This window comes from Salmo salar, chromosome ssa02 (genome assembly GCF_905237065.1).
Source record: "Salmo salar chromosome ssa02, Ssal_v3.1, whole genome shotgun sequence".
NCBI lineage: Eukaryota > Metazoa > Chordata > Actinopteri > Salmoniformes > Salmonidae > Salmo > Salmo salar.
Genome location: NC_059443.1, coordinates 82,630,153 through 82,772,482, shown reverse-complemented (window position 1 = coordinate 82,772,482; position 142,330 = coordinate 82,630,153). Strand labels below are relative to the sequence as shown.

At 43.3% G+C, this 142,330-nt stretch overlaps 7 protein-coding genes and 1 long non-coding RNA gene across 10 annotated transcripts in view; all 8 read right to left on the bottom strand.

Moving 5' to 3' along the window:
* The window catches only part of LOC106595225 (zinc finger protein 664-like), a 6,734-nt gene extending 5,923 nt beyond the window's left edge, over positions 1-811 (bottom strand). The window contains exon 1 of the mRNA XM_014186606.2: positions 176-811. Coding sequence (XP_014042081.1) covers positions 176-578 — 403 coding nt within the window. The 5' untranslated portion in view covers positions 579-811. The remainder of the gene's footprint in view (positions 1-175) is intronic.
* Positions 812-4,580: 3,769 nt separating this feature from the next.
* On the bottom strand, positions 4,581-25,713 carry LOC106595254 (oocyte zinc finger protein XlCOF6-like). The gene is made up of 2 exons (XM_045711025.1): positions 24,804-25,713; positions 4,581-6,576 (listed from the first exon to the last, which is right to left on the bottom strand). Exons 1-2 carry the CDS (start codon positions 25,462-25,464, stop codon positions 5,150-5,152), a joined length of 2,088 nt encoding a protein of 695 aa, XP_045566981.1. The 5' UTR covers positions 25,465-25,713; the 3' UTR covers positions 4,581-5,149.
* A 6,886-nt stretch (positions 25,714-32,599) lies between these two features.
* Positions 32,600-35,099, bottom strand: LOC106595237 (zinc finger protein 501). Of its 2 annotated transcripts, none has more exons than XM_014186619.2 (2): positions 34,438-35,099; positions 32,600-33,413 (listed from the first exon to the last, which is right to left on the bottom strand). In XM_014186619.2, the coding sequence occupies exons 1-2, from the start codon at positions 34,850-34,852 to the stop codon at positions 32,647-32,649; spliced, it is 1,182 nt and encodes a 393-aa protein (XP_014042094.1). In that variant the 5' UTR covers positions 34,853-35,099; the 3' UTR covers positions 32,600-32,646. The 2 variants fall into 2 exon arrangements, with proteins under 2 accessions (XP_014042094.1, XP_014042100.1); XM_014186625.2 differs by having other exon boundaries at positions 32,600-33,410.
* A 2,044-nt stretch (positions 35,100-37,143) lies between these two features.
* On the bottom strand, positions 37,144-42,838 carry LOC106595148 (zinc finger protein 3). Its single transcript, XM_014186523.2, has 2 exons — positions 41,983-42,838; positions 37,144-38,627 (listed from the first exon to the last, which is right to left on the bottom strand). The coding sequence occupies exons 1-2, from the start codon at positions 42,509-42,511 to the stop codon at positions 38,107-38,109; spliced, it is 1,050 nt and encodes a 349-aa protein (XP_014041998.2). The 5' UTR covers positions 42,512-42,838; the 3' UTR covers positions 37,144-38,106.
* Positions 42,839-53,465: 10,627 nt separating this feature from the next.
* LOC106595264 (zinc finger protein 501-like) lies at positions 53,466-99,001 on the bottom strand. The gene is made up of 2 exons (XM_045711045.1): positions 98,247-99,001; positions 53,466-54,813 (listed from the first exon to the last, which is right to left on the bottom strand). Exons 1-2 carry the CDS (start codon positions 98,587-98,589, stop codon positions 53,909-53,911), a joined length of 1,248 nt encoding a protein of 415 aa, XP_045567001.1. The 5' UTR covers positions 98,590-99,001; the 3' UTR covers positions 53,466-53,908.
* Positions 99,002-100,310: 1,309 nt separating this feature from the next.
* On the bottom strand, positions 100,311-102,132 carry LOC106595345 (uncharacterized). Its single transcript, XR_001326376.2, has 3 exons — positions 101,878-102,132; positions 101,357-101,423; positions 100,311-101,201 (listed from the first exon to the last, which is right to left on the bottom strand). It is a non-coding gene; the product is annotated as an uncharacterized lncRNA (long non-coding RNA).
* Positions 102,133-108,133: 6,001 nt separating this feature from the next.
* Positions 108,134-118,905, bottom strand: LOC106595305 (zinc finger and SCAN domain-containing protein 31-like). 2 transcript variants are annotated; one of them, XM_014186687.2, is made up of 2 exons: positions 118,201-118,905; positions 108,134-109,423 (listed from the first exon to the last, which is right to left on the bottom strand). In XM_014186687.2, exons 1-2 carry the CDS (start codon positions 118,619-118,621, stop codon positions 109,125-109,127), a joined length of 720 nt encoding a protein of 239 aa, XP_014042162.2. In that variant the 5' UTR covers positions 118,622-118,905; the 3' UTR covers positions 108,134-109,124. The 2 variants fall into 2 exon arrangements, with proteins under 2 accessions (XP_014042162.2, XP_014042159.2); XM_014186684.2 differs by having other exon boundaries at positions 108,134-109,426; positions 118,201-118,896.
* Positions 118,906-127,977: 9,072 nt separating this feature from the next.
* Positions 127,978-139,482, bottom strand: LOC106595205 (zinc finger protein 2 homolog). The gene is made up of 2 exons (XM_014186586.2): positions 138,901-139,482; positions 127,978-129,301 (listed from the first exon to the last, which is right to left on the bottom strand). Exons 1-2 carry the CDS (start codon positions 139,271-139,273, stop codon positions 128,127-128,129), a joined length of 1,548 nt encoding a protein of 515 aa, XP_014042061.2. The 5' UTR covers positions 139,274-139,482; the 3' UTR covers positions 127,978-128,126.
* Positions 139,483-142,330: the final 2,848 nt, after the last annotated feature.

The following is a 142,330-nucleotide window of genomic DNA, read 5'->3' as shown; positions in this document are numbered from 1 at the left end:
CATTAATTTAAAAGTAAAACAATGCATGTACCAATCGCAGATTGCCTCTTTATAGATGAATACAGTACTGAACAACATATTCAAGTGTAGAACTTCAGTAGAATGCCCCTTTAAAACCACACATTAGTTCAACAACTGCATAGTTTGTGTCCCCTGTTTTAAAGACAGTACTCACTGGTGTTAACAGGATCTTCAGTCTCCTCTTCCTCCTCTTTTATTGAGATAACAAGAGGTTCTTCCTCTTCTTTCACTATATTCTCTTCTTCTTTCAATGTGATATCTTCCTCTTCCTCCTTTTTAATTCTGAAAGCTTCTACCTCCTCCTCTTCCACTATGACAGCCTCTATCCCCTCTTCTGGCCCAAAAGGTTCCTTCTCTTCTTTCACCTTAACATCCTCTTCTTCTTTCAATGTGATATCCTCCTCTTCCTCCTGTTTTATTGTGAAAACTTCTTCCTCTCTTTTCACTGTAATATCCTCCTGCTCTTCTTTCACGACAATGTTCAGCCCCAGTGCTTCTTTCTCCGTCCAGCAGACCTCCTCTTCTTTAGCAGGGGAGAAGTAGCTTAGTGAGCTCATGGTGATGTTAGCTAACTAGCTAGCATTAGCCAAGTGCTAGACTCAGTATCAATTGAACACATTTGCAAAATGTACATTACGTTTAAATTAACCAGTAGATACGTAAACATAATTATGTTCAAAATACTAAGATTAATGTACACAAAATTGGTCTAAAGAGCTTCAATGTTTCGTTTTTATTTTTGCTAGCAAAATACCTAGGTGGTCGAATCAGAAGCCTGTTGACGCTGTTGAAGAAGCCTCCCGTCCCGTCCATTAGATTATACGTCACGCAAGACGCACATCGCCATCTGCTGACTGGAGTGGGTAACGCAGATTGGAAAAATATGTATTACATAGTGGTAGTGGTTCTGAGAATATTGAAGCATTGAAGCATTGTATCAACATAGTGGCTCTGAGAATATTGAAGCATTGCGTCATAGTGGCTCTGAGAATATTGAAGCATTGTATCAACATAGTGGCTCTGAGAATATTGAAGCATTGTATCAACATAGTGGCTCTGAGAATATAGAAGCATTGTGTCAACATAGTGGTTCTGAGAATATTGATATTGCAACATAGTAGCCAGCGAGGAGGCGGCCCACTCAAATTTCCCCCCTGGTCACCTTGTCTCTGTCTGATTATTGTGTTGCCTATGCAGCAGTTGCACTATCCAGGTGCTCATTTGTGACGACCCTCCCACTCTGTCTGCCAAATTCTTTCTCTTTGTTTATCCTTTAATAGGATGTCGGTGGGCGGAGCTGGGAAGGTCATCAGCAAAATGGGACACACCTGGGCTCGGGTGTGTCCGGGGAGAAATACACCTTTCCTCCCATACATCGAGGAGACTCTCTCCACACAGACACACTGTTGTTTTTGGTTGTAGCAATTTGGGGCTTCTTTGTGTTCATTTGTTTTGTTCAACATCCCTCCTTATCACCAGGGAGGTGACCAAGAACTGATGGTCACTCTGACAAAGCTCCAGAGTTCCTCTGTGGAGATGGGAAAACCTTCCAGAAGGACAACCATCTCTGCAGCCCTCCACCAATCAGGCATTTTATAGTAGAGTGGCCAGACAGAAGCCACTCCTCAGTAAAAGGTACATGACAGCCCACTTGGAGTTTGCCAAAAGGTGCCTTACTCTTATCTTCTCGTTAGATATCATGTTGTGTTCCATCCATCTATCTTAGTGATGGTTATAACGCCTGGAGAGATTTCACCAAGCTGTTGCTGACTAAGACATTTATTATGTCATGTTTATAACCATGTGATGATGCTGTTATAACACGTTATCCACATATGTTAGTGATGGGGCGGCAGGTAGCCTAGTGGTTAGAGTGTTGGACTAGTAACTGAAAGGTTGCAAGAGCGAATCCCAGAGCTGACAAGATAAAAATCTGTCATTCTGCCCCTGAACAAGGCAGTTAACCCACTGTTCCTAGGCCGTCATTGAAAATAAGAATGTGTTCTTAACTGACTTGCCTAGTTAAATAAAGGTGTATACATTTTTTTTAAATAAAAAATAAAACATTCTGCAAATCGGTGTCGTCATTGTAAATAAGAATTTGTTCTTAACTGACTTGCCTAGTTAAATAAAGGTACAATTTTAAAATAATAACACCTAAAGGTGAAACAAGATTCTCTGGTCTGATGAAACCAAGATTGAACTCTTTGGCCTGAATACCAAAAGTCACATCTGGAGGAAACCTGACACCATCCCTACAGTGAAGCATGGTGGTGGCAGCATCATGCTGTGGGGATGTTTTTCAGCGGCAGGGAATGTGAGACTAGTCAGGATCAAGGCAAAGATGAACAGAGCAAAGTACAGAGATATCCTTAATGAAAACCTGCTCCAGGACCTCGGACTGGGACCTCAGACTGGGGCGAAGTTTCACCTTCCAACAGTACAATGACCCTAAGCACACTGCCAAGACAAGGAGTGGCTTCGGGACAGGTCTCTGAATGTCCTTGAGTGGCCCGGACTTGAACCCGGACTTGAACCCGATCAAACATCTCTGGAGAGCCCTGAAAATAGCTGTGCAGCAACGCTCCCCATCCAACCTGACAGAGCTTGAGAGGATCTGCAGAGAAGAATCGGAGAAACTCCCCAAATACAGGTGTACCGAGCTTGTAGCGTCATACCCAAGAAGATTCGAGCCTGTAATCGCTGCCAAAGATGCTTCAAAACAGTACTGAGTAAAGGGTTTGAATTCTTACAATATCAGTCAAACGTTTGGACACACCTACTCATTCCAGGATTTTCTGAATACTTAAATGAATGTCATATTTCAGTTGTTTATTTTTAATACATTTGCAAAACATTTTAAAAACTAGTTTTTGCTTTGTCATTATGGGGTATTGTGTGTAGATTGAGGGATAAAAAACAATTTAATACATTTTCGAATAGGGCTGTAACGTAACAAAATGTGGAAAATGTCTAGGGGTCTGAATACTTTCCAAATGCACTGTATATAAGGAACGTAACAATACATCATGTAGATTAGAGGTCGACCGATTATGATTTTTCAACGCCGATACCGATACTAATTATTGGAGGACCAAAAAAAGCCGATACCGATTAATCAGCCGATTTTGTTATTTATTTATTTGTAATAATGACAATTACAACAATACTGAATTAACTTAATATAATACATAAAATCTATTTAGTCTCAAATAAATAATGAAACATGTTCAACTTGGTTTAAATAATGCAAATACACAGTGTTGGAGAAGAAAGTAAAAGTGCAATATGTGCCATGCAAAAAAGCTAACATTTAAGGTCCTTGCTCAGAACATGAGAACATATGAAAGCTGGTAGTTCCTTCTAACATGAGTCTTCAATATTCCCAGTTAAGAAGTTTTAGGTTGTAGTTATAATAGGAATTATAGGACTATTTCTATCTATACCATTTGTATTTCATATATCTTTGACTATTGGATGTTCTTATAGGCACTATAGTATTGCCAGCCTAATCTCGGGAGTTGATAGGCTTGAAGTCATAAACAGCACAATGCTTTAAGCACATCGAAGAACTGCTGGCAAATGCAGGAAAGTGCTATTTGAATGAATGCTTACGAGCCTGCTGCTGCCTACCACCACTCAGTCAGACTGCTCTATCAAATATCAAATCATAGACTTAATTATAATATAATAAACACACAGAAATACGAGCCTTAGGTCATTAATATGGTCAAATCCGGAAACTATAATTTCAAAAACAAAACGTTTATTCTTTCAGTGAAATACGAAACCGTTCGGTATTTTATCTAACGGATGGCATGCCTAAGTGTAAATATTGTTGTTACATTGCACAACGTTCAATGTTATGTCATAATTATGTAAAATTTTGGCAAATTAATTACGGTCTTTGTTAGGAAGAAATGGTCTTCACACAGTTCGCAACGAGCCAGGCGGCCCAAACTGCTGCATATACCCTGACCCTGCTTGCACAGAACGCAAGAGAAGTGACACAATTTCCCTAGTTAAAAGAAATTCATGTTAGCAGGCAATATTAACTTAATACGCAGGTTTAAAAAAATGTACTTGTGTATTGATTTTAAGAAAGGCATTGCTGTTTATGGTTAGGTACACATTGGTGCAACGACAATGCTATTTTCGCAAATGCTCTTGTGAAATCATCACCCGTAAATGAACAGGCACTGCATTGATTATCATCAACCATGTGTAGTTAACTAGTGATTATGTTAAGATTGATTGTTTTTTTTATAAGATAAGTTTAATGCTAGCTAGCAACTTACCTTGGCTCCTTGCTGCACTCGCATAACAGGTTGCCAGCCTGCAATGCAGTCTCCTCGTGGAGTGCAATGTAATCGGCCATAATCGGCATCGAAAAATGCAGATTACCGATTGTTTTGAAAACCTGAAATCGACCCTAATGGCCGATTAATCAGTCGACCTCTAATGTAGATGTATATAATGAACAGACTAGGTCTATACTGCTCCTACATGGTGTAACAATACATAGATGTAGGTGTATAAAATGAACATCAACACAGTTAAAAAAATATACCTTTTACTTTTATTCAGATAAATGTTGAAATAATCAAATCATTTTTACAAATCAGCACCTGTGTTTTATCTGATGGAACAGTACTGATGAAAATGTTTTTTCATGTCAACAATTATCAGAACAATGTCATCTAATTATCACCTTTAGCTTGATAACTACTACACAAATGAACTCGATGAAAACACAACGACTAAATTCAAGAGGTTAAGGTCAGAATCAAGAAAAGCACATTAATGATTAATTACATTTTTAAATAACAATATCCAAATCATATAATGAACACTAAGGGTACAATCAATCAAAATGCATAATCAAAATCAAATACATGCAAAATATATTCTAATTTTAGATGTGAACATGTTTAGAGAAAAAAATTAACTAAGAACAAATGTAAGGCTATTTTTTTTCTTACATACAATTTTATTTAATGTGGCATAAACCAAAGCACAAAAAGTTTGTCAAAACTATAAGTCAGAACACAGCCTCTATTCTCTTATGTGATTTCATGTCCTCTGACCGAGAAAATGTCTTTCCACATTGAGAACATTGGAAAGGATTCTATCCTGTGTGTGTTGCTTCATGCCTTTTCAGGTTCACTAACTGGGTAAAACTCTTTCCACATTGGGAGCATTGGAAAGGCTTCTCACCTGTGTGTGTCATCTCGTGCTTTTTCAGTGTCCCTAAAAAGGTAAAACTCTTTCCACACAAGGAGCAGTGGAAAGGCTTCTCTCCTGTGTGTATTCTCTCATGCATTTTCAAGTTCCCTAACCAGGCAAAACTTTTTCCACACTGAGAGCATTGGAAAGGCTTATCTCCTGTGTGTGTCCGCTCATGTGATTTCAGGTCCCCTAGCTGGATAAATCTCTTTCCACAGTCTGAGCAGTGGTATGGCTTCTCCCCTGTGTGTGTTCTCAAATGCATATTCAGATTCCCTAACCGGGTAAAACTCTTTCCACACTGAGAGCATTGGAAAGGCCTCTCTACAGTGTGTGTTCTCTCATGTGATTTCAGGTCCCCTGATGAGAAAAATTTACTTTCACATTGGGAGCATTGATATGGCTTCTCTCCAGTGTGTGTTCTTTCATGCACTTTTAGATGCCCTGAGTGTCCAAAACCCTTTCCACACTGGGAACAGTGAAAAGGCTTATTTCCTGTGTGTGTCATCTCATGCATTTTCAGGTTCCCTAAATGGGTAAAACGTTTTCCACAGAAGGAGCAGTGGAAAGGCTTCTCTCCTGTGTGTGTCATCTCATGCGTTTTCAAGTTTCCTAAACGGGTAAAACTTTTTCCACAATGAGAGCATTGGAATGGTTGTTCGCCTGTGTGTATTCTCTTGTGTTTTTTCAGATGTGATGACTGCATAAATCTTTTTCCACACTGAGAGCATTGGAAAGGCCTCTCTACTAAATGTGTTCTCTCATGTTTTTTCAGGTCCCCTGGTGAGAAAAAACCCTTTTGACACTGGGAGCATTGATACGGCTTCTCTCCAGTGTGTGTTCTTTCATGCACTTTTAAATGCCCTGAGTATCTAAAACCCTTTCCACACTGAGAGCATTGGAAAGGCTTCTCTCCTGTGTGTATTCTTTCATGCTCTTTCAGATGCGATGACTGGATAAATCTCTTTCCACACTGAGAGCATTGGAAAGGCCTCTCTAAAGACTGTGTGTGTGTTCTCTCATGTGACTTCAGGTCCCCTGGTGAGAAACATTTCTTTTCACACTGGGAGCATTGATATGGCTTCTCTCCAGTGTGTCTTCTTTCATGCACTTTTAGATGCCCTGACTGTCCAAAACCCTTTCCACACTGGGAGCAGTGATAAGGCTTCTCCCCTGTATGTGTTTTCATATGTTCGTTCAGGTGCCCTAACCGAATAAATCTCTTTCCACACTGGGAGCAGTGGTGTGCTCTTGCTGGTTTGGATGTCTCTGGGTCTGGTTCTTCTGAAGGACTCGTCCCGCTTTCAGAATGAGAGTCTGGTCTCTCTCCTGTCAAAGACAGAGTATTTGGTTAAACAGAGAGACCTGAATGAAACCACATGATAAAACTGTCTTCCTATGAGGTTTAATCTAGACTAGATCTCAATAAAAGGGCATCACAGAGTGGCTGTAGCACTTTGAGGCTAATATAAACACTATTAAACGTATTGTTGTTATGCATTTATTAGACCTAATGGATAATAGTCTAGTCAGTATAGGATTCATGTATTAGACCTAATGGATAAATAGACTAGTCAGTATAGGATACATGTATTAGACCTAATGGATAAATAGACTAGTCAGTATAGGATACATGTATTAGACCTAATGGATAAATAGACTAGTCAGTATAGGATACATGTATTAGACCTAATGGATAAATAGACTAGTCAGTATAGGATACATGTATTAGACCTAATGGATAAATAGACTAGTCAGTATAGGATACATGTATTAGACCTAATGGATAAATAGACTAGTCAGTATAGGATACATGTATTAGACCTAATGGATAAATAGACTAGTCAGTATAGGATACATGTATTAGACCTAATGGATAAATAGACTAGTCAGTATAGGATACATTATTGTTATTTGGCAGGCTACTAGATCTAAAGGGGCAATCTGCACTTCAAACAACATCCTGCCACAAAGTGGGCACCCTGCCACAGTTTTGGTATAAAGCTGAGGGATGGGGGTTAGAGAAATGTAACCACTCAAATTCATTGACAGCGCTATGGATGCAAAATTATAGTTGTAACCATGTTGAGTGAATAAGTCTATGTTTACAATTAGGCTTACATTGTTTACAAATAATGCAGTAAAACAAGCTTAGGGTAAGTGTACTTATTAAGCCCACTTCCAACTTTGGATTCAAATAAATAAATACAAATTATTAACATTTTCTGCTATTTCATGTTTCAACCAGTTAATGTGGTTGCTGTATCCATACCAGTTTTTTTATTCTAAGCCAATCAGATGTTTTATTATTAAGTTATTGACAGTTGTGTAAGTTTCTACTCGTTGACAATTTCAAAGCTGAAAAAAAATTGCCTGTATTGAGGTGACACTCAAGATAAACACATTTTCCAGATATTTTTAGTACCTTGTCAGAAGAGTGATAATACTTAATGTAAAATGAAGAGATTAATGTGTTGTTATATGCACATGATGGCATACTACTTCCTTCCCCTTTCACTTGGGAAATTACTATTTTCTGCTAATTGAACAGATAGGTTTTTCATGCTAGCAGTCGTACCACATGTCAGTCAATACAGTAGCAACATAACTTGATGAACCACAACAAGATAATAGATCTACTTCCTTCCCCTTCCATTTTTTTGTGTGGTAATGCTGAGAAAGCTTTTGCCTTGCTTGGAACAATTCGTTTCAACATTTACAATAATTATCATGATAGATTTTCGCTCTTCTCACTAACAGCTAAATGATTGCATCTTGTTATTATATTGATCTATTATGGCTCTAGCCATTAGTTTGGCGTTTCTGATTTATTCTACAATTCAAACATGGCGATTATCCCAAACTCCTGTTCCACCTACACCGGAAGACGTGGATGGAAATCTTCCCTTTCATATTGTGAACTTCGGCTATGAACAACTTTACCTGATATCACCTTTCCTACGGGAACAGCTGAGCCGCTCGGGGGAATGTACACAGGAAACGCTGCAGCGACGCTGAGACCCGGTGTCAACTCCAACAAGCTGCTTGTTACCTTCAGCCTGCTACTATGTGGCGATGTACACCCCCCCCTGTCCTGGCCCAAACACCACAAAGCAAGCTAAACAACTATGCCCAAACTGTGGTAAGACAATAAGGAAGAATTCAAAAGCGGTGGCTTGTGACATTTGTTTACATAAAGTGTGGAGATATCAACCCCTTGTCGTGATGAAGCTGTAAAGTCTCAAAGTAACATTTTGTTTGTTTGCAATGTATGCTGGGTAAATGCGGTGCCAAACATTGGGATGCCGGACACAAGCAGGGATGATGAGTGTAATCAAGATGAGATAGTCGATGTATCAGTAGTGGGCACAGAAAATGACATGTTTGACTGTTTCAATTGGAGAGGACTTCATTTTATCCATGTGAACGCACGGAGCCTGCTGCCGAAATTAGAGAAATTAAAACTCCTTGCTTCTTACACCCGGGCTGCAGTAGTTACAGTGACTGAGACAGGGCTCGATGGGTCAATTGAGGACGATGAGGTTGAGCTACCGGGTTATATCTTTCATAAAATTGACCCGAAACCAAAACAGTGGCAGCGTGTGTTTTTTTTTAACTAGGAATGATGTGCATTTTAACCCTCGTTCAGATCTGAAAATGGATGGTCTTGAGGTTGCATGGGTAGATATACTTCTTCCTAAATGTCGTCCTATACTTGTTGGTGTTTGCTATCGGCCTTCTAAGCAGAATCATTTCTATGATTTACTTGAATCGAATTGCTGTGATCACAATGCATTTGCTGATAGGGAATGTATTCTGCTTGGCGATTTCAATACAAATGTGCAGTTACCACCTAGGAAAAGTACACTAGTAAATGCCCTGTATAACTTTAAATCAGTTATTTGGACTAAAACAACTGTTTGTTGAGCCAACCCGGGTGTGTATTGACAGTAAATCAACTGGATTTGATTATTGTATCAGATCAAGAGAACGTCTGTAAGTCACGAGTCTTAAATATTGGTTTTAGTGATCATATGGTAACCTACTGTACCTGTAAGACATCCAAAATGCTACTAGAGACAGGTAATAAATACATGAAGGTACGGTCTATGAAACAATAGTCAAAAGAACGTTTTCTAGAGGTCCGTGGAATTTTGGATTGGTGTCATGTACTAAACTGTGACAATGTTGATTAAGCTTGGTATCTTTTTAAAGATCTGTTTCTGTCTGCACTCGACTCTCTGGCTCCGATTAAACAAATTCGAATCAAACAGCGGTCAGGGAAATGGATCACTTCCGAGATCTTAGACCTCATAAGGAAAAGGGATCGCTACCTGGCCAGATTCAGAAGGACAAAATCTACAACAAGATTATGACGGTTATATTAACTGTAGAAACCAGGCAAGATAGAAAATGGATAAGGCCAAATCAAAAACACTATGTAGACGCCGTTAATGACAACTTACATCAGCCTTGTAAACTGTGGAACTTTTTAAAGGACATTGGCTCAAAAACTCCCCATAAGGTAAAATCCTGTAGTATTGGCCTCGATATTGATGATGTTTTATGTTATGACCAGCAAAGTTTGCAAATTATTTTAATTATTTTTTTACCACTATAGCCTCATCTCTGGTTAAGAAGTTACCCATCTGCTCTGAACACTATGGCCAGTCTTTCATTAACAACTTTTACCATAGCAAAGGTATCACAAATTATTTGTTTGAGCTGTGCATGATAAGAGGACAAAGTTAACAATCTACTATGCTTAATAAATCCTCTTAGCGCACGGATCCCGATTACGGGATGAAAATCGACAACATCCGGTGAAAGTTGGAGCGCGCCAAATTCAAATTACAAAATCGTAATTTTTTATCAACTTGAGGGATACCTTCTTGAGCACCAAACTTCTTTATGTACTCCAATCTGGCTTTAGAACACCTCATTCGACTGATACTTGCCTTATTCACCTTTTTGACCTCATTAAGCAGGAAAGTGAGAAGGGGGATATACAGGTACGGTCATGTTAGACTTTCAGAAAGCTTTTGACACTTTGGACATTGATATTCTCCTGATGAAACTGAAATGCATGGGTCTAAGTGATGTAGCAGTGAATTGGTTTAGGTCTTATCTTACCAACAGAATACAAGTATGTAATGTTGGTGATGTTCTGTCAGAGGCCATTGAAATATCCTGTGGAGTACCGCAGGGATCAATTTTAGGGCCTCTCTTATTTCTTATATATGTTAATGATATGCCAAATACAGTAATGGGCAAACTCCTGCCTTATGCTGATGATTCAGCCATACTGGTATCAGGAAAGGATACAGTTTACATAGAGGAGATCCTGAGTAAGGAATTGCATTTTGTTAGAGATTGGTTGTCTGACAACAAATTGTCACTACATTTGGGAAAAACTGTATCGATATTGTTTGGAAAAAATGTAGATTGCTTAGGGCTGACAAGATAACAGTAAACTGTGCAGGCAAGGAGTTTGAATCTAAAAGAAGTGTATCTTATCTTGGTGTGTCCCTAGATCAATCCCTTTCTGGAGACCTGATTGCTGCTAGAATTCTTTCTAACATGGCAAACAAATTGAAATGTTTATATTGTAACACAAGACATTTTAACATTAAAGTTAAGAAACTGCTTGTCTCAACCTTGACTCCGTGTCATTTTGATTATGCCTGCTCTGCTTGGTATAGTGGGCTATCAAAAAAGCATAAAAGGGAATGCAGGTTGTGCAAAATAATGTTATCAGGTACTGTTGAAGTCGGAAGTTTCCATACACATTAGCCAACTACATTTAAACTCAGTTTTTCACAATTCCTGACATTTAATCCTAGTAAAAAATTAGGATCACCACTTTATTTTAAGTATGTGAAATGTCAGAATAATAGCAGAGAGAATGATTTTTCAGCTTTTATTTCTTTCATCACATTCCCAGTGGGTCAGAAGTTTACATACACTCAATTAGTATTTGGTAGCATTGCCTTTAAATTGTTTAACTTGGGTCAAATGTTTCGGGCAGCCTTCCACAAGCTCCCCACAATAAGTTGGGTGAATTTTGGCCCATTCATCCTGACAGAGCTGGTGTAACTGAGTCAGGTTTGTAGGCCTCCTTGCTTGCACATGCCTTTTCAGTTCTGGGGATTGAGGTCAGGGCTTTGTGACGGCCACTCCAATACCTTGACTTTGTTGTCCTTAAGCCATTTTGCCACAACTTCGGAAGTATGCTTGTGGTGATTGTCCATTTGGAAGACCCATTTGCAACCAAGTTTTAACTTCCTGACCGAAGTCTTGAGATGTTGCTTCAATATATCCACATAATTTTCTTCCCTCATGATGCTATCTATTTTGTGAAGTGCACCAGTCCCTCCTGCAGCAAAGCACCCCCACAACATGATGCTGCCACCCCCGTGCTTCACGTTTGGGATGGTGTTCTTCGGCTTGCAAGCCTCCCCCTTTATCCTCCAAACATAACCATGGTCATTATGGCCAAACAGTTCTATTTTTATTTCATCAGACCAGAGGACATTTCTCCAAAAAGTATGATATTTGTCCCCATGTGCAGTTGCAAACTGTAGTCTGGCTTTTTTATGGCGGTTTTGGAGCAGTGGCTTCTTCCTTGATGAAAGGCCTTTCAGGTTATGTCGATGTAGGACTCGTTTTACTGTGGATATAGATACTTTTGTACCTGTTTCCTCCAGCATCTTCACAAGGTCCTTTGCTGTTGTTCTGGGATTGATTTGCACTTTTTGCACCAAAGTACGTTCATCTCCAGGACACAGAACGTGTCTCCTTCCTGAGCGGTATGACGGCTGCGTGGTCCCATGGTGTTTATACTTGCGTACTATTGTTTGTACAGATAAATGTGGTACCTTCAGGCGTTTGGAAATTGCTCCCAAGGATGAACCAGACTTGTGGAGGTCTTGGCTGATTTCTTTCGGTTTTCCCATGATGTCAAGCAAAGAGGCACTGAGTTTGAAGGTAGGCCTTGAAATACATCCACAGGTACACTTCCAATTGACTCAAATGTCAATTATCCTATCAGAAGCGTCTAAAGCCATGACATAATTTTCTGGAATTTTCCGAGCTCTTTAAAGGCACAGTCAACTTAGTGTATGTAAACTTCTGACCCACTGGAATTGTGATACAGTGAATTAGAAGTGAAATAATCTGTCTGTAAACAATTGTTGGAATAATTACTTGTGTCATGCACAAAGTAGATGTCCTAACCGACTTGCCAAAACTATAGCTTGTTAACAAAAAAATTTGTGGAGTGGTTGAAAAACGAGTTTTATTGACTCCAACCTAGGACCCACATAATGTTATCAGGTATATGCTGAATGTTCCCCTGAGGACCCACATAATGTTATCAGGTATATGATGAATGTCCCCCCTAGGACCACATAATGTTATCAGGTATATGCTGAATGTCCCTCCTAGGACCACATAATGTTATCAAGTATATGCTGAATGTCCCCCCTAGGACCACATAATGTTATCAGGTATATGCTGAATGTCCCCCCCTAGGACCACATAATGTTATCAGGTATATGATGAATGTCCCCCCTAGGACCACATAATGTTATCAGGTATATGATGAATGTCCCTCCTAGGACCACATAATGTTATCAGGTATATGATGAATGTCCCCCCTAGGACCACATAATGTTATCAGGTATATGATGAATGTCCCCCCTAGGACCACATAATGTTATCAGGTATATGATGAATGTCCCCCCTAGGACCACATAATGTTATCAGGTATATGCTGAATGTCCCTCCTAGGACCACATAATGTTATCAGGTACATGATGAATGTCCCTCCTAGGACCACATAATGTTATCAGGTATATGCTGAATGTCCCTCCTAGGACCACATAATGTTACCAGGTATATGCTGAATGTCCCTCCTAGGACCACATAATGTTATCAGGTATATGCTGAATGTCCCCCCTAGGACCACATAATGTTATCAGGTATATGCTGAATGTCCCTCCTAGGACCACATAATGTTATCAGGTATATGCTGAATGTCCCTCCTAGGACCACATAATGTTATCAGGTATATGCTGAATGTCCCCCCTAGGACCCTCATAGGGGTACACGAGTTCCTGGAGGTGGGCTTGTTGCCTTTGGAGTCTAGAGTGGACCAACTTAAACGTAATCCTATGTTTGACATCTTTTTTTATTTATTTTATTTCACCTTTATTTAACCAGGTAGGCAAGTTGAGAACAAGTTCTCATTTACAATTGCGACCTGGCCAAGATAAAGCAAAGCAGTTCGACAACATACAAAAACACAGAGTTACACATGGAGTAAAACAACATACAATCAATGATGCAGTAGAAAAAAAATAAAAATAAATAAGACTATATACAATGTGAGCAAATGATGTGAGATAAGGGAGGTAAAGGCCAAAAAATGCCATGGTGCCATCTTAAGTGACCGTGCCCCAGATTACATGGAAAAATAACATTGATATGGTCTATAACCAACACAGTCACAATACCAGAGCTAGTGTTATGTCTTGTAAAATCCCAAGAGTAAACAGTACTGCGAGGAGAACGTTTTTTCCATACAGGCATTTGTCTATGGAATAGCCTTCCCTTGGAGATCAAGCAAATACAAAGTTAAAATAGCAGGCAAAGTTTTTCACTTGGACAAGGTTGTCTAAGTAAGAGAAACCCCTCCACTGCCCCTTGTGCCCCTACTGCTGGTCAGGTGTATTATTTGAAGGATCGGTATGATGTGCAATTAATAGATTGTTTTAATGTGAAATGAATATGGTTGATTTTTAAGATTAGGGAGAAGTAAAGTGAATAGTGCCACTTTTTAGGATGTCAATATAAATGAATGTATTTATGGTTGTTTGTAATTTTGTCTTGTCTTTTAATCATTATGTGTTATTGTTTTTACCATTGAGGACCACTTTGGAAATAGGCGTTTAAATTTATACTTTCAAGTGCTATCCTCCAGGTCCACATTGTGCATTTTGTTGTATATGTCTATTGCCCAAAATAATTTCAATTCAATTACTATTTCTTGCCAATTGAACAGATGGGTTTTTCATGCTAGCAGTCGTACCACGTCAGTCAAATAAAAAAATTAAAAATTATTTCACCTTTATTTAACTAGGCAAGAACAAATTCGTATTTACAATGATGGTCTACACAGGCCAAACCCGGACAACGCTGGGCCAATTGTACGCCGCCCTATGGGACTCCCAATCACGGCCGGTTGTGATACAGCCTGGATATAGATATACAGTAGCAACATAACTTGCTATTAGACGTGAACCACAACAAGATAATAGATCTCAGGCTTCACAGCTTAAATGGTTGTATACATTTTGGCTTATTTTACTGTTAATTAAAACCTCTAGGGGCTAGGGGGCAGTATTTTCATGGCCGGATGAAAAACGTACCCAATTTAAACAGGTTACTACTCTGGCCCAGAAAATAGAATATGCATATGATTAGTAGATTTGGATAGAAAACACTCTGAAGTTTCTAAAACTGTTTGAATGGTGTCTCTAAGTATAACAGAACTCATATGGCAGGCAAAAACCTGAGAAAAAAATACAAGCAGGAAATTAAAATCTTGCCAATGGAACACACAGTGACAAAGGATTCATTTTGCACTTCCTATGGCTTCCACTAGATGTCAACAGTCTTTATAAAGTTGTTTGAAGCGTCTATGATGAACAGAGACCGGATGAGAAGGAAGGGAAATTGATGTCCCTGAGATGTCGTCACTTCATTATTGCGCGTTCATGTGAGATGAGACCTTGTATTCCAAACGTTTTTCAAGACACAGGAAAGGTCCGGTTGAAATATTACTGATGTTTCACGTTAAAAATGGCCCTAAAGATTGATGCTAAACAACGTTTGACATGTTTGAACGAACGTAAATAGATTTTCTTTTTGACTTTTCGTCGTGACTTTTCCCTCCCGACTTTTCCCTATTTTGAGTAGCCTACTGAACGCGCTAACAACACGGAACAACATGGAGTTATTTGGACATAAATTATGAACTTCATCGAAAAAAACAACATTTGTTGTGGACCTGGTATTCCTGGAAGTGCCTTCTGATGAAGATTATTAAAGGTAAGGGAATATTTCTAATGTTATTTATGATTTTAGATGATTCCAACATGGCTATCTGTATTGCGTAGTGTATTTTTCTGAGTAGTTTACTCAGATTATTGCAAAGTGTGCTTTCCCAGTAAAGTTATTTTGAAATCTGTCAATGCGGTTGCATTCAGGAGATGTTAATCTATAATTCTTTGAATAACAGTTTAATACTTTAACCACGTTTTATAATGAGTATTTTTTGTAAATTCACTGGCAGTTTTGGGGGAGACACATTTTCTCAACGACACGCGCCGATGTAAAATGCTGTTTTTGGATATAAATATGAACTTGATAGAACAAAAAATGCATGTATTGTCTAACATAATGTCCTAGGAGTGTCATCTGATGAAGATTGTCAAAGGTTAGTGCATAATTTTTTCTGCTTTTGGTGACGCCTGTCCTTGAATTGAAAATGGCTGTGTGTACTTTTTTGGCTATGTACTCTCCTAACATAATCTAACTTTATGCTTTCGCCGTAAAGCCACTTTGAAATCGGACAATGTGGTTCGATTAAGGAGATGTTTATCTTTCAAATGGTGTAAAATAGTTGATTTTTTGAGAAATTGAAATTATTAGATTTTTGCTGTTTTGAATTTCGCGCCATGCTAGCAATCCCGTCAGTGGGATTCTATCCCCAAGAGGTTTTAAATATACATAGATGCCTTTTTTGTAAATTTGACAATTACCTCAGGTGGGCTTAAAGGGTACAGTAGCACAAAAAGCACTCTCTATACAGAATGTAAATGAAAATAAATAAATCATTGCCGTTCCTATTAAGCCCAGTTTGCACTGAAACACATGGAGATTGTGTGTTGATATAAACCTGAGCATGAATGTCTTTACTTCAGATTTAAGTTGTTTAAAATACACAAACTACAGTTATGATTACTATGGATAGACTCATAATGCCATTACCAATATTAAAAACAATTAAGAACAATTAGAAACCTCTGTACTCTCTCCAAGACGTTTGGAGTAGACAGTTCGGAACGCCTGAAACAGGATGGAATTAGGAATGGTAGCGCGGAACGGCTGAAACAGAATGAGATTAGGAATGGTAGCTCAGAACAACAAACAGGATGACATTAGGAATGGTAGCTCAGAACAACAAACAGGATGACATTAGGAATGGTAGCTCGGGACGCCTGAAACTGAATGATATTAGAAATGGTAGCTCGGAACGCCTGAAACAGGATGAGATTAGGAATGGTAGCTCGGAACGCCTGAAACAGGATGAAATTAGGAATGGTAGCTCGGAACGGCTGAAACAGGATGACATTAGGAATGGTAGCTCAGAACGGCTGAAACAGGATGACATTAGGAATGGTAGCTCGGAACGGCTGAAACAGGATGACATTAGGAATGGTAGCTCGGGACGCCTGAAACAGGATAACATTAGGAATGGTAGCTCAGAACAACAAACAGGATGACATTAGGAATGGTAGCTCAGAACAACAAACAGGATGACATTAGGAATGGTAGCTCGGAACGCCTGAAACAGGAAGACATTAGCAATGGTAGCTCGGAACAACAAACAGGATGACATTAGGAATGGTAGCTCGGAACAACAAACAGGATGACATTAGGAATGGTAGCTCGGAACAACAAACAGGATGACATTAGGAATGGTAGCTCGGGACGCCTGAAACTGAATGAGATTAGAAATGGTAGCTCGGAACGCCTGAAACAGGATGAGATTAGGAATGGTAGCTCGGAACGCCTGAAACAGGATGAAATTGGGAATGGTAGCTCGGAACGGCTGAAACAGGATGACATTAGGAATGGTAGCTCAGAACGGCTGAAACAGGATGACATTAGGAATGGTAGCTCGGAACGGCTGAAACAGGATGACATTAGGAATGGTAGCTCGGGACGCCTGAAACAGGATAACATTAGGAATGGTAGCTCGGAACAACAAACAGGATGACATTAGGAATGGTAGCTCGGAACGGCTGAAACAGGATGCCATTAGGAATGGTAGCTCGGAACGCCTGAAACAGGATGCCATTAGGAATGGTAGCTCGGAACGGCTGAAACAGGATGACATTAGGAATGGTAGCTCGGAACGGCTGAAACAGGATGACATTAGGAATGGTAGCTCAGAACAACAAACAGGATGACATTAGGAATGGTAGCTCGGAACGCCTGAAACAGGATGACATTAGGAATGGTAGCTCGGAATGCCTGAAACAGGATGACATTAGGAATTGTAGCTGGGGTTAAAGCTCCCTCTAATGTTCCATGTACATAAACACAGCCTGTTACCTGCCATTGCACTTTGACCAACCAATATGTAGACTGAATCCTACTGTAAACATAGGGTGGTATCTTTCCCCGTGTGTTGAACTCTCCTCATTCTCACCGAGCCTAAACAAACTATATGAACCCTGAACACGAACTATACTATACCAGAAAAATAAACATGTAAGGTTCCAAAAGGGGGGTTTCCCGCTAGCTAACATGCAGGGGATTTCAACTCTCCAAAGTAGACTCTTAAGTCTGCATAACCACTCTATAGCCTTGTCGTTTATACATATGAAAATCAATGGGGCGGCAGGCAGCCTAGTGGTTAGAGCGATGGACTAGTAAACGAAAGGTTGCAAGATTGAATCCCCGAGCCGACAAGATAAAAAGCTGTCATTCTGCCCCTGAACAAGGCAGTTAACCCACTGTTCCTAGGCCATCATTGAAAATAAGAATTTGTTCTTAACTGACTTGCCTAGTTAAATAAAAGGTTAAAAAAAAATAAAAAAAAAATAAAAAGAAGATTGGGGCTCCTCCACCAAGCCTGGGCACCAATAAAGATTGACACAGATCTCAGTCTGAGCTATGGTGGCAGTTACTGTAGCAAGAAAAATAATACAAATGTTCCTGAACAAGAGCACCTGAGAACTCACATCACTGCTTCATGACCCACATCACAGCTTCATGACCCACATCACTGCTTCATGACCCACTTGAGAACTCGCATCACAGCTTCATGACCCACATCACTGCTTCATGACCCACTTGAGAACTCGCATCACTGCTTCATGACTCACTTGAGAACTGGCATCACTGCTTCATGACTCACTTGAGAACTGGCATCACTGCTTCATGATCCACTTGAGAACTCGCATCACTGCTTCATGACCCACTTGAGAACTCGCAGCACTGCTTCATGACCCACTTGAGAACTCGCAATACTGCTTCATGACCCACTTGAGAACTCGCATCACTGCCTCATGACCCACTTGAACCCGCATCACTGCTTCATGACCCACTTGAACCCACATCACTGCTTCATGACCCACTTGAACTCACATCACTGCTTCATGACCCACATCACTGCTTCATGACCCACTTGAACTCACATCACTGCTTCATGACCAGGTTTGAATAAAAAAGTTATCCAATGCTGCAAAGGTGCAGAGTAAAGTTATTTACCCGAGAGAGTCAATAAACGCAGCAGCCTCTTCAGGTGTGTAAAGCTTCTTAGGCGTTCCGTTGACCATAATCTTAAATGTGGCCGGGTACAGCAGTGCGTAGTCCATCTTCATTCTCTTGAGTTGAGCCTTTACCTCATCAAATGCCTTGCGTCTTCGTACAACCGCTGCAGAATAATCATTGAAGAATGAGACCCTTGGACCTTGGCGTTGAATATCGTCAGAACCGATGCATCTGGCTGCGTCCATAATGCGCTGCTTGTCGGTGAAGTTGTGGAACTTTCTAACCACTGGTCGTGGGCGCTGGTTGGGACCAGGGTATCGATGTTTCAGAGCGATGGGCTCTATCCAGCTTCACACGTCCAGCCTTAGTATCCATTTGTAGGTAGCCAGGAATCCATTCCTCAAAAGAATTTAAGTGAATGTGTCCCTTCAGTATTTTCCAGGAGTCCCACCACACGGATATTGCATCTGTGTCCTCGGTTATCCAAGAAGTCATCAATGTTCGCGGGCCATTTTGCGCACCTGTTTCTCAAGTGCCTTTATCTTAGTGTCCATTGATGTAGTTGAAGTTTCCACAGTAGCAATTCTTCCACCTCATCAACACGCTTGACAACTTTTTGTAGTTCAGCTGAATGGCCTGCTATTGCTTCCAAGACCGTTCCTATCTTGATATCGATTACTTTAGTAATGTTATCAGTCATCTTTTGAATCACCAGGTCCATTGTGCCTGGATCCGCAATGGTATTAGCTTCGCTAACGTTAGTTAGCCCCTCCTGTACATCTACAGTGGTGGTGGTATTAGCTTCGCTAACGTTAGTTATCCCCTCCTGCACATCTACAAGGGTGGTGGTATTAGCTTCGCTAACGTTAGTTAGCTCCTCCTACATGGGGTGGTGGTTTTGGTCGAGTTCTTAGTAGTTCTGCTGGGCATGTTGTCGGAAACCTTTGAGAAATAGCCATCAAGACTCATTGTAGGGTAACCTATTTCAGGTTAGGGTTTTCTACCACATTTTCAAGCTAAAAGATGAATATAAAGAAAGAAAATTAACGAATGCCACGGGAGCTCTCTGAAACACAGTGTTTTCTTTACGGCACCATTTTGTCCTCCCCGTCCCAGGTGTAACTTTTGCAGGCAACTTTGACACCTTTTGGAAGCAGAGGATGCTCTATAAGGAGGGTGGGATCCACCATAATCATTTGGATGCCTGGATCTTGTCCAAAATAAAGTGGTGACCCTAACTGACCTAAGACAGGGAATTTTTACTAGGACTAAATGTCAGGAATTGGGAAAAACTGAGTTTAAATGTATTTGACTAAGGTGTATGTAAACTTCTGACTCCAACTGTATGCCATATTGAGATGTCTAGCTATAAGTTAAACCTGATCAATCAACTGGATAGGTGTAAACTAAGTGTCTTCGCTAGACAGACACGGGGGGGGGGGTGAGAAAGAACGGATGAAAGTGAGAGAGGTGGGAAGAGAGTGGAAGACAGAGAGATGGAGAGAGAGAGAAAGACAGCAGTGCAAATATACTTAGACTTGAGTATTTCAACATCTCTTCTCTTCCAACTTGTTAGGCAATCATATCTACCTACCGGGGAAAGGATGGGCAGCCACACATGAGGGTGATTTTTACTAAGGAGGAGAAGGAGGCCGTGCTGACCGAGATGCATGCTGGTAATTTCGGAGTGAAGCGCATGAATACCAAAATCAACCTACGCTTCCTTCTGACAGGGAATTACCAAGGAGGTGGACAGCTGGGCAAGTGAAATAACCTTTTTGTTTATCAATCACATTCTATTATATCTGAAATTATTATGATTTCAATGAATGTCATATCAGAGAGCACACAAGTTTCAATTTGTCACTTTTTTTGCTTAAAGGTCAGTACCCTGTCTAGCCTGCCAGAAGTTTGAGAGGGCGAAGACTGTGGTGCCGGAGTTGAAGCCCATCAAACTTGTTTCACCATGGCACATGATCGGTAAGTGTCCCAATTCTAATTTTACCCTGATAAGTTGTTTTGTAATGGTTTCTTTTTATTTGACCACAGCAGAGTTCAATACTATAGAATGTGTGTGTGTGTGTCAGTATCCTTACAAATATGAACATCTGCACACTGTGTGACACAGATTCGGGTCAGAATTAAGTAATCTTCTCTCTAACAGTTTAATTGTTAGGGGTGGACCTCATCGGACCCTTCACTAAATCCAGGAATAGCAACCGCTGGTGTCTGACGGCGACCAAACACTTTACCAAGTGGCTGGAGGCAATACCCATTAAGGTCAGTACAGGAAGAGTATGTGCTGAACTCTAAATTCCCTTCTGTAACCCATTAAAAAGGGTGCTTGGAACCAAAAATAGATTTTTTTGTTTTGCATGATACCCATCAAGGATGAGACTGGCAAGGCCACCTCCAAGGCGATGGTGGACATCTTCAACACCCACGGTTCTCCTGAGGTCATCTTGAGTGACAGAGGTCATGAACATGGATGTTATAGATTATATTCTGTCACCAATGGTTTGTTTTATTCATTTTTTTACAATTTGTTTTTTTCATGGTACATAATCAGACATATTTCAATATCTTACATTGTCAATAGATATCCCTTTCCTACCCCTTCTTCCAGGTTTGATGAATGGACCAACCAGACCCTGAAGACTGCCATGGGAAAGTTCCTTGATTGGTACCAGGAAGGGTGGGAGAACAACCTGAAGGTAATTCTCTTTGAACACAACAGCAGAATCCAGGCCGAGTACGGACGGGAGCCGCAGCTGTTGACTGAGGTCAACAATGCAATTGTACATACACTTATTACATATACTGTAGTCTTTCAAATGTGTGACTGACTTGGTGTTGTCGTTTGTCTTTTGCTATTTCTGTATAACGTACTTTCAGGTCACTGAAACCCCACCGGATGTGGTGGAAGTTGTGGAACCAGATCAGAACACCTTCGAGTACTTTCTTCAGGCACGGACTGAGAAGAACATGGAGGTTTTTCACCAGGTAAAAATGATTGCCCGCTGTTAATATATTTTTAATAACACTGCACTAATCCATCAAATTTTCTCACCAGTAAAGTGTAACCTGTGTGTTTGCTTGTTTACGTCTCTGTCTCCTACCCTGTTCCTTTTAACTCTGCTCCTGTTCTCCAGGACCTAGGGGTTCTGCCCCACACCCAGACGTGGATCCACCTTATGTCATCCATTACCAACCACCCTCCAGCTTTTCACTACATCATCTACAGCTACTGATGTTGTCATTATCTGCTAAGAAAATGTTCTTGCTCTATCATACTGGGCACATACTATGTGAGATACACAGATGAACTAAAAACACTAACACTGCAAACACTCAGAGCAAACAGAGCAGCAATGCCTGGACTTTGCCGTCTCCCTCTTCAAGTCCCCCTTCTGAGAACAAGTGACAGGCAGAATTCCACACTCCAGAATTTTAGTCTATGATTACCATATGAGTGCGCACAACAAAATCTGTGAAAATAAATTAATGACACAACAATACCAAAAACTATCAAAGTTTATGTATTAAAATCTTAAATATTGCCAGGTTGGTTTTCACAGCTGTTTCACAAGGTGTTCATTAATGTAAGTTATCCTTATTTGTTCCACATTATTCATTGTTGTATCCAGGGACCTACAATAGACACATATATGAGCTACGCGAGATCTATTTGTTTCTATCATAATAGAGGACTAGTGAAATGATATTATTTCAGCGTAGATGACGGAAGTTCAGGTTAAAATGAAAACATGACAGCCAGACAAGCCAGTGTATGAATTAAATGGATTTCCATATGAATGGAGTGGAAATTAGCTCACCTCCTGGTCTGTAGGGTAAGTAACTTTAATGTGTCAAGCAGATTACACGTTTTCTTTGCCATTTACGAAACGTAGCAACGTTTAAGACATGGATTTCATGTTGAAATGTTAACAAGGTACCAAAGAAATAGTTTGAATTAATGTTTTCATTTTATTAGCTAAACAAAACTTGTTTAAACAGCAAAATTGTCATGGAAATCAGCCTTGTTTGCATAGCGATGATGAAAAGAACGTCATTTAGGCTGTAATGATCTCCAAAATTCAAATCATTAGGTCATCACACCGTTGATATAGCAACGGACGCTAATAGTTTATCCAATCCCATTGTGACGTAGACGGGGACACTATTTGGCCGGGGGACATTATTTGGCATGACGGGCCTTTAGGTTTATTACTGGTGATGGTTCTAGAACTCACCATTGTGTTTCGTATCAAAAATTGGGTGGGCCTCTTTGTATGTAAGGAGAGCATTTTCTTGTGTTTATCTACAAAGCACTCATGTAGAAACTTCCTATGTATCTATCATCATTAATTCAATTTAGACTAACAAATGACCAAACCTGGTCTCAGGCTTGGATAACCCTGGAGGCTCCTTCGGTCTCAACAGAGTTGGGTAACGCTGATTTTAGTTTTTTAGCACCCTTCATGTGGAACAACTTCCAGAGCTCTTTGAAATGAGATGTTCTTATCCACAGAGGGCCGGCGCGGTGGTTCTTATCCACAGAGGGCTGGCGCGGTGGTTCTTATCCACAGAGGGCCGGCGCGGTGGTTCTTATCCACAGAGGGCCGGTGCGGTGGTTCTTATCCACAGAGGGCCGGTGCGGTGGTTCTTATCCACAGAGGGCCGGTGCGGTGGTTCTTATCCACAGAGGGCTGGCGCGGTGGTTCTTATCCACAGAGGGCCGGCGCGGTGGTTCTTATCCACAGAGGGCCGGTGCGGTGGTTCTTATCCACAGAGGGCCGGTGCGGTGGTTCTTATCCACAGAGGGCCGGTGCGGTGGTTCTTATCCACAGAGGGCCGGTGCGGTGGTTCTTATCCACAGAGGGCCGGTGCGGTGGTTCTTATCCACAGAGGGCCGGTGCGGTGGTTCTTATCCACAGAGGGCCGGTGCGGTGGTTCTTATCCACAGAGGGCCGGTGCGGTGGTTCTTATCCACAGAGGGCCGGTGTGGTTGCAGATTTTTGTTCTAACCAATCAGTAACAACTAATCAAGTCTTGATTGGTTTATAAGTTGAATCAGGTATGTACTGGTTGGCAAGAACAAAAGACTGGTCTCAAATTGATCTCTGCGGATATGATTGGACACCCCTTGTTATGAGTGCTACTTCCATGATGAATAGTAATAAATAAATGATTTCAATAACTTCAGGGGCGGTGATTATCATTCAAGATAATATAACAAAATGTCTGTTTTTAACAGTTGGAAATGATTTAAAATGTATTATTTAAATGGGTACATTCTGTACCTATTAAGCCCAGTCCGGACATTTCACATATTTTATTTATCAAACTAAACATGAACGATTCATCTTTAATTTTAGCTCTACTTTCTTTTAGGAACATTAGGGCTGTATACGTTAGAAATGTCTACATTTAGGTTTGTGTGGGCTTAATGTACACTTAACCTATATTTTGGGTTCTGATGGGAACTATGACAGTTGAACTAAGCTCATAGGGCATTTATAAATGAGGATATATTTAAACATTAAGGCCCGAGGGGATGTGGTGTATGGCCAATATACCATGGCTATGGGCTGTTCTTAAGCACGACGGAACGCGGAGTGCCTGGATACAGCCCTTAGTCGTGGTATATTGGCCATGTACCACAAACCCCCGAAGTGCCTTATTGCCATTATGAACTGGTTACCAACTTAATTAGAGCAGTAAAATGTATGTTTTGTCATACCCATGGTATACCACGGTTTTCAGCAAATCAGCATTCAGGGCTCCAACCACCCTGTTTATAATCTCCAAGAAAGAATCGCTAGGCCTATATATCACTAATTTAAAAGTCAAAAAAATGCAAGGACCAATCGCAGAATCCTTCAGTAAAGAACAACATTCATGTGTAGAGCGTCAATAGAATGCCCTTTAAAAACAACACAGTTCAACAACTGCAGAGTTCGTGCCCCTGTTAAGACAATACTCACTGGTGTTCATCAGATCTTCTGTCTCCTCCTCCTCTCCTTCTTCCTCCTCCTCATCCTCTTTCACTCCCAAAACATCTTCCTCCTCTTTTATTGAGATAGCATCCTCTTCCTCTTTCACTCCAAAAGGTTCTTTCTCTTCTTTCACTGTAACATCCTCCTCCTCTTCTTTCAATGTGATAGCCTCCTCTTCCTCCTTTTTGATTGTGAAAGCTTCTACCTCCTCCTCTTCTTCCACTGTGACAGCCTCTATCCCCTCTTCCTCTTTCATTCCAAAAGGTTCTTTCTCTTCTTTCACTGTAACATCCTCCTCCTCTTCTTTCAATGTGATATCTTCCTCTTCCTCCTTTTTGATTCTGAAAGCTTCTACCTCCTCCTCTTCCACTATGACAGCCTCTATCCCCTCTTCTGGCCCAAAAGGTTCCTTCTCTTCTTTCACTGTAACGTTCTCTTCTTCTTTCACTGTAATATCCTCTTCTTCTTCCTCCTTTTTAATTCTGAAAGTGTCTTTCTCTCCCTTCACTGTAACATCCTCATCTTCTTCTTTCACGACAATGTTCAGCCCCAGAGCTTCGGTCTCAGTGCAACATACCTCCTCTTCTTTAGCTGGCGGGGAGTAATTTAATGAGCTCATGGTCGGGGATATTAGCCAACTAGTTAGCATTAGCGACTATCCTAGTGCTAAGCTCAGTATCAATCTTAACAGGTTTGCAAATGTATTAAGCAAATTGGGTTAAACTTATCTAGTAGATACGTAAACAGACGTGTGTTTAAAACACTAAGATTAGCTAATGTTCACAAAAATGACCGTCAATGTTTCGGTTTAACGTTGGCTAGCAAGCTACTGAGGTGGTTGAAAGAATAGCTTTGTTGACCGCTGTGAGGCAGGCAAGAAGTCTAAGTACATCCGGGTTACAGATTTCTGGAATCCTTTAGGATAAGAGTCCCATCCTGTTTACTTTGAAAATGAATAATTAGGGCGAAAATGATGGAAAATGTGCACAATTATGGATATATTTTGTACTAGTTGTCATTAAAAGACTAATCAGTGTTGAGTTCGAGACTACCTAAAGCGAGACCGATTCAAGACCGGGGGGGGGCAGAGTCAAGACCGAGACTGGGAGGGGGGAGAGTGGTCCGAGACCGAGACCAGAAAAATGTGAGTCCAATTCAGGACCATGATTGTAATTTTGTCAAATCGCCACCATAATAAGAATTCAAAATGTCCAGTGTTTCTGTGTTCATATTTCAGAAGAACGTTCATTCTTTAGACGTTCAGAATGTTGAAAAAAATGCATTCTGAAGGCGAATAGAGCCGCTCTACAAATTATTACTAACCCAAACACAGTGGCGAACAATGAGGGCCTTTTCCGCTTTCAGGGAAAGGCAAAGGATTTATAAAATACAATTAAAAATAATAATTATATTATTATTTTCAATGATGTTCTGATTCTTCGGGGTTTTTTTGTTAGAAAGGAAAGGGTTAACACTGAAGAGAAAAAATATCCAATCAGGATTTTTTTTTTTTTGTGGTCTCTGGGGAGATAAATCTAGCTAGCTAAGTCAGCCATTGGCTAGGCCTGTGGTTCCCAAAGTTTTTATTGTCCCGTATCCCTTCAAACATTCAACCTCCAGCTGCGTACCCCCTCTAGCACCAGGGTCAGCGCACTATCAAATGTTGTTTTTTTGCCATCTTGTAAGCCTGCCATACACACACTATATGATACATTTATTAAACATAAGAGTGAGTGTGAGTTTTTGTTTCAACCCGGCTCGTGGGAAGTGACAAAGAGCAGGACCAGGGCACAAATAATAATATACTAATAATCAATAATTTTGCTCTTTATTTAACCATCTTACATATAAAACCTTACTTGTTCATCGAAAATTGTGAATAACTCACCACAGGTTAATGAGAAGGGTGTGCTTAAAAGGATGCACATAACTCTGCAATGTTGGGTTGTATTGGAGAGAGTCTCAGTCTTAAATCATTTAAAATAAAATGTTATTAGTCACATGCACCAAATACAACAGGTGTAGACCTTACAGTGAAATTGTTACTTAAGAGCCCCTAACCAACAATTCAGTTAAAAAAAATATATTGATAAGAATAAGAGATAAAAGTAACAAGTTATTAAAAAGCAGCAGTAAAATAACAGTAGTGAGACCATATACAGGGGGGTCCCGGTACAGAGTCAGTGTGCGGTGGCACCGGTTAGTTGAGGTAGTATGTACATGTAGGAAGAGTTATTAAAGTGACTATGCATAGATGACAACAGAGAATAGCAGTGGTGTAAAGAGGGGGAGGGGGGGTGCAATGCAAATAGTCTGGGTAGTCATTTGACTAGATATTCAGGAGTCTTATGGCTTGGGGGTAGAAGCTGTTTAGAAGCCTCTTGGACCTAGACTTGGCACTCCGGTACCGCTTGCCGTGCAGTAGCAGAGAGAACAGTCTATGACTAGGGTGGCTGGAGTCTTTGACAATTTTTAGGGCCTTCCTCTGACATCGCCTGGTATAGAGGTCCTGGATGGCAGAAAGCTTGGCCCCAGTGATGTACTGGGCCATTCACACTACCCTCTGTAGTGCCTTGCGGTCGGAGGCCAAGCAGTTGCCATACCAGGCAGTGATGCAACCAGTCAGGATGCTCTCGATGGTGTAGCTGTAGAACCTTTTGAGGATCTGAGGACCCATGCCAAATCTTTTCAGTCTCCTGAGGGGGAATAGGTTTTGTCATGCCCTCTTCACGACTGTCTTGGTGTGCTTGGATCAAGTTAGTTTGTTGGTGATGTGGACACCAAGGAACTTGAAGCTCTCAACCTGCTCCACTGCAGCCCCGTCGATGAGAATGGGGGTGTGCTCGGTCCTCTTTTTCCTGTAGTCCACAATCATCTACTTTGTCTTGATCACGTTGAGGGAGAGGTTGTTGTCCTGGCACCACATGGCCAGGTCTCTGACCTCCTCCCTATAGGCTGTCTCGTCGTTGTCGGTGATCAGGCCTACCACTGTTGTGTCATCGGCAAATTGAATGATGGTGTTGGAGTTGTGCCTGGCCGTGCAGTCATGAGTGAACAGGGAGTACAGGAGGGGACTGAGCACGCACCCCTGAGGGGCTTCTGTGTTGAGGATCAGCGTGGTGGATGTGTTGTTACCTACCCTTACCACCTGGGGGCGGCCCGTCAGGAAGTCCAGGATCCAGTTGCAGAGGGAGGTATTTCGTCCCAGGGTCCTTAGCTTATTGATGAGCTTTGAGGGCACTATGGTGTGGAACGCTGAGCTGTAGTCAATGAATAGCATTCTCACATAGGTGTTCCTTTAGTCCAGGTGGGAAAGGGCAATGTGGAGTGCAATAGAGGTTGCATCATCTGTGGAATTTTTTTTACATTTTATTTCATCTTTATTTAACCAGGTAGGCCAGTTGAGAACAAGTTCTCATTTACAACTGTGACCTGGCCAAGATAAAGCAAAGCAGTGCGACAATAAACAACAACACAGAGTTACACGTGGGATAAACAAAAGTACAGTCAATAACACAATAGAAAAATCGACATACAGTGCGTGCAAATGGAGTAAGGAGGTAAGGTAATAAATAGGCAATAGTAGCAAAGTAATTACAATTTAGCAAATGAACACTGGAGTGATGATGTACAAGTAGAAATACTGGTGTGCAAAAGAGCAAAAAAAAGTAAATAAAAACAATATGGGGATGAGGTAGGTAGTTGGATGGGATATTTACAGATGGGCTGTGTACAGCTGCAGCGATCGGTGAGCTGCTCAGATAGCTGATGCTTAAGTTAGTTAGGGAGATATAAGTCTCCAACTTCAGCAATTTGATTGGTTGAAGGGTATACATTTAGTTTTACTAGCGTTTAAGAGCAGTTGGAGGCCACGGAAGGAGTGTTGTATGGCATTGAAGCTTGTTTGGAGGTTTGTTAACACAGTGTCCAAAGAAGGGCCAGATGTATACAGAATCGTGTCGGATCTGTTGGGGCAAATTGGAGAGGATCTAGGGTTTCTGGAATGAGGGTGTTGATGTGAGCCATGACCAGTCTTTCAAAGCACTTCATGGCTACAGACGTGAGTGCTATGGGTCGGTAGTCATTTAGGCAGGTTACCTTAGTGTTCTTGGGCACAGGCACTATGATGGTCTGCTTAAAACATGTTAGTATTACAGATTCGGACAGGGAGAGGTTGAAAATGTCAGTGAAGACACTTGCCAGTTGGTCTGCGCATGCTCGCAGTACACGTCCTGGTAATCCGTCTGGCCCTGCGTCTTTGTGAATGTTGACCTGATTAAAGGTCTTACTCACATCGACTGCGGAGAGCGTGAACACACAGTCTTCCGGAACAGCTGGTGCTCTCATCCATGTTTCAGTGTTATTTGCCTCGAAGCGAGCATAGAAGTAGTTTAGCTCGTCTGGTTGGCTCGTGTCACTGGACAGCTCTCGGCTGTGCTTCCCTTTGTAGACTGTAATAGTTTGCAAGCCCTGCCACATCCGACGAGCGTCAGAGCCAGTGTAGTACGATTCGATCTTAGTCCTGTATTGACGCTTTGCCTGTTTGATGGTTCGTCGGAGGGCATAGCGAGATTTCTTATAAGCTTCCGGGTTAGAGTCCCGCTCCTTGAAAGCGGCAGCTCTAGCCTTTAGCTCAGTGCAGATGTTGCCTGTAATCCATGGCTTCTGGTTGGGGTATGTACGTATGGTCACTGTGGGGACGATGTCATCGATGCACTTATTGATGAAGCCAATGACTAGTGGTGTACTCCTCAATGCCATCGGAGGAATCCTGGAACATATTCCAGTCTGTGCTAGCAAAACAGTCCTGCAGCTTAGCATCTGCTTCATCTGACCACTTTTTTATTGATCTAGTCACTGGTGCTTCCTGCTTTAATTTGTGCTTGTAAGCAGGAATCAGGAGGATAGAATTATGGTCAGATTTGCCAAATGGAGGGCGAGGGAGAGCTTTGTATGCATCTCTGTGTGTAGAGTATAGGTGGTCCAGAGTTCTTTTTCCTCTGGTTGCACATTTAACATGCTGATAGAAATTTGGTCAAACGGATGCAAGTTTCCCTGCACACACAGTCTGTGCCTGTATTTAGTTGTCATGCTAGTGAAGGCCGAGAAAGACTCACATTAACAGCGCGATTTGCCAAGGCAGGATACTCTGAGCGCAGCCTAATCCAGAAATCTGGCAGTGGCTTCTGATTAAATTAAATTTTCACAGAACCGCTTGTTGCAATTTCGATGAGTCTCTCTTGTTCAGATATCGGTAAGTGGACTGGAGGCTGGACATGATAGGGATAACGAATCCAGTTGTTTGTGTCATCCATTTCAGGAAAGTACCTGCGTAATTGCGCACCAAACTCACCCAGGTGCTTCGCTTTATCACATTTGACATTGTCCGTAAGATTGAGTTCATTTGCACACAAAAAATCATACAATGATGGAAAGACCTGTGTGTTGTCCTTGTTAATGCAGACAGAGAAGAGCTCCAACTTCTTAATCATAGCCTAAATTTTGTCCCGCACATTGAATATAGTTGCGGAGAGTCCCTGTAATCCTAGATTCAGATCATTCAGGCGAGAAAAAACATCACCCAGATTGGACAGTTGTGTGAGAAACTTGTCAGCATGCAAGCGGTCAGACAAGTGAAAATTATGGTCAGTAAAGCAAACTTTAAGCTCGTCTCTCAATAAAAAAAAAAAGTGTCATTACTTTCCCCCTTGATAATCAGTGCACTTCTGTATGTTGTAAAAGCGTTACATTGTCGCTGCCCATATCATTGTATAGTGCAGAAAATACACGAGGGTTCAGGGTCCTTCCTTTAACAAAGTTAACCATTTTCACTGTAGTGTCCAAAATGTCTTTCTAGCTGTCAGACATTCCCTTGGCAGCAAGAGCCTCTCGGTGGATGCTGCAGTGTACCCAAGTGGCGTCGGGAGCAACTGCTTGCATGTGCGTTACAACTCCACTATCTCTCCCTGTCATGGCTTTTGCACCATCAGTACAGACACCAACACATCTTTACCACCAAAGTCCATTTGATGTTACAAAGCTGTCCAGTACTTTAAAAATATCCTCTCCTGTTGTCCTGATTTCCAGAAGAGGATGTCTTCTTTAATTGAACCCCCATAAATCTAACGGATACAGTGGGGGAAAAAAGTATTTGATCCCCTGCTGATTTTGTACGTTTGCCCACTTACAAAGAAATGATCAGTCTATAATTTTAATGGTAGGTTTATATGAACAGTGAGACAGAATAACAACAAAAAAAATCCAGGGATTAAGGCCTGGAGACTAGTTAGGCCACTCCAGTACCTTAATGTGTTTCTTCTTGAGCCACTCCTTTGTTGCCTTGGCCGTGTGTTTTGGGTCATTGTCATGCTGGAATACCCATCCACGACCCATTTTCAATGCCCTGGCTGAGGGAAGGAGGTTCTCTTGGGGTCATAGGCAGCATTCCTCCTCCTCCAAACACGGCGAGTTGAGTTGATGCCAAAGAGCTCCATTTTGGTCTCATCTGACCACAACACTTTCACCCAGTTGTCCTCTGAGTCATTCAGATGTTCATTGGCAAACTTCAGATGGGCATGTATATGTATTCTTGAGCAGGGGGACCTTGCGGGCGCTGCAGGATTTCAGTCCTTCATAGCGTAGTGTGTTACCAATTGTTTTCTTGGTGACATGGTCCCAGCTGCCTTGAGATCATTGACAAGATCCTCCCGTGTAGTTCTGGGCTGATTCCTCACCGTTCTCATGATCATTGCAACTCCATGAGGTGAGATCTTGCATGGAGCCCCAGGCTGAGGGAGATTGACAGTTCTTTTGTGTTTCTTCCATTTGGAAATAATCACGCCAAATGTTGTCACCTTCTCACCAAGCTGCTTGGCGATGGTCTTGTAGCCCATTCCAGCCTTGTGTAGGTCTACAATCTTGTCCCTGACATCCTTGGAGAGGTCTTTGGTCTTGGCCATGGTGGAGAGTTTGGAATCTGATTGATTGATTGCTTCTGTGGACAGGTGTCTTTTATACAGGTAACAAGCTGCGGTTAAGAGCACTCTCTTTAAGAGTGTGCTCCTAATCTCATCTTGTTACATGTATAAAAGACACCTGGGAGCCAGAAATCTTTCTAATTGAGAGGGGGTCAAATACTTATTTCCCTCATTGTTGTTGAAGTAGAAGTCCTGGGAGTGCATTCTGACGAAGAACAGCAAAGGTAATCCAATTTTTCTTATAGTAAATCTGAGTAGGCCGTCATTGTAAATAAGAATGTGTTCTTAATCTGACTTGCCTAGTTAAATAAAGGTGTAAAAAAATAAAAATCGGCAAATCGGTGGCCAAAAATACCGATTACCGATTGTTATGAAAACTTGAAATCGGCCCTAATTAATCGGTCGACCTCTAGTCTCTGTTCCACTCTATCCACAGCGACTGATGGACAAGACTCTGTCCAGGACTCTATATTTAATGTTCCACTCCATCCATAGTGACTGATGGAGAAGACTGTCCAGGACTCTATATTTAATGTTCCACTCCATCCACAGCGACTGATGGACAAGACTCTGTTCAGGACTCTATATTTAATGTTCCACTCCATCCATAGTGACTGATGGAGAAGACTGTCCAGGACTCTATATTTAATGTTCCACTCCATCCACAGCGACTGATGGACAAGACTCTGTTCAGGACTCTATATTTAATGTTCCACTCCATCCACAGAGAATGTATACATAAAAACGGAGGTACTCTGTATTCAATTCAAGTATTGAGATTGTAAAAAAACAACATACAAAGGTATTTTTATTAGGTTTTATTGAAGTTGTCATTAACAAAAACACATTCTCAGTCAAGAACATAAAGAACATAGCTTCTTCTTTAGCTCATGTTTTTTCAGGCCCCCTGATTGGGTAAAACTCTTTCCACAATGGGAGCATTTGAAAGGCTTCTCTCCAGTGTGCATTCTCTTATGTCTTTTCAGTTTTGCTGATTGGGAAAAACTCTTTCCACAATGGGAGCATTGGTAGGGCATTTCTCCTGTGTGCATTCTCTCATGTCTTTTCAGGCTCACTAGATGGGTAAAACTCTTTCCACAATGGGAGCATTGGAAAGGCTTTTCTCCTGTGTGTGTCCTCTCATGCTCCTTCATGTTTGCAGACGACCTAAAACTCCTTCCACAATGGGAACAGTGATAAGGCTTCTCTCCAGAGTGTACTCTCTCATGTCTTTTCAGGGACCTTAACTGGGTAAAACTCTTACCACATTGAGAACATTGGTAAGGCTTTTCTCCTGTGTGTATTCTCTCATGTCTTTTCAGGTTAACTAACACAGTAAAACTCTTTTCACATTGGGAACATTGGTAAGGCTTTTCTCCAGTGTGTATTCTCTCATGCCTTTTCAGGTTAGTTAACACGGTAAAACTCTTTCCACACTGAGAACATTGGAAAGGCTTTTCTCCTGTGTGTGTCCTCTCATGCTCTTTTAGATTCCGTAACTTAGTAAAACTCTTTCCACACTGGGAGCAGTGGTGTCGTCTCACTGGTTTGGACGTCTCTGGGTCTGGTTCCCCTGAAGGACTCTTCCTGCTGTCAGAGTGAGTGTCTGGTCGCTCTCCTGCTAAAGACAAAAAATAGTATTTCATTAACTACTAATCAGAGACCAGAATGAAACCAGAACATGATAAAACTGTCTTCCTGTGAGGTTTAATCCAGAAATGTATCCTCATTTAAAGAAAAACTTGGTGGCTGCTATAATAATAATAATGTAGAGTTTCAAATCTAATCTTGCTTTCATGGAATGTCATGTTTACAGGCTGAGCAGAGCTCTATAATAATAGATAATGTCATGTTTTAAGGCTGAGCAGAGCTCTATAATAATAGATAATGTCATGTCTTTAGGCTGAGCAGAGCTCTATAATAATAGATCATGTCATGTTACAGGCTGATCAGAGCTCTATAATAATAGATAATGTCATGTTTATAGGCTGAGCAGAGCTCTATAATAATAGATAAGGTCATGTTTTTAGGCTGAGCAGAGCTCTATAATAATAGATTATGTCATGTTTTTAGGCTGAGCAGAGCTCTATAATAATAATGTCATGTTTTTAGGCTGAGCAGAGCTCTATAATAATAATGTCATGTTTTTAGGCTGAGCAGAGCTCTATAATAATAGATAATGTCATGGTTAAAGGCTGAGCAGAGCTCTATAATAATAGATAATGTCATGTCTTTAGGCTGAGCAGAGCTCTATAATAATAGATAATGTCATGGTTACAGGCTGTGCAGAGCTCTATAATAATAGATAATGGCATGTCTTTAGGCTGAGCAGAGCTCTATAATAATAGATAATGTCATGTTTACAGGCTGAGCAGAGCTCTATAATAATAGATAATGTCATGTCTTTAGGCTGAGCAGAGCGCTATAATAATAAATAATGAGGACTACAGTATTTTGATCAATGTCATTGGATGCATTGACCCATTGTTAACGGCCCTCTGTTTGATGGTGTACACTATCTGACAGTGTAGCTTTAACCATTTCTACAGTACAGAACAACATATTCAAGTATATAACTTCAGTAAAACCACACAATAGTTTAACAACTGCATAGTTTTTACTTCTGTTTTTGAGACGGTACTCACTGGTGTTAATTATATCTCCAATCTCTTCGTCCTCCTCCCATGTGACAGTAATCTCCCCCTCCTCCTTCACTTCAAAGACGGCATCCTCCTCTTTCACTCTGAAAATGTCTTCTTCTTTCACTGTGACAGTCAATTCCTCCTCTTTCACTCCCAAAGCGGCACCGTCTTGTTTCTCTTCCTCCACGGTAACTTCCACCTCCTCTTTTACTCTGAAAGCTTCTTCCTCCCTTTTCACTCCAACAGCTTCACCCTCTACTTCTTGTTTAACTGTAACAGCCTCACCCTCTACTTCTTGTTTAACTGTAACAGCCTCATCCTCTACTTCTTGTTTAACTGTGATAGCCTCCTCTTTCACGGGGGCTTCTTTCTCCGTCCAGCAGACCTCCGCTTCTTTAGCAGGTGGGGGTCTGCTCATGGTCGAGGATGTTAGCGAGGTAACGTTAGCTAGCAATCATACATTAGCAATCATTCATTAGGCTACTGCTAATTGAACCATCCATCAAGATGACTAACAAAAACATAAATATATAAATTAAGGGTAACTAGATACGACGTAAATGTGCTTTAAACTAACTGAAACGTCTAAAGCGCTTTAATGTAACGGTTTTATGCAGGCTACCGAGGTGGTTGAATCAGTAGCCATGTTGTTGAAGAAGCGTCCCGTCCGGTCCCGTCCACTAGATTATACGTCACATTTACAACATCTCATTAAAGGCGGATATCGCCATCTGCTAACTGGAGTTGGTAACGCAGTTGATGAACATTTTTTATTTTCATTTTATTCATTAAATAATATTTTATATAAAGACATAAAGGAAACTGTGTTGAATGATTAGTTCAGAATTTTCACGAGTGATAATTTAAAACATACTTTAAGGCAATTTCTTATAGATTCATTTTATTTTTACTCAGATAAAAATATAAAAGTCATCACATTTTCATGCACCTTTAGCTTGATGACTACTACACAAATTAAGCAATTGAAACAACTTAAATTCAAGAGTTCGCAAGGTATATATATATATACTGCTCAAAAAAATAAAGGGAACACTAAAATAACACATCCTAGATCTGAATGAAAGAAATAATCTTATTAAATACTTTTATCTTTACATAGTTGAATGTGCTGACAACAAAATCACACAAAAATAATCAATGGAAATCCAATTTATCAACCCATGGAGGTCTGGATTTGGAGTCACACTCAAAATTAAAGTGGAAAACCACAATACAGGCTGATCCAACTTTGATGTAATGTCCTTAAAACAAGTCAAAATGAGGCTCAGTAGTGTGTGTGGCCTCCACGCCAACTCCTGGACAGTCTGTGGTGCAACGTGGCGTTGGTGGATGGAGCGAGACATGATGTCCCAGATGTGCTCAATTGGATTCAGGTCTGGGGAACAGGCGGGCCAGTCCATAGCATCAATGCCTTCCTCTTGCAGGAACTGCTGACACACTCCAGCCACATGAGGTCTAGCATTGTCTTGCATTAGGAGGAACCCAGGGCCAACCGCACCAGCATATGGTCTCACAAGGGGTCTGAGGATCTCATCTCGGTACCTAATGGCAGTCAGGCTACCTCTGGCGAGCACATGGAGGGCTGTGCGGCCCCCCAAAGAAATGCCACCCCACACCATGACTGACCCACCGCCAAACCGGTCATGCTAGAGGATGTTGCAGGCTGCAGAACGTTCTCCACGGCGTCTCCAGACTGTCACATGTGCTCAGTGTGAACCTGCTTTCATATGTGAAGAGCACAGGGCGCCAGTGGCGAATTTGCCAATCTTGGTGTTCTCTGGCAAATGCCAAACGTCCTGCACAGTGTTGGGCTGTAAGCACAACCCCCACCTGTGGACGTCGGGCCCTCATACCACCCTCATGGAGTCTGTTTCTGACCGTTTGAGCAGACACATGCACATTTGTGGCCTGCTGAAGGTCATTTTGCAGGGCTCTGGCAGTGCTCCTCCTGCTCCTCCTTGCACAAAGGCGGAGGTAGCGGTCCTGCTGCTGGGTTGTTGCCCTCCTACGGCCTCCTCCACGTCTCCTGATGTACTGGCCTGTCTCCTGGTAGCGCCTCCATGCTCTGAACACTACGCTGACAGACACAGCAAACCTTCTTGCCACAGCTCGCATTGATGTGCGATCCTGGATGAGCTGCACTACCTGAGCCACTTGTGTGGGTTGTAGACTCCGTCTCATGTTACCACTAGAGTGAAAGCACCGCCAGCATTCAAAAGTGACCAAAACATCAGCCAGGAAGCATAGGAACTGAGAAGTGGTCTGTGGTTACCACCTGCAGAACCACTCCTTTATTGGGGGTGTCTTGCTAATTGCCTATCATTTCCACCTGTTGTCTATTCCATTTGCACAACAGCATGTGAAATGTATTGTCAATCAGTGTTGCTTCCTAACTGGACAGTTTGATTTCACAGAAGTGTGATTGACTTGGAGTTACATTGTGTTGTTTAAGTGTTCCCTTTATTTTTTTGAGCAGTGAGTGCCTTAAAGTATGTTTTAAATTATCACTCGTGAAAATTCTGAACTAATCATTCAACACAGTTTCCTTTATGTCTTTATATAAAATATTATTTAATGAATAAAATGAAAATAAAAAATGTTCATCAACTGCGTTACCAACTCCAGTTAGCAGATGGCGATATCCGTCAGTACATTCAACTATGTAAAGAAAAAAGTATTTAATAAGATTATTTCTTTCATTCAGATCTAGGATGTGTTATTTTAGTGTTCCCTTTATTTTTTTGAGCAGTGTACTTGTATCCAATCAAAGTTCATCATCAAAACAAAATACACATTTTAAATGTTAATCTTAAACTTTTGCACAACAAAGAGATGTTGCAGAGCGTAGGTCCTGGATTACCCAAATCAAATTTTATTTGTCACATGCGCCGAATACAACAGGTGTAGTAGACCTTACAGTGAAATGCTTACTTACAAGCCCAAGGGACCACCAGCCTGCTAATTAACCAATAATCTGACAAATCATATTTTACCAAAGGACACACAGAGTGACAGACATTCGGATATCGAATGTAACAAATTAATGATTGTGTAGTTATGCCTTTCACTATGTTCTGTGTAATGAATTTCAGATACTTCCCAGCAATGATAAATATGTGGTTATTACCATGTCAAATGTGGTACCTATGGAACCCCAAGGAAATTTCATGAACATTGAAATAGGTTTTATGACTGCACAAAGAAGGTACAGAAAGTTATGGATATAATTATTTATGAACAGAATCTTACTCAAGGGCTGTGTTTACACAGAATTCAAAATTAAAAAAAATCCACAAATTTTGATTCTTTTGACCACTCAGATCAGCGCTGAAAAAAAGATCTGATGTGATTGGTCATAAGACCAATTAGTGGAAAATAGATCAGGGCCTTGTAAAATTCAACCAACCACACCTTCTTTCACACTTGGACTGAAGTGGGAATGACTGACCTGAAGCTCGACGAATCAGAGGTCAAGTACACTGACAGTTACTGCCCCCCCTATATAATACTTTTGACTGACATTATTCATTTGTCTTCAGAAACTGTCTACGTCCCAACGGGTCAAGATCCACAAACGCTCTTTTATTATCAGTCAGCAAGCGGCAAATGTGATGAACAGCGTCTGGCATGAACAAAGACACAAATTCTCAGTCAAAAACATAAGTCGGAACACAGCCTCGCTATTCTCTCATGTGATTTCAGGTCCTCTGACTGGGAAAATGTCTTTCCACAATGAGAGCAGTGGTATGTCTTCTCCTGAGTCTTTGTGTGTTTTAATTCATGCTCTTTCAGGGTACCTAACTGGGTAAATCTCTTTTCACATTGGGAGCATTGGTAGGGCTTTTCTCCTGTATGTATTCTCTCATGCGTTTTTAGGGCCCCTAACTGGTTAAAACTCTTTCCGCACTGGGAGCATTGGTAGGGCTTCTCACCAGTGTGTGTTCTCTTATGTTCTTTCAGGTGCCCTAGCTGGGTAAATCTCTTTCCACAGTCTGAGCAGTGGTAAGGCTTCACTCCAGAGTGTATTCTCTCATGTATTTTCCTGTCCCATAACCGGGTAAAACTCTTTCCACACTGGGAGCAGTGGTGTTGTCTTGCTGGTTTGGGCGTCTCTGGGTCTGGTTCCCCTGAAGGTCTCTTCCTGCCGTCAGAGTGAGTGTCTGGTCTCTCTTCTGCCAAAGACAAACAGAGTATTTGGTTAAACAGAGACATGAATAAAACCTCCACTTGATCAAACTGTCTTCCGATGAGGTTTAATCCCAACTAGACTTTGGCGGTATACCATATACAGTGCCTTCTTATTTTGTTGCATTACAACCTGTAATTTAAATAGATTTTTGTTTGAATTTCATGTAATGGACATACACAAAATAGTCCAAATTGTTGAAGTGAAATGAAAAACAAATAACTTGTTTCAAAAAATTGTTCAAATTATATTTAAAAAAGAAAAAACTGAAAAGTGGTGCGTGCATATGTATTCATGCTATGAAGCCCCTAAATAAGATATGGTGTAATAAATTACATTCAGAAGTCTGCCAAGAGAGAGGCAGACAGAGAGAAAGGGAGAGAGAGAGAGAGAGGTTGTCTAGACAGACTGTTTTAACAGAGAGAAAGGGAGAGAGAGAGAGAGGTTGTCTAGACAGACTGTTTTAACAGAGAGAAAGGGAGAGAGAGAGAGCGAGAAAGGGAGAGAGAGAGTGAGAAAGGGAGAAAGAGAGAGGCAAACAGAGAGAAAGGGAGAGAGAGGGAGGGGTTGTCCAGACTGTTTTATCAGAGAGAGAGGGAGAGGAAGACAGTGAGAAAGGGAGAGCGAGGGAAAGGTTGTCTAGACTGTTTTAACAGAGAGAAAGGGAGAGAGAGAGAGAGAGATGATGTCTAGACTGTTTTAACAGAAAGAAAGGGAGAGAGGGAGGGGTTGTCTAGACTTAACAGAGATAAAGGGAGAGAGAGAGAGAGAGAGAGAGAGAGAGAGAGAGAGAGAGAGAGGCAGAGGTTGTCTAAACTCAGACTGTTTTAACACTCTTGTTTTGACCACCAGACAACAGAAAGACTAAGAAAACAGCTATGAGCTGAACATAACAGTATGTCAGTGGAAGAGAGGACAGTAACAGGAGACACTATGAGCTGAACATAACAGTATGTCAGTGGAAGAGAGGACAGTAACAGGAGACACTATGAGCTGAACATAACAGTATGTCAGTGGAAGAGAGGACAGTAACAGGAGACACTATGAGCTGAACATAACAGTATGACAGTGGAAGAGAGGACAGTAACAGGAGACACTATGAGCTGAACATAACAGTATGTCAGTGGAAGAGAGGACAGTAACAGGAGACACTATGAGCTGAACATAACAGTATGTCAGTGGAAGAGAGGACAGTAACAGGAGACACTATGAGCTGAACATAACAGTGGAAGAGAGGACAGTAACAGGAGACACTATGAGCTGAACATAACAGTATGTCAGTGGAAGAGAGGACAGTAACAGGAGACACTATGAGCTGAACATAACAGTATGTCAGTGGAAGAAAGGACAGTAACAGGAGACACTATGAGCTGAACATAACAGTATGTCAGTGGAAGAAAGGACAGTAACAGGAGACACTATGAGCTGAACATAACAGTATGTCAGTAGAAGAGAGGACAGTAACAGGAGACACTATGAGCTGAACATAACAGTATGTCAGTGGAAGAGAGGACAGTAACAGGAGACACTATGAGCTGAACATAACAGTATGTCAGTGGAAGAGAGGACAGTAACAGGAGACACTATGAGCTGAACATAACAGTATGTCAGTGGAAGAGAGGACAGTAACAGGAGACACTATGAGCTGAACATAACAGTATGTCAGTGGAAGAGAGGACAGTAACAGGAGACACTATGAGCTGAACATAACAGTATGTCAGTGGAAGAGAGGACAGTAACAGGAGACACTATGAGCTGAACATAACAAACAGTGGAAGAGAGGACAGTAACAGGAGACACTATGAGCTGAACATAACAGTATGACAGTGGAAGAGAGGACAGTAACAGGAGACACTATGAGCTGAACATAAAACAGTGGAAGGGAGGACAGTAACAGGAGACACTATGAGCTGAACATAACAGTATGTCGTGGAAGAGAGGACAGTAACAGGAGACACTATGAGCTGAACATAACAGTGGAAGAGAGGACAGTAACAGGAGACACTATGAGCTGAACATAACAGTATGTCAGTGGAAGGGAGGACAGTAACAGGAGACACTATGAGCTGAACATAACAGTATGTCAGTGGAAGAGAGGACAGTAACAGGAGACACTATGAGCTGAACATAACAGTATGACAGTGGAAGAGAGGACAGTAACAGGAGACACTATGAGCTGAACATAACAGTGGAAGAGAGGACAGTAACAGGAGACACTATGAGCTGAACATAACAGTATGACAGTGGAAGAGAGGACAGTAACAGGAGACACTATGAGCTGAACATAACAGAAAAATATATCCTAAATGCGAGCATTTCGCTACACCCGCAAAAAGAAAATCTGCTAAACACAAAATCTGATCCATTGTTTACGTTCCATTTCATTACACATACATTTTACATTTTTACGTTTTAGTCATTTAGCAGACGCTCTTATCCAGAGCGACTTACAGTAGTGAATGCATACATTTCATACAATTTCATACATTTTTTTCTGTGCTGGCCCCCCGTGGGAATCGAACCCACAACCCTGGCGTTGCAAACACCATAAGAGTCATATGATCATGACTCGGTTCCATTCCATTACACATAAGAGTCATATGATCATGACTCGGTTCCATTCCATTACACATAAGAGTCATATGATCATGACTCAGTTCCATTCCATTACACATAAGAGTCATTTGATCATGACTCAGTTCCATTCCATTACACATAAGAGTCATTGGACTCTTACTGTCGGCTGCAGTGTACAGCAAGTGGAGGCTGCTGATGGGAGGACGGCTCATAGTAATGGCTGGAATGGAGTCAAATGGAACGGCATCAAACACATCAAAGACGTGGTTTCCATGTGGTTGATACCACTCCATGGACTCCATTCCAGCCATTGCAATGAGTCGTCCTCCCATCAGCAACCTCCACTGGTGTACAGTAATTTTGAATTTGTGAAATTATTTTTGATGTGATATGACAAAAGAGAGATTTAGGTTTCTAGAACCGTACCGCAATTGGAATCGATTTACAATTGGAATCAAAATAAATACGGGAGTATTTGGCTTTTTGGCTTCCAAAGCCAATTCCCCCTTCAAACAGAACATGTTAGGTCCTTGGTCTAAGGAGTGACGTTAGACTCCTGTAGTCCAATATCGGGCTAGGAGGGAAGCATTTGATCCATCGTTAACCATTTTTTGGTGCACCCCCCAGTCTTTATAGCTTTAACAATTCTTACAGTACAGAATACAATTATTTGAGTGTAGAACTTCAGTAGAATAGCCCTCTAAAACCAAACTTTGGTTCAACAACTGCATAGTTTATGCCCCTGTTTTTAAGACAGTACTCACTAGTGTTAATCAGATCTCCAGTCTCCCCCTTCTCTTCATCATCATCCTCCCCCTCATCTTTCACTCTCAAAGCTTCTTCCTCCTCTTTCATTCCAAAAATGTCCTCTTCTTCCTTCACTAAAACATCCTCTTCCACCCTGAAACCTTCTTCCTCCTCTTTCACTGTGACAGTCATGTCCTTCTCCTCTTCTTCCACCCTGAAACCTTCTTCCTCCTCTTTCACTGTGACAGTCATGTCCTTCTCCTCTTCCTTCACCCTGAAACCTTCTCTCTCCTCTTTCACTGTGATAGTCATGTCCTTCTTCTCCTCTTTCACCCTGAAACCTTCTTCCTCTCCTTTCATTGTGACAGTCATGTCCTTCTCCTCTTCTTTCACCCTGAAACCTTCTTCCTCTCCTTTCATTGTGACAGTAATCTCCTCCTTCAATCTAAAAACGGCGTCCTCTTCTTTCACTGTAACATACATCGCCTCATTTACTCCAAAACCTTCTTCTTCTTCTTTCACTGTGATAGCCTTCTCTTCTTTCATTCTGAACGCTTCTTATTCCTCCTCTTCCTCTATCACGACAATGTTCTGGCCATGAGCTTCTTCTTTAGCAGGGTGGGAGTAATTCAGTGAGCTCAAGTCCTGAGATGTTAGTTAATTCGCATTATCGACTAGCCTAGTGCTAGGCTATTTTAACCAGCTAGCTGACTAACAGCGTCAGTATGAAATGGAGTAACTTTATACGCAGACAACGTGTTTAAAACACTTATGTCTATACACACATAATGGTCCAAAGAGCTCCAATGTTTTGGTTTTATGTTGCTAGCGAGCTACGGATGTGGTTGAATCAGTAACCGTGTTGTTGTTATCCGGTCCCGTCCACTGGATGATACGTCACGCCTGAAGCTTCACATGAAAGACGCACATCGCCATCTGCTGACTGGAGTGTGTAACGCAGTTTAGGAAAAGTATTCACGACATTGTTTAATCTGGCCAATAATGTCACAAGTCATTTCAAAACAACTAGGTGACATGTGTTCTCTGCTTCCAGAGCTGTAAGAAGTAAGTGAAGAGAACACATGTCATCTAGTAGAGAGAACACACGTCATCTAGTAGAGAGAACACACGTAATCTAGTAGAGAACACACGTCATCTAGTAGAGAGAACACATGTCATCTAGTAGAGAGAACACACGTCATCTAGTAGAGAGAACACATGTCATCTAGTAGAGAGAACACACGTAATCTAGTAGAGAACACACGTCATCTAGTAGAGAGAACACATGTCATCTAGTAGAGAGAACACATGTCATCTAGTAGAGAGAACACAAGTCATCTAGTAGAGAGAACACATGTCATCTAGATGAGAGAACACATGTCATCTAGTAGAGAGAACACATGTCATCTAGATGAGAGAACACATGTCATCTAGTAGAGAGAACACACGTCATCTAGTAGAGAGAACACATGTCATCTAGTAGAGAGAACACATGTCATCTAGTAGAGAGAACACATGTCATCTAGTAGAGAGAACACATGACATCTAGTAGAGAGAACACATGTCATCTAGTAGAGAGAACACATGTCGTCTAGAGGATAGAACACATGGCATCTAGTAGAGAGAACACATGACATCTAGTAGAGAGAACACATGTCATCTAGTAGAGAGAACACATGTCATCTAGTAGAGAGAACACATGTCATCTAGATGAGAGAACACATGTCGTCTAGATGAGAGAACACATGGCATCTAGTAGAGAGAACACATGACATCTAGTAGAGAGAACACATGTCATCTAGTAGAGAGAACACATGTCATCTAGTAGAGAGAACACATGACATCTAGTAGAGAGAACACATGTCATCTAGTAGAGAGAACACATGTCGTCTAGATGAGAGAACACATGGCATCTAGTAGAGAGAACACATGACATCTAGTAGAGAGAACACATGTCGTCTAGTAGAGAGAACACATGTCATCTAGTAGAGAGAACACATGACATCTAGTAGAGAGAACACATGTCATCTAGTAGAGAGAACACATGTCGTCTAGATGAGAGAACACATGGCATCTAGTAGAGAGAACACATGACATCTAGTAGAGAGAACACATGACATCTAGTAGAGAGAACACACGTCATCTAGTAGAGAGAACACATGACATCTAGTAGAGAGAACACATGACATCTAGTAGAGAGAACACATGTCGTCTAGTTGTTTTATTTACACATAGTATAGCTCTATACTTTGCTCAATCCAACCTGACTGGTACAAATCACATTTTATTGGTCAGATGCGCCGAACACAACAGTAGACTTTACCGTGAAATGCTTACTTAAGAGCTCACCCCCCCAAAAAGGAAATAGTAACAATAAAATAACAATAGTAAGGCTATATAAAAGGAGAACCAGAACAAAGTCAATATTCAGGAGTATGAGACAATAATGAGGCTATATAAAAAGAGTACCAGAACTGAGTCAATGTGCAGGGGTAGGAGGTAATAATGAGGCTATATACACTGCTCAAAAAAATAAAGGGAACGCTTAAACAACACAATGTAACTCCAAGTCAATCACACTTCTGTGAAATCAAACTGTCCACTTAGGAAGCAACACTGATTGACAATAAATTTCACATGCTGTTGTGCAAATGGAATAGACAACAGGTGGAAATTATAGGCAATTAGCAAGACACCCCCAATAAAGGAGTGGTTCTGCAGGTGGGGACCACAGACCACTTCTCAGTTCCTATGCTTCCTGGCTAATGTTTTGGTCACTTTTGAATGCTGGCGGTGCTTTCACTCTAGTGGTAGCATGAGACGGAGTCTACAACTCACACAAGTGGCTCAGGTAGTGCAGCTCATCCAGGATGGCACATCAATGCGAGCTGTGGCAAGATGGTTAGCTGTGTCTGTCAGCGTAGTGTCCAGAGCATGGAGGCGCTACCAGGAGACAGGCCAGTACATCAGGAGACGTGGAGGAGGCCGTAGGAGGGCAACAACCCAGCAGCAGGACCGCTACCTCCGCCTTTGTGCAAGGAAGAGCAGGAGAAGCACTGCCAGAGCCCTGCAAAATGACCTCCAGCAGGCCACAAATGTGCATGTGTCTGCTCAAACGGTCAGAAACAGACTCCATGAGGGTGGTATGAGGGCCCGACGTCCACAGGTGGGGGTTGTGCTTACAGCCCAACACCGTGCAGGACGTTTGGCATTTGCCAGAGAACACCAAGATTGGCAAATTCGCCACTGGCGCCCTGTGCTCTTCACAGATGAAAGCAGGTTCACACTGAGCACGTGACAGACGTGACAGAGTCTGGAGACGCCGTGGAGAACGTTCTGCAGCCTGCAACATCCTCCAGCATGACCGGTTTGGCGGTGGGTCAGTCATGGTGTGGGGTGGGGTGGCATTTCTTTGGGGGGCCGCACAGCCCTCCATGTGCTCGCCAGAGGTAGCCTGACTGCCATTAGGTACCGAGATGAGATCCTCAGACCCCTTGTGAGACCATATGCTGGTGCGGTTGGCCCTGGGTTCCTCCTAATGCAAGACAATGCTAGACCTCATGTGGCTGGAGTGTGTCAGCAGTTCCTGCAAGAGGAAGGCATTGATGCTATGGACTGGCCCACCCGTTCCCCAGACCTGAATCCAATTGAGCACATCTGGGACATCATGTCTCGCTCCATCCACCAACGCCACGTTGCACCACAGACTGTCCAGGAGTTGGCGGATGCTTTAGTCCAGGTCTGGGAGGAGATCCCTCAGGAGACCATCCGCCACCTCATCAGGAGCATGCCCAGGCGTTGTAGGGAGGTCATACAGGCACGTGGAGGCCACACACACTACTGAGCCTCATTTTGACTTGTTTTAAGGACATTACATCACAGTTGGATCAGCCTGTATTGTGGTTTTCCACTTTAATTTTGAGTGTGACTCCAAATCCAGACCTCCATGGGTTGGTAAATTGGATTTCCATTGATTATTTTTGTGTGATTTTGTTGTCAGCACATTCAACTATGTAAAGAAAAATGTATTTAATAAGATTATTTATTTCATTCAGATCTAGGATGTGTTGTTTAAGTGTTCCCTTTATTTTTTTGAGCAGTATACAAGGAGGACCAGAATTGAGTCAATATGCAGGGGTACGAGGTAATAATGAGGCTATATACAAGGAGTACCAGAACTGAGTCAATGTGCAGGGGTACGAGGTGACAGTCTGTGGGTAGAGTCTAGTCAGTCTGTGGATAGAGTCTAGTCAGTCTGTGGGTAGAGTCTAGTCAGTGTGTGGGTAGGGTCTAGTGAGTGTGTGGGTAGAGTCAGTGTGTGGGTAGAGTCTAGTCAGTGTGTGGGTAGAGTCTAGTCAGTTTGTGGGTAGAGTCTAGTCTAGTCCGTGTGTGGGTAGAGTCTAGTCAGTTTGTGGGTAGAGCATAGTCTAGTCAGTGTGTGGGTAGAGTCTAGTCAGTGTGTGACTAGAGTCTAGTCTAGTCAGTGTGTGAGTAGAGTCTAGTCAGTCTGTGGGTAGAGTATAGTCAGTCTGTGGGTAGAGTCTAGAGAGTGTGTGGATAGAGTCTAGTCTAGTCAGTGTGTGGGTAGAGTCTAGTCTAGTCAGTGTTTGGGTAGAGTCTAGTTTAGTGAGTGTGTGGGTAGAGTCTAGTCTAGTGAGTGTGTGGGTAGAGTCTAGTTGGTGTGTGGGTAGAGTCTAGTCTAGTCAGTCTATGGGTAGAGTCTAGTCAGTGTGTGGGTAGAGTCTAGTAAGTGTGTGGGTAGAGTATAGTCTAGTCAGTGTGTGTGTAGAGTCTAGTCTAGTCAGTGTGTGGGTAGAGTCTAGTCTACTCAGTGTGTGGGTAGAGTCTAGTCAGTGTGTGGGTAGAGTCTAGTCAGTGTGTGGGTAGAGTCTAGTCTAGTCAGTGTGTGGGTAGAGTCTAGTGAGTGTGTGGGTAGAGTCTAGTCAGTGTGTGGGTAGAGTCTAGTCAGTCTGTGGGTAGAGTCTAGTAAGTGTGTGGGTAGAGTCTAGTCAGTCTGTGGGTAGAGTCTAGTCAGTGTGTGGGTAGAGTCCAGTCAGTGTGTGGGTAGAGTCTAGTCAGTGTGTGGGTAGAGTCTTGTCTAGTCAGTGTGTGGGTAGTCTAGTAAGTGTGTGGGTAGAGTCTAGTCTAGTCTAGTCAGTGTGTGGGTAGAGTCTAGTCAGTGTGTGGGTAGTGTCTAGTCAGTGTGCGGGTAGAGTCCAGTCAGTGTGTGGGTAGAGTCCAGTCAGTGTGGGTAGAGTCTAGTCTAGTCAGTGTGTGGGTAGAGTCTAGTCAGTGTTTGGCTAGAGTCTAGTCTAGTCAGTGTGTGGGTAAAGTCTAGTCAGTGTGTGTGTAGAGTCTTGTCAGTGTGTGGGTAGAGTCTAGTGAGTGTGTGGGTAGAGTCTATTCAGTGTGGGGGTAGAGTATAGTCTAGTCAGTGTGTGGGTAGAGTCTAGTCTAGTCAGTGTGTGGGTAGAGTATAGTCTAGTCAGTGTGTCGGTAGAGTATAGTCTAGTCAGTGTGTGGGTAGAGTCTAGTCAGTGTGTGGGTAGAGTCTAGTCTAGTCAGTATGTGGGTAGAGTCTAGTCCCAATTTGTAAGTCGCTCTGGATAAGAGCGTCTGCTAAATGACTTAAATGTAAATGTAAATGTAGTCTAGTCAGTGTGTGGGTAGAGTCTAGTCAGTGTGTGGGTAGAGTCTAGTCAGTGTGTGGGTAGAGTCCAGTCAGTGTGTGGGTAGAGTCTAGTCATTGTGTGGGTAGAGTCTAGTCAGTGTGTGGGTAGAGTCTAGTCTAGTCAGTGTGTGGGTAGAGTCTAGCCAGTGTGTGGGTAGAGTCTAGTCAGTGTGTGGGTAGAGTCTAGTCAGTGTGTGGGTAGAGTCTAGTCAGTCTGTGGGTAGAGTCTAGTCAGTGTGTGGGTAGAGTCCAGTCAGTGTGTGGGTAGAGTCCAGTCAGTGTGTGGGTAGAGTCTAGTCTAGTCAGTGTGTGGGTAGAGTCTTGTCTAGTCAGTGTGTGGGTAGAGTCTAGTCAGTGTGTGGGTAGTCTAGTCTAGTCAGTGTGTGGGTAGAGTCTAGTCAGTGTGTGGGTAGAGCATACTCTAGTCAGTGTGTGGGTAGAGTCTAGTCTAGTCCGTGTGTGGGTAGAGTCTAGTCAGTTTGTGGGTAGAGCATAGTCTAGTCAGTGTGTGGGTAGAGTCTAGTCAGTGTGTGGGTAGAGTCTAGTGAGTGTGTGGATAGAGTCTAGTCTAGTCAGTGTGTGGGTAGAGTCTAGTCTAGTCAGTCTATGGGTAGAGTCTAGTCAGTGTGTGGGTAGAGTCTAGTAAGTGTGTGGGTAGAGTATAGTCTAGTCAGTGTGTGTGTAGAGTCTAGTCTAGTCAGTGTGTGGGTAGAGTCTAGTCTACTCAGTGTGTGGGTAGAGTCTAGTCAGTGTGTGGGTAGAGTCTAGTCAGTGTGTGGGTAGAGTCTAGTCTAGTCAGTGTGTGAGTAGAGTCTAGTCAGTGTGTGGGTAGAGTCTAGTCAGTCTGTGGGTAGAGTCTAGTAAGTGTGTGGGTAGAGTCTAGTCAGTCTGTGGGTAGAGTCTAGTCAGTCTGTGGGTAGAGTCTAGTCAGTGTGTGGGTAGAGTCCAGTCAGTGTGTGGGTAGAGTCTAGTCTAGTCAGTGTGTGGGTAGAGTCTTGTCTAGTCAGTGTGTGGGTAGTCTAGTAAGTGTGTGGGTAGAGTCTAGTCTAGTCTAGTCAGTGTGTGGGTAGAGTCTAGTCAGTGTGTGGGTAGTGTCTAGTCAGTGTGCGGGTAGAGTCCAGTCAGTGTGTGGGTAGAGTCCAGTCAGTGTGGGTAGAGTCTAGTCTAGTCAGTGTGTGGGTAGAGTCTAGTCAGTGTTTGGCTAGAGTCTAGTCTAGTCAGTGTGTGGGTAAAGTCTAGTCAGTGTGTGTGTAGAGTCTTGTCAGTGTGTGGGTAGAGTCTAGTGAGTGTGTGGGTAGAGTCTATTCAGTGTGGGGGTAGAGTATAGTCTAGTCAGTGTGTGGGTAGAGTCTAGTCTAGTCAGTGTGTGGGTAGAGTATAGTCTAGTCAGTGTGTCGGTAGAGTATAGTCTAGTCAGTGTGTGGGTAGAGTCTAGTCAGTGTGTGGGTAGAGTCCAGTCAGTGTGTGGGTAGAGTCCAGTCAGTGTGTGGGTAGAGTCTAGTCTAGTCAGTGTGTGGGTAGAGTCTTGTCTAGTCAGTGTGTGGGTAGAGTCTAGTCAGTGTGTGGGTAGTCTAGTCTAGTCAGTGTGTGGGTAGAGTCTAGTCAGTGTGTGGGTAGAGCATACTCTAGTCAGTGTGTGGGTAGAGTCTAGTCAGTGTGTGGGTAGAGTCTAGTCTAGTCAGTGTGTGGGTAGAGTCTAGTCAGTGTGTGGGTAGAGCATAGTCTAGTCAGTGTGTGGGTAGAGCATTGTCTAGTCAGTGTGTGGGTAGAGTCTAGTCAGTGTGTGGGTAGAGTCCAGTCAGTGTGTGGGTAGAGTCTAGTCAGTGTGTGGGTAGAGTCCAGTCAGTGTGTGGGTAGAGTCCAGTCAGTGTGTAGGTAGAGTCTAGTCTAGTCAGTGTATGGGTAAAGTCTAGTCAGTGTGTGTGTAGAGTCTTGTCAGTGTGTGGGTAGAATCCAGTCAGTGTTTGGGTTGAGTCTAGTCAGTGTGTTGGTTGAGTCTAGTCTAGTCATTGTGTGGGTAGAGTCTAGTCAGTGTGTGGGTAGAGTCTAGTCTAGTCAGTGTGTGGCTAGAGTCTAGTCTATTCAGTGTGTGGGGAGAGTCTGGTCCATGTGTGGGTAGAGTATAGTCAGTGTGTGGGTAGAGTCTTGCCAGTGTGTGGGTAGAGTCTAGTCAGTGTGTGGGTAGAGTCTAGTCAGTGTGTGGGTAGAGTCTAGCCAGGGTGTGGGTAGAGTCTAGTCAGTGTGTGGGTAGAGTCTAGTCTAGTAAGTGTGTGGGTAGAGTCTAGTGAGTGTGTGGGTAGAGTCTAGTCTAGTAAGTGTGTGGGTAGAGTCTAGTCTAGTAAGTGTGTGGGTAGAGTCTAGTGAGTGTGTGGGTAGAGTCTAGTCAGTGTGTGGGTAGAGTCTAGTCTAGTCAGTCTGTGGGTAGAGTCTAGTGAGTGAGTGGGTAGAGTCTAGTCTAGAGAGTGTGTTGGTTGAGTCCAGTCAGTGTGTGGGTAGAGTCTAGTCAGTGTGTGGGTAGAGTCTAGTCAGTGTGTGGGTAGAGTCTAGTGAGTGTGTGGGTAGAGTCTAGTCTAGTGAGTGTGTCGTAAGAGTCCAGTGAGTGTGTGGGTAGAGTCTAGTGAGTATGTGGCTATAGTCTAGTCTTGTGAGTGTGTGTTTAGAGTCTAGTGAGTGTTTGGGTAGAGTCTAGCGAGTGAGTGTGTGGGTAGAAGCTAGTGAGTGTGTGGGTAGAGTCACTGCAAGAGAATCAATGCAATAAAATAAGGTAAAAAATGTAGAAAAAAGGGGGTCAATGTAGATAGTCCGGGTGGCCATTTGATTAACCGTTCAGCAGTCTTATGGGTTGGGGGGGTAGAAGCTGTTCAGAAGCATTTTGGTCCCAGACTTGGTGCTCCAGTACCGCTTGCCGTACGGTAACAGAGAGAACGGTCTATGACTTGGCGTAGCTGGAGTCTTCGACAATTTTGAGGGCCTTTCTTGGACACCGCCTGGAGGTCCTGGATGGGAGTTCAGCCCCAGTGATTAATTCTCTGTAGCAATTTTGTGGTTGGATGCTGAGCAGTTGCCGTACCAGGCGGTGATGCAGCCAGTCAAGATGCTCTCAATGGTGCAGATGTAGAACTTTTTGAGGATCTGATGGACCCATGCCAAGTCTTTTCAGCCTCCTGGGGGGGAATAGGTGTTGTCGTGCCATCTTCATGACTGTGTTGGTGTGTTTGGACCATGATGTGGGTAGAGTCCAGTGAGTGTGTGGGTAGAGTCCAGTGAGTGTGTGGACACCGAGGAACTTGAAGCTCTCGACCCTCTCCACTACAGCCCTGTCGATGTGAATAGGGGCGTGTTCGACTCTCCGTTTCCTGTAGTCCATGATCAACTCCTTTGTCTTGCCCACATTGAGGGAGAGGCCGTTGTCCTTGCACCACACTGCCAGGTCTCTGAGAGGTTGAAAATGTCTGAGTATGCCTCTGGTAATCCGGTTCTGCGGCATTGTGAATGTTAACCTGTTTTAAAGGTTTTACTCCAGGGTTTCCCAAACTCAGTCCTTGGGTCCCCAAGGGGTGCACGTTTTGTTTTTGCCCTAGCACTCCACAGTTGATTCAAATAATCAACTAATCATCAAGCTTTAATAATTTGAATCAGCTGTGTAGTGTTAAGGGCAAAAACCAAAACGTGCACCCCTTGTGATCCAGAGGACCAAGTTTTGGAAATGCTGTCTTACTCACATCGGCTACGGAGAGTGTGATCATACAGTCGTCCGGAACAGCTGGTGCTCTAACTTATGGTTTAGTGTTGCTTGCCTCGAAGCAAGCATAGAAGGCATTTATCTCGTCTGGTAGGCAATCGTCTCTGGGCAGCTCTCGTCTGGGTTTCCTTTTGTAATGCCTGATACATTCAACAGCAGGAGTTGGTTAGCTAACTTGCCCAAAAATATATATACACTATTTACCAAAGGTATGTGGACACCTGCTCGTCGAACAACTCATTCCAAAATCATGTGCATTAATATGGAGTTGATCCCCCCTTTGCTGCTATAACAGCCTCCACTGGAAAGGCTTTCCACTAGATGTTAGAGCATTGCTTCAGGGACTTGCTTCCATTCAGCCAAAAGAGCATTAGGGAGGTCTGGCACGGATGTTGGGCGATTAGGCCTGGCTCGCAGTCGTCGTTCCAATTCATCCCAAAGGTGTTTGATGGGGTTGAGGTCAGGGCTCTGTGAAGGTCAGTCAAGTTCTTCCACACCGATCTCAAAAAAACAATTTCTGTATGGACCTCGCTTTGTGCACGGGGGAATTGTCATGCTGAAAAAAAAGGGCCTTCCCCAAACTGTTGCCACGAAGTTGGAAAAACAACCCATGAAAATGATTCCTCCTCCACCAAACTTTACAGTTGGCACTATGTATTTGGGCAGGTAGTGTTCTCCTGGCATCCGCCAAACCCAGATTCGTCCGTCAGAATGCCAGATGGTGAAGTGTGATTCATCACTCCAGAGTCCAATGGCTACATGCTTTACCTCACTGCAGCTGACGCTTGGCATTGCACATCTTACAGTGAGTGCATTCAGATAGTACATTTTACATTTTAGTCATTTAGCAGACGCTCTTATCCAGAACGACTTACAGTAGTGAATGCATACATTTCATACATTTTTTTCCGTACTGGCCCCCCTGGGAATCGAACCCACAACCCTGGCGTTGCAAATGCCATGCTCTACCAACTGAGCCACACAGTCCCCTTGATTTCTTCCACATTTTGTTACGTTACAGCCTTATTCCAAAATTGATTAAATTGTTTTTTCCCCTCATCAATCTAGACACAATACCCCATAATGACAAAGCAAAAACTGTTTTATAGAGATGAAAATGTATTACAAATAAAAAACTTAAATATTACATTTACATTATCACCAGTCTGGAGAGTTGTGGCCACTTGGAGACACCAGGTAGACCTCTCACATATCCATATCCAACCCTACCCCTAAACCAGGTTCATATCCTGTAACCAACCCTACCACTAAACCAGGTTCATATCCATATCCTACCCCTAAACCAGGTTCAAATCCATATCCAACCCTACCACTAAACCAGGTTCATATCCTGTAACCAACCCTACCCCTAAACCAGGTTCATATCCTGTAACCAACCCTACCACTAAACCAGGTTCATATCCTGTAACCAACCCTACCCCTAAACCAGGTTCAAATCCATATCCAACCCTACCACTAAACCAGGTTCATATCCTGTAACCAACCCTACCCCTAAACCAGGTTCATGTCCTGTATCCAACCCTACCCCTAAACCAGGTTCATATCCTGTATCCAATCCTACCCCTAAACCAGGTTCATATCCTGTTCCCAACCCTACCACTAAACCAGGTTCATATCCTGTTCCCAACACTACCACTAAACCAGGTTCATATCCTGTATCCCTCAATCCAACCCCATCTTTATTGTCTTCTTTACATCTTTTAAACCAAATAAAGTTTGTTTTAATTTAGTCAAGGTCCCTTGTCCAACCCCAAACCTGATCTGGAAACAGAGAAGAGCGACAGAAGAGGGAACGAAGCCCTGAGCTGTCCCTACAAGACCTTAACCAGAAACAGAGAAGAGGGAACAAATTTCTTTGTCTCTCTCAGAAAAATGTATTATTAAAAATACATTTGAGTTATATATAAAAGTAAACACACAGTGATTTATTAAACAAAGTTACAATTTAAAAATACATTTAAAAGACAGCATGGGGTTTTAAAGACACATTTCCACATGCAAATAATAAAGCATATACATCACAAGCAAATACTGTAGCACTTGATTAACGGACACACACACAGAGAGACAGAGTAAAAAAAAAACTATTTAATCACAGTTTGTACACTGAATCTACATAAAAACAGACATACTCCATATTCAATTAATGTCTTGGGATTAAAAAAAAGCCCCAAAAATTGATTTCTGAGTAGACTTTCTCCAATCGGATTGCATATGGCAATAAGGGCATAAACAAAACCACTAAGCACCAACTTTCAGTCAAAATTTTGACAAATGTGGGAGCACTGTGTGTCAACTCATAAATTGTAAGTTTATGTGAAATATCTCTCTTCACACTTGGAGCAATGGTAAGAAATCTCCCCTGTGTGTTTTACCTCATGGTCTTTCCCTAACTGGGTAAATATCGTTCCACACTGGAAGCATTGGTAAGGTTTCTCGCCGGTGTGGCTTCTTTCATGTAATTTAATTTGCCTTAACCAGGTACATGTCATTCCACAGTGGGAGCAGTTCAAAAAGGCTTCTCCCTAGTGTGTATTCTCTCATGCTGCTTCAGCTTCCCTAACTTCTTAAAACTCCTTTCACAATGAGAACACTGGAAACGCTTCTTTACAGAGTGTGTTAGCTCATGTTTTTTCCAGTTACTTGAGTCAGTGAAATTCTTTCCACACTGGGAGCAATGGTAAGGCTTTTCTCCCGTGTGCGTCCTCTTATGCTTTGTCAGGGCCCGTGATAGGATAAAACTCTTACCACAGTGGGAGCAGTGATACGGCTTTTCCCCTGTGTGTATTCTCTTATGTACTTTCAGGTTATATAACCGGTTAAAGGTTTTTCCACATTGAGCACATTTGTGAGGCTTATCTCCTGTGTGCATTCTCTCATGTGCCTTCAGGTTCCATAACTGGGTAAAACTCTTTCCACACTGGGAGCAGTGGTGATAAGGCTTCTCTCCCGTGTGTGTTCTCTCATGCGCTTTCAGTTGCCTTGACCAGCTAAAACTCTCTTCACAATGGAAACAGTGGTAAGGCTTTTTCCCAGTGTGTACCCTTTCATGATCTTTCAGGTTACTTAACCGCTTAAATGTATTGCCACATTGAGAGCATTTGTGAGGCTTATCTCCTGTGTGTATTCTCTCATGTGATTTCAGGGAACTTAACTGTGAACACCTCTTTCCACACTGGGAGCATTGGTAAGGCTTCTCTCCTGTGTGTATTCTATTATGTAATTTTAGGGTCCCTAACTGGGTAAACTGCTTTCCACACTGGGAGCATTGGTAGGGCTTCTCTCCTGTGTGTATTCTATTGTGTATTTTCAAGCTCCCTAACTTGGTAAAATTCTTTTCACACTGGGAGCAGTGGTGTCGTCTTGCTGGTTTGGACGTCTCTGGCTCTGGTTCCTCTGATTCTGGACTCTCTCCTGCCAAAGACAAACAAAGTACACTGCTCAAAAAAATAAATGGGAACACTTAAACAACACAATGTAACTCCAAGTCAATCACACTTCTGTGAAATCAAACTGTCCACTTAGGAAGCAACACTGATTGACAATACATTTCACATGCTGTTGTGCAAATGGAATAGACAACAGGTGGAAATTATAGGCAATTAGCAAGACACCCCCAATAAAGGAGTGGTTCTGCAGGTGGGGACCACAGACCACTTCTCAGTTCCTATGCTTCCTGGCTGATGTTTTGGTCAATTTTGAATGCTGGCGGTGCTTTCACTCTAGTGGTAGCATGAGACAGAGTCTACAACCCACACAAGTGGCTCAGGTAGTGCAGCTCATCCAGGATGGCACATCAATGCGAGCTGTGGCAAGAAGGTTTGCTGTGTCTGTCAGCGTAGTGTCCAGAGCATGGAGGCGCTACCAGGAGACAGGCCAGTACATCAGGAGACGTGGAGGAGGCCGTAGGAGGGCAACAACCCAGCAGCAGGACCGCTACCTCCGCCTTTGTGCAAGGAGGAGCAGGAGAAGCACTGCCAGAGCCCTGCAAAATGACCTCCAGAAGGCCACAAATGTGCATGTGTCTGCTCAAACGGTCAGAAACAGACTCCATGAGGGTGGTATGAGGGCCCGACGTCCACAGGTGGGGGTTGTGCTTACAGCCCAACCCCGTGCAGGACATTTGGCATTTGCCAGAGAACATCAAGATTGGCAAATTCGCCACTGGCGCCCTGTGCTCTTCACAGATGAAAGCAGGTTCACACTGAGCACGTGACAGACGTGACAGAGTCTGGAGACGCCGTGGAGAACGTTCTGCAGCCTGCAACATCCTCCAGCATGACCGGTTTGGCGGTGGGTCAGTCATGGTGTGGGGTGGGGTGGCATTTCTTTGGGAGGCCGCACAGCCCTCCATGTGCTCGCCAGAGGTAGCCTGACTGCCATTAGGTACCGAGATGAGATCCTCAGACCCCTTGTGAGACCATATGCTGGTGCGGTTGGCCCTGGGTTCCTCCTAATGCAAGACCATGCTAGATCTCATGTGGCTGGAGTGTGTCAGCAGTTCCTGCAAGAGGAAGGCATTGATGCTATGGACTGGCCCGCCCGTTCCCCAGACCTGAATCCAATTGAGCACATCTGGGACATCATGTCTCGCTCCATCCACCAATGCCACGTTGCACCACAGACTGTCCAGGAGTTGGCGGGTGTTCAGGTCTAGGAGATCCCTCAGGAGACCATCCGCCACCTCATCAGGAGCATGCCCAGGGGTTGTAGGGAGGTCATACAGGCACGTGGAGGCCACACACACACTACTGAGCCTCATTTTGACTTGTTTTAAGGACATTACATCAAAGTTGGATCAGCCTGTAGTGTGGTTTTCCACTTTAATTTTGAGTGTGACTCCAAATCCAGACCTCCATGGGTTGATAAATTCGATTTCCATTGATTATTTGTGTGATTTTGTTGTCAGCACATTCAACTATGTAAAGAAAAAAGTATTTAATAAGATTATTTATTTCATTCAGATCTAGGATGTGTTGTTGAAGTGTTCCCTTTATTTTTTTGAGCAGTATATTTCATGTAACAGAGATTGATATCTTATTCACAAGAAACGAATGAAAACAGGCGGGAAATGGGGAGGGACAACGAGCGAAACTTGTCCAATAAGAAACGCTTGTTTTTGTTTTCCGATGCAAAACATTTTGCTACGTTTTTCACTAATGAATACGACCTTGAATGAAACCTCCACATGATAAAACTGTCTTCCTGTTTAAGGGGTTTAATACAAATCAGATCCCTCAACCTGAGGTCAAGTTAATCACTATGACAAAGTCAAGCTGTGCAACAGCTGGAAACCAAGTCAGGTCTAGAAAAGTCTGAAAAGTCTACTATAATAGGATACATTTGATCCATTGTTACGTTTTGTTGGTGACAAATGATTGGTTAAAGAGTATGGATGACAGGAAGTTAGTTGGTGCAGTGTTGCTAGATTTCAAAGCTGCTTTACTTACTAAATAAATTGTGTAATTTGTTTTTTTGTTGGTAATTCTTTGGGGGGGGAATCCTGGCTTTCCTTGGCATCCATGAATACACGCCACTGGCTGGGGGACTTGTTGACCCGGGATCATTGATAGCCAGCAAACCCTGGACGATAACCCCAATCATGACCATTAGGACAGTTCAGATGGGGGGACTGTTCCAATTCTCATTTGGTAGGACACTTTCATTCAACATGTGCCATCCCTGGACTGCAGGGAACATCTAAATGTTGTCAGTCATCTTTTGCACTCCCATAATAAAAAAATATGTAGTGAACTCAACTCTTGAAGAAATAATGTTCTCTAATGCAGTAATGTCTTTCTAGAGGCAGATGATCACCCTAGGAGGTTAAGACTTGGAGGAGACTTGTCTTAACAGGATGAAAGTCAGCCCTCTACATCTGCAGCAGACAGGAGGGAAGATTGTGTCACTAACCCGGGTCGGAGGTCAAAGACAAAGAGGCTGAGCGTTGCATGAGATACTGAGCCATGGAATTTCATGAGCACAAGCTAATGTATTTAAAATAAGATGTGAATCCCTCATGTTGAGTCTATGGAGGAGGACAGAAACATGAAGCAGCTGCAGTAGTAATGTTCTTCATGTTGAGTTGGCTATGAAGGAGGAGGAGAGGAACATGAAGCAGCTGCAGTACCAATGTTCTTCATGTTGAGTTGGCTATGAAGGAGGAGAGGATCATGAACATTGGTACTCCTGCTGCTTCTTCATGTTGAGTTGGCTATGAAGGAGGAGGAGAGGAACATGAAGCAGCTGCAGTACCAATGTTCCGATATTGGGCAGCCATGTTGTTTGAGGTCATTGTGAAGCCATGTTGCTTGAGGTCATTGTGAAGCATTGGGAAGCCATGTTGTTTGAGGTCATTGTGAAGCATTGGGAAGCCATGTTGTTTGAGGTCATTGTGAAGCACTGCTGTTGCAATTATGAAAATGCAGCATCTTTTTGGTTGAGCGTGCAATGTTTTTCTGAGACACCGGAAATTACTCTTCTATATGCCAAACGTGCACCACTACACCTTTGGTGCGGATATGAGCTTGGTTGTACCGTTGTTGCTCAGGTCCTATTGCATGACGATAAGGAGGTGAACAAGAAGTTGGTCCCTGCGTACTAGAGGTCGACCGATTTATCGGAATGGCCGATTAATTAGGGTTGATTTCAAGTTTTCATAACAAATCGGCAATCGGATTGTTGGGCCAACGATTTGCCGATACATTTTTTTAATATATATATATATATATATATATATATATATATTTTTTAAACACCTTTATTTAACTAGGCAAGTCAGATTAAGAACACATTCTTATTTTCAATGACGGCCTAGGAACGGGGGTTAACTGCCTTGTTCAGGGGGGATTCGGGGATTAGTTTTTGCAACCTTTCGGTTACTAGTCCAATGCTCTAACCACCTGCCTTACATTGCACTCCACGAGGAGCCTGCATGGCAGGCTGACTACCTGTTACGCGAGGGCAGCAAGAAGCCAAGGTAAGTTGCTAGCTAGCATTAAACTTATCTTAACATAATCACTAGTTAACTTCACATGGTTGATGATATTACTACTTCATCTAACGTGTCCTGCGTTGCATATAATCGATGCGGTGCCTGTTAATTTCTTATCGAATCATAGCCTACTTCGACAAAACGGGTGATGATTTTACAAGCGCATTTGCGAAAAAAAAGCACTGTCGTTGCACCAATGTACCTAACCATAAACATCAATGCCTTTCTTTAAAATCAATACACAAGTATATATTTTTAAACCTGCATATTTAGTTAATATTGCCTGTTAACATGAATTTGTGTCACCTCTTGCGTTCCGTGCAAGCAGTCAGGGTATATACAGCAGTTTGGGCCACCTGGCTCATTGTGCAATGTAACAGGAATATTTAGACTTAGGGATGCCACCGTTAGATAAAATACGGAAGCTTACGGGTTCCATAAAAGTATTTCACTGAAATAATAAACGTTTCGTTTTCGAAATGATAGTTTCCGGATTCGACCATATTAATGACCAAAAGCTCGTATTTCTGTGTGTTATTATATTATAACTAAGTCTATGATTTGATATTTGATAGAGCAGTCTGACTGAGCGATGGTAGGCAGCAGCAGGCTCGTAAGCATTCATTCAAACAGCACCTTCGTGCATTTTGTCAGCAGCTCTTCGCAATTCTTCAAGCATTGCGCTGTTTATTACTTCAAGCCTATCAACCCCCGAGATTAGGCTGGTGTAACCCATGTGAAATGGCTAGCTAGTTAGCGGGTGCGCGCTAATAGCGTTTCAAACGTCAGATGAAAAGTCAGATGAAAGCCTTGGCTCAAGTAAACAAATAAAAATCAGCTGCATATGGAAACGATCATGGAAATTGATTTCATCAAAATCATTCAGTGGGTTGTTGCGGTCTATAACCGGCCTTCTGTCTGGTCTTGGTGCTGCTCTGTGATCATCATTGTAATAGTTCAGGTAATCCATTTTCCGCGAATGCCAAGGTCAACCTGGGGGACCATTTTCCTCCAATGACAAGGTCAACCTGGGGGACCATTTTCCTCCAATGACAAGGTCAACCTGGGGGACCATTTTCCTCCAATGACAAGGTCAACCTGGGGGACCATTTTCCTCCAATGACAAGGTCAACCTGGGGGACCATTTTCCTCCAATGACAAGGTCAACCTGGGGGACCATTTTCCTCCAATGACAAGGTCAACCTGGGGGACCATTTTCCTCCAATGACAAGGTCAACCTGGGGGGCCAACATCCATTCATCTGAAGTTAAGCCCCGCCTCTGGCCAGGTTTAATTTAAACCTTCACCTAGATGAACTCTAATCGTCCTTCTGGAATTCAGACTTTTAAAATCTAGACTAGGGGCAAGTCAGAGACTATTTTTAAACCATGTCTGAGAAATACAATGAGTTAGCCGCGTTTAAAAGTGCAATTTAGCCAAGGATTAGGCTGTGTCTGCGAAATGACCCTTATATGCTGGAGTTCAGGCTTTATTTGAAAAGTTCAAGTAGGAAATTGCATGAATTTTGTCCATTACAGAGGAGGAGGCCAAGTCTTAAAAAAGGCTTTTCAGTCAATCATATTTCATGGCTTTTTGAAATATCTCACAGAGCTTGTTTCTCCACTCACAGCTGTCCCTCAGTGTTAGTTATAACATGAATAGCCATTTGGAAGGAAAGGGTTGGCTGCCAAACACGAAAAATATAATTTTTTAAAAGATTGTAATTTCCAATCTTACCGCAGAGAGGAAAATCAAACATTATGGATGTTACATGCTTTGTTCAGACGTTGAACTCATGTAGCCCACCTTTTCTCTCACAATGAGAACGAGTTGACAATTCCTTATATAAAAAGTTGTTTATGCACATTGCACATTTATAAAAACACAGACTAGACAGCTAGTATAACAGTCTGTGGATAAAACGCTGCTAGCGGTATGTGGTACCGCAATGCAGCGTGACAGAAATTGTGCAGTACGCCTCAGTCACACCTACTGAGTCATTGCTGTTTGGTACACCAGAAGCACATTCATTTCCAATGGAAACGCTGCGTTTACCTTGCAGCATTGAGTTGGAGAGGCTGGTGTTACTAGTAGTGTAGGTGTTACTAGTAGGGTGGGTGTTACTAGTAGGGTGGGTGTTACTAGTAGGGTGGGTGTTACTAGGATTTTACTAGTCGGGTAGGTTTTACAAGTAGGGTAGGTTTAACGAGTAGGGTAGGTGTTACTAGGGTTTTACTAGTAGGGTAGGTGTTACTAGGGTTTTACTAGTAGGGTAGGTGTTACTAGTAGGGTAGGTGTTACTAGTAGGGTAGGTTTTACTAGGGTGTTACTAGTAGGGTAGGTATTACTAGTAGGGTAGGTGTTACTAGTAGGGTGGGTGTTACTAGTGTTTTACTAGTAGGGTAGGTTTTCCTAGGGTTTTACTAGTAGGGTGGGTTTTACTAGTAGGGTGGGTGTTACTAGGGTTTTACTAGTAGGGTAGGTGTTACTAGTAGGGTAGGTTTAACGAGTAGGGTAGGTGTTACTAGGGTTTTACTAGTAGGGTAGGTGTTACTAGGGTTTTACTAGTAGGGTAGGTGTTACTAGTAGGGTAGGTGTTACTAGTAGGGTAGGTTTTACTAGGGTGTTACTAGTAGGGTAGGTATTACTAGTAGGGTAGGTGTTACTAGTAGGGTGGGTGTTACTAGTGTTTTACTAGTAGGGTAGGTTTTCCTAGGGTTTTACTAGTAGGGTGGGTTTTACTAGTAAGGTAGGTTTAACTAGGGTTTTACTAGTAGGGTGGGTGGTACTAGTAGGGTGGGTGTTACTAGTCGGGTGGGTGTTACTAGTCGGGTGGGTGTTACTAGTAGGGTGGGTGTTACCAGGGTTTTACTAGTACGGTGGGTGTTACTAGTCGGGTGGGTGTTACTAGGGTGTTACTAGTAGCGTGGGTGTTACTAGGGTGTTACTAGTAGCGTGGGTGTTACTAGGGTGTTACTAGTAGCGTGGGTGTTACTAGTAGGGTGGGTGTTACTAGTAGGGTGGGTGTTACTAGTAGGGTGGGTGTTACTAGTAGGGTGGGTGTTACTAGGGTTTTACTAGTAGGGTAGGTTTAACGAGTAGAGTAGGTGTTACTAGTAGGGTAGGTGTTACTAGGGTTTTACTAGTAGGGTAGGTTTTAATAGTAGGGTAGGTGTTACTAGTAGGGTGGGTGTTACTAGGGTTTTACTAGTAGAGTAGGTTTTACTAGTAGGGTGGGTGTTACTAGTAGGGTGGGTGTTACTAGTAGGGTGGGTGTTACCAGTAGGGTGGGTGTTACCAGGGTTTTACTAGTACGGTGGGTGTTACTAGTCGGGTGGGTGTTACTAGTCGGGTGGGTGTTACTAGGGTGTTACTAGTAGCGTGGGTGTTACTAGGGTGTTACTAGTAGCGTGGGTGTTACTAGGGTGTTACTAGTAGCGTGGGTGTTACTAGGGTGTTACTAGTAGCGTGGGTGTTACTAGTAGGGTGGGTGTTACTAGTAGGGTGGGTGTTACTAGTAGGGTGGGTGTTACTAGTAGGGTGGGTGTTACTAGTAGGGTGGGTGTTACTAGTAGGGTAGGTGTTACTAGTAGGGTAGGTAGTACTAGGGTTTTACTAGTAGGGTAGGTGTTACTAGGGTTTTACTAGTAGGGTAAATATTACTAGTAGGGTAGGTGTTACTAGTAGGGTAGGTATTACTAGTAGGGTGGGTGTTACTAGTAGGGTGGGTGTTACTAGTAGGGTGGGTGTTACTAGGGTTTTACTAGTAGGGTAGGTGAAACTAGTAGGGTAGGTTTAACGAGTAGAGTAGGTGTTACTAGTAGGGTAGGTTTAACGAGTAGGGTAGGTGTTACTAGGGTTTTACTAGTAGGGTAGGTGTTACTAGGGTTTTACTAGTAGGGTAGGTGTTACTAGTAGGGCGGGTGTTACTAGTAGGGTAGGTGTTACTAGGGTTTTACTAGTAGGGTAGGTGTTACTAGTAGGGTAGGTGTTACTAGTAGGGTGGGTGTTACTAGTAGGGTAGGTTTTACTAGTAGGGTAGGTGTTACTAGTAGGGTGGGTGTTACTAGTAGGGTGGGTGTTACTAGGGTTTTACTAGTAGGGTAGGTGTTACTAGTAGGGTAGGTTTAACGAGTAGGGTAGGTGTTACTAGGGTTTTACTAGTAGGGTAGGTGTTACTAGGGTTTTACTAGTAGGGTAGGTGTTACTAGTAGGGTAGGTGTTACTAGTAGGGTAGGTTTTACTAGGGTGTTACTAGTAGGGTAGGTATTACTAGTAGGGTAGGTGTTACTAGTAGGGTGGGTGTTACTAGTGTTTTACTAGTAGGGTAGGTTTTCCTAGGGTTTTACTAGTAGGGTGGGTTTTACTAGTAAGGTAGGTTTAACTAGGGTTTTACTAGTAGGGTGGGTGGTACTAGTAGGGTGGGTGTTACTAGTCGGGTGGGTGTTACTAGTCGGGTGGGTGTTACTAGTAGGGTGGGTGTTACCAGGGTTTTACTAGTACGGTGGGTGTTACTAGTCGGGTGGGTGTTACTAGGGTGTTACTAGTAGCGTGGGTGTTACTAGGGTGTTACTAGTAGCGTGGGTGTTACTAGGGTGTTACTAGTAGCGTGGGTGTTACTAGTAGGGTGGGTGTTACTAGTAGGGTGGGTGTTACTAGTAGGGTGGGTGTTACTAGTAGGGTGGGTGTTACTAGGGTTTTACTAGTAGGGTAGGTGAAACTAGTAGGGTAGGTTTAACGAGTAGAGTAGGTGTTACTAGTAGGGTAGGTGTTACTAGGGTTTTACTAGTAGGGTAGGTTTTAATAGTAGGGTAGGTGTTACTAGTAGGGTGGGTGTTACTAGGGTTTTACTAGTAGAGTAGGTTTTACTAGTAGGGTGGGTGTTACTAGTAGGGTGGGTGTTACTAGTAGGGTGGGTGTTACCAGGGTTTTACTAGTAGGGTGGGTGTTACTAGTCGGGTGGGTGTTACTAGTCGGGTGGGTGTTACTAGGGTGTTACTAGTAGCGTGGGTGTTACTAGGGTGTTACTAGTAGCGTGGGTGTTACTAGGGTGTTACTAGTAGCGTGGGTGTTACTAGGGTGTTACTAGTAGCGTGGGTGTTACTAGTAGGGTGGGTGTTACTAGTAGGGTGGGTGTTACTAGTAGGGTGGGTGTTACTAGTAGGGTGGGTGTTACTAGTAGGGTGGGTGTTACTAGTAGGGTGGGTGTTACTAGTAGGGTGGGTGTTACTAGGGTTTTACTAGTAGGGTAGGTGTTACTAGGGTTTTACTAGTAGGGTAAATATTACTAGTAGGGTGGGTGTTACTAGTAGGGTAGGTGTTACTAGTAGGGTGGGTGTTACTAGTAGGGTGGGTGTTACTAGTAGGGTGGGTGTTACTAGGGTTTTACTAGTAGGGTAGGTGAAACTAGTAGGGTAGGTTTAACGAGTAGAGTAGGTGTTACTAGTAGGGTAGGTGTTACTAGGGTTTTACTAGTAGGGTAGGTTTTACTAGTAGGGTAGGTGTTACTAGTAGGGTGGGTGTTACTAGTAGGGCGGGTGTTACTAGTAGGGTAGGTGTTACTAGGGTTTTACTAGTAGAGTAGGTGTTACTAGTAGGGTGGGTGTTACTAGTAGGGTGGGTGTTACTAGTAGGGTGGGTGTTACTAGGGTTTTACTAGTAGGGTAGGTGTTACTAGTAGGGTAGGTTTAACGAGTAGGGTAGGTGTTACTAGGGTTTTACTAGTAGGGTAGGTGTTACTAGGGTTTTACTAGTAGGGTAGGTATTACTAGTAGGGTAGGTGTTACTAGTAGGGTAGGTTTTACTAGGGTGTTACTAGTAGGGTAGGTATTACTAGTAGGGTAGGTGTTACTAGTAGGGTGGGTGTTACTAGTGTTTTACTAGTAGGGTAGGTTTTCCTAGGGTTTTACTAGTAGGGTGGGTTTTACTAGTAAGGTAGGTTTAACTAGGGTTTTACTAGTAGGGTGGGTGGTACTAGTCGGGTGGGTGTTACTAGTCGGGTGGGTGTTACTAGGGTGTTACTAGTAGCGTGGGTGTTACTAGTAGGGTGGGTGTTACTAGTAGGGTGGGTGTTACTAGTAGGGTGGGTGTTACCAGGGTTTTACTAGTACGGTGGGTGTTACTAGTCGGGTGGGTGTTACTAGTCGGGTGGGTGTTACTAGGGTGTTACTAGTAGCGTGGGTGTTACTAGGGTGTTACTAGTAGTGTGGGTGTTACTAGGGTGTTACTAGTAGCGTGGGTGTTACTAGGGTGTTACTAGTAGCGTGGGTGTTACTAGGGTTTTACTAGTAGGGTAGGTGTTACTAGTAGGGTAGGTTTAACTAGGGTTTTACTAGTAGGGTAGGTGTTACTAGGGTTTTACTAGTAGGGTGGGTATTACTAGTAGGGTGGGTGTTACTAGGGTTTTACTAGTAGGGTGGTGTTCGGGTTTTACTAGTGGGTGGGTGTTACTAGTAGGGTGGGTGTTACTAGGGTTTTACTAGTAGGGTGGGTGTTACTAGTAGGGTAGGTTTACTAGTAGGGTAGGTGTTACTAGGGTTTTACTAGTAGGGTGGTGTTACTAGGGTTTTACTAGTAGGGTGGGTGTTACTAGTAGGGTAGGTGTTACTAGTAGGGTGGGTGTTACTAGGGGGGTGTTACTAGTAGGGTGGGTGTTACTAGTAGGGTGGGTGTTACTAGTAGGGTGGGTGTTACTAGTGTTTTACTAGTAGGGTAGGTGTTACTAGTAGGGTGGGTTTTACTAGTAGGGTAGGTTTAACTAGGGTTTTACTAGTAGGGTGGGTGGTACTAGTAGGGTGGGTGTTACTAGTAGGGTGGGTGTTACTAGTCGGGTGGGTGTTACTAGTAGGGTGGGTGTTACTAGGGTTTTACTAGTAGGGTGGGTGTTACTAGTAGGGTGGGTGTTACTAGTAGGGTGGGTGTTACTAGGGGTGTTACAGGGTGTTACTAGTAGGGTGGGTGTTACTAGTCGGGTGGGTGTTACTAGTGGGTGTTACTAGTAGGGTGGGTGTTACTAGGGTGTTACTAGTAGGGTGGGTGTTACTAGTAGGGTGGGTGTTACTAGTAGGGTGGGTGTTACTAGGGTGTTACTAGTAGGGTGGGTGTTACTAGTAGGGTGGGTTTACCAGTAGGGTGGGTGTTACTAGTAGGGTAGGTTTTACTGGGGTGTTACTAGTAGGGTGGGTGTTACTAGGGTTTTACTAGTAGGGTAGGTGTTACTAGTAGGGTAGGTGTTACTAGTAGGGTGGGTGTTACTAGGGTGTTACTAGTAGGGTGGGTGTTACTAGGGTTTTACTAGTAGGGTGGGTGTTACTAGTAGGGTGGGTGTTACTAGTAGGGTGGGTGTTACCAGTAGGGTGGGTGTTACCGGGGTGTTTACTAGTAGGGTGGGTGTTACTAGGGTTTTACTAGTAGGGTGGGTGTTACTAGTAGGGTGGGTGTTACTAGTAGGGTGGGTGTTACTAGGGCGTTACTAGTCGGGTAGGTGTTACTAGTAGGGTGGGTGTTACTAGTAGGGTGGGTGTTACTAGGGGTGTTACTAGTAGGGTGGGTGTTACTAGTAGGGTGGGTGTTACTAGGGGTGTTACTAGTAGGGTGGGTGTTACTAGTAGGGTGGGTGTTACTAGTAGGGTGGGTGTTACTAGTAGGGTAGGTGTTACTAGTAGGGTGGGTGTTACTAGGATTTTACTAGTCGGGTGGGTGTTACTAGTAGGGTGGGTGTTACTAGTAGGGTGGGTGTTACTAGTAGGGTGGGTGTTACTAGTAGGGTGGGTGTTACTAGTAGGGTGGGTGTTACTAGGGTGTTACTAGTAGGGTGGGTGTTACTAGTAGGGTGGGTTTACGGTAGGGTGGGTGTTACTAGTAGGGTAGGTGTTACTAGGGTTTTACTAGTAGGGTAGGTGTTACTAGTAGGGTAGGTGTTACTAGTAGGGTGGGTGTTACTAGTAGGGCGGGTGTTACTAGTAGGGTGGGTGTTACTAGGGTTTTACTAGTAGGGTGGGTGTTACTGGGGTGTTACTAGTAGGGTGGGTGTTCTAGGTGTTACTAGTAGGGTGGGTGTTACTAGGGTGTTACTAGTAGGGTGGGTGTTACTAGTAGGGTGGGTGTTACTAGTAGGGTGGGTGTTACTAGTAGGGTGGGTGTTACTAGTAGGGTGGGTGTTACTAGTAGGGTGGATGTTACTAGTAGGGTGGGTGTTACTAGGGTATTACTAGTAGGGTGGGTGTTACTAGTAGGGTGGGTGTTACTAGTAGGGTGGGTGTTACTAGGATTTTACTAGTCGGGTAGGTTTTACTAGTAGGGTGGGTGTTACTAGTAGGGTGGGTGTTACTAGGGTTTTACTAGTAGGGTGGGTGTTACTAGTAGGGTGGATGTTACTAGTAGGGTGGATGTTACTAGGGTGTTACTAGTAGGGTGGGTGTTACTAGTAGGGTGGGTGTTACTAGTAGGGTGGGTGTTACTAGTAGGGTGGGTGTTACTAGGATTTTACTAGTAGGGTGGGTGTTACTAGTAGGGTGGGTGTTACTAGTAGGGTGGGTGTTACTAGTAGGGTGGGTGTTACTAGTAGGGTGGGTGTTACTAGTAGGGTGGGTGTTACTAGGGGGGTGTTACTAGTAGGGTGGGTGTTACTAGGGTGGGTTTACTAGTAGGGTGGGTGTTACTAGGGTGTTACTAGTAGGGTGGGTGTTACTAGTAGGGTAGGTTTTACTAGGGTTTTACTAGTAGGGTAGGTTTACTAGGGTTTTACTAGTAGGGTAGGTGTTACTAGTAGGGTAGGTGTTACTAGTAGGGTGGGTGTTACTAGTAGGGTGGGTGTTACTAGTAGGGTGGGTGTTACTAGTAGGGTGGGTGTTACTAGTAGGGTGGGTGTTACTAGTGGGTGGGTGTTACTAGTAGGGTGGGTGTTACTAGTAGGGTGGGTGTTACTAGTAGGGTGGGTGTTACTAGTCGGGTGGGTGTTACTAGTAGGGTGGGTGTTACTAGTAGGGTGGGTGTTACTAGTAGGGTGGGTGTTACTAAGGGTGTTACTAGTAGGGTGGGTGTTACTAGGGTTTTACTAGTAGGGTAGGTGTTACTAGTAGGGTGGGTGTTACTAGTAGGGTAGGTGTTACTAGGGTGTTACTAGTAGGGTAGGTGTTACTAGGGGGGGTGTTACTAGTAGGGTGGGTGTTACTAGTAGGGTAGGTGTTACTAGTAGGGTGGGTGTTACTAGTAGGGTGGGTGTTACTAGTAGGGTGGGTGTTACTAGTAGGGTGGGTGTTACTAGTAGGGTGGGTGTTACTAGTAGGGTGGGTGTTACTAGTGGGTGGGTGTTACTAGTAGGGTGGGTGTTACTAGTAGGGTAGGTTTTACTAAGGTGTTACTAGTAGGGTAGGTGTTACTAGGGTTTTACTAGTAGGGTAGGTGTTACTAGTAGGGTAGATGTTACTAGTAGGGTAGGTGTTACTAGGGTGTTACTAGTAGGGTAGGTGTTACTAGAGTTTTACTAGTAGGGTAGGTTTTACTAGTAGGGTAGGTGTTACTAGGGTTTTACTAGTAGGGTAGGTGTTACTAGGGTTTTACTAGTAGGGTAGGTGTTACTAGTAGGGTAGGTGTTACTAGTAGGGTGGGTGTTACTAGTAGGGTGGGTGTTACTAGGGTGTTACTAGTAGGGTGGGTGTTACTAGTAGGGTGGGTGTTACTAGTAGGGTGGGTGTTACTAGTAGGGTAGGTTTTACTAGGGTGTTACTAATAGGGTAGGTAAAACTAGTAGGGTAGGTGTTACTAGTAGGGTGGGTGTTACTAGTAAGGTGGGTGTTACTAGGATTTTACTAGTCGGGTGGGTGTTACTAGTAGGGTGGGTGTTCTGGGGTGTTACTAGTAGGGTGGGTGTTACTAGTAGGGTGGGTGTTACTAGGGTGTTACTAGTAGGGTGGGTGTTACTAGTAGGGTGGGTGTTACTAGTAGGGTGGGTGTTACTAGGGTGTTACTAGTAGGGTGGGTGTTACTAGTAGGGTGGGTGTTACTAGTAGGGTGGGTGTTACTAGTAGGGTGGGTGTTACTAGTGGGTGGGTGTTACTAGTAGGGTGGGTGTTACTAGGGTGTTACTAGTAGGGTGGGTGTTACTAGTAGGGTGGGTGTTACTAGGGTGTTACTAGTAGGGTGGGTGTTACTAGTAGGGTGGGTGTTACTAGGGTGTTACTAGTAGGGTGGGTGTTACTAGTAGGGTGGGTGTTACTAGTAGGGTGGGTGTTACTAGTAGGGTGGGTGTTACTAGGGTGTTACTAGTAGGGTAGGTGTTACTAGTAGGGTGGGTGTTACTAGTGGGTGGGTGTTACTAGTAGGGTGGGTGTTACTTGGGTGTTACTAGTAGGGTGGGTGTTACTAGTAGGGTGGGTGTTACTAGGGTGTTACTAGTAGGGTGGGTGTTGCTAGTAGGGTGGGTGTTACTAGTAGGGTGGGTGTTACTAGTAGGGTGGGTGTTACTAGTAGGGTGGGTGTTACTAGTAGGGTGGGTGTTACTAGTAGGGTGGGTGTTACTAGTAGGGTGGGTGTTACTAGTAGGGTGGGTGTTACTAGGGGGGTGTTACTAGTAGGGTGGGTGTTACTAGTGGGTGGGTGTTACTAGTAGGGTGGGTGTTACTAGGGTGTTACTAGTAGGGTGGGTGTTACTAGTAGGGTGGGTGTTACTAGGGGTGGGTGTTACTAGTAGGGTGGGTGTTACTAGGGTGTTACTAGTAGGGTGGGTGTTACTAGTAGGGTAGGTGTTACTAGTAGGGTGGGTGTTACTAGTAGGGTGGGTGTTACTAGGGTTTTACTAGTCGGGTAGGTGTTACTAGTAGGGTGGGTGTTACTAGTAGGGTGGGTGTTACTAGTAGGGTGGGTGTTACTAGGGTGTTACTAGTAGGGTGGGTGTTACTAGTAGGGTGGGTGTTACTAGTAGGGTGGGTGTTACTAGTAGGGTGGGTGTTACTAGTAGGGTGGGTGTTACTAGGGTGTTACTAGTAGGGTGGGTGTTACTAGTAGGGTGGGTGTTACTAGGGTGTTACTAGTAGGGTGGGTGTTACTGGGTGTTACTAGTAGGGTGGGTGTTACTAGTAGGGTGGGTGTTACTAGTAGGGTGGGTGTTACTAGTAGGGTGGGTGTTACTAGGGTGTTACTAGTCGGGTGGGTGTTACTAGTAGGGTGGGTGTTACTAGTAGGGTGGGTGTTACTAGTAGGGTGGGTGTTACTAGGGTGTTACTAGTAGGGTGGGTGTTACTAGTAGGGTGGGTGTTACTGGGGTGTTACTAGTAGGGTGGGTGTTACTAGTAGGGTGGGTGTTACTAGGGTGTTACTAGTACGGTGGGTGTTACTAGTACGGTGGGTGTTACTAGTAGGGTGGGTGTTACTAGTGGGGTGGGTTTAACTAGGGTGTTACTAGTAGGGTGGGTGTTACTAGTAGGGTGGGTGTTACTAGTAGGGTGGGTGTTACTAGTAGGGTGGGTGTTACTATGGGTGGGTGTTACTAGTAGGGTGGGTGTTACTAGTAGGGTGGGTGTTACTAGGGTGTTACTAGTAGGGTGGGTGTTACTAGTAGGGTGGGTGTTACTAGTAGGGTGGGTGTTACTAGTAGGGTGGGTGTTACTAGTAGGGTGCGTGTTACTAGTAGGGTGGGTGTTACTAGTAGGGTGGGTGTTACTAGTAGGGTGGGTGTTACTAGTAGGGTGGGTGTTACTAGTAGGGTAGGTGTTACTAGTAGGGTGGGTGTTACTAGTAGGGTGGGTGTTACTAGTAGGGTGGGTGTTACTAGGGTGTTACTAGTAGGGTGGGTGTTACTAGTAGGGTGGGTGTTAGGGTGTTCTAGTAGGGTGGGTGTTACTAGGGTTTTACTAGTAGAGTAGGTTTTACTAGTAGGGTGGGTGTTACTAGTAGGGTGGGTGTTACTAGTAGGGTGGGTGTTACTAGGGTTTTACTAGTCGGGTAGGTGTTACTAGTAGGGTGGGTGTTACTAGTAGGGTGGGTGTTACTAGTAGGGTGGGTGTTACTAGGGTGTTACTAGTAGGGTGGGTGTTACTAGTAGGGTGGGTGTTACTAGTAGGGTGGGTGTTACTAGTAGGGTGGGTGTTACTAGTAGGGTGGGTGTTACTAGGGTGTTACTAGTAGGGTGGGTGTTACTAGTAGGGTGGGTGTTACTAGAGGGTGGGTGTTACTAGTAGGGTGGGTGTTACTAGGGGGGGTGTTACTAGTAGGGTGGGTGTTACTAGTAGGGTGGGTGTTACTAGTAGGGTGGGTGTTACTAGGGTTTTACTAGTCGGGTGGGTGTTACTAGTAGGGTGGGTGTTACTAGTAGGGTGGGTGTTACTAGGGGGTGTTCTAGGGGTGGGTGTTACTAGTAGGGTGGGTGTTACTAGGGTGTTACTAGTAGGGTGGGTGTTACTAGTAGGGTGGGTGTTACTAGTAGGGTGGGTGTTACTAGTAGGGTGGGTGTTACTAGGGTTTTACTAGTAGGGTAGGTGAAACTAGTAGGGTGGGTTTTACTAGTAGGGTGGGTGTTACTAGTAGGGTAGGTGTTACTAGGGTTTTACTAGTAGGGTGGGTTTACTAGTGGGTGGGTGTTACTAGTAGGGTGGGTGTTACTAGTAGGGTGGGTGTTACTAGTAGGGTGGGTGTTACTAGTGGGTGGGTGTTACTAGTAGGGTGGGTGTTACTAGGGTGTTACTAGTAGGGTGGGTGTTACTAGTAGGGTGGGTGTTACTAGTAGGGTGGGTGTTACTAGGGTTTTACTAGTAGGGTAGGTGAAACTAGTAGGGTAGGTTTAACGAGTAGAGTAGGTGTTACTAGTAGGGTAGGTTTTACTAGGGTTTTACTAGTAGGGTAGGTGTTACTAGGGTTTTACTAGTAGGGTAGGTGTTACTAGTAGGGTAGGTATTACTAGTAGGGTAGGTATTACTAGTAGGGTAGGTGTTACTAGTAGGGTAGGTTTTACTAGTAGGGTGGGTGTTACTAGGGTGTTACTAGTAGGGTGGGTGTTACTAGGGTGTTACTAGTAGGGTGGGTGTTACTAGTAGGGTGGGTGTTACTAGTAGGGTGGGTGTTACTAGTAGGGTGGGTGTTACTAGTCGGGTGGGTGTTACCAGGGTTTTACTAGTACGGTGGGTGTTACTAGTCGGGTGGGTGTTACTAGGGTGTTACTAGTAGGGTGGGTGTTACTAGGGTGTTACTAGTGGGGTGGGTGTTACTAGGGTGTTACTAGTAGGGTGGGTGTTACTAGGGTGTTACTAGTAGGGTGGTTACTAGTAGGGTGGGTGTTACTAGTAGGGTGGGTGTTACTAGGGTTTTACTAGTCGGGTGGGTGTTACTAGTAGGGTGGGTGTTACTAGTAGGGTGGGTGTTACTAGTCGGGTGGGTGTTACTAGGGTGTTACTAGTAGGGTGGGTGTTACTAGTAGGGTGGGTGTTACTAGTAGGGTGGGTGTTACTAGTAGGGTGGGTGTTACTAGGGTGTTACTAGTAGGGTGGGTGTTACTAGTAGGGTGGGTGTTACTAGGGGTGGGTGTTACTAGTAGGGTGGGTGTTACTAGTAGGGTGGGTGTTACTAGTCGGGTGGGTGTTACTAGTCGGGTGGGTGTTACTAGGGTGTTACTAGTAGGGTGGGTGTTACTAGGGTGTTACTAGTAGGGTGGGTGTTACTAGTAGGGTGGGTGTTACTAGTAGGGTGGGTGTTACTAGGGTGTTACTAGTAGGGTGGGTGTTCTAGTAGGTGGGTGTTACTAGTAGGGTGGGTGTTACTAGGGTTTTACTAGTAGGGTGGGTGTTACTAGTAGGGTAGGTGTTACTAGTAGGGTAGGTGTTACTAGGGTGTTACTAGTAGGGTAGGTGTTACTAGGGTTTTACTAGTAGGGTGGGTGTTACTAGTAGGGTGGGTGTTACTAGTAGGGTGGGTGTTACTAGTAGGGTGGGTGTTACTAGGGTGTTACTAGTAGGGTGGGTGTTACTAGGTGTTACTAGTAGGGTGGGTGTTACTAGTAGGGTGGGTGTTACTAGTAGGGTGGGTGTTACTAGTAGGGTGGGTGTTACTAGGGTTTTACTAGTAGGGTGGGTGTTACTAGTAGGGTAGGTGTTACTAGTAGGGTGGGTGTTACTAGTAGGGTGGGTGTTACTAGGGGTTTACTAGTCGGGTAGGTTTTACTAGTAGGGTGGGTGTTCTGGGTGTTACTAGTAGGGTGGGTGTTACTAGGGTGTTACTAGTAGGGTGGGTGTTACTAGTAGGGTGGGTGTTACTGGGTGTTACTAGTCGGGTGGGTGTTACTAGTAGGGTGGGTGTTACTAGTAGGGTGGGTGTTACTAGTAGGGTGGGTGTTACTAGGGTGTTACTAGTAGGGTGGGTGTTACTAGTAGGGTGGGTGTTACTAGTAGGGTGGGTGTTACTAGTAGGGTGGGTGTTACTAGTAGGGTGGGTGTTACTAGTAGGGTGGGTGTTACTAGGGTGTTACTAGTAGGGTGGGTGTTACTAGTAGGGTGGGTGTTACTAGTAGGGTGGGTGTTACTAGTGGGTGGGTGTTACTAGGGGGGGTGTTACTAGTAGGGTGGGTGTTACTAGTAGGGTGGGTGTTACTAGTAGGGTGGGTGTTACTAGTAGGGTGGGTGTTACTAGGGTGTTACTAGTAGGGTGGGTGTTACTATTAGGGTGGGTGTTACTAGGGTGTTACTAGTAGGGTGGGTTTTACTAGGGTTTTACTAGTAGGGTAGGTGTTACTAGTAGGGTGGGTGTTACTAGTAGGGTAGGTGTTACTGGGGTGTTACTAGTAGGGTAGGTGTTACTAGGGTTTTACTAGTAGGGTGGGTGTTACTAGTAGGGTAGGTGTTACTAGTAGGGTGGGTGTTACTAGTAGGGTGGGTGTTACTAGGGTGTTACTAGTAGGGTGGGTGTTACTAGGGTGTTACTAGTAGGGTGGGTGTTACTAGTAGGGTGGGTGTTACTAGTAGGGTGGGTGTTACTAGTAGGGTGGGTGTTACTAGTAGGGTGGGTGTTACTAGGGTTTTACTAGTAGGGTAGGTGTTACTAGTAGGGTAGGTATTACTAGTAGGGTAGGTGTTACTAGTAGGGTGGGTGTTACTAGGATTTTACTAGTCGGGTAGGTTTTACTAGTAGGGTGGGTGTTACTAGTAGGGTGGATGTTACTAGTAGGGTGGGTGTTACTAGGGTGTTACTAGTAGGGTGGGTGTTACTAGTAGGGTGGGTGTTACTAGTAGGGTGGGTGTTACTAGGATTTTACTAGTCGGGTGGGTGTTACTAGTAGGGTGGGTGTTACTAGGGTGTTACTAGTAGGGTGGGTGTTACTAGTAGGGTAGGTTTTACTAGGGTGTTACTAGTAGGGTGGGTGTTACTAGTAGGGTGGGTGTTACTAGGGTGTTACTAGTAGGGTGGGTGTTACTATTAGGGTGGGTGTTACTAGTGGGGGTGTTACTAGTAGGGTGGGTTTTACTAGGGTGTTACTAGTAGGGTGGGTGTTACTAGTAGGGTAGGTGTTACTAGTAGGGTGTGGGTGTTACTAGTAGGGTGGGTGTTACTAGGGGTTTACTAGTAGGGTGGGTGTTACTAGTGGGGGTGTTACTAGTAGGGTGGGTGTTACTAGTAGGGTGGGTTCTGGGTGTTACTAGTAGGGTAGGTGTTACTAGGGTGTTCTAGTAGGGTGGGTGTTACTAGTAGGGTGGGTGTTACTAGTAGGGTGGGTGTTACTAGGGCTTTACTAGTCGGGTAGGTGTTACTAGTAGGGTGGGTGTTACTAGTAGGGTGGGTGTTACTAGGGTGTTACTAGTAGGGTGGGTGTTACTAGTAGGGTGGGTGTTACTAGGGTGTTACTGTAGGGTGGGTGTTACTAGGGTGTTACTAGTAGGGTGGGTGTTACTAGTAGGGTGGGTGTTACTAGGGTGTTACTAGTAGGGTGGGTGTTACTAGGGTTTTACTAGTAGGGTGGGTGTTACTAGTAGGGTAGGTGTTACTAGTAGGGTGGGTGTTACTAGTAGGGTGGGTGTTACTAGGGTTTTACTAGTAGGGTGGGTGTTACTAGTAGGGTGGGTGTTACTAGTAGGGTGCTGGGTGTTACTAGTAGGGTGGGTGTTACTAGGGTTTTACTAGTAGGGTGGGTGTTACTAGTAGGGTGGGTGTTACTAGTAGGGTGGGTGTTACTAGTAGGGTGGGTGTTACTAGGGTTTTACTAGTAGGGTGGGTGTTACTAGGGTTTTACTAGTAGGGTGGGTGTTACTAGTAGGGTGGGTGTTACTAGTAGGGTAGGTGTTACTAGGGCTTTACTAGTCGGGTGGGTTTTACTAGTAGGGTGGGTGTTACTAGTAGGGTGGGTGTTACTAGGGTGTTACTAGTAGGGTGGGTGTTACTAGTAGGGTGGGTGTTACTAGTAGGGTAGGTGTTACTAGGGTGTTACTAGTAGGGTGGGTGTTACTAGTAGGGTGGGTGTTACTAGTAGGGTGGGTGTTACTAGTAGGGTGGGTGTTACTAGGGTTTTACTAGTAGGGTGGGTGTTACTAGTAGGGTGGGTGTTACTAGTAGGGTGGGTGTTACTAGTAGGGTGGGTGTTACTAGTGGGTGGGTGTTACTAGTAGGGTGGGTGTTACTAGGGTGTTACTAGTAGGGTGGGTGTTACTAGTAGGGTGGGTGTTACTAGTAGGGTGGGTGTTACTGGGTGTTACTAGTAGGGTGGGTGTTACTAGGTTTTACTAGTAGGGTGGGTGTTACTAGTAGGGTAGGTGTTACTAGTAGGGTAGGTGTTACTAGTAGGGTGGGTGTTACTGGGTTTTACTAGTAGGGTGGGTGTTCTGGGTGTTACTAGTAGGGTGGGTGTTACTAGGACTTCTGTCGGGTGGGTGTTACTAGTAGGGTGGGTGTTACTAGTAGGGTGGGTGTTACTAGGGTGTTACTAGTAGGGTGGGTGTTACTAGTAGGGTGGGTGTTACTAGTAGGGTGGGTGTTACTAGGGTGTTACTAGTAGGGTGGGTGTTACTAGTAGGGTGGGTGTTACTAGTAGGGTAGGTGTTACTAGGGTTTTACTAGTAGGGTAGGTGTTACTAGTAGGGTGGGTGTTACTAGTAGGGTGGGTGTTACTAGTAGGGTGGGTGTTACTAGGGTGTTACTAGTCGGGTGGGTGTTACTAGTAGGGTGGGTGTTACTAGTAGGGTGGGTGTTACTAGTAGGGTGGGTGTTACTAGTAGGGTGGGTGTTACTAGTAGGGTGGGTGTTACTAGTGGGTGGGTGTTACTAGTAGGGTGGGTGTTACTGGGTTTTACTAGTAGGGTGGGTGTTACTAGTAGGGTGGGTGTTACTAGTAGGGTGGGTGTTACTAGGGTGTTACTAGTAGGGTGGGTGTTACTAGGGTGTTACTAGTAGGGTGGGTGTTACTAGTAGGGTGGGTGTTACTAGTAGGGTGGGTGTTACTAGTAGGGTGGGTGTTACTAGGGTGTTACTAGTAGGGTGGGTGTTACTAGTAGGGTGGGTGTTACTAGTAGGGTGGGTGTTACTAGGGTGTTACTAGTAGGGTAGGTGTTACTAGGGTTTTACTAGTAGGGTAGGTGTTACTAGTAGGGTAGCTATTACTAGTAGGGTAGGTGTTACTAGTAGGGTAGGTGTTACTAGGGTTTTACTAGTAGGGTAGGTATTACTAGGGTTTTACTAGTAGGGTAGGTGTTACTAGTAGGGTAGGTGTTACTAGTAGGGTAGGTGTTACTAGGGCTTTACTAGTAGGGTAGGTTTTACTAGTAGGGTGGGTGTTACTAGTAGGGTGGGTGTTACTAGGGTGTTACTAGTAGGGTGGGTGTTACTAGTAGGGTGGGTGTTACTAGTAGGGTAGGTGTTACTAGGGTGTTACTAGTAGGGTGGGTGTTACTAGTAGGGTGGGTGTTACTAGTAGGGTGGGTGTTACTAGTAGGGTGGGTGTTACTAGGGTGTTACTAGTAGGGTGGGTGTTACTAGTAGGGTGGGTGTTACTAGTAGGGTGGGTGTTACTAGTAGGGTGGGTGTTACTAGTAGGGTGGGTGTTACTAGTAGGGTGGGTGTTACTAGGGTTTTACTAGTAGGGTGGGTGTTACTAGTAGGGTGGGTGTTACTAGTAGGGTGGGTGTTACTAGGGTGTTACTAGTAGGGTGGGTGTTACTAGGGTTTTACTAGTAGGGTAGGTGTTACTAGTAGGGTAGCTGTTACTAGTAGGGTGGGTGTTACTAGTAGGGTGGGTGTTACTAGGGTTTTACTAGTAGGGTGGGTGTTACTAGGGTTTTACTAGTAGGGTGGTGTTACTAGGGTTTGCTAGTCGGGTGGGTGTTACTAGTAGGGTGGGTGTTACTAGTAGGGTGGGTGTTACTAGGGTGTTACTAGTAGGGTGGGTGTTACTAGTAGGGTGGGTGTTACTAGTAGGGTGGGTGTTACTAGGGGTGTTACTAGTAGGGTGGGTGTTACTAGTAGGGTGGGTGTTACTAGTAGGGTGGGTGTTACTAGGGTTTTACTAGTAGGGTGGGTTTTACGAGTAGGGTGGGTGTTACTAGTAGGGTGGGTGTTACTAGTAGGGTGGGTGTTACTAGGGTTTTACTAGTCGGGTGGGTGTTACTAGTAGGGTGGGTGTTACTAGTAGGGTGGGTGTTACTAGTAGGGTGGGTGCTACTAGTAGGGTGGGTGTTACTAGTAGGGTGGGTGTTACTGGGTGTTACTAGTAGGGTGGGTGTTACTAGGGTGTTACTAGTAGGGTGGGTGTTACTAGTAGGGTGGGTTTTACTAGGGTGTTACTAGTAGGGTGGGTGTTACTAGTAGGGTGGATGTTACTAGTAGGGTGGGTGTTACTAGTAGGGTAGGTGTTACTAGTAGGGTGGGTGTTACTAGGGTTTTACTAGTAGGGTGGGTGTTACTAGTAGGGTGGGTGTTACTAGTAGGGTGGGTGTTACTAGTAGGGTGGGTGTTACTAGTGGGGTGTTACTAGTAGGGTGGGTGTTACTAGGGTTTTACTAGTAGGGTGGGTGTTACTAGTAGGGTGGGTGTTACTAGTAGGGTAGGTGTTACTAGTAGGGTGGGTGTTACTAGTAAGGTGGGTGTTACTAGGATTTTACTAGTCGGGTGGGTGTTACTAGTAGGGTGGGTGTTACTAGGGTGTTACTAGTAGGGTGGGTGTTACTAGTAGGGTGGGTGTTACTAGTAGGGTGGGTGTTACTAGTAGGGTAGGTTTTACTAGGGTGTTACTAGTAGGGTAGGTAATACTAGTAGGGTGGGTGTTACTAGTAGGGTGGGTGTTACTAGTAGGGTGGGTGTTACTAGTAGGGTGGGTGTTACTAGTAGGGTGGGTTTTACTAGGGTGTTACTAGTAGGGTGGGTTTTACTAGTAGGGTAGGTGTTACTAGTAGGGTGGGTGTTACTAGTAGGGTGGGTGTTACTAGTGTTTTCTAGTCGGGTGGGTGTTACTAGTAGGGTGGGTGTTACTAGGGTGTTACTAGGGTGTTACTAGTAGGGTGGGTGTTACTAGTAGGGTGGGTGTTACTAGGGTGTTACTAGTAGGGTGGGTGTTACTAGTAGGGTGGGTGTTACTAGTAGGGTGGGTGTTACTAGGGTGTTACTAGTAGGGTGGGTGTTACTAGTAGGGTGGGTGTTACTAGTAGGGTGGGTGTTACTAGTAGGGTAGGTGTTACTAGGGTGTTACTAGTAGGGTGGGTGTTACTAGTAGGGTGGGTGTTACTAGGATTTTACTAGTAGGGTGGGTGTTACTAGTAGGGTGGGTGTTACTAGTAGGGTGGGTGTTACTAGGGTGTTACTAGTAGGGTGGGTGTTACTAGTAGGGTGGGTGTTACTAGTAGGGTGGGTGTTACTAGGGTGTTACTAGTAGGGTGGGTGTTACTAGTAGGGTGGGTGTTACTAGTAGGGTGGGTGTTACTAGTAGGGTGTTACTAGTACGGTGGGTGTTACTAGTAGGGTGGGTGTTACTAGTAGGGTGGGTGTTACTAGGGTGTTACTAGTAGGGTGGGTGTTACTAGTAGGGTGGGTGTTACTAGTAGGGTGGGTGTTACTAGTAGGGTGGGTGTTACTAGGGTGTTACTAGTAGGGTGGGTGTTACTAGTAGGGTGGGTGTTACTAGTAGGGGTGGGTGTTACTAGGGTGTTACTAGTAGGGTGGGTGTTACTAGTAGGGTGGGTGTTACTAGTAGGGTGGGTGTTACTAGTAGGGTGGGTGTTACTAGGATTTTACTAGTCGGGTAGGTTTTACTAGTAGGGTGGGTGTTACTAGTAGGGTGGGTGTTACTAGGGTGTTACTAGTAGGGTGGGTGTTACTAGTAGGGTGGGTGTTACTAGTAGGGTGGGTGTTACTAGTAGGGTGGGTGTTACTAGTAGGGTGGGTGTTACTAGTAGGGTGGGTTTACTAGGGTGTTACTAGTAGGGTAGGTGTTACTAGTAGGGTGGGTGTTACTAGTAGGGTGGGTGTTACTAGGATTTTACTAGTAGGGTAGATGTTACTAGTAGGGTGGGTGTTACTAGTAGGGTGGGTGTTACTAGTAAGGTGGGTGTTACTAGTAAGGTGGGTGTTACTAGGATTTTACTAGTCGGATGGGTGTTACTAGTAGGGTGGGTGTTACTAGGGTGTTACTAGTAGGGTGGGTGTTACTAGTAGGGTGGGTGTTACTAGTAGGGTGGGTGTTACTAGTAGGGTGGGTGTTACTAGGGTGTTACTAGTAGGGTGGGTGTTACTAGTAGGGTAGGTGTTACTAGTAGGGTGGGTGTTACTAGTAGGGTGGGTGTTACTAGGGTTTTACTAGTCGGGTGGGTGTTACTAGTAGGGTGGGTGTTACTAGTAGGGTGGGTGTTACTGTAGGGTGTTGGGTGTTACTAGTAGGGTGGGTGTTACTAGTAGGGTGGGTGTTACTAGTAGGGTGGGTGTTACTAGTAGGGTGGGTGTTACTAGTAGGGTGGGTTTAACTAGGGTGTTACTAGTAGGGTAGGTGTTACTAGTAGGGTGGGTGTTACTAGTAGGGTGGGTGTTACTAGTAGGGTGGGTGTTACTAGTAGGGTGGGTGTTACTAGGGTTTTACTAGTAGGGTGGGTGTTACTAGTAGGGTGGGTGTTACTAGTAGGGTGGGTGTTACTAGTAGGGTGGGTGTTACTAGTAGGGTGGGTGTTACTAGGGTTTTACTAGTCGGGTGGGTGTTACTAGTAGGGTGGGTGTTACTAGTAGGTTGGTGTTACTAGTAGGGTGGGTGTTACTAGTAGGGTGGGTGTTACTAGTAGGGTGGGTGTTACTAGTAGGGTAGGTTTTACTAGGGTGTTACTAGTAGGGTAGGTAAAACTAGTAGGGTAGGTGTTACTAGTAGGGTGGGTGTTACTAGTAAGGTGGGTGTTACTAGTATTTTACTAGTCGGGTGGGTGTTACTAGTAGGGTGGGTGTTACTAGTAGGGTGGGTGTTACTAGGGTGTTACTAGGGTGTTACTAGTAGGGTGGGTGTTACTAGTAGGGTGGGTGTTACTAGTAGGGTGGGTGTTACTAGAAGGGTGCGTGTTACTAGTAGGGTGGGGTTACTAGTGGGGGGGTGTTACTAGTAGGGTGGGTGTTACTAGTAGGGTGGGTGTTACTAGTCGGGTAGGTGTTACTAGTAGGGTGGGTGTTACTAGGGTGTTACTAGTAGGGTGGGTGTTACTAGTAGGGTGGGTGTTACTAGTAGGGTGGGTGTTACTAGTAGGGTGGGTTTTACTAGGGTGTTACTAGTAGGGTGGGTATTACTAGTAGGGTGGGTGTTACTAGTAGGGTGGGTGTTACTAGTAGGGTGGGTGTTACTAGGGTTTTACTAGTCGGGTGGGTGTTACTAGTAGGGTGGGTGTTACTAGTAGGGTGGGTGTTACTAGGGGTGTTACTAGGGTGTTACTAGTAGGGTGGGTGTTACTAGTAGGGTGGGTGTTACTAGTAGGGTGGGTGTTACTAGTGGTGGGTGTTACTAGTAGGGTGGGTGTTACTAGGGTGTTACTAGTAGGGTGGGTGTTACTAGTAGGGTGGGTGTTACTAGGGTGTTACTAGTAGGGTGGGTGTTACTAGTAGGGTGGGTGTTACTAGTAGGGTGGGTGTTGCTAGTGTTACTAGTCGGGTGGGTGTTACTAGTAGGGTGGGTGTTACTAGTAGGGTGGGTGTTACTAGTAGGGTAGGTGTTACTAGGGTGTTACTAGTAGGGTGGGTGTTACTAGTAGGGTGGGTGTTACTAGTAGGGTGGGTGTTACTGGGTGTTACTAGTAGGGTGGGTGTTACTAGTAGGGTGGGTGTTACTAGTAGGGTGGGTGTTACTAGTAGGGTGGGTGTTACTAGTAGGGTGGGTGTTACTAGTAGGGTGGGTGTTACTAGGGTGTTACTAGTAGGGTGGGTGTTACTAGTAGGGTGGGTGTTACTAGTAGGGTGGGTGTTGCTAGGGTGTTACTAGTAGGGTGGGTGTTACTAGTAGGGTGGGTGTTACTAGTAGGGTGGGTGTTACTAGTAGGGTGGGTGTTACTAGTAGGGTGGGTGTTACTAGTAGGGTGGGTGTTACTAGTAGGGTGGGTGTTACTGTAGGGTGGGTGTTACTAGTAGGGTGGGTGTTACTAGTAGGGTGGGTGTTACTAGTCGGGTGGGTGTTACTAGTAGGGTGGGTGTTACTAGTAGGGTGGGTGTTACTGGGGTGTTACTAGTAGGGTGGGTGTTACTAGTAGGGTGGGTGTTACTAGTAGGGTGGGTGTTACTAGTAGGGTGGGTGTTACTAGTAGGGTGGGTGTTACTAGTAGGGTGGGTTTACTGGGGTGTTACTAGTAGGGTGGGTGTTACTAGTAGGGTGGGTGTTACTAGTAGGGTGGGTGTTACTAGTGGGTGGGTGTTACTAGTAGGGTGGGTGTTACTAGTAGGGTGGGTGTTACTGTAGGGTGGGTGTTACTAGTAGGGTGGGTGTTACTAGTAGGGTGGGTGTTACTAGTAGGGTGGGTTTTACTAGTAGGGTGGGTGTTACTAGTAGGGTGGGTGTTACTAGGGTGTTACTAGTAGGGTGGGTGTTACTAGTAGGGTGGGTGTTACTAGTAGGGTGGGTGTTACTAGGGTGTTACTAGTAGGGTGGGTGTTACTAGTAGGGTGGGTGTTACTAGTAGGGTGGGTGTTACTAGTAGGGTGGGTGTTACTAGTAGGGTGGGTGTTACTAGTAGGGTGGGTGTTACTAGTAGGGTGGGTGTTACTGGGTTTTACTAGTCGGGTGGGTGTTACTAGTAGGGTGGGTGTTACTAGTAGGGTGGGTGTTACTAGGGTGTTACTAGTAGGGTGGGTGTTACTAGTAGGGTGGGTGTTACTAGTAGGGTGGGTGTTACTAGTAGGGTGGGTGTTGCTAGAAGGGTGGGTGTTACTAGTAGGGTGGGTGTTACTAGGGTGTTACTAGTAGGGTAGGTGTTACTAGTAGGGTGGGTGTTACTAGTAGGGTGGGTGTTACTAGTAGGGTGGGTGTTACTAGTAGGGTGGGTGTTACTAGTAGGGTGGGTGTTACTAGTAGGGTGGGTGTTACTAGTAGGGTGGGTGTTACTAGTAGGGTGGGTGTTACTAGTAGGGTGGGTGTTACTAGTAGGGTGGGTGTTTGGGGTGTTACTAGTAGGGTGGGTGTTACTAGTAGGGTAGGTTTTACTAAGGTGTTACTAGTAGGGTAGGTGTTACTAAGGTTTTACTAGTAGGGTGGGTGTTACTAGTAGGGTGGGTGTTACTAGTAGGGTAGGTGTTACTAGGGTGTTACTAGTAGGGTGGGTGTTACTAGTAGGGTGGGTGTTACTAGTAGGGTGGGTGTTACTAGTAGGGTGGGTGTTACTAGTAGGGTGGGTGTTACTAGTAGGGTGGGTGTTACTAGTAGGGTGGGTGTTACTAGTAGGGTGGGTGTTACTGGGGTGTTACTAGTAGGGTGGGTGTTACTAGTAGGGTGGGTTTTACTAGGGTGTTACTAGTAGGGTGGGTGTTACTAGGGTTTTACTAGTAGGGTGGGTTTTACTAGTAGGGTAGGTGTTACTAGTAGGGTAGGTTTTACTAGGGTGTTACTAGTAGGGTAGGTGTTACTAGGGTTTTACTAGTAGGGTAGGTGTTACTAGTAGGGTGGGTGTTACTAGTAGGGTGGGTGTTACTAGTAGGGTGGGTGTTACTAGTAGGGTGGGTTTTACTAGTAGGGTGGGTGTTACTAGGGTGTTACTAGTAGGGTGGGTGTTACTAGTAGGGTGGGTGTTACTAGTAGGGTGGGTGTTACTAGTAGGGTGGGTGTTATAGTAGGGTGGGTGTTACTAGGGTTTTACTAGTCGGGTGGGTGTTACTAGTAGGGTGGGTGTTACTAGTAGGGTGGGTGTTACTAGTAGGGTGGGTGTTACTGGGTGTTACTAGTAGGGTGGGTGTTACTAGTAGGGTGGGTGTTACTAGTAGGGTGGGTGTTACTAGTAGGGTGGGTTTTACTAGGGTGTTACTAGTAGGGTGGGTGATACTAGTAGGGTGGGTGTTACTAGTAGGGTGGGTGTTACTAGTAGGGTGGGTGTTACTAGGGTTTTACTAGTAGGGTGGGTGTTACTAGTAGGGTGGGTGTTACTAGGGTGTTACTAGTAGGGTGGGTGTTACTAGGGTGTTATAGTAGGGTGGGTGTTACTAGGGTGTTACTAGTAGGGTGGGTGTTACTAGTAGGGTGGGTGTTACTGTGGGTGTTACTAGTAGGGTGGGTGTTGCTAGGGTGTTACTAGTAGGGTGGGTGTTACTAGTAGGGTGGGTGTTACTAGTAGGGTGGGTGTTACTAGTAGGGTGGGTGTTACTAGTAGGTGGGTGTTGCTAGTAGGGTGGGTGTTACTAGTAGGGTGGGTGTTGCTAGTAGGGTGGGTGTTACTAGTAGGGTGGGTGTTACTAGTAGGGTGGGTGTTACTAGTAGGGTGGGTGTTACTAGTAGGGTGGGTGTTACTAGTAGGGTGGGTGTTACTAGTGGGTGGGTGTTACTAGTGGGTGGGTGTTACTGGTAGGGTGGGTGTTACTAGTAGGGTGGGTGTTACTAGTAGGGTGGGTGTTACTAGTGGGTGGGTGTTACTAGTAGGGTGGGTGTTACTAGGGTGTTACTAGTAGGGTGGGTGTTACTAGTGGGTGGGTGTTACTAGTAGGGTGGGTGTTACTAGTAGGGTGGGTGTTACTAGTAGGGTGGGTGTTACTAGTAGGGTGGGTGTTACTAGGGTGTTACTAGTAGGGTGGGTGTTACTAGTAGGGTGGGTGTTTAGTAGTGGGTGTTACTAGTGGGTGGGTGTTACTAGTAGGGTGGGTGTTACTAGTAGGGTGGGTGTTACTAGGGTTGCTAGTCGGGTGGGTGTTACTAGTGGTGGGTGTTACTAGTGGGTAGGTTCCTCTAGTAGGGTGGTGTTCTGGGGTTTACTAGTAGGGTGGGCGTTACTAGGGTCACCTGCGGGGTGGCTTACTGTAGGGGTGTCTTTAGGTTGGTGTTGCTAGTGAAAGGTGGGGTTACTAGGGGTGTTACTAGTAGGGTGGGTGTTACTAGTAGGGTGGGTGTTACTAGTAGGGTGGGTGTTACTGTAGGGTGGGTGTTACTAGTAGGGTGGGTGTTACTAGTAGGGTGGGTGTTACTAGTAGGGTGGGTGTTACTAGTGGGGTGGGTGTTACTAGGGTGTTCTAGTGGGTGGGTGTTACTAGGGTTTTACTAGTCGGGTGGGTGTTACTAGTAGGGTGGGTGTTACTAGTGGGTGTTACTAGTAGGGTGGGTGTTACTGGGGTGTTACTAGTAGGGTGGGTGTTACTAGTAGGGTGGGTGTTACTAGTAGGGTGGGTGTTACTAGTGGGTGGGTGTTACTAGTAGGGTGGGTGTTGCTAGGGGTGTTACTAGTAGGGTGGGTGTTACTAGTAGGGTGGGTGTTACTAGTAGGGTGGGTGTTACTAGTAGGGTGGGTGTTACTAGTAGGGTGGGTGTTACTAGGTGGGTGTTACTAGTAGGGTGGGTGTTACTAGTGGGTGGGTGTTCTAGTGGGGTGGGTGTTACTAGTAGGGTGGGTGTTACTAGTGGGGTGGGTGTTGCTAGTAGGGTGGGTGTTACTAGTGGGGTGGGTGTTACTGTGGGGTGGGTGTTACTAGTAGGGTGGGTGTTACTAGTGGGTGGGTGTTACTAGTGGGTGGGTGTTACTAGTAGGGTGGGTGTTACTAGTAGGGTGGGTGTTACTAGTAGGGTGGGTGTTACTAGTAGGGTGGGTGTTACTAGTAGGGTGGGTGTTACTAGTAGGGTGGGTGTTACTAGTAGGGTGGGTGTTACTAGTAGGGTGGGTGTTACTAGTAGGGTGGGTGTTCTGTAGGGTGGGTGTTACTAGTAGGGTGGGTGTTACTAGTAGGGTGGGTGTTACTAGTAGGGTGGGTGTTACTAGTAGGGTGGGTGTTACTAGTAGGGTGGGTGTTACTAGTAGGGTGGGTGTTACTAGTAGGGTGGGTGTTATAGTAGGGTGGGTGTTACTAGTAGGGTGGGTGTTACTAGTAGGGTGGGTGTTACTAGTAGGGTGGGTGTTACTAGTAGGGTGGGTGTTACTAGGGTGTTATAGTGGGGTGGGTGTTACTAGTAGGGTGGGTGTTACTAGTAGGGTGGGTGTTACTAGTAGGGTGGGTGTTACTAGTAGGGTGGGTGTTACTAGTAGGGTGGGTGTTACTAGTAGGGTGGGTGTTACTAGTAGGGTGGGTGTTACTAGGGTGTTACTAGTAGGGTGGGTGTTACTAGTAGGGTGGGTGTTACTAGGGTGTTACTAGTAGGGTGGGTGTTACTAGTAGGGTGGTGTTGGGTTGTCATACGCATTGGGGTTACATAGTCGTGGGGCTGGTTCTCCTCTAGTAGGGTAGGGTGTCTCTAGGGTGTTTCACTGTCAGGGTGGGCGTTTCTTTGGTAGGTTACGAGTTGAGCGTTGTTACAAGTAGGGTTTTGGTGTTTCTTGTTGTTGGGGGGGGTGTCACTAGTAGGGTGGGGTTACTAGTAGGGTGGGTGTTACTAGTAGGGTGGGTGTTACTAGTAGGGTGGGTGTTACTAGTAGGGTGGGTGTTACTAGTAGGGTGGGTGTTACTAGTAGGGTGGGTGTTACTAGGGTGTTACTAGTCGGGTGGGTGTTACTAGTAGGGTGGGTGTTACTAGTAGGGTGGGTGTTACTAGTAGGGTGGGTGTTGCTAGGGTGTTACTAGTAGGGTGGGTGTTACTAGTAGGGTGGGTGTTACTAGTAGGGTGGGTGTTACTAGGGTGTTACTAGTAGGGTGGGTGTTACTAGTAGGGGGGTGTTACTAGTAGGGTGGGTGTTACTAGGGTTTTACTAGTAGGGTGGGTGATACTAGTAGGGTGGGTGTTACTAGTAGGGTGGGTGTTACTAGTAGGGTGGGTTTTACTAGGGTGTTACTAGTAGGGTGGGTGTTACTAGGGTTTTACTAGTAGGGTGGGTGTTACTAGTAGGGTGGGTGTTACTAGTAGGGTAGGTTTTCTAGGGTGTTACTAGTAGGGTGGGTGTTACTAGTAGGGTGGGTGTTACTGGGTTTTACTAGTAGGGTGGTGTTACTAGGGTTTTACTAGTAGGGTGGGTGTTACTAGTAGGGTGGGTGTTACTAGTAGGGTGGGTGTTCTAGGCTTTACTAGTCGGGTGGGTTTTACTAGTAGGGTGGGTGTTACTAGTAGGGTGGGTGTTACTAGGGTGTTACTAGTAGGGTGGGTGTTACTAGTGGGTGGGTGTTACTAGTAGGGTGGGTGTTACTAGGGTGTTACTAGTAGGGTGGGTGTTACTAGTAGGGTGGGTGTTACTAGTAGGGTGGGTGTTACTAGTAGGGTGGGTGTTACTAGGGTTTTTACTAGTAGGGTGGGTGTTACTAGTAGGGTGGGTGTTACTAGTAGGGTGGGTGTTACTAGTAGGGTGGGTGTTACTAGGGTTTTACTAGTCGGGTGGGTGTTACTAGTAGGGTGGGTGTTACTAGTAGGGTGGGTGTTACTAGTAGGGTGGGTGTTACTAGTAGGGTGGGTGTTACTAGTCGGTGGGTGTTACTAGTAGGGTGGGTGTTACTAGTGGGTGGGTGTTACTAGTAGGGTGGGTTTTACTAGGGTGTTACTAGTAGGGTGGGTGTTACTAGTAGGGTGGGTTTTACTAGGGTGGTGTTACTAGTGGGTGGGTGTTACTAGGGTTTTACTAGTAGGGTAGGTGTTACTAGTAGGGTAGGTGTTACTAGTAGGGTGGGTGTTACTAGTAGGGTGGGTGTTACTAGGGTTTTACTAGTAGGGTGTTGGGTGTTACTAGTAGGGTGGGTGTTACTAGTAGGGTGGGTGTTACTAGTAGGGTGGGTGTTCTAGTAGGGTGGGTGTTACTAGTAGGGTGGGTGTTACTAGGGTGTTTACTAGTAGGGTGGGTGTTACTAGTGGGGTGGGTGTTACTAGTAGGGTGGGTGTTACTAGTAGGGTGGGGTGTTACTAGTAGGGTGGGTGTTACTAGTAGGGTGGGTGTTACTAGTAGGGTGGGTGTTACTAGGGTTTTACTAGTCGGGTGGGTGTTACTAGTAGGGTGGGTGTTACTAGGGTGTTACTAGTAGGGTGGGTGTTACTAGTGGGTGGGTGTTACTAGTAGGGTGGGTGTTACTAGTAGGGTGGGTGTTACTAGGGTGTTACTAGTAGGGTGGTGATACTAGTGGGGTGGGTGTTACTAGTAGGGTGGGTGTTACTAGTAGGGTGGGTGTTACTAGGGTTTTACTAGTCGGGTGGGTGTTACTAGTAGGGTGGGTGTTACTAGTAGGGTGGGTGTTGCTAGGGTGTTACTAGTAGGGTGGGTGTTACTAGTAGGGTGGGTGTTACTAGTAGGGTGGGTGTTACTAGAATTTTCTAGTCGGGTGGGTGTTACTAGTGGGTGGGTGTTACTAGTAGGGTGGGTGTTACTAGTAGGGTGGGTGTTACTAGTAGGGTGGGTGTTCTAGGGTGTTACTAGTAGGGTGGGTGTTACTAGTAGGGTGGGTTTTACTAGGTGTTACTAGTAGGGTAGGTGTTACTAGGGTTTTACTAGTAGGGTGGGTGTTACTAGTAGGGTGGGTGTTACTAGTAGGGTAGGTGTTACTAGTAGGGTGGGTGTTACTAGGGTTTTACTAGTGGGTAGGTGTTACTAGTAGGGTGGGTGTTACTAGTAGGGTGGGTGTTACTAGTAGGGTGGGTTTTTACTAGTAGGGTGGGTGTTACTAGGGTTTTACTAGTAGGGTGGGGGTTACTAGTAGGGTGGGTGTTACTAGTGGGTGGGTGTTACTAGTAGGGTGGGTGTTACTAGTAGGGTGGGTGTTACTAGGGTTTTACTAGTCGGGTGGGTGTTACTAGTAGGGTGGGTGTTGGGTGTTACTAGTAGGGTGGGTGTTACTAGTAGGGTGGGTGTTACTAGTAGGGTGGGTGTTACTAGTAGGGTGGGTTTTACTAGGGTGTTACTAGTAGGGTGGGTGTTCTAGTGGGTGGGTGTTACTAGTAGGGTGGGTGTTACTAGTAGGGTGGGTGTTACTAGGGTTTTGCTAGTCGGGTGGGTGTTACTAGTAGGGTGGGTGTTACTAGTGGGTTGGGTGTTACTAGTAGGGTGGGTGTTACTAGTAGGGTGGGTGTTACTAGTAGGGTGGGTGTTACTAGTAGGGTGGGTGTTACTAGGGTGTTCTAGTGGGTGGGTGTTACTAGTAGGGTGGGTGTTACTAGGGTGTTACTAGTAGGGTGGGTGTTACTAGTAGGGTGGGTGTTACTAGGGTGTTACTAGTAGGGTGGGTGTTACTAGTCGGGTGTGTGTTACTAGTAGGGTGGGTGTTACTAGTAGGGTGGGTGTTACTAGGGTGTTACTAGTAGGGTGGGTGTTACTAGTAGGGTGGGTGTTACTAGTAGGGTGGGTGTTACTAGGGTGTTACTAGTAGGGTGGGTGTTACTAGTAGGGTGGGTGTTACTAGTAGGGTGGGTGTTACTAGTAGGGTGGGTGTTACTAGTAGGGTGGGTGTTACTAGGGTGTTACTAGTAGGGTGGGTGTTACTAGTAGGGTGGGTGTTACTAGTGGGGTGGGTGTTACTAGTAGGGTGGGTGTTATGTCTAGTCGGGTGGGTGTTACTAGTAGGGTGGGTGTTACTAGTAGGGTGGGTGTTACTAGGGTGTTACTAGTAGGGTGGGTGTTACTAGTAGGGTGGGTGTTACTAGTAGGGTGGGTGTTACTAGTAGGGTGGGTGTTACTAGGGTGTTACTAGTAGGGTGGGTGTTACTAGTAGGGTGGGTGTTACTAGTAGGGTGGGTGTTACTAGGGTGTTACTAGTAGGGTGGGTGTTACTAGTAGGGTGGGTGTTACTAGTGGGGTGGGTGTTACTAGTAGGGTGGGTGTTACTAGGGTGTTACTAGTAGGGTGGGTGTTACTAGTAGGGTGGGTGTTACTAGTAGGGTGGGTGTTACTAGTAGGGTGGGTTTACTAGGGTGTTACTAGTAGGGTGGGTGTTACTAGTAGGGTGGGTGTTACTAGGGTGTTACTAGTAGGGTGGGTGTTACTAGGGTTTTACTAGTAGGGTGGGTGTTACTAGTAGGGTGGGTGTTACTAGTAGGGTGGGTGTTACTAGGGCGTTACTAGTCGGGTGGGTGTTACTAGTAGGGTGGGTGTTACTAGTAGGGTGGGTGTTACTAGGGTGTTACTAGTAGGGTGGGTGTTACTAGTAGGGTGGGTGTTACTAGTAGGGTGGGTGTTACTAGTAGGGTGGGTGTTACTAGGGTGTTACTAGTAGGGTGGGTGTTACTAGTAGGGTGGGTGTTACTAGTAGGGTGGGTGTTACTAGGGTTTTACTAGTAGGGTGGGTGTAACTAGTAGGGTAGGTGTTACTAGTAGGGTAGGTGTTACTAGTAGGGTGGGTGTTACTAGGGTTTTACTAGTAGGGTAGGTGTTACTAGGGGTTTTACTAGTAGGGTGGGTGTTACTAGTAGGGTGGGTGTTACTAGTAGGGTAGGTGTTACTGGGGTGTTACTAGTAGGGTAGGTGTTACTAGTAGGGTAGGTGTTACTAGTGGTGGGTGTTACTAGTAGGGTGGGTGTTACTAGGGTTTTACTAGTAGGGTAGGTGTTACTAGTAGGGTGGGTGTTACTAGTAGGGTGGGTGTTACTAGGGCGTTACTAGTCGGGTGGGTGTTACTAGTAGGGTGGGTGTTACTAGTAGGGTGGGTGTTACTAGGGTGTTACTAGTAGGGTGGGTGTTACTAGTAGGGTGGGTGTTACTAGTAGGGTGGGTGTTACTAGGGTGTTACTAGTAGGGTGGGTGTTACTAGTAGGGTGGGTGTTACTAGTAGGGTGGGTGTTACTAGTAGGGTGGGTGTTACTAGGGTTTTACTAGTAGGGTAGGTGTTACTAGTAGGGTAGGTGTTACTAGTAGGGTGGGTGTTACTAGTAGGGTGGGTGTTACTAGGATTTTACTAGTCGGGTGGGTGTTACTAGTAGGGTGGGTGTTACTAGTAGGGTGGGTGTTACTAGTAGGGTGGGTGTTACTAGTACGGTGGGTGTTACTAGTAGGGTGGGTGTTACTAGTAGGGTGGGTGTTACTAGTAGGGTGGGTGTTACTAGTAGGGTGGGTTTTACTAGGGTGTTACTAGTAGGGTGGGTGTTACTAGTAGGGTGGGTTACTGGGTGTTACTAGTAGGGTGGGTGTTACTAGGGTGTTACTAGTAGGGTGGGTGTTACTAGTAGGGTGGTGTTACTAGTAGGGTGGGTGTTACTAGTGTTTTACTAGTAGGGTGGGTGTTACTAGTAGGGTAGGTGTTACTAGTAGGGTAGGTATTACTAGTAGGGTAGGTGTTACTAGTAGGGTAGGTTTTACTAGTAGGGTGGGTGTTACTAGGGTGTTACTAGTAGGGTGGGTGTTACTAGTAGGGTGGGTGTTACAAGTAGGGTGGGTGTTACTAGTAGGGTGGGTGTTACTAGTAGGGTGGGTGTTACTAGGGTGTTACTAGTAGGGTCGGTGTTACTAGTAGGGTGGGTGTTACTAGTAGGGTGGGTGTTACTAGTAGGGTGGGTGTTACTAGGGTGTTACTAGTAGGGTGGGTGTTACTAGTAGGGTAGGTGTTACTAGTAGGGTGGGTGTTACTAGGGTTTTACTAGTAGGGTAGGTGAAACTAGTAGGGTAGGTTTAACGAGTAGGGTAGGTGTTACTAGTAGGGTAGGTTTTACTAGGGTTTTACTAGTAGGGTAGGTGTTACTAGGGTTTTACTAGTAGGGTAGGTGTTACTAGTAGGGTAGTTGTTACTAGTAGGGTAGGTTTTACTAGGGTGTTACTAGTAGGGTAGGTGTTACTAGTAGGGTAGGTTTTACTAGGGTTTTACTAGTAGGGTAGGTATTACTAGGGTTTTACTAGTAGGGTAGGTGTTACTAGTAGGGTAGGTATTACTAGTAGGGTAGGTGTTACTAGGACTTTACTAGTCGGGTAGGTTTTACTAGTGGGTGGGTGTTACTAGTAGGGTGGGTGTTACTAGGGTGTTACTAGTAGGGTGGGTGTTACTAGTAGGGTGGGTGTTACTAGTAGGGTGGGTGTTACTAGTAGGGTGGGTGTTACTAGGGTGTTACTAGTAGGGTAGGTATTACTAGTAGGGTAGGTGTTACTAGTAGGGTCGGTGTTACTAGGGTTTTACTAGTAGGGTAGGTGAAAATAGTAGGGTAGGTTTAACGAGTAGGGTAGGTGTTACTAGTAGGGTAGGTTTTACTAGGGTTTTACTAGTAGGGTAGGTGTTACTAGGGTTTTACTAGTAGGGTAGGTGTTACTAGTAGGGTAGTTGTTACTAGTAGGGTAGGTTTTACTAGGGTGTTACTAGTAGGGTAGGTGTTACTAGTAGGGGTGGGTGTTACTAGGGTTTTACTAGTAGGGTAGGTATTACTAGGGTTTTACTAGTAGGGTAGGTGTTACTAGTAGGGTAGGTATTACTAGTAGGGTAGGTGTTACTAGGACTTTACTAGTCGGGTAGGTTTTACTAGTAGGGTGGGTGTTACTAGTAGGGTGGGTGTTACTAGGGTGTTACTAGTAGGGTGGGTGTTACTAGTAGGGTGGGTGTTACTAGTAGGGTAGGTGTTACTAGGGTGTTACTAGTAGGGTGGGTGTTACTAGTAGGGTGGGTGTTACTAGTAGGGTGGGTGTTACTAGTAGGGTAGGTTTTACTAGGGTTTTACTAGTAGGGTAGGTATTACTAGTAGGGTAGGTGTTACTAGTAGGGTAGGTGTTACTAGTAGGGTGGGTGTTACTAGGATTTTACTAGTCGGATGGGTGTTACTAGTAGGGTGGGTGTTACTAGTAGGGTGGGTGTTACTAGTAGGGTGGGTGTTACTAGTAGGGTGGGTGTTACTAGTAGGGTGGGTGTTACTAGTAGGGTGGGTGTTACTAGTAGGGTGGGTGTTACTAGTAGGGTGGGTTTTACTAGGGTGTTACTAGTAGGGTGGGTGTTACTAGTAGGGTAGGTTTTACTAAGGTGTTACTAGTAGGGTAGGTGTTACTAGGGTTTTACTAGTAGGGTAGGTGTTACTAGTAGGGTAGATGTTACTAGTAGGGTAGGTGTTACTAGGGTTTTACTAGTAGGGTAGGTGTTACTAGTAGGGTAGGTATTACTAGTAGGGTAGGTGTTACTAGTAGGGTAGGTGTAACTAGTAGGGTAGGTTTTACTAGTAGGGTAGGTGTTACTAGGGTTTTACTAGTAGGGTAGAGGTTACTAGTAGGGTAGGTATTACAAGTAGGGTAGGTGTTACTAGTAGGGTGGGTGTTACTAGTAGGGTGGGTGTTACTAGGATTTTACTAGTCGGGTAGGTTTTACTAGTAGGGTGGGTGTTACTAGGGTGTTACTAGTAGGGTGGGTGTTACTAGTAGGGTGGGTGTTACTAGTAGGGTGGGTGTTACTAGTAGGGTAGGTTTTACTAGGGTGTTACTAGTAGGGATGGTAAAACTAGTAGGGTAGGTGTTACTAGTAAGGTGGGTGTTACTAGTATTTTACTAGTCGGGTGGGTGTTACTAGTAGGGTGGGTGTTACTAGTAGGGTGGGTGTTACTAGGGTGTTACTAGTAGGGTGGGTGTTACTAGTAGGGTGGGTGTTACTAGTAGGGTGGGTGTTACTAGTAGGGTGGGTGTTACTAGGGTGTTACTAGTAGGGTGGGTGTTACTAGTAGGGTGGGTGTTACTAGGGTGTTACTAGTAGGGTGGGTGTTACTAGTAGGGTGGGTGTTACTAGGGTGTTACTAGTAGGGTGGGTGTTACTAGTAGGGTGGGTGTTACTAGTAGGGTGGGTGTTACTAGTAGGGTGGGTTTTACTAGGGTGTTACTAGTAGGGTGGGTGTTACTAGTAGGGTGGGTGTTACTAGTAGGGTGGGTGTTACTAGGGTGTTACTAGTAGGGTGGGTGTTACTAGTAGGGTGGGTGTTACTAGTAGGGTGGGTGTTACTAGGATTTTACTAGTCGGGTGGGTGTTACTAGTAGGGTGGGTGTTACTAGTAGGGTGGGTGTTACTAGTAGGGTGGGTGTTACTAGGGTGTTACTAGTAGGGTGGGTGTTACTAGTAGGGTGGGTGTTACTAGGGTGTTACTAGTAGGGTGGGTGTTACTAGTAGGGTGGGTGTTACTAGTAGGGTGGGTGTTACTAGTAGGGTGGGTGTTACTAGTACGGTGGGTGTTACTAGTACGGTGGGTGTTACTAGTAGGGTGGGTGTTACTAGGGTGTTACTAGTAGGGTGGGTGTTACTAGTAGGGTGGGTGTTACTAGTAGGGTGGGTTTTACTAGGGTGTTACTAGTAGGGTGGGTGTTACTAGTAGGGTGGGTGTTACTAGTAGGGTGGGTGTTACTAGGGTGTTACTAGTAGGGTGGGTGTTACTAGTAGGGTGGGTGTTACTAGTAGGGTGGGTGTTACTAGTAGGGCGGGTGTTACTAGTAGGGTGGGTGTTACTAGTAGGGTGGGTGTTACTAGTAGGGTGGGTGTTACTAGTAGGGTGGGTGTTACTAGGGGTTTTACTAGTAGGGTAGGTTTTACTAGTAGGGTGGGTGTTACTAGTAGGGTGGGTGTTACTAGGGTGTTACTAGTAGGGTGGGTGTTACTAGTAGGGTGGGTGTTACTAGTAGGGTGGGTGTTACTAGGGTGTTACTAGTAGGGTGGGTGTTACTAGTAGGGTGGGTGTTACTAGTAGGGTGGGTGTTACTAGTAGGGTAGGTTTTACTAGGGTGTTACTAGTAGGGTAGGTGTTACTAGTAGGGTGGGTGTTACTAGTAGGGTGGGTGTTACTAGTAGGGTGGGTGTTACTAGTAGGGTGGGTGTTACTAGTAGGGTGGGTGTTACTAGTAGGGTGGGTGTTACTAGTAGGGTGGGTGTTACTAGTAGGGTGGGTTTTACTAGGGTGTTACTAGTAGGGTGGGTGTTACTAGTAGGGTAGGTTTTACTAAGGTGTTACTAGTAGGGTAGGTGTTACTAGGGTTTTACTAGTAGGGTAGGTGTTACTAGTAGGGTAGATGTTACTAGTAGGGTAGATTTTACTAGGGTGTTACTAGTAGGGTGGGTGTTACTAGTAGGGTGGGTGTTACTAGTAGGGTGGGTGTTACTAGTAGGGTGGGTGTTACTAGTAGGGTGGGTGTTACTAGTAGGGTGGGTGTTACTAGGGTGTTACTAGTAGGGTGGGTGTTACTAGTAGGGTAGGTTTTACTAAGGTGTTACTAGTAGGCTAGGTGTTACTAGGGTTTTACTAGTAGGGTAGGTGTTACTAGTAGGGTAGATGTTACTAGTAGGGTAGATTTTACTAGGGTGTTACTAGTAGGGTAGGTGTTACTAGAGTTTTACTAGTAGGGTAGGGTTACTAGTAGGGTAGGTATTACTAGTAGGGTAGGTGTTACTAGTAGGGTAGGTGTTACTAGTAGGGTAGGTGTTACTAGGGTTTTACTAGTAGGGTAGGTGTTACTAGTAGGGTAGGTATTACTAGTAGGGTAGGTGTTACTAGTAGGGTAGGTGTTACTAGGGTTTTACTAGTAGGGTGGGTGTTACTAGTAGGGTGGGTGTTACTAGTAGGGTGGGTGTTACTAGTAGGGTGGGTGTTACTAGTAGGGTGGGTTTTACTAGGGTGTTACTAGTAGGGTGGGTGTTACTAGTAGGGTGGGTGTTACTAGTAGGGTAGGTGTTACTAGGGTGTTACTAGTAGGGTGGGTGTTACTAGTAGGGTGCGTGTTACTAGTAGGGTGCGTGTTACTAGTAGGGTGGGTGTTACTAGTAGGGTGGGTGTTACTAGTAGGGTGGGTGTTACTAGTAGGGTGGGTGTTACTAGTAGGGTGGGTGTTACTAGTAGGGTGGGTGTTACTAGGATTTTACTAGTCGGGTAGGTTTTACTAGTAGGGTGGGTGTTACTAGTAGGGTGGGTGTTACTAGGGTGTTACTAGTAGGGTGGGTGTTACTAGTAGGGTGGGTGTTACTAGTAGGGTGGGTGTTCTAGGGTGTTACTAGTAGGGTGGGTGTTACTAGGGTGTTACTAGTAGGGTGGGTGTTACTAGTAGGGTGGGTGTTACTAGTAGGGTGCGTGTTACTAGAAGGGTGCGTGTTACTAGTAGGGTAGGTTTTACTAGGGTGTTACTAGTAGGGTAGGTGTTACTAGTAGGGTGGGTGTTACTAGTAGGGTGGGTGTTACTAGTAGGGTGGGTGTTACTAGTAGGGTGGGTGTTACTAGTAGGGTGGGTGTTACTAGTAGGGTGGGTGTTACTAGTAGGGTGGGTGTTACTAGTAGGGTGGGTGTTACTAGGGTGTTACTAGTAGGGTGGGTGTTACTAGTAGGGTAGGTGTTACTGGCGTGTTACTAGTAGGGTGGGTGTTACTAGGGTTTTACTAGTAGGGTAGGTGTTACTAGTAGGGTGGGTGTTACTAGTAGGGTGGGTGTTACTGTAGGGTGTTACTAGTAGGGTGGGTGTTACTAGTAGGGTGGGTGTTACTAGTAGGGTGGGTGTTACTAGTAGGGTGGGTGTTACTAGTAGGGTGGGTGTTACTAGTAGGGTGGGTGTTACTAGTAGGGTGGGTGTTACTATTAGGGTGGGTGTTACTAGGGTGTTACTAGTAGGGTGGGTGTTACTAGTAGGGTGGGTTTTACTAGGGTGTTACTAGTAGGGTAGGTATTACTAGGGTGTGTTACTAGTAGGGTAGGTGTTACTAGTAGGGTAGGTTTTACTAGGGTGTTACTAGTAGGGTAGGTGTTACTAGAGGTTTACTAGTAGGGTAGGTGTTACTAGTAGGGTGGGTGTTACTAGTAGGGTGGGTGTTACTAGTAGGGTAGGTGTTACTAGTAGGGTGGGTGTTACTAGTAGGGTGGGTGTTACTAGTAGGGTGGGTGTTACTAGGGTGTTACTAGTAGGGTGGGTGTTACTAGGGTTTTACTAGTAGGGTAGGTGTTACTAGTAGGGTAGGTGTTACTAGTAGGGTAGATTTTACTAGGGTGTTACTAGTAGGGTGGGTGTTACTAGAGGGTGTTACTAGTAGGGTAGGGTTACTAGTAGGGTAGGTGTTACTAGTAGGGTGGGTGTTACTAGTAGGGTGGGTGTTACTAGTAGGGTGGGTGTTACTAGGGTGTTACTAGTAGGGTAGGTGTTACTAGTAGGGTGGGTGTTACTAGTAGGGTGGGTATTACTAGTAGGGTGGGTGTTACTAGTAGGGTGGGTGTTACTAGTAGGGTGGGTGTTACTAGTAGGGTGGGTGTTACTAGGGTGTTACTAGTAGGGTAGGTGTTACTAGTAGGGTAGGTGTTACTAGTAGGGTAGGTATTACTAGTAGGGTAGGTGTTACTAGTAGGGTGGGTGTTACTAGTAGGGTGGGTGTTACTAGGGTGTTACTAGTAGGGTGGGTGTTACTAGTAGGGTGGGTGTTACTAGTAGGGTGGGTGTTACTAGTAGGGTGGGTGTTACTAGTAGGGTGGGTGTTACTAGTAGGGTGGGTGTTACTAGGGTGTTACTAGTAGGGTGGGTGTTACTAGTAGGGTGGGTGTTACTAGTAGGGTGGGTGTTACTAGTAGGGTGGGTGTTACTAGTAGGGTGGGTGTTACTAGGGTGTTACTAGTAGGGTTGGTGTTACTAGTAGGGTGGGTGTTACTAGGGTCTGCTCATCGCGCAATTTGAGGAGTTGACACATAAAAATGGTATCGTGAGAGAGCATAAAGTTCTCCTCTATTAAGGTAAAATGTCTCAATGTGTTTCAGTGTCCAAATGACCGTTTCTATTGGACCAAACCACAATTAGCGAGTTGAAACGGCTTGTCGTCAGAGGAAGTAGTGATCTTTAGTCTTTGTTGTTGTTAGTGACAGGGGGAGGGGCTTGGCGACACGAGGAGGGGCTTGGTGGCTGTATGGTGGGAAGGTGCACAGTGAACACAGCACAGAAGAAGCGAATAAGATGAGACCAAAAAGAGAAACAATCATTAAAAAAAAAGTATAATAATCGAGTCTTGCGATACTGGCATTTGGAAAATTGTGCTAAAACATACATTCAAATTAATTGAACTCATTTGATATATCACCCAGCCCAAATTACAAGTAGCCTGACAATGGCCTAATAGCAGGACAATAACCTAAAACACAAGACAAATCTACACTTGAGTTGCTTACCAAGAAGACAGTGAATGCTCCCGAGTGGCCGAGTTAAAGTTTTGGATTTAAATCTACTTGAAAATCTATGGCAAGACCTGAAAATGGTTGTCTAGCAATGATCAACAACGAATTTGACAGAGCTTGAAGAATTTTGAAAAGAATGTTGTACAATCCAGGTGTAGAAAGCTCTTAGAGAGACTCACCCAGAAAGACTCACAGCTATAAAATCGCTGCCAAAGGTGCTCTACATTTTTACATTTATTTAACTAGGCAAGTCAGTTAAGAACAAATTCTTATTTACAATGACCGCCTACCCCGGCCAAACCCGGACGATGGTGGGCCAATTGTGCGCAGCCCTATGGGACTCCCAATCACGGCCGGTTGTGATACAGCCTGGAATCGAACCGGGGTGTCTGTGGTGACGCCTTTAGCACTGAGATGCAGTGCCTTAGAACGCTGCACCACTTGGGAAAACTGTTCCTAAAAACTTTATGGATGTTACATTGCCTGTCCCAGTCAACCCCCTCTATCTTTACAAGACTCTAGAACAAACTAAACTCAAGACACTTCAATCTGGCCTGTATTGCTTCATTAACATTTTCTTAACTAATACTGAGGAAAGCTGTGATTGGGAAAAAACAAGCTCAATGAGCCCTTTCTAAAAGCCATGAAATATGATTGACTGAGAACGCCTTTTTATAGACTTGGCCTCCTACTATGTAATAGTCCAAATTAATGCAATTTCCTACATAAACGTTTCAAATTAAGCCTTAACTCCAAAATATAGTCCTTAAGGATAATTATGAACCTTGTTTCATTTGGAAATGACTAACTTTATTTCTGCATTGCTCAGGTTGAGCTTTCCACAGAATCAACCACAGCTAATATGTTCAGTCTCCCCAAAAAGTCTGTCCATTTCATGTAACCTCTAAAGCTTCTATTTGTTTCATTTCTCCAACATGCCAATATTTAGAATTCAGATTTCCTGGATATACACTCTGCCCAAGGTGTACTACAGACAAACACACCAATTGTTTAATTTATATTTTGTCTGCATATTCTGTGAGACATTAATGAAGCCTACCTGGTTAATAAAGGTGAAAAAAAGGTGAAATAGGGTTAGTAAAATAGGTGAAATGATAATTATTTTTTAAGTCGTGATTTTGCGTGCAAATGTAATGTCCATAGAGCTGGATTCACCCATAACTTCAATAGAATGACCCTTTAAAAATCACATCAGTTCAACAGAAAGAGATTCAGAGACATGGATTCAACAACTACATAGTTTGTGCCCCAATTTAAGACAGTACTCACTGGTGTTATTCAGATCTCCATTATTCTCTTCTTCTTCCTCCTCCTCCTCTTCCAATGTGACAGTAATCTCCCCCTCCTCCTTCACTCCAAAAACTTGTTCCATTTCTTTTACTAATACAGTCATATTCTCCTCCTCCTCAACAAAAACGACATTCTCTTGTTTATCTTCCTCTTCTTTCACTCCGAAAGCTTCTTCTTCTTCTTTCACTGTAACCGCCTCACCCTCTACTTCTTGTTTTACTGTGACAGCCTCCTCTTCCTTCTCCTCTTTCACTGCAACTTCTTTCTCCGTCCAGCAGACCTCCTCTTCTTTAGCAGGAGGGGAGTAGCTTAGTGAACTCATGGTCCGGGATGTTAACTAGCTAGTTAGCATTAGCGACTAGCCTAGTGCTAGGCTAATTTAACCAGTCAGCTAGCTGACTAACAACGTACACATTAAATTGAGTAACTAGTAAAGACGCAGACAGTATGTTTAAAACACTGATGTTAATACAAACCCAATGAGCTTCAATGTTTCGGTTTTATGTTAGCAAGCAAGCTACCGAGGTGGTTGAATCAGCCGTTTGTTGTTGAAGAAGCGTCCTGTTCCGTCCACTAGTTTATACGTCACGCAAGAAGCGCCACCTGAAAGACGCATATCGCCATCTGCGGACTGGAGTGGGTAACGCAGTTTATGAAAATATTCACTATGTTGTGTTTGTTCTGGCAAGCAATATCATGGCAAGCAATATCATAACAAGTAATTTCAAAATCTGTTGTTTATTTTATTTTGCCAATTGTAATACCCAAATGCTAGTTGTACTGTTCAGCATGTTGCTGCCATTTGTACAATGTTCTGTTTTTTTTTTTTTTTTAAGTAAAAAACAACATTCCTTCTCACGTCTATATATATATTTATGTGGCTGTAACTAATAATATTTTACTGTAGATATGGCAAAAAACTATATCTAAGTTTCCCAATGAGCCAGAAAATCAACAGATATCTTGAATTCTTTATTGAAGTTAGCTGGCTATCTAATTGATCCAAATAGCACGATTATATAAATGACACATAGATATGGACGCGCGCGTACACACACACGAAACAAAGTGTGGAATTTACCTCTCTTTGTGCAAGTCACAGGCCAGATGTCCCATCCCCTTCCGAAATGTGAAAGAAGCTAACGCCTGCAACGTCGTGAATTGTCCAAATCACCGGAAGTAATGCTGCTCATTATCTCACGCAATTTGTAAATTGCAGTGCATGGAGAATTGTGTTATTTCTATCGGAAAAAAAGAAAGTAGATGTTTTTCCACTTGGAACCTACTGGTTGCTCAACTTTATTCATGGTTTGCTCACACGTAAAGGTGGTGGAATTATGAGGGAATGAAGACGGTCAGAATACACTTATCTGTAGACACACCCCTGCCACGCCTCCATTTCTGCGATCTCCACTCCAAACAAATATCCGTCTGGCACATGCGTTTCCTTCTACTTCAGTTCAACGTCAGAATATGTGCGGAAACTGCGTCTAAATTCCCTCCACAATTAATAAATACTCTTAGAATAATAGCTCATTGTTTTTTAAAAGTTATTTTTAACATCTAGATGTGACCATATTCCTGTCACAGGCAGGCTGCTGCCTGGGCCGTATCAATGAAAGGAATCGCTGGACCACGTTGTATAATGGCTATTTATAACAAACACATGGTACGGTAGGGGTGGTAATGAGAAGGCCTCCTCGTGGTGACATCTTCCCTCATGGTCTCCCAGGCCCTGAATCCAGGGGCCAGTTTATTTTTTTAAAGAAACGTTTAATCTGAATCAGAATGATCCAGATTCTGTATTTTGTAACAATTTTTTTCAGAAAATAAACTGACACCACAATATCAAATAATCTGTGTTTTCAGAGTTTTGGCCACTTCACCATCTACTGGACAAATTGTGGTACTACTTCTACACAGATTATTTTATTTTTTATTTAACTAGGCAAGTCAGTTAAGAACAAATTCTTCTTTACAATGACAGCCTAGGAACAGTGGGTTAACTGCCTTGTTCAGGGGCAGAACAACAGACTTTTACCCAGGGATTCGATCTAGCAACCTTTCGGTTACTGGCCCAACGCTCTAACCACTAAACTACCTACCGCCACTTGTAAACTACATGAATAAAGATACCTTGATGAAACATAATAGAACCTATCACTTCTCAATATACCAACTGACCAAATACCTTTACTGGAGTCAATTTAACACAATGAACCTTTGGTTTTCAGATGTAAGAATGTTTTCTAAACCTCCTCACCTTAGTTACATATAAATGGTTGTAGTACATTTCACCTTTCTAACACCTTTCTAAATCCAACCTTGCAGTGGGATCAAGATAATCCTGATTTTCAGCATTAAAACTATCCTAATCCCTATCTTTTTGCAAAATGAGTTTAGCAAAAACAACATTTAAATCCTGATTAAAGGGCAATGGAAACACTAGCTGTTCTTCACTTCAGTCACATGAACAGTCTCCTGGGGGAGGATCAGGTGGGAAGCAGAGTCCAGGATGGTGTAAGAGCCAAAGGAAGAACAGTCTCCTGGGGGAGGATCAGGTGGGGAGCAGAGTCCAGGATGGTGTAAGAGCCAAAGGAAGAACAGTCTCCTGGAGGAGGATCAGGTGGGGAGCAGAGTCCAGGATGGTGTAAGAGCCAAAAGAGGCACAATGGCCTGGCGAATCACACCGTGCGTCTCCAGATACGATTAGTGGACTGTCACCAATTGTAGCCAGAATGGCCTCTGTGTGCTGGGTCCACATGTGGCTGCGCAGTTGTTTTGAGAACTGTGGCAGTGACATTGTCACCAGGCTGAGGAGGTGACATGTTTCCACAAAAGTGAAGTGGGAGCCCGCCAGTAAGGAAGACCGCTGATGGCACCAACAGATTTCCTGCAAACAACTTTCCCACTCTGGTCTGGGACTCCCACTTCCTGTTGGTAGAAAACAATTAAGGCATTTATTAGGCTACAAGTATATTCAAGAATCACTGTATATTGTCCATTTTAAATCCAAAATGGCCTCAGGGATGACAGATCGTGTGTTGAAATAAACAATAGCCTTAGAAATAACATGGATTTGCTTGTACCTCCTCTGCTTCCTCCTGCTGCAGTCTCCTCCAGGATGAAAACCTTTCCAGGTACGAAGATGTCATACTGGAAAACAAACGTTTTGTTAAGACAACTGAACCCAAATATATAAGTTGGCGTTAACAAGCTACCTGTCTTGTATACTTTGTCAACACACACACAGCAAATACAGGGACATTTTTTTCAGCAAACATTAGCTATGTCATCTTCAGTCTAGCTAAAGAAGGTGGAGCTAACAAAACATATTAAAAATAATAATAATAATCTGTCAACAAAATGTATTACAGTAACGTTACTTGACTATCTGAGGTGGAAGCTAGCTACAGAGTAACTGCCTAGTGACAGGGCTACACGGAGAGTTAGTTGCAGTCGAGTTACTTGCTAACGTTATTTGCTGGGGGGTGTTACACAAAACACTTCAGACGCAATTAGCTTGTTAACGTCAACTAGAGTTGCAACAAAGTTGTCCAGTGTCTAACGCTAGCCTAGTCAACAACAGTCATGACTCATGACCGGTTACCGTTCAGGCTCCATTATTTCGCGTCGCCTCTCAAGTGCAGTCCGGCTTTTGCTTGACTCCGAAGTCAGCAATGTAGTTGATGGTCGGTCGGTAACCCCTACACCGTAACCCTCGAAATTGAAAATGGATGGGCAAGCAGGGGGCTTCTACGTAGGTATACGAGTCCTTTCCATTCGGAAACTCCGAATGATTCTTGCCAGTGACGCACTGGCGTCAGTCGTTACTATGGCAATTTAAAATGACGCTGACCACAGCTCAAATACATTTACATTTACATTTAAGTCATTTAGCAGACGCTCTTATCCAGAGCGACTTACAAATTGGTGCATTCACCTTATGATATCCAGTGGAACAACCACTTTACAATAGTGCATCTAAATCTTTTAGGGGGGGGGGTTAGCCTGTTGGGGCTCGGGGGCAGTATTGAGACATTTTGAAAAAAATATGTGCCCATTTTTAACTGCCTCCTACACCAACTCAGAAGCTAGGATATGCATATTATTAACACATTCGGATAGAAAACACTCTGAATTTTCTAAAACAGTTTGAATGGTGTCTGTAAGTATAACAAAACTCATATTGCAGGCAAAAACCTGTGAAAAATAGATATGATATGATAAACAGAGAGCAAATTAGAATCCAAGGAAGTTGACATGTCATCACTTCATTTTTTTGCGCCTGCGCATAAATCTGAGAAACGTGAGTTTGTCATCATTTTTTATCTAGACATAGGATAGGTTGTGTGAAAATATTACTGATGTTTAACGTTAAAAATGGACCAAAAGATTAATGCTAAACAACATTTGACATGTTTGAACGAACATAAATAGATTATTTACTAGGTTTTTTTAGCTTTTCGGCGTGATTTTACCAGCCCCCCACCACGTTTTGTGGGAGCATAATGAACGCTAAGTACTTGGTGTTATTTGGACATAAATTATGAACTTTGTCAAAAGAAACCACATTTGTTCCGGACCTGGAATGCCTTCCGGACCTGGGATCCTGCCTTCTGATGGAGATAATCAAAGGTAAGGGGGTATTTACAATGTTATTATCGATTTTAGATGATGCTAACTGTATAGCATAGCCTGTTGTTCTTAGCATAGCACCCCGTTTATTGCAAAATGTGATTTCCCAGTAAAGTTATTTTGAGATCTGGCCATTCGGTAGCAATTACGAGATGATAATATATTATTCTTTGAATGACAATATTATAATTTACCAATGTTTTCGAATAGTAATTTTGTTATGTTCACCGGAAGCATTTCAGAGAAGAAAAAAATCTGAATTTCACGCTACTGTAAAATGCTGTTTTTGGATATAAATATGAACTTGATGGAACAAAAAATGCATGTATTGTATAACATAATGTCCTAGGAGTGTCATCTGATGGAGATTGACAAAAGTTAGTGCATAATTCAAGCTGGTTTCTGCTTTTGGTGACGCCTGACCTTGAATTGAAAATGGATGTTTGTACTTTTGTGGCTATGTACTGTCCTAACATAATCTAACTTTATGCTTTTGCCGTAAAGCCTCTTTGAAAATCGAACAATGTGGTTAGATTAAGGAGATGTTTATCATTTAAATTGTGTAAAATAGTTGATTGTTTGAGAAATTGAAATTATTAGATTTTTGATGTTTTGAATTTCCAGCCTTGTTAGCAATCCCGGCTCGGGGTTCATTGCTAACCTGTAGCCCCAACAGGTTAGAAGGATTACTTTAACCTATCCTAGGTATTCCTTAAAGAGGTGGGGTTTCAGGTGTCTCCGGAAGGTGGTGATTGACTCCGCTGTCCTGGCGTCGTGAGGGAGCTTGTTCCACCATTGGGGTGCCAGAGCAGCGAACAGTTTTGACTGGGCTGAGCGGGAACTGTGCTTCCTCAGAGGTAGGGGGGCCAGCAGGCCAGAGGTGGATGAACACAGTGCCCTTGTTTGGGTGTAGGGCCTGATCAGAGCCTGAAGGTATGGAGGTGCCGTTCCCTTCACAGCTCCGTAGGCAATCACCATGGTCTTGTAGCGGATGCGAGCTTCAACTGGAAGCCAGTGGAGAGAGCGGAGGAGCGGGGTGACGTGAGAGAACTTGGGAAGGTTGAACACCAGACGGGCTGCGGCGTTCTGGATGAGTTGTAGGGGTTTAATGGCACAGGCAGGGAGCCCAGCCAACAGTGAGTTGCAGTAATCCAGACGGGAGATGACAAGTGCCTGGATTAGGACCTGCGCCGCTTCCTGTGTGAGGCAGGGTCGTACTCTGCGAATGTTGTAGAGCATGAACCTACAGGATCGGGTCACCACCTTGATGTTAGTGGAGAACGACAGGGTGTTGTCCAGGATCACGCCAAGGTTCTTAGCACTCTGGGAGGAGGACACAAGGGAGTTGTCAACCGTGATGGCGAGATCATGGAACGGGCAGTCCTTCCCCGGGAGGAAGAGCAGCTCCGTCTTGCCGAGGTTCAGCTTGAGGTGGTGATCCGTCATCCACACTGATATGTCTGACAGACATGCAGAGATGCGATTCGCTGCCTGGTTATCAGAAGGGGGAAAGGAGAAGATTAATTGTGTGTCGTCTGCATAGCAATGATAGGAGAGACCATGTGAGGATATGACAGAGCCAAGTGACTTGGTGTATAGCGAGAATAGGAGAGGGCCTAGAACAGAGCCCTGGGGGACACCAGTGGTGAGAGCACGTGGTGCGGAGACAGATTCTCGCCACGCCACCTGGTAGGAGCGACCTGTCAGGTAGGACGCAATCCAAGCGTGGGCCGCGCCGGAGATGCCCAACTCGGAGAGGGTGGAGAGGAGGATCTGATGGTTCACAGTATCAAAGGCAGCAGATAGGTCTAGAAGGATGAGAGCAGAGGAGAGAGAGTTAGCTTTAGCAGTGCGGAGAGCCTCCGTGACACAGAGAAGAGCAGTCTCAGTTGAATGCCCAGTCTTGAAACCTGACTGATTAGGATCAAGAAGGTCATTCTGAGAGAGATAGCAGGAGAGCTGGCCAAGGACGGCACGTTCAAGAGTTTTGGAGAGAAAAGAAAGAAGGGATACTGGTCTGTAGTTGTTGACATCGGAGGGATCGAGTGTAGGTTTTTTTCAGAAGGGGTGCAACTCTCGCTCTCTTGAAGACGGAAGGGACGTAGCCAGCGGTCAAGGATGAGTTGATGAGCGAGGTGAGGAAGGGGAGAAGGTCTCCGGAAATGGTCTGGAGAAGAGAGGAGGGGATAGGGTCAAGTGGGCAGGTTGTTGGGCGGCCGGCCGTCACAAGACGCGAGATTTCATCTGGAGAGAGAGGGGAGAAAGAGGTCAAAGCACAGGGTAGGGCAGTGTGAGCAGGACCAGCGGTGTCGTTTGACTTAGCAAACGAGGATCGGATATCGTCAACCTTCTTTTCAAAATGGTTGACGAAGTCATACGCAGAGAGGGAGGAGGGGGGGGAGGGAGGGGGAGGAGGATTCAGGAGGGAGGAGAAGGTAGCAAAGAGCTTCCTAGGGTTAGAGGCAGATGCTTGGAATTTGGAGTGGTAGAAAGTGGCTTTAGCAGCAGAGACAGAAGAGGAGAATGTAGAGAGGAGGGAGTGAAAGGATGCCAGGTCCGCAGGGAGGCGAGTTTTCCTCCATTTCCGCTCGGCTGCCCGGAGCCCTGTTCTGTGAGCTCGTAGTGAGTCGTCGAGCCACGGAGCAGGAGGGGAGGACCGAGCCGGCCTGGAGGATAGGGGACAGAGAAAATCAAAGGATGCAGAAAGGGAGGAGAGGAGGGTTGAGGAGGCAGAATCAGGAGATAGGTTGGAGAAGGTTTGAGCAGAGGGAAGAGATGATAGGATGGAAGAGGAGAGAGTAGCGGGAGAGAGAGAGCGAAGGTTGGGACGGCGCAATACCATCCGAGTAGGGGCAGAGTGAGAAGTGTTGGATGAGAGCAAGAGGGAAAAGGATACAAGGTAGTGGTCGGAGATTTGGAGGGGAGTTGCAATGAGATTAGTGGAAGAACAGCATCTAGTAAAGATGAGGTCAAGCGTATTGCCTGCCTTGTGAGTAGGGGGGGAAGGTGAGAGGGTGAGGTCAAAAGAGGAGAGGAGTGGAAAGAAGGAGGCAGAGAGGAATGAGTCAAAGGTAGACGTGGGGAGGTTAAAGTCACCCAGAACTGTGAGAGGTGAGCCATCCTCAGGAAAGGAACTTATCAAGGCGTCAAGCTCATTGATGAACTCTCCAAGGGAACCTGGAGGGCGATAAATGATAAGGATGTTAAGCTTGAAAGGGCTGGTAACTGTGACAGCATGGAATTCAAATGAGGAGATAGACAGATGGGTCAGGGGAGAAAGAGAGAATGTCCACTTGGGAGAGATGAGGATTCCAGTGCCACCACCCCGCTGGCTCGATGCTCTAGGGGTATGCGAGAACACGTGGGCAGACGAAGAGAGAGCAGTAGGAGTAGCAGTGTTATCTGTGGTAATCCATGTTTCCGTCAGCGCCAGGAAGTCTAGGGACTGGAGGGTAGCATAGGCTGAGATGAACTCAGCCTTGTTGGCTGCAGACCGGCAGTTCCAGAGGCTGCCGGAGACCTGGAACTCCACGTGGGTCGTGCGCGCTGGGACCACCAGGTTAGAGTGGCAGCGGCCACGCGGTGTGAAGCGTTTGTATGGCCTGTGCAGAGGGGAGAGAACAGGGATAGACAGACACATAGTTGACAAGCTACAGAAGTGTTGTTTCTTGTATTATTGTCTCTTGTGTCTTTAGAGAACTGTTTCACTTTGATATCCTTTTTCTTCTGTCCTGATTTTCTCTTTCTTTTCTTCTGTTAACTAGATATTCTTTGTTGTTCTTCGTTAGCTAGCTAGCTTCTTCCAAAAGAGTCCCTAGCAACTGCTTAGCAACTGGTAAACAATTCAGCTAGCTAAGATAACTACCATTTTATGAAAAATAGTTATTTTTCAAAAGCCTATCTTCTTTGTTTGTTGCTTGTTTTTTCTCCTATTCAGTCTTGCAGATTTCTTTTGCTTTTTTCCGATGTACTTCACTCTAAAAACCATGTAAATTTCAATATTTGTAGGAGCTCATTTTTCAGCTGCTGCTGCTCAAATTGGAGTTCCGGAACAAAAAAAACAAATAAACCTTGTCGACGATCAAAATACTAAATATAGAGATGTTTTTATGTTAAATGCACATGTTTAGTATTAGTGGATTGAATACATCTCTTTGCTTAGGATATACTTCCTAAAGTGTTTCCATTCCTCTTTAAAGGTAAGATTTGGGATCAGAATCGAATTCTTATGTTTTGAAAAACCCATTTCTAACGTTTAATTATATACGATAGGTGAAATCCAGAGAACTTTTGAAAAACTGCCCCCTGAAGACTTGAAGCCCCACCCCATAGCACCCAAATGTATACACTTTTCCTCACACCATGGCACAACTCTCATTCATACACCAGATAATGACATCACATAACTCTCATTCATACACCAGATAATGACATCACATTATCCACTTATCCTGTCAACTGAAAGGACGAACCACCCCATTTAACCACGGTAAAAATGACTGCAAACATGGACGAGTATAAAACAGACCAGCTATGAGCTCCGTAAGACAATCAAAAGGCAAAACAGATAGTATAGGGACAAAACGGCTCAGACATGAGATGTATGTGGAAGAGATTATAAAGGGAAAACCACACCGATGCCTCACCTCCCCAACCAGCTGGTCTGCACATGCTCTGAGGACGCTATAAAGGTGTTTGTCTGGACACCATTGCTTGCTTGTACCCAGCAAGCAAAGGTAACTGAACTAAAAACGACTCACTTCTGTCATCGAGTGGCTCCCAAGTGGCGGCAGCGAGAGCTGTCACTACATACCCTGGTTCGATTCCAGGCTGTATCACAGTGGTCTGAGACAATGCATCTCTACAGTAACTGGTTCCATTCCAGGCTGTATCACAGCGGTCGGAGACACTGCATCTCTACAGACACCCTGGTTCGATTCCAGGCTGTATCACAGTGGTCTACGACACTGCATCTCTACAGTACCTGGTTCCATTCCAGGTTGTATCACAGCGGTCTAAGACACTGTATCTCAGTGCTTGAGGCGTCACTACAGACACCCTGGTTCGATTCCAGACTGTATCACAACCGGCCATGATTGGGAGTCCCATTGGGCGTCGCACAATTGGCCCAGCGTCATCCGGGTTTGGCAGGTATAGGCCGTCATTGTTCTTAACTGACTCGCCTAGTTAAATAAAAGGTTAAATACAAAAAAATAACAAAATACACATTCACTCATCAAGTCTCCTCTTTTATTTATTTAGGCACATTGGGCTCAGGGATGGAACAACTGTTGAAGTGCCTACATAATTACACATATTATTCATCAATAGTGGGAATATGCAAGATTACCCCTTAAAATGAGTGGATTCAGCTATTTCATCTAGTTAGCACTGACTCACAAAACTACCTCAAACTTCCCCCATACTGGACACAGACACATAAAAATGGAATCCACTAGTTCATCTGACTCTGGTAAGGTAGATAAAGGGCTTCTGTCAAAATCATAAGACTTGTATACGCCCACAACATTCTGTAGTTGGGATATGCACACCATTCCAACACAGAAAAGCTACCTTTTAACATACTTAACTACCATTTTTTGGAAATAGAAATCTGGGAAAGCCATACACTTACTCACTCCATATTCAATTTATATTTTAAAATAAAAATAAATCATACAAATGTATTTTTGAGTCCACTTTCTATAATTAGATTTCATGTAGCATAAACAAAAACACATTCTCAGTCAAAAATATGAGACAATTGTGGGAGGACAATGTGTGTTTTCTGATGAATTCTAAGTCCATGTGAGGTACTATATCTCTTTCCACACTGGGAGCATTGGTAAGGCTTCTCCCCTGTGTGCGTTACCTCATGGACTTTCAGGTGCCCTAACTGCATAAATATCTTTCCACACCGGAGGCACTGATAACTTTTCTCTACAATGTGGATTCTTTCATGCTCTTTAAGTTGTTGAAACCATGTAAATTTTATTCCACAGTGGGAGCAGTGGAAAGGCTTCTCCATTGTGTGTCTTTGCTCATGTTCTTTCAGGTTCCATAAATTCCTAAAACTCTTTTCACAATGAGAACAGTGGAAAGGTTTTTCCACAGAGTGTGTCCCCTCATGTCTTTTCAAGGACCCCGATGAGAAAAAATTCCTTTTACACTGTGAGCAGTGGTAAGGCTTCTCTCCTGTGTGTGTCCTCTCATGTGATTTCAGGTCCCCCGTTGGGTAAAACTTCTTTCACACTGGGAGCAGTGGTAAGGCTTAGAGTGTATTTTTTCATGTTTTTTCATATATTCTGATGAATTAAAATTCTTTCCACACTGAATGCATTGGTAGGGTCTCTCCTTTGTGTGTGTCCTCTCATGTCGTTTCAGGTTCGCAAACCAGCTAAAACTCTTTCCACACTGAGAGCAGTGTCGTCGTCGTTCTGGTTTGGACGTCTCTGGGTCTGGTTCCCCTGAAGCACTCTTCAAGCTGTCACAGTGAGAGTCTGTGTCTGGTCTCTCCCCTGCTGAAGACAAACAGAGAGTTTAGTTAAACAGAGAGACTTGAATGAAACCTCCACATAATAACACTGTCTTCCTATGAGGTTTAATCTAGACTAGAGCTTGTCATCACAGAGTGGCTGTAGTGCTTTGTAGGCCAATAAAAACACTATTCAACTTAGTGGTGTTATGCATTTATTAGACCTAATGGATAAATAGACTAGTCAGTATAGGATACATGTATTAGACCTAATGGGTAAATAGACTAGTCAGTATAGGATACATGTATTAGACCTAATGGATAATAGTCTAGTCAGTATAGGATACATGTATTAGACCTAATGGATAAATAGACTAGTCAGTATAGGATACATGTATTAGACCTAATGGATAAATAGACTAGTCAGTATAGGATGCATGTATTAGACCTAATGGATAAATAGACTAGTCAGTATAGGATACATGTATTAGACCTAATGGATAAATAGACTAGTCAGTATAGGATACATGTATTAGACCTAATGGGTAAATAGACTAGTCAGTATAGGATAAATAGACTAGTCAGTATAGGATACATGTATTAGACCTAATGGATAAATAGACTAGTCAGTATAGGATACATGTATTAGACCTAATGGATAAATAGACTAGTCAGTATAGGATACATGTATTAGACCTAATGGGTAAATAGACTAGTCAGTATAGGATACATGCATTAGACCTAATGGGTAAATAGACTAGTGACGGTATTAATGACAATTTTAAAAGTGTCTATGAAAATCTATATAAATCTGAATTAAACAACAGTTGGACTGATCCTACGGCCTTATTAGACTCAATACCCCTGAAGCAACTATCAGCAGACAAAAAATTATCATCCCCCCCAAAAAAAAAATAATAGACACTTTTAAAACGTGGAGAAAAGCACCAGGTATGAACTGCTTTGCCATAGAATTGTATTTAACATTCTAACATTCTAACCCTATTTACTCAGATTAACACACATGCAACTTAATTCAACGCAACTAAAATTTAAACGCAACATGTAAAGTGTTGTTCCCATGTTTCATGAGCTAAAAATAAAAAGAGCCCAGAAATGTTCCATACGCACATTTTATTGACTTGGCCAAAGCTTTTGATACGGTAGACCATTCCCTTCTTGTGGGCCGGCTAAGGAGCATTGGTATCTCTGCTAACTACCTCTCTCAAATAGTGCAGTGTATAAAGTCAGAAAATCTGCTGTCTCAGCCACTGCCTGTCACCAAGGGAGTACCCCAAGGCTCAATCCTAGGCCCCACACTCTTCTCAACTTACATCAACAACATAGCTCAGGCAGGTGAAAGCTCTCTTATCCATTTATATGCAGATGATACAGTCTTATACTCAGCTGGCCCCTCCCCGGATTTTGTGTTAAATGCTCTACAACAAAGCTTTCTTAGTGTCCAACAAGCTTTCTCTACCCTTAACCTTGTTCTGAACACCTCAAAAACAAAGGTAATGTGGTTTGGTAAGAAGAATGCCCCTCTTCCCACAGGTGTTAATACTACCTCTGAGGGTTTAGAGCTTGAGGTAGTCACCTCAGACAAGTACTTGGGAGTATGGCTAGACAGCGCACTGTCCTTCTCTCAGCACATATCAAAGCTGCAGGCTAAAGATAAATCTAGACTTGGTTTCCTTTATCGTAATCGCTCCTCTTTCACCCCAGCTGCCAAACTAACGCTGATTCAGATGACCATCCTACCCATGCTAGATTACGGAGCCATAATTTGTAGATCGTCAGGAAGGGTGCTCTCAAGCGGCTAGATGTTCTTTACCATTCGGCCATCAGATTTGCCACCAATGCTCCTTATAGGACACATCACTGCACTCTATACTCCTCTGTAAACTGGTCATCTTTGTATACCCGTCGCAAGACCCACTGGTTGATGCTTATTTATAAAACCCTCTTAGGCCTCCCTCCCCCCTATCTGAGATATCTACTGCAGCCCTCATACAACACCCGTTCTGCCAGTCACATTCTGGTAAAGGTCCCCAAAGCACACACATCCCTGGGACACTCCTCTTTTCAGTTCGCTGCAGCTAGCGACTGGAACGAGCTGCAACAAACACTCAAACTGGACAGTTTTATCTCAATCTCTTCATTCAAAGACTCAATCATGGACACTCTTACTGACAGTTGTGGCTGCTTTGTGTAATGTATTGTTGTCTCTACCTCCTTGACCTTTGTGCTGTTGACTGTGCCCAATAATGTTTCTACCATGTTTTGTGCTGCTACCATGTTGTGTTGCTGCCTTGCTATGTTGTTGTCTTAGGTCTCTCTTTATGTAGTGTTGTCTCTCTTGTGATGTGTGTTTTGTCCTATTTATATTGTATTTATTTTAATCCCAGCCCCCGTCCCCGCCGGAGGCATTTTGCGTTTTGGTAGGCCGTCATTGTCAATAAGAATTTGTTCTTAACCTGTTATGCAAGGGGGCAGGATTTTCACGTCCGGATGAAAAGCATGCCCAGACTAAACTGCCTGCTTATTAGTAGATTTGGATGGAAAACACTCTGAAGTTTCTAAAACTGTTTGAATGATGTCTGTGAGTATAACAGAACTCATATGGCAGGCGAAAACCTGAGAGAATCCAACCAGGAAGTGGGAAATCTGAGGTTTGTAGTTTTTCAAGTGATTGCCTATCCAATATACAGAGTAAATGGGGTCAGATTGCACTTCCTGAGGCTTTCACTAGATGTCAACAGTCTTTAGAAAGTTGTTTCAGGCTTCTATTGTGAAAGGGGAGAGAATAAGACCACTCACAGTAAGTGCCTCAGCTGAAAGCTATGAGTTGTTTATCGCGCGCAGCCGTGAGCACGAGCTCCGTTCCCTTTCCTTTCTAATGACAAAGGAATTGTCCAGTTGGAATATTATTGAAGATTTATGATAAAAACATCCTAAAGATTGATTATATACATCGTTTGACATGTTTCTATGAACTGTAATGGAACTTTTTTGACTTTTCGTCTGGACTTAGTTCCCCCGCTTTGTGCATTTGGATTAGTGAACTAAACGCGCAAACTAAAAGGAAGTATTTGGACATAAAGATGAAATTTATCGAACAAAACAAACATTTATTGTGGAACTGGGTTTCCTGGGAGTGCATTCCGATGAAGATCATCAAAGGTAAGTGAATATTTATAAAGCTATTTCTGACTTTTGTTTACTCCACAATTTGGCGGGTATCTGTATGGTTTCTTTTGGTGGCTGAGCGCTGTACTCAGATTATCGCATAGTGTGCTTTCGCCGTAAAGCTTTTTTGAAATCTGACACAGCGGTTGCATTAAGGAGAAGTTTCTCTCTAATCCTATGTATAACACTTGTATCTTTCATCAAAGTTTATGATGAGTATTTCTGTAAATTGATGTGGCTCTCTGCAAATTCACCGGATGTTTTGAAGGCAAAACATTACTGAACATAACGCGCCAATGTAAACTGAGATTTTGGGATATAAATATGAACTTTATCGAACAAAACATACATGTATTGTGTAACATGAAGTCCTATGAGTGCCATCTGATGAAGACCATCAAAGGTTAGTGATTAATTTTCTCTATTTCTGCTTTTTGTGACTCCTCTCTTTGGCTGGAAAATGGCTGTTTTTTGTGACTAGGCGCTGACCTAACATAATCGCATGGTATGCTTTCGCCGTAAAGCCTTTTTGAAATCGGACACTGTGGTTGGATTAACAAGAAGTTTATCTTTAAAATGGTTTAGAATACTTGTATGTTTGAGGAATTTTAATTATGAGATTTCTGTTGTTTGAATTTGGCGCCCTGCAATTTCACTGGCTGTTGTCAAATCGATCCCATTAACGGGATTTGAGCCAAAAGAAGTTAACTGACTTGCCTAGTTAAATAAAGGTTAAATAAATACATAAAATAAAAGTTAATTTCTTTGCCACATTCTTTGCAGTTTTACTTTAGTTCCTTATTGCAAACAGGATGGATGTTTTGGAATATTTGTATTCTGTACAGGCTTCCTACTTCAACTCTGTCAATTAGATTAGTTTTGTGGAGTAACTACAATGTTGTTGATCCATCCTCAGTTTTTTCCCCATCACAGCCATTAAACTCTAACTGTTTTAAAGCGGGTTTTTTTGTTGTCAAAATGCCCGGAACATAAAATAAATGTCATGTTAACCTGTTCCCATGCTCTTAAAATAACAGTTCTGTTCCGGAACAGTATAGATCACTTTTGTTCTCAGTTCTTGTTCCTCTAAACATTTCGTAAAAGCCTGCACACCAAGTAGCTCTCCCGGAGGATGGTTGGCCTCCCTGAACTAGAGGTCCACCGATTAATCGTAATAGCCAATTAATTAGGGCCGATTTCAAGTATTCATAACAATCGGTAATCAGCATTTTTGGACACCGATCATGGCCGATTACATTGCACTCCACGAGCAGACTGCGTGGCAGGCTGACTACCTGTTATGCGAGTGCAGCAAGGAGCCAAGGTAAGGTGCTAGCTAGCATTAAACGAATCTTGTAAAAAACAATCAATCTTAACATAATCACTAGTTAACTACACATGGTTGATGATATTACTAGTTTATCTAGCTTGTCCTGCGTTGCATTTAATCTGTGGTGCCTGTTAATTTATCATTGAAACAAAGCCTACTTCGCCAAACGGGTGATTTAACAAGCGCATTTGCGAAAAAAGCACTGTCGTTGCACCAATGTACCTAACCATAAACATCAATGCCTTTCTTTAAAATCAATACACAAGTATATATTTTGAAACCTGCATATTTAGTTAATATTGCCTGCTAACATGAATTTCTTTTAACTAGGGAAATTGTGTCACTTCTCTTGCGTTCTGTGCAACAGAGAGTCAGGGTATATGCAGAAGTTTGGGCCGCCTGGCTCATTGCGAACTGTGTGAAGACTATTTCTTCTTAACAAAGACAGCCAACTTCACCAAACGGGGGATGATTTAACAAAAGTGCATTTGCCAAAAAAGCACAATCGTTGCACGAATGTACCTAACCATAAACATCAATGCCTTTCTTAAAATCAATACACAGAAGTATATTTCTTTAAACCTGCATATTTAGTTAAAAGAAATTCATGCTAGCAGGAAATATTAAACTAGGGAAATTGTGTCACTTCCCTTGCATTCAATGCACGCAGAGTCAGGGTATATGCAACAGTTTGGGCCCCTTGGCTCGTTGCGAACTAATTTGCCAGAATTTTACGTAATTATGACATAACTTTGAAGGTTGCGCAATGTAACAGGAATATTTAGACTTAGGGATGCCAACCGTTAGATAAAATACGGAACGGTTCCGTATTTCACTGAAAGAAAGAATAAACGTTTTGTTTTTGAAATTATAGTTTCCGGATTTTACCATATTAATGACCTAAGGTTCGTATTTCTGTGTGTTATTATATTATAATGAAGTCTATGATTTGATATAGTCTGAGCGGTGGTAGGCAGCAGCAGGCTCGTAAGCATTCATTCAAACAGCACTTTACTGCGTTTGCCAGCAGCTCTTCGCAATGCTTCAAGCATTGCACTGTTTATGACTTCAAGCAAATCAACTCCTGAGATTTGGCTGGCTATACTAAAGTACCTATTTGAACATCCAATAGTCAAAGGTATTTGAAATACAAATGGTATAGAGATAAATAGTCCTATAATTCCTATAATAACTACAACCTAAAACTTCTTACCTGGGAATATTGAAGACTCATGTTAAAAGGAACCACCAGCTTTCATATGTTCTCATGTTCTGAGCAAGGAACTTAAACGTTAGCTTTTTTACATGGCACATATTGCACTTTTACTTTCTTCTCCAACACTTTGTTTTTGCATTATTTAAACCAAAATTGACCATGTTTCATTATTTATTTGAGACTAAACTGATTTTACTGATGTATTATATTAAGTTAAAATAAAAGTGTTCATTGTTCATTCAGTATTGTTGTAATTGTCATTATTACAAATATATATATAAAAACCGTCCGATTAATCGGTATCGGCTTTTTTGGGTCCTCCAATAATCGGTATTGGCGTTGAAAAATCCTAAATCGGTCGACCTCTAACTAACACACCTGATTGAAGTAGTTTCACCATGGTGTTGTGACGCAGTATCTCTCCTGAACGATGGTTGACCACCCTGCAACATTACAATTACAACCAAATACTTTTGATGTCTTTATAAAATAATTCCCTCACTCAATGAACCAGGGATCAAATGGCTAAGGTGGGACGTAAATGTCTGTGTTTACACAGATGGTGATCTATTTGTAGGTTAAAACAGGGGCATGCTTACTGCTGGGGAGATCTTGACAGCATTTGAATTACTTGTCATTTTTACTTAAGTAAAAATATGTTCAAGTAGCACTAAGTCATTTTTTGGGAGGAACTGTACTTTACAATTTATATATATATATATTTCTACAACTTTTATTTTAATGCATTCCTAAAGAAAATAGTGTACTTTTTATGACATACATTTTCCCGGACACCCAAAAGTACTCGTTAGCTTTTCACACTTTTCAAGAGAACAGCCCTGGTCATCTCTATGGCCTCTGATCTGGCAGACTCACTAAACACAAGCACAATTTACACAATTTGTAAATGATGTCTGAGTGTAGGAGTGTGCCCCTGGCTATCCGTAAAAAAAAAAAAAAAAAAAAAAAAATCTTCCAATCTGGTTTGCTTAATATAAATCAAATCAAATTGTATTAGTCACAAGCGCCCGAATAAAACAGGTGACCTTACAGTGAAATGCTTACTTACAAGTCCCTAGCCAACAATTCAATTTAAAAATTACAAATAAGAATAAGAAATAAAAGTAACAAGTAGTTAAAGAGCAGCAGTAAAATAACAATAGTGAGACTATATACAGGGGGTACCGGTACAGAGTCAATGTGGAGGCTATATACAGGGGGTACCAGGTACAGAGTCAATGTGGAGGCTATATACAGGGGGTACCGGTACAGAGTCAATGTGAAGGCTATATACTGGAGGTACCAGTACAGAGTCAATGTGGAGGCTATATACAGGGGGTACCGGTACAGAGTCAATGTGGAGACTATATACAGGGGGTACTTGTACAGAGTCAATGTGGAGGCTATATACAGGGGGTACCAGTACAGAGTCAATGTGGAGGCTATATACATGGGGTACCGGTACAGAGTCAATGTGAAGGCTATATACTGGAGGTACCAGTACAGAGTCAATGTGGAGGCTATATACAGGGGGTACCAGTACAGAGTCAATGTGGAGGCTATATACAGGGGGTACCAGTACAGAGTCAATGTGGAGGCTATATACAGGGGGTACAGGTACAGAGTCAATGTGGAGACTATATACAGGGGTACCGGTAAAGAGTCAATGTGTGGGGCCACTGGTTAGTTGATGTAATTGAGGTAATATGTACATGTAGGTAGAGTTAATAAGGAATTTTAAATTATTTATACTTTTACCTTTGATACTTAAGTATATTTAAAACCAAATACTTTTTGGTTTATTTCACTAGTATTTTTCATTTGAGTCATTTTCATTAAGGTATCTTTTACACAGGTATGACAATTAGGTGTTTTTTTCCCACCCCTGGTTGTCAATTAGGCTTTTCTAGGAATATTTTGGTAACTTGTCAGAATTACATGGCCTGTATTGAATAGAGGAGAAGTCAACGTTGAGTTGTTGAGAGACGGTTTTCCAAACGGAGTAGGCAGCGTTTGGTTTCAACAACTGTGCAGGTGTATCGACTGCTGCGTGTCGGCCAATTTGAGGTTAAACACGAGTGCAGGTGGTAAATTATTTTAGGAGAGTGGGGACAAGCAGTTGACATGAATACATGTCAATGTATTGTAAGTAAGCATTGTGGGTTAGGGGCTTGTAAGTAAGCATTTCACTAAGGTCTACACCTGTTGTATTTGGCGCGTGTGACTAATAACTATTTAGCTAATTGGCTATCTAGTTCCTCTGTTGTCTGACTATTTAAAAATAAACTTGTGCCAGGCAAGCGGACAAAGCGTTAATATCGAAGCCCTGCCTATTTAAAAATATTAATAAATTATTTAACCTTTATTTAACTTGTCAAGTCAGTCAATAACAAATTCTTATTTACAATGACGGCCTACCGGTGAACAGTGGGTTAACTGCCTTGTTCAGGGGCAGAACGACAGATTTGTACCTTGTCAGTTCGGGGATTCAATCTAGCAACCTTTCGGTTACTGGCCCAACGCTCTAAACACTAGGCTACCTGCTGCCCCAAAAGCCTAAAGCCTTGCGCATGCTTCGGTTCGGCTGGCGAACCTAACGAGTGTGCTCACATAGGCTACTCCAATTAATAGTACTTAAAAACTGCAATAGTACTGTTTGTCCATCTTGAGACGCCGTAGGCAGTATACGTTTCTTCAAAATGGTCAGAACTAATATAAGATACTGTTTATACAAAAGTATGTGGACACCACTTCAAATTAGTGAATTTGGCTATTTCTGTGAGTCTCTCTGGATAAGAGTGTCTGCTAAATGACTCAAAAGTAAATAGGCCTACCCCTGGGGTACGACAGTTGAACTAAGCTCATTGGGCTTTTATAATTCTCCTAGAATCAATGGCCTGGGCTATTGGCCACATAATTTAGTTAAACAAAACACGCATGTACCAATGGCCGTCTTCTCCTTTAACAACTCATACAGTACTGAACAACATATTCAAGTGTAGAACTTCAGTAGAATGCCCCTTTAAAACCCCACATTAGTTCAACAACGGCAGTTTGAGTCCCCTGTTTTAAAGACAGTACTCACTGGTGGTAATCGGATCTTCAGTCTCTTCCTCCTCTGTCACTCCCAAAACATCTTCCTCCTCTTTTATTGAGATAGCCTCCTCTTCCTCTTTTTTCACTAAATTCTCTTCTTCTTCCAATGTTATGGCCTCTTCCTCCTTTATCATTCTGAAAGCTTCTACCTCTTCTTTTACTGTGACAGCCTCTATCCCCTCTTCCTCTTTCACTACAAAATGTTCCTTCTCTTCTTTCAATGTAACAGCCTCCTCTGCCTCCTGTTTTATTCTGAAAGCTTCTTCCTGTCCTTTCACTGTAATATTCTCCTCTTCTTTCACTCGAATATCCTCTAATTCTTTCACGACAATGTTCAGTCCCAGAGGTTCTTTCTCCGTCCAGCAGCCATCCTCTTCTTTAGCAAGGGTGCAATAGCTTAGTGAGCTCATGGTCGGGGATGTTAGCTAGTTAGCATTAGCAACTAGCCTAGTGCTAAAATCAGTATGAATTTAACAAATGTGCTATTTAAGTTAACAAGCAAATTGCATGTAAGTTAAGTAATGTATACGTAAACAGACTTGTGTTTAAAACACTGAGATTCATATAAACACAAATGGTCGAAAGAGCTTCAATATTTAGGTTTTATGTTTACTTGCAAGCTAGCGAGGTGGTTGAATCAGTAGCCGTGTTGTTGTTGAAAAAACATCACGTCCCGTCCACTAGAATACACGTCACCAAGAAGCATCACCTGAAAGTCACATCGCCATCTGCTGACTGGAGTGGGTAACGCAGTTTAATGAAATTAACAATTCTGGCAAACGTCACAAAAACATAATTGAAAAATAACCAGATATGTTTTCTCTTACTTCTAAGTACCTCTACACAGATGTAGAAGCTGAATATGAATATGTACATAATTAATAAATCCTTTTATGAAAAGATAATGTGTTAAACAATTATCTGTTGTTGTTGTTTGTTATGTTTTCACCTCCAGTATTTATCTCGATGTAGACAACAGTAGGCCAACACGATTTTCTTCATAACGCATTTCATGTTTTGTAGAATCTACATTACACAATTTCCTTTATAATTTTTTCATGTACATTACACCATTTCTTTCATAATGCATTTTATACAAGGCTATGTCAAATTTGATGAGGGTTGCCAAATAGGAGAAAGAAATACAGATTTTTGTTTTGTTTTTTGGTATCGATGAAGATTCTCCCCTGACCCATCTGTCTATCTCCTCATTTGAATTCCATGCTGTCACAGTTACCAGCCCTTTCAAGCTTAACATCCTTATCATTTATCGCCCTCCAGGTTCCCTTGGAGAGTTCATCAATGAGCTTGACGCCTTGATAAGTTCCTTTCCTGAGGATGGCTCACCTCTCACAGTTCTGGGTGACTTTAACCTCCCCACGTCTACCTTTGACTCATTCCTCTCTGCCTCCTTCTTTCCACTCCTCTCCTCTTTTGACCTCACCCTCTCACCTTCCCCCCCTACTCACAAGGCAGGCAATACGCTTGACCTCATCTTTACTAGATGCTGTTCTTCCACTAATCTCATTGCAACTCCCCTCCAAGTCTCCGACCACTACCTTGTATCCTTTTCCCTCTCGCTCTCATCCAACACTTCTCACTCTGCCCCTACTCGGATGGTATTGCGCCGTCCCAACCTTCGCTCTCTCTCTCCCGCTACTCTCTCCTCTTCCATCCTATCATCTCTTCCCTCTGCTCAAACCTTCTCCAACCTATCTCCTGATTCTGCCTCCTCAACCCTCCTCTCCTCCCTCTCTGCATCCTTTGATTTCCTCTGTCCCCTATCCTCCAGGCCGGCTCGGTCCTCCCCTCCTGCTCCGTGGCTCGACGACTCACTGCGAGCTCGCAGAACAGGGCTCCGGGCAGCCGAGCGGAAATGGAGGAAAACTCGCCTCCCTGCGGACCTGGCATCCTTTCACTCCCTCCACTCTACATTTTCCTCTTCTGTCTCTGCTGCTAAAGCCACTTTCTACCACTCTAAACTCCAAGCATCTGCCTCTAACCCTAGGAAGCTCTTTGCTACCTTCTCCTCCCTCCTGAATCCTCCCCCCCCTCCTCCCTCTCTGCGGATGACTTCGTCAACCATTTTGAAAAGAAGGTTGACGACATCCGATCCTCGTTTGCTAAGTCAAACGACACCGCTGGTCCTGCTCACACTGCCCTACCCTGTGCTTTGACCTCTTTCTCCCCTCTCTCTCCAGATGAAATCTCGCGTCTTGTGACGGCCGGCCGCCCAACAACCTGCCCACTTGACCCTATCCCCTCCTCTCTTCTCCAGACCATTTCCGGAGACCTTCTCCCCTACCTCACCTCGCTCATCAACTCATCCTTGACCGCTGGCTACGTCCCTTCCGTCTTCAAGAGAGCGAGAGTTGCACCCCTTCTGAAAAAACCTACACTCGATCCCTCCGATGTCAACAACTACAGACCAGTATCCCTTCTTTCCTTTCTCTCCAAAACTCTTGAACGTGCCGTCCTTGGCCAGCTCTCTTGCTATCTCTCTCAGAATGACCTTCTTGATCCTAATCAGTCAGGTTTCAAGACTGGGCATTCAACTGAGACTGCTCTTCTCTGTGTCACGGAGGCTCTCCGCACTGCTAAAGCTAACTCCCTCTCCTCTGCTCTCATCCTTCTAGACCTATCTGCTGCCTTTGATACTGTGAACCATCAGATCCTCCTCTCCACCCTCTCCGAGCTGGGCATCTCCGGCGCGGCCCACGCCTGGATTGCGTCCTACCTGACAGGTCGCTCCTACCAGGTGGCGTGGCGAGAATCTGTCTCCGCACCACGTGCTCTCACCACTGGTGTCCCCCAGGGCTCTGTTCTAGGCCCTCTCCTATTCTCGCTATACACCAAGTCACTTGGCTCTGTCATATCCTCACATGGTCTCTCATATCATTGCTATGCAGATGACACACAATTAATCTTCTCCTTTCCCCCTTCTGACAACCAGGTGGCCAATCGCATCTCTGCATGTCTGGCAGACATATCAGTGTGGATGACGGATCACCACCTCAAGCTGAACCTCGGCAAGACGGAGCTGCTCTTCCTCCCGGGGAAGGACTGCCCGTTCCATGATCTCGCCATCACGGTTGACAACTCCCTTGTGTCCTCCTCCCAGAGTGCTAAGAGCCTCGGCGTGACCCTGGACAACACCCTGTCGTTCTCCACTAACATCATGGCGGTGACCCGATCCTGTAGGTTCATGCTCTACAACATTCGCAGAGTACGACCCTGCCTCACACAGGAAGCGGCGCAGGTCCTAATCCAGGCACTTGTCATCTCCCGTCTGGATTACTGCAACTCGTTGTTGGCTGGGCTCCCTGCCTGTGCCATTAAACCCCTACAACTCATCCAGAACGCTGCAGCCCATCTGGTGTTCAACCTTCCCAAGTTCTCTCACGTCACCCCGCTCCTCCGCTCTCTCCACTGGCTTCCAGTCGAAGCTCGCATCCGCTACAAGACCATGGTGCTTGCCTACGGAGCTGTGAGGGGAACGGCACCTCCGTACCTTCAGGCTCTGATCAGGCCCTACACCCAAACAAGGGCACTGCATTCATCCACCTCTGGCCTGCTCGCCACTGGATATTATAAGGTGAATGCACCAATTTGTAAGTCGCTCTGGATAAGAGCGTCTGCTAAATGACTTAAATGTAAATGTAAATTGAATAGGGATACATTTCTACGATGGGTAATTATAATACACACCACAATACACACCATAATACACACCACAATACACACACAAACACACATATACAAACACTCACTTTGTTTGTACTCATGTTATAGCCAACTCGACTTTCGTCTAAATAATTTTTTATAAAATATTTGTATCAAGTTGTCATGTATTCATTATCTTTAACTGTTTAAATGTTGTAGATGGCATGTTTCAGTAATGATTAACATGATTAAATAGTTGTAAATCTGCTCAATTTAGCTTTTGGTATATTTGGCATTTGTATAAATATTCTGTATTTCCACTGAAGAAAGCAATAAATAATCAAAACACTAGTGTAAATAAATGGACACTCGCTGTGTATAAAATGGAAATTGCTCTCTAAATAAGTGGTGAGAAATTCTCAGTCTGAGGACATTTGGATATGGGGTTTACAGCCCTATACAAGTTCCATCACCTTAACCTGTCTGGGCCAACACGCTTGCGTCCCACCCTAATCAACAGCCAGTGGAATCGCGTCGCGCTAAATGCAAAACCTCATAAATGCTATAACTTCAATTTCTCAAACATATGACTATTGTACACCGTTTTATAGATACACCTCTCCTGAATCGAACCACGTTGTCCGATTTCAAAAAGGCTTTACAGCAAAAGCAAAACATTAGATTATGTCAGCAGAGTACCCAGCCAGAAATAATCACACAGCCATTTTCAAAGCAACTAGCATGCATCACAAATACCCAAAACACAGCTAAATGCAGCACTAACCTTTGACAACCTTCATCAGATGACACTCCTAGGACATCATGTTACACAACACATGCATTTTTTGTTCAATAAAGTTCATATTTATGTATAAAAACAGTATTTTACATCGGCGCATGACGTTCAGAAAATCTTTTCCCTCAAATGCTTCCGATGATCAGCGCTACAATTTACAAAATTACTATTCGAAAACATTGTTAAAATGTAATATTGTCATTCAAAGACTTATAGATTAACATGTCTTGAATGCCATCTCTTTGCCAGATTTAAAAAGAACTTTACTGCGAAATCACACTTTGCAATAAACGACGTGGTATGCCCAGAAAAGAAGTCTATGTTGGAGCCATCTTGGAACGATCAACCATCAAAAATACTATTGTAAATAATCCCTTACCTTTGATTATCTTTATCAGAAGGCACTTCTAGGCATCCCAGGTCCATAACAAATGTAGTTTTGTTCAAAAAAGTTAATAATTTATGTCCCAATAGTGTTAGCGCGCTCCGAAGGCTAGTAAAAATGTACCGTGTGCGTCTGACTTGTCGTCAGGAATGAGCAAAAAAAATATATTTAAGTTCGTTCAAACATGTCAAACGTTGTATAACATAAATCTTTAGGGGCTTTTTCAACCAGGGCTTCAATAATATTCCATTGGGACGGTTGCATTGTCTTTCAAAACGTTTCGAAAAGGGAGAGTACCCATGGGCGCCGACGTCACAATGGTAATGGCCCATCCCCTGTGACCAAGGTAAACATCCTCTCTTTCAGTCAATTTTGATGGTAGGAGGCTCAAACCACTTTGTAAAGACTGGGGACATCTAGTGGAAGCCATAGGAAGTGCTAAATGAATTGCAAGCCCCTGTGTGTTTCAATGGCAAATGTTTGAAGTGATATCCACACATCAGATTTCAGTTTCCTGTCAGGATTTGTCTCAGGGTTTTGACTGCCATATGAGTTCTGTTATACTCACAGACACCATTCAAACAGTTTTAGAAACTTTAGGGTGTTTTCTATCCAAATCAAACAATTATATGCATATTCTAGTTACTGGGCAGGAGTAGTGACCAGATTAAATCGGGTACGTTTTTTTATCCGGCTGTGCAAATACTGCCCCCTAGCCCTAACAGGTTTTAATAATAGTTTATTTACAACCTCTGGGGTATAACATGTTGGGAAAAGTGGTATAGGAGAGTCTGACTTACAACCCTTAACTTGAGTTCAGTCTTTGCCAATGAAAACCAAGAGGGGCCCAGCTTCGTCCTTCATTGCTGGAAAAGGCCTTGATTCTAGGCCGTAGAAAATCCTCCATCTATCTCATTAGATGGGAATAGGATGGTCAACAGTGATTCATATTACTGGTTTGCATCTTTAAAAAGGATAGTTGTGTTTGATCTGCATAACACTCTTATATTATTTGTCTTCCCATGTGATGTAGATCAATGTCAGGTTATTTGATATAAGTTTCAGTAACAACAGAACACCATGGTTGTAATAACACATTGTAAATGTGTAGAATGTGTTTGTTTTGGGTCCACACTGGTAAGTTAACTTATGTAAATTAGACAGTCGCAGAGGATTTCCTTCTGAATCACTGGTCAGGGCATTGCACTTTCCATTCAGCTTCAGGCAACTTGGATGTAAGGTTTGATCACACCTGTAGTGACTACTTCTATCTGTCACAACCCATTGTTGCTTATCCATTGTTCACTAGATACATCAATGTAATTACACCCAACACAATGTTGAAAAACAGAATGCTTCCCACCACTAGATCACATAACTAGACGTGAGCTGGATGTGATCCTAACGCTGCCACCAATGTAGCGGAAGAAAGTGAAAGCTGCAACAGGGACTCTAACCAGGGCTCATACGTGGCAAAGTGAGCGCCAATGGCCGTTGCCATTAAAGCCTAGTATTCCTCTGGGCAGAGGCAGTAGGCCTACAATGCTGGCATATGCCTTGTTACAATAGCCTAAGAATATAACATCATTCACACAACCGTAATAATCATCATGAAACAACCTTGGAAAAGCCATGAGTGTAAGCCAACATAATTCAGGATTTTACATGTTTAACTGCGTTGATATGGCTTAATTGATCATCGTCCAGACTCGTTATAGATTTGTATTAATTGATCATAGCCCAGACTCATTATAGACATGATTTAATTGATCATAGTCCAGACTCGTTATAGACATGGTTTAATTGATCATAGTCCAGACTCATTATAGACATGGTTTAATTGATCATAGCCCAGAGTCATTATAGACATGGTTTAATTGATCATAGTCCAGAGTCATTATAGACATGGTTTAATTGATCATAGTCCAGACTCTTTATAGACATGGTTTAATTGATCATAGTCCAGACTCATTATAGACATGGTTTAATTGATCATAGTCCAGACTCATTATAGACATGGTTTAATTGATCATAGCCCAGAGTCATTATGGACATGGTTTAATTGATCATAGCCCAGAGTCATTATAGACATGGTTTAATTGATCATAGCCCAGAGTCATTATAGACATGGTTTAATTGATCATAGTCCAGACTCATTATTGACATGGTTTAATTGATCATAGTCCAGACTCGTTATAGATATGGTTTAATTTATCATAGTCCAGACTCGTTATAGATATGGTTTAATTGATCATAGTCCAGACTCATTATAGACAAGGTTTAATTGATCATAGTCCAGACTCATTATAGACATGGTTTAATTGATCATAGTCCAGACTCTTTATAGACATGGTTTAATTGATCATAGTCCAGAGTCATTATAGACATGGTTTAATTGATCATAGTCCAGACTCATTATAGACATGGTTTAATTGATCATAGTCCAGACTCATTATAGACATGGTTTAATTGATCATAGCCCAGAGTCATTATAGACATGGTTTAATTGATCATAGTCCAGACTCATTATTGACATGGTTTAATTGATCATAGTCCAGACTCGTTATAGATATGGTTTAATTTATCATAGTCCAGACTCGTTATAGATATGGTTTAATTGATCATAGTCCAGACTCATTATAGACAAGGTTTAATTGATCATAGTCCAGACTCATTATAGACATGGTTTAATTGATCATAGTCCAGACTCTTTATAGACATGGTTTAATTGATCATAGTCCAGACTCATTATAGACATGGTTTAATTGATCATAGGCCAGACTCATTATAGACATGGTTTAATTGATCATAGTCCAGACTCATTTTTAGTTCTAAATACCATGCAGTTGCACCAGGAGAATTTAAACCAAACATATGTTTTTTGCAGGTCTTCTATTTCTCCACATTTATTGATAAATTAATATACCACCATGAAAATGTATCTCTATTCCCCAACCAAACACTTTCATCAATACCACACAAAAAACTGACAAAAATAGTTTTTTACTCCAATCTGGCAACCCTCATGAAATCCGACAGCACCAGAATCCCAAAGTATTAAGCGAAAACAAGCATAGAGAACAGCATTGGCTTTAATAAAAATAAAAAAACGGAAGGCTACTATTATATTATAAGTATTTCGGTGACAACCTGGTTGATTAACAATATTGGATTGTTAACACGTTTGTTTTTTTATATAAATAAATGTGAGACACAAAAAAAGGCAGTGTAGGACCCCATTACCCAAAATGCATTGCTCCAATAACTTTGAAATGTTTGTTCCAAAGTTTGCCCCACCCCCCATGTATTTTCCTATAAATGAAGTCTCACAAAAACCTATGTATTTTCCTGCGAATTGAGTTGCAAAAAAATTTGTGTATTTTCACACGAATTAAGCCACACAAAAACCGCACAAAACCTACGGAAATAATTTTTTGTACATATTTGCACGAATTGATTGTGAGATTGTGTTGGTTCAGGAGCCTGTTGGTGTCAGACTTGATGCTCCTGTACCCCTTACTGTGCAGAAGCAGAGAGAACAGTCTATGGCTTTTGGTTGGCTGGAGTCAAGAACATTGCCTATAGAATGTCTACACCCGCCTTGGATTTCTTCACATATTATTGTGTTACAAAGTGGGATTAAAATGGATTGAATTGTAATTTTTTTGTCAAATATCTAGATGAAATACTCTGTAAAGTCAGTGGAATTATTATTATTATTTTTTTAAGATTAATGAAAAATGTAACATTAATATACCTTGATTAGATAAGTATTCCCCACCCTGAGTCAATACATGTTAGAAACCAGTGGTGGAAAAAGTACTAAATAGTCATACTTGAGTAAAGGTAAAGATACCTTAATAGAAAATGACTCAAGTAAAAGTGGAAGTCACCCAGTAAAATACTACTTGAGTAAAAGTCTAAAAGTATTTGGTTGTAAATATGCTTAATTAATCAAAAGTAAAAGTATAAATCATTTCAAATTCCTTCTATTAAGCAAATTGTGTGGGCAAGAGGCTCCTTTCATCCATCACCTCATGTTTCAGCCACCACCTCATGCTTCAGCATGATAATGCACAGCCCCTTGCTGCAAAGATCTGTACACAATTCCTGGAAGCCGAACATGTCCCAGTTCTTCCATGGCCTGCATACTCACCAGTCATGTCACCCATTGAGCATGTTTGGAATGCTCTGGATCAACTTGTACGAGAGTGTGTTCCAGTTCCCGCCAATATCCAGCACTCCATGCAAAGGAATGTGTCGCACCCCATGAGGCAAATGGTGGTCACACCAGATACTGACTGGTTTTCTGATCCACACCCTGCCTTTTTTTAAGGCAGTTGTGACCAACAGATGCATATCTGTATTCTCAGTCATGTGAAATCCATAGATTAGGGCCTAAGGAATTAATTTCAAATTATTCATTTCCTTGTAGAAAAAAAGAGGAGGAAGGGAAGCACTCCTAAGGTAGACAATAGTAGATTTTGGTAGACAGAAGGTACTCTTTGGTGAAAGGGGTAAATTGGTCATGAAAAAGAAAGGAGGACCAAGGCACTCATCTAATTAATTAAAATGACTTTATTTGTATGGCATGTTCAATAGAAACAAAGTTTTAAAAATCAGATGCGTTTCGGCTGCATGGCCTTCGTCAGGGAGTACAAAGAAATGTTAATACATTGTTCTCTTTTGAACAGCTTTTTCCAATCATCTCTAATTTGAAGAGGGAGTGGTTACAAAATTGATTATTAAATAATATTAAAATTCAACTCAAAGCTAGAAGCATCAGAACTCCTAGAAAGGTAGTTCTACCCTTAAATATGTCTGGGCAAAGCCATATTTAAGGTTAGAACTAATATGACTTTGCCCAGTCATATTTAAGGGTAGAACTACCTTTCTCGGAGTTCTGATGCTTCTAGCTTTGAGTTGAATTTTACAATAACTTATCTACAGTATTTCGTTTTTTAATGTGTATAGTATTGCTTACTAGGTGTTGTCCAATCAATTTTGTAACCACTCCCTCTTCATGTGATGTAAAATATCAATGTCCACACTGGAAGTAGTGGTAAGGATTCTATCTTGTGTGTATTCTCTCATGTACTTTAAGATTCTGTGATGTGGTAAAACATTTTCCACACAGAGCGCATTGGTAGGGCTTCTGCCCTGTGTGTGTTCGTTCATGCACTTTTAAGTGCCCTGACAGGGTAAAACTCTTCCCACACTGGGAGCATTGGTAAGGCTTCTCCCCGGTGTGTGTTCTCTTATGTTCTTTCATGTGCCCTGACTGGGTAAAATGCTTTCCACACTGGGAGCATTGGTAGGGTTTCTCTTTTGTGTGCATTCTCATATGTATTTTTAGGCCTCCTGATTGTGTAAAACTTGTTCTACACTGGGAGCAGTGGAAAGGCTTCTCCCCTGTGTGTTTATTTTTGTGTTCTTTCAATTGAACTAATGTGGTAAAGCTCTTTACACACCTGGCACATTTGTACGGCTTCTCCCCTGTGTGTGTTCTTTCATGCACTTTTAGGTGACTTGACAGGGTAAAACGCTTCCCACACTGGGAGCATTGGTAAGGATTCTCCCCTGTGTGTGTTCTCTTATGTTCTTTCAAGTGTACTGACTGGGTAAAACTCTTTCCACACTGGGAGCATTTGTAGGGTTTCTCTCTTGTGTGTATTCTCGTATGGGTTCTCAAGTACCCTGACTGGGTAAAACACTTCCCACAATGGGAACATTGGTAAGGCTTTTCTCCTGTGTGTATTCTTTTGTGTATTTTTAAGTTCCCTAACTGAGTAAAATGTTTTCCACAGCGGGAACAGTGGTGTGGTCTTGCTAAATGCTTCTCACCTGTGTGTGTTCTTTCATGCACTTTTAGTTGTCCTGACAGGGTAAAACGCTTCCCACATTGGGAGCATTGGTAAGGCTTCTCCCCTGTGTGTGTTCTCTTATGTTCTTTCAAGTGTCCTGACTGGGTAAAACTCTTTCCACATTGGGAGCATTGGTAGGGTTTCTCTCTTGTGTGTATTCTCATATGAGTTCTCAAGTACCTTGACTGGGTAAAACTCTTCCCGCAATGGGAGCATTGGTAAGGCTTTTCTCCTGTGTGTATTCGTTCATGTATTTTCAAGTTCCCTAAATGAGTTAAACTCTTTCCACACTGGGAGCAGCAGTGTCGTCTTGCTGGGTTGGATGTCTCTGGTTCCTCTGAAGGACTCTTCCCACTGTCAGAATGAAAGTCTGTTCTCTCTCCTGCCGAAGACAAACATATTAATTAACTCAAAATGTGTGCTTAAAGTATTTATGGTTGTGAAACAGTCCTGGTAGTGGTAGGATGGCAGTAGTCATGGTAGGGTGTTATGCGGGTAAAATAACCTCTTACATCTAGATGTTCCGCTAGCGGAACGCCTCGCCAATATCCAATGATAGAGCGTGGCACGAATTACAAACTCCTCAAAAATCCCAAAACTTCCATTTTTCAAACATATGACTATTTTACGCCATTTTAAAGAGAAGACTCTAATATATCTAACTAACCACATTGTCCGATTTCAAAAAGGCTTCACAACGAAAGCAAAACATTAGATTATGTCAGGAGAGTACCCAGCCAGAAATAATCACACACCCATTTTTCAAGCTAGCATGTAATGTCACAAAAACCAAAACCACAGCTAAATGCAGCACTAACCTTTGATGATCTTCATCAGATGACACTCCTAGGACATTATGTTATACAATACATGCATGTTTTGTTCAATCAAGTTCATATTTATATCAAAAAACAGCTTTTTACATTAGCATGTGACGTTCAGAACTAGCATACCCACCGAAAACTTCCGGTGAATTTACTAAATTACTCACGATAAAGGTTCACAAAAAACACAACAATTATTTTAAGAATTATAGATACAGAACTCCTTTATGCAATCGCGGTGTCCGATTTTATAATAGCTTTTCGGTGAAAGCACATTTTGCAATATTCTGAGTAGATAGCCCGGCCATCATGGCTAGCTATTTTGACTCCCACCAAGTTTGGCACTCACCAAACTCAGATTTACTATAAGAAAAATTGGATTACCTTTGCTGTTCTTCGTCAGAATGCACTCCCAGAACTTCTACTTCAACACCCAATGTTGTTTTGGTTCCAAATAATCCATAGTTATATCCAAATAGCTGCGTTTTGTTCTTGCGTTCAAGACACTATCCGAAGGGTGACGCGCCGGCGCATATCGTGACAAAAATTTTCAAAATATTCCATTATCGTACTTCGAAGCATGTCAAACGCTGTATAAAATAATTTTTTATGCAATTTTTCTCGTAAAATAGCGATAATATTCCGACCGGGAGACCTTGTTTTCGTTCAAACACTGAAAATAGAAAATGGAGTCTTCACATGCACGCTCGCACCCGTGTCATTGTTCTCAGAACGACCACTTTCCAAAAGCCCTACTGTTTTTCGCCCAGGGACTGCAGAGTCATCATTCCCTGTTCTGGCACCTTCTGAGAGCCTATGGGAGCCTTAGAAAATGTCACATTACAGCAGAGATCCTCTATTTTCCATAAAGAGGCTATAGAAGGACAAGAAATGGTCAGACAGGGCACTTCCTATATAGAATCTTCTCAGGTTTTGGCCTGCCATATGAGTTCTGTTATACTCACAGACACCATTCAAACAGTTTTAGAAACTTTAGGGTGTTTTCTAGCTACATCTACTAATTATATGCATATTCTAGTTCCTGGGCAGGAGCAATAACCAGATTAAATCGGGTACGTTTTTTATCCGGCCGTGAAAATACTGCCCCCTATCCTAAACAGGATAAACATTGCTTTTAAAGCTGATACAACATACTCTCAGAAGCACAGTGCACTTTGTTTCACGTCTTTATACCATTGCTGAGATATTACAATTTGTGTGTCAGAAGTCTGGGTCAAAAGGTCATTAAATACGATGTCATCGTGTCAGTGAAGTCATATCTGGGCGAGAACATCTGCTGGCGTCGTGTTTCACTGCCGTGTATGCCTGGTACCTGTTTAGTTAACAGTGTTTACCCGTTAGCTTTGATTTGTCTTCTCCTGTTTGTTTTTGTCAACTTTTAAGCCTAAGGGATTTTGTGACTTTTACAACCTTGGTTTAATAGTGCTAGCTAGCTTGCTAATTGGCTGTTTGCCAACGTCTGAGTCTGGACTGCGCTGCTTTGATCACTTATACCTGTTTAGATTCTTCCTCTGATTGCTGGCCTCCTGGTTCCCAGACCCAGCTCTGGATTATTGCCTTGGGAAATGTATTTATTTGGGATTTCCCTCGCCATACCCCTCTCTCTGGAATACCCATCGGATTACCCTCTGACTCTCACGTGGCCCGGTGTACCTCCCGCCTCCCCCTGCTTATTTGCCGGCTAGCTCTACGGCCCCTCCCTTGAAGCGCTTCTCTTCCTGGATGTAGCTCTGGTAACCCAGCCCCTTGAAGCATGGTAAGACAAAGCAACCCTATCATTTCAGCAGTCCACTGCCTCAAATATTGTTCATATGAAGCGGAAGATGTTAAGCAATCTTTGCGAGAGGACAATTCCGCGCCAGGACAAACCCCAAAATATATGTTGGGTATCTCAGATTGTCTGGCAATTCTAACATAGAAACTTAATTGGGAGACCTATACATGCTTCCTTTAAGACCCTATGATCTGTGAACCGTTCATGATACGGACAACATCTCGGTGTCTTACACTAGTTATAGCAGGGTTCCCCAACTGTCGGCCCGTGGACCAAATTTGGCCCACGGGTGTTTTTATTTGTCCCAACCAACTTTTCAGAGGAAAAAAATAAATAATAAATATAGATCGATTTTTTTTTATTGTTGGACATATGACAAAAAAAAAACACCAGAAAAATCAGCTCCAAGTGATTGTAATTTAAGAAATCTGTTCCTAAGTATTCACACGCATAATAGAGAGATACGACGTGATGTAAGCAAGGTTTGAAGTTATTATGTTCTAGTCAAACATTATATTTGTTTGGGCTTCTTGCAGTCAACAAATTATTTGTAATTATGTTCCGGCCCCCCGACCCTCCGCTCAAGAAAAAAAGAAAATTGTCCTGCGGCTGAATCTAGTTGCCTTATAGTGAGCTTTCAAATATGAACATTCATTAATTTATTCAACATTAAAAATAACTGAAAATTACCCTTTATGATTTCGCTTCTGTTTTTATTTTGTTTTTTTAAACAAAATATTTTTCAAACACGTCACATTTCCAGACTGGGCTCTTTCTGATTATTAGAGGTCGTCTGATTGTAATTTTTCAACGCCGATACCGATTATTGGAGGACCCAAAAACGACGATACAGATTAATTGGACGATTTTTATATATATATTTGTAATAATGACAATTACAACAATACTGAATGAACAATGAACACTTATTTTAACTTAATATAATAAATCAATAAAATAAATGTTGCCTCAAATAAATAATGAAACATGTTCAATTTGGTTTAAATAATGCAAAAACAAAGTGTTGGAGAAGAAAGTAAAAGTGCAATATGTGCCATGTAAAAAAGCTAACATTTAAGTTCCTTGCTCAGAACATGAGAACATATGAAAGCTGGTGGTTCCTTTTAACATGAGTCTTCAATATTCCCAGGTAAGAAGTTTTAGGTTGTAGTTATTATAGGACTATTTCTCTCTATACCATTTGTATTTCATATACCGTTGACTATTGGATGTTCTAATAGGTACTTTAGTATAGCCAGCCTAATCTCGGGAGTTGATAGGCTTGAAGTCATAAACAGCGGAATGCTTGAAGCATTGCGAAGAGCTGCTGGTAAACGCAGTAAAGTGCTGTTTGAATGAATGCTTACGAGCCTGCTGCTGCCTACCACCGCTCAGTCAGACTGCTCTATCAAATCATAGACTTCACTATAATATAATAACACACAGAAATACGAGCCTTAGGTCAGTAATATGGTCAAATCCGGAAACTATCATTTCAAAAACAAAACGTTTATTCTTTCAGTGAAATATGGAACCGTTCCGTATTTTATCTAACGGTTGGCATCCATAAGTCTATGTTCGCAACGAGCCAGGCGGCCCAAACTGTTGCATATACCCTGACTCTGCGTGCAATGAACACAAGAGAAGTGACACAATTTCCCTAGGTTAATATTGCCTGCTAACATGAATTTCTTTTAACTAAATATGCAGGTTTAAAAAATATATACTTCTGTGTATTGATTTTAAGAAAGGCATTGATGTTTATGGTTAGGTACATTCGTGCAACGACAGTGCTTTTTTCGCGAATGTGCTTGTTAAATCACCCGTTTGGCGAAGTAGGCTGTGATTCAATGATAAATTAACAGGCACCGCATTGATTATATGCAACGCAGGACAAGCTAGATAAACTAGTAATATCATCAACCATGTGTAGTTAACTAGTGATTATGTTAAGATTGATTGTTTTTTATAAGATACGTTTAATGGTAGTCAGCCTGCCACGCAGTCTCCTCGTGGAGTGCAATGTAATCGGCCATGATCGGTGTCCAAATATGTAGATTACCGATTGTTATGAATACTTGAAATCTGCCCTAATTAATCGGCCATTCCGATTAATCGGTCGACCTCTACTGAAGATATCATCAATTTTATACATGGAAATGTACATTGTAGGTCATTAACCAATCACATCCCTCCTTGACGATTGCACCTTCAGCAAATCACCAACAGAGAGAGGTCCCTTTTTTTTAATGCATTTTCATATTCACTGTGTTCGTGAAGCTCATAAAATGAAGCACAGCTTCAAAATGAACAAGAGAGCCCACTCTGGACATGTGAAGTAGGCCTACTTGTGGAATACACTGTGACAAACAATAATGCCTTCAAATGAACCAAATAAAAAAAGAGGACATTTGAGATAACATGAAAATTTGAATGCTGAATAAATGAACATGACAATTTGTATTTCGGAATCAAGACATACTCCATATGTTAGAGCACACTATAGGGAGTATAACGACACCTAGATGTCTGTATCATGTAGGGTTCAGAGGTCATGGGGTCTGACAGTATAATGACTAGATGTTGTCTGTATCATGTAGGGGTCAGAGGTCATGGGGTCTGACAGTATAATGACTAGATGATGTCTGTATCATGTAGGGTTCAGAGGTCATGGGGTCTGACAGTATAATGACTAGATGTTGTCTGTATCATGTAGGGGTCAGAGGTCATGGGGTCTGACAGTATAATGACTAGATGATGTCTGTATCATGTAGGGTTCAGAGGTCATGGGGTCTGACAGTATAATGACTAGATGTTGTCTGTATCATGTAGGGGTCAGAGGTCATGGGGTCTAACAGGAGGCATGTAGAGGTCTAAAATGGCCACTTTCATCCTGATTTTCTCAACAACTGTTTGTGATACAAATGTAAAAAACATGTCATACATCCTTCCTCCTAATTACGTTTTTATCTGAGAATGACCAATACAATCTGAGAGGCCCCCAACATGTTGGGCTATCCTGGTGTAGAATCACTACTACACATGGCTTCTACCCTGGTGTAGAATCTCTACTACACATGGCTTCTATCCTGGTGTAGAATCACTACTACACATGGCTTCTATCCTGGTGTAGAATCTATACTACACATGGCTTCTACCCTGGTGTGGAATCTCTACTAGACATTATTAACCCATGGCTTCTATCCTGGTGTAGAATCACTACTACACATGGCTTCTATCCTGGTGTAGAATCTCTACTACACATGGCTTCTATCCTGGTGTAGAATCACTACTACACATGGCTTCTATCCTGGTGTAGAATCTATACTACACATGGCTTCTACCCTGGTGTGGAATCTCTACTAGACATTATTAACCCATGGCTTCTATCCTGGTGTACAATCACTACTACACATGGCTTCTATCCTGGTGTAGAATCACTACTACACATGGCTTCTATCCTGGTGTGGAATCACTACTACACATGGCTTCTACCCTGGTGTGGAATCTCTACTAGACATTATTAACCCATGGCTTCTATCCTGGTGTACAATCACTACTACACATGGCTTCTATTCTGGTGTAGAATCACTACTACACATGGCTTCTATCCTGGTGTAGAATCACTACTACACATGGCTTCTATCCTGGTGTGGAATCACTACTACACATGGCTTCTACCCTGGTGTGGAATCACTACTACACATGGCTTCTACCATGGTGTAGAATCACTACTACACATGGCTTCTACCATGGTGTAGAATCACTACTACACATGGCTTCTACCATGGTGTAGAATCACTACTACACATGGCTTCTACCCTGGTGTGGAATCTCTACTAGACATGGCTTCTATCCTGGTGTGGAATCACTACTACACATGGCTTCTATCATGGTGTAGAATCACTACTACACATGGCTTCTACCCTGGTGTGGAATCTCTACTAGACATTATTAACCCATGGCTTCTATCCTGGTGTAGAATCACTACTATACATGGCTTCTACCCTGGTGTGGAATCTCTACTACACATGGCTTCTATCCTGGTGTAGAATCACTACTACACATGGCTTCTATCCTGGTGTGGAATCACTACTACACATGGCTTCTATCCTGGTGTAGAATCACTACTACACATGGCTTCTATCATGGTGTGGAATCACTACTACACATGGCTTCTATCCTGGTGTGGAATCACTACTACACATGGCTTCTATCCTGGTGTGGAATCACTACTACACATGGCTTCTATCCTGGTGTGGAATCATGTAGGATTCATTTTAAAGTTTATTACTTAAAAGTTTGCATGTCCAAAAAGGCACCCATTTCTTGGAACTACCCAAAAACCATGTCAAACACCCTTTCCTCCCAATGAAGTTTATATGTGAGAATGGCCAGAACAATCTGCGATACCCAAATATATTTTTATGCTGTCCTGGCTGAAATTGCCTTAGACGGAGGGAACTTGATTAGATTAGTCGACAACTCACAGCTCAGATGTTTGATTCAGGATAAAGTGGAGTTAGCCTGCCCTCTGATTGGTCAGATAGCCTACAGTAACCTAGGAAATATGTAAAATGATCGATTTAGCAGCTTGCTTAGTTCAAATTGACAGACTAATTTATTCAACGTGAAGAGTGAGGCGATTTTTAGGTAAGAAGTGCTTCCGTTGCCCTGCTGGAATAGGCTAACTCGCAGCTCAGACACTTGAGTCAGGATAAAGTGGAGTTAGTCTGCCTCCTGATTGGCCCTTAACCTGCCTGGGAGAATTTAACCATAGAAACTTAGCTGGCTAAGAGGTAAGCCACCTTCAACGGTTATCCTTAGTTGAATTCAGAATTTACTCTGTCCTGGACTCTATAATGTTCCTCTACATCTACATATGTAGCAGACTCTGTCCAGGACTCTATATTTAATGTTCCATCTCCATCTACTGATGTAGCAGACTCTGTCCAGGACTCTATATTTAATGTTCCATCTACTGATGTAGCAGACTCTGTCCAGGACTCTATATTAAATGTTCCATCTACATCTACTGATGTAGCAGACTCTGTCCAGGACTCTATATTTAATGTTTCATCTACATCTACAGATGTAGCAGACTCTGTCCAGGACTCTATATATAATGTTCCACTCCATCTCCATATGTAGTAGACTCTGTCCAGGACTCTATATTTAATGTTCCATCTCCATCTACTGATGTAGCAGACTCTGTCCAGGACTCTATATATAATGTTTCACTCCATCTCATCTACTGATGTAGCAGACTCTGTCCAGGACTCTATATTTAATGTTCCATCTCCATCTCATCTACTGATGTAGCAGACTCTGTCCAGGACTCTATATTTAATGTTCCATCTCCATCTACATCTACTGATGTAGCAGACTCTGTCCAGGACTCTATATTTAATCTTTCACTCCATCTCCATCTACTGATGTAGCAGACTCTGTCCAGGACTCTATATTTAATGTTCCATCTATATCTACTGATGTAGCAGACTCTGTCCAGGACTCTATATTTAATGTTCCATCTCCATCTACTGATGTAGCAGACTCTGTCCAGGACTCTATATTTAATGTTCCATCTCCATCTACTGATGTAGCAGACTCTGTCCAGGACTCTATATTTAATGTTCCACTCCATCTCCATCTACTGATGTAGCAGACTCTGTCCAGGACTCTATATTTAATGTTTCACTCCATCTCCATCTACTGATGTAGCAGACTCTGTCCAGGACTCTATATTTAATGTTCCATCTCCATCTACTGATGTAGCAGACTCTGTCCAGGACTCTATATTTAATGTTCCACTCCATCTCCATCTACTGATGTAGCAGACTCTGTCCAGGACTCTATATTTAATGTTCCATCTCCATCTACTGATGTAGCAGAGTCTGTCCAGGACTCTATATTTAATGTTCCACTCCATCTACATCTACTGATGTAGCAGACTCTGTCCAGGACTCTATATTTAATGTTCCACTCCATCTACATCTACTGATGTAGCAGACTCTGTCCAGGACTCTATATTTAATGTTCCATCTCCTGATGTAGCAGACTCTGTCCAGGACTCTATATATAATGTTCCACTCCATCTCCATCTACATATGTAGTAGACTCTGTCCAGGACTCTATATTTAATGTTCCATCTCCATCTACTGATGTAGCAGACTCTGTCCAGGACTCTATATTTAATGTTCCATCTCCATCTACTGATGTAGCAGACTCTGTCCAGGACTCTATATATAATGTTTCACTCCATCTCATCTACTGATGTAGCAGACTCTGTCCAGGACTCTATATATAATGTTTCACTCCATCTCATCTACTGATGTAGCAGACTCTGTCCAGGACTCTATATATAATGTTTCACTCCATCTCATCTACTGATGTAGCAGACTCTGTCCAGGACTCTATATTTAATGTTCCATCTCCATCTCCATCTACTGATGTAGCAGACTCTGTCCAGGACTCTATATTTAATGTTTCACTCCATCTCCATCTACTGATGTAGCAGACTCTGTCCAGGACTCTATATTTAATGTTTCACTCCATCTCCATCTACTGATGTAGCAGACTCTGTCCAGGACTCTATATTTAATGTTCCATCTATATCTACTGATGTAGCAGACTCTGTCCAGGACTCTATATTTAATGTTCCATCTCCATCTACTGATGTAGCAGACTCTGTCCAGGACTCTATATTTAATGTTCCATCTCCATCTACTGATGTAGCAGACTCTGTCCAGGACTCTATATTTAATGTTCCATCTCCATCTACTGATGTAGCAGACCCTGTCCAGGACTCTATATTTAATGTATCACTCCATCTCCATCTACATATGTAGCGGACTCTGTCCAGGACTCTATATATAATGTTTCACTCCATCTACATCTACTGATGTAGCAGACTCTGTCCAGGACTCTATATTTAATGTTTCACTCCATCTACATCTACTGATGTAGCAGACTCTGTCCAGGACTCTATATTTAATGTTCCATCTCCATCTACTGATGTAGCAGACTCTGTCCAGGACTCTATATTTAATGTTCCATCTACATCTACTGATGTGGCAGACTCTGTCCAGGACTCTATATTTAATGTTTCATTCCATCCACTGATGGAGAACCTGTTATAATCATACAGAGTGCAGGAATATAAAATCAGCTATCTACCTTTATAAAAGAAAGAATAGTAGAATGCATTTAATCCGTAACGTTTTTTTTGGTGGTCCCCACTATTTTTAACTTTAACAATCCCCACAGTACAGAACAACATATGCAACTGTACAATTTCAGTACAATTCCCCTTAAAAAACACACATATTCAACGTTTTTAGCCGTTTTTGGGACAGTACTCACTGGTGTTAATGAGATCTCCAGTCTCCTCTTCCTCCAACGAGACAGTCATCTCCTCCCCTTTCACTCTAAAAACGTCTTCCTCTACCTTCACTGTCATCGCCGCCTCCTCTTTCACTCCAAAAACCGCATCGTCTTGTTTCTCTTCCTCCTCTTCTTTCACGGTAACATCCTTCTCGTCTTTCACTCTGAACGCTTCTTCCTCTTCTGTCACTGTAACTTCTTTCTCTTCTTCTTTCACTGTAACAGCCTCACCCTCTACTTCTTGTTTTACTGTGACAGCCTCCTCTTCCTTCTCCTCTTTCACGAGAGTTTCTGTCTCCGTACATCCGACCTCCTCTTCTTCAGCAGGGAGGGAGTAGTTTAGGGAGCTCATAGTCGGGGATGTTATCGAGCTAACGTTAGCTAGTTACCGTTAGCGACTAGCCTAGTGGTAATTTAACCATCCAGCTAGCTGACTGACAACAACGTAAATATGCTATTAAATGGGGTAACTGGTAGATACGACGAAAGTGTGTTGAAAACAAAATGGCTAATAATCACCGATAGTGTCTAAAGGGCTACCGAGGTTGCTGAACAATGGTGGCTGACTAGCTGCTGTTATGGTTGCCAGGTTTACATAGAAATTCTATCTATAATAATGACCACTCGAAACCCGCCCAGAAGGCCTGAAAACGACCCCCCTCTCTAAAAAAATGAAAAACATTTCGCAGCAACATCGGAGTTGCCAGATTTAGTCAAACCCCTTTTCCATGACGTTATCGAGCGATCTAAGTAGCAATCTCAATTTAACTTGTAACGATGCAAGAAGCAACATTCGGTTTTCCATTGAAACAATAATTATTGCGAGCTAAGGTGACTGAAATGAATTTAATAATGTCGCAAGAGAAATTATAATTCGCCCTCATTAAACTTGCCATATCATTTTCCATCAATGGATTTCGATTTAACTCGTTTGTCTGCTATGATTGTAAATAAATCCCGTATGGCATGTGCATAACTATATATAAATCCAACAGGAGAGTTTGAGGGATGAAAGTTGGACAGAGGATCTCAACCTCTGTGCAAGAAACACTTGGATGAATAAAAAATAAACGAATGTCAGGCAATTTTCTGGCAATTGTGACGATGTTAAGACTACAAACCGTTTGTCATTTCAACAGGCATAGATTTACTGACTAAACTCTGGGTTTATGATTGTAATTAAACTTTGCCATGGGTTGGTTAGCTAGATGCAGGTAGCCTATAGTCCTTGATAGGCCTACATCTAATTTCAGATAGCCTACAGTAACCTAGACAATATGTAAAATGATCGATTTAGCAACTTAGTTCAAATAGACAGACTCATTTATTCAACGTGAAGAGTGAGGCGATTTAGAGGTAAGAAGTGCTTCCGTTGCCCTGCTGGAATAGGCTACTGAGGATGGGGTCGTATTAATAATATGCATATGAACTGAATAGGCATATGCTTGTCAACAACAGCCAGTTTTTTTGGTGGTTGAGCTGTAGCCTAATCTGACTGACTGTTACCTTCAATCGAATGCATTCTAATAACAGCTGCTCAGCAATTGATAACTTCCAATGTCATTAACTAAACATGGCCATCAATAATTGTATAATAACATAATTATACAACAACAATAAACTGAAGTTATAGGCATTTTTTAATTCGTTTGCCAGCTCCAAGTAGGCTACACAAGTGGCACAAATTGATTTGTAATGACTCCAGTGATATTTCAACATATTTATTGCATCAAATGATAGGCTACAGTAACCTATATAGGCATAAGAAATGAATAGGCTACTTGATTGTCAACAGATGCATATGTAGCCTATCATTCTCCACATTTAATGTCAGTTTCATTGTGGTCTTTTTCCCCTAACAGAAGCACGCGAGGGAGTTCCATAATTTCCATTACAAAGTTCCACTGAGCATGCATAAAACCCTTCGCTTGCTTTGGTTTTCCATAACAAAAGTCGACATTAGAATGCAGTTTAAACCACCTACTAGCGAATTTATCTAAATGAGCTCTAGAGCGCCTAAAGTTGTTTTTCCTGTGCTTTGTCGCCACTATTTCTTGATGCGAATCAGTTCTAGCGCAATAATGTTTTACGGAAAAGGGTTGGAAATAGGTCTCCATAATGACAACTGGTAAAAAAGTTGTCACGACGTGAGCGTGCTGCTCTCTATTCTCACTCACGTGACTCAGCTCCAGAGTGGTGCAGCGATGCAGTGCTAGAGGCGTCACTGCAGCCCCGGGTTCGATCCCGGGCTGTATCACAACCGGCCGTGATCAGGAGTCCCATCGGGCGGCGCACAATTGGCCCAGCGTCATCCGGGTTAGGGAGGATTTTCCCGGTGGGGTTTATAAGTAGGCCGTCATTGTAAATACGACTTAATTAACTGACTTGCCGAGTTAAATAAACAGTAAAATAAAAAGCGCTCAGTCCCCCCCCTCCCAACATTCATTCACTCAGCAACAGACTGCCTGAGTCAGCAGCAGCAGCAGGTCACAGCGGCCGCTGTGCAAATTAGAAGTGGCCCAAAATCTGCGATCCGCGACCAATACATTTTCACCCACCACATCGTTTTCAATGTAGCACAATTTGTCTAGAAAATTTCGAACATGGCAACCCTGGTTGTTGTTGGTTGACGAGTCATGTCTACTAGATTATTAGTCACGCTGACGGCATCGACTGAAAGACGCACATTGACATCTGCTGTCTAGAGTGGATAACGTAGTTGGTAACATTTTGTATTATATTTTCAGACCAAAAGTTAATTTTTAACTTATTTCATCAAATAATTGTTATTATTTGGAAACGTACAAAGAGAACCATTTGTTTGTCATTCATTAATAAAATATGCACTGACTATGAAAAACAGTCAGTCAGTCAAACGGACATCACAATAAGCACCTAACCCCTAATGTGCCTACATGATGTACTTCTATTTCTATACATTTTATAATGAACGTCTTATTAGGGGCATTTCATATTTTAATTCTACTCAGACAATCTAATCCTTTTTACAATCAGCACATTATTTTATCTGACATGGAATAATACTGATGGGAACATCCATGAGGTAGTGAGTGTTTTAATAATACTGATGGGAACATTCATGAGGTAGTGAGTGTTTTAATAATACTGATGGGAACATTCATGAGGTAGTGAGTGTTTTAATAATACTGATGGGAACATTCATGAGGTAGTGAGTGTTTTAATAATACTGATGGGAACATTCATGAGGTAGTGAGTGTTTTAATAATACTGATGGGAATTTTTTTAATGTATTTTTTATTTCACCAGGTAGGCTAGTTGAGACCAATTTCTTATTTACAACTGCGACCTGGCCAAGATAAAGCAAAGCAGTGCGATTCATGAGTGAGTGTTTTAATAATACTGATGCGAACATTGAGGTAGTGAGTAT

Coding starts and splice junctions, on each gene's coding strand:
- LOC106595254 (XM_045711025.1), bottom strand. CDS start 25,464: ATGCTAACTAGTTGGCTAATATCCCCGACCATGAGCTCATTAAATTAC. Junction 6,577..24,803: donor AGAAGATCTGATGAACACCA/GTGAGTATTGTC, acceptor TGTCTTTGACAG/GAGAGAGACCAGACTCTCAT.
- LOC106595237 (XM_014186619.2), bottom strand. CDS start 34,852: ATGAGCAGACCCCCACCTGCTAAAGAAGCGGAGGTCTGCTGGACGGAG. Junction 33,414..34,437: donor TGGAGATATAATTAACACCA/GTGAGTACCGTC, acceptor TTTTGTCTTTAG/CAGGAGAGCGACCAGACACT.
- LOC106595148 (XM_014186523.2), bottom strand. CDS start 42,511: ATGAAAGAAGAGAAGGCTATCACAGTGAAAGAAGAAGAAGAAGGTTTT. Junction 38,628..41,982: donor TGGAGATCTGATTAACACTA/GTGAGTACTGTC, acceptor TGTCTTTGGCAG/AAGAGAGACCAGACACTCAC.
- LOC106595264 (XM_045711045.1), bottom strand. CDS start 98,589: ATGAGTTCACTAAGCTACTCCCCTCCTGCTAAAGAAGAGGAGGTCTGC. Junction 54,814..98,246: donor TGGAGATCTGAATAACACCA/GTGAGTACTGTC, acceptor TGTCTTTGGCAG/GAGAGAGTCCAGAATCAGAG.
- LOC106595305 (XM_014186684.2), bottom strand. CDS start 118,621: ATGAGCTCACTAAGCTATTGCACCCTTGCTAAAGAAGAGGATGGCTGC. Junction 109,427..118,200: donor TGAAGATCCGATTACCACCA/GTGAGTACTGTC, acceptor GTTTGTCTTCAG/CAGGGGAGAGACCAGACACA.
- LOC106595205 (XM_014186586.2), bottom strand. CDS start 139,273: ATGAGCTCCCTAAACTACTCCCTCCCTGCTGAAGAAGAGGAGGTCGGA. Junction 129,302..138,900: donor TGGAGATCTCATTAACACCA/GTGAGTACTGTC, acceptor TGTCTTCGGCAG/GAGAGAGAACAGACTTTCAT.